This window comes from Ranitomeya variabilis, chromosome 1 (assembly GCF_051348905.1).
Source record: "Ranitomeya variabilis isolate aRanVar5 chromosome 1, aRanVar5.hap1, whole genome shotgun sequence".
Lineage (NCBI taxonomy): Eukaryota > Metazoa > Chordata > Amphibia > Anura > Dendrobatidae > Ranitomeya > Ranitomeya variabilis.
The window spans coordinates 836,602,794-836,740,293 of record NC_135232.1 but is presented as its reverse complement, the minus strand read 5'-3'; the positions used below and the strand labels follow the sequence as shown (position 1 = coordinate 836,740,293).

At 44.6% G+C, this 137,500-nt stretch overlaps 1 protein-coding gene across 2 annotated transcripts; it reads right to left on the bottom strand.

The window, feature by feature from the left end:
- Nucleotides 1-16,697: 16,697 nt before the first annotated feature.
- CDS1 (CDP-diacylglycerol synthase 1) lies at nucleotides 16,698-136,605 on the bottom strand. 2 transcript variants are annotated; one of them, XR_013218310.1, is made up of 14 exons: nucleotides 136,278-136,605; nucleotides 78,704-78,834; nucleotides 73,454-73,550; nucleotides 69,429-69,526; nucleotides 49,927-50,066; nucleotides 47,885-47,943; nucleotides 43,855-43,937; nucleotides 39,662-39,749; nucleotides 39,345-39,413; nucleotides 34,102-34,254; nucleotides 26,650-26,769; nucleotides 24,062-24,165; nucleotides 17,826-18,657; nucleotides 16,698-17,390 (listed from the first exon to the last, which is right to left on the bottom strand). XR_013218310.1 is itself a non-coding variant. In XM_077275798.1 (13 exons), the coding sequence occupies exons 1-13, from the start codon at nucleotides 136,338-136,340 to the stop codon at nucleotides 18,546-18,548; spliced, it is 1,317 nt and encodes a 438-aa protein (XP_077131913.1). In that variant the 5' UTR covers nucleotides 136,341-136,604; the 3' UTR covers nucleotides 16,728-18,545. The 2 variants fall into 2 exon arrangements, 1 of the variants encoding a protein (XP_077131913.1); XM_077275798.1 differs by having other exon boundaries at nucleotides 16,728-18,657; nucleotides 136,278-136,604.
- Between the last annotated feature and the right edge of the window lie 895 nt (nucleotides 136,606-137,500).

Here is a 137,500-nt window from a genome sequence, read left to right as displayed (position 1 = left end):
GCTAGCGAGATCGCTGCTGAGTCACAAGTTTTGTGACGCAACAGCGACCTCCATAGCGATCTCGCTATGTGTGACACGTACCAGCGATCAGGCCCCTGCTGCGAGATCGCTGGTCGTGTCGGAATGGCCTGGACCTTTTTTTGGTCGTTGAGGTCCCGCTGACATCGCTGAATCGGTGTGTGTGACACCGATCCAGCGATGTCTTCACTGGTAACCAGGGTAAACATCGGGTTACTAAGCGCAGGGCCGCGCTTAGTAACCCGATGTTTACCCTGGTTACCAAAAAAAACAAACAGTACATACTCGCCTTTCGGTGTCCAGGTCCCTTGCCGTCTGCTTCCTGCTCTGACTGAGCCGCCGTACAGTGAGAAGTGAGAGCAGCAGTGACGTCACCGCTGCTCTCACTTCTCACTGTACGGCCGGATCTCAGTCAGAGCAGGAAGCAGACGGCAAGGGACCTGGACACCGAAAGGCGAGTATGTACTGTTTGTTTTTTTTGGTAACCAGGGTAAACATCGGGTTACTAAGCGCGGCCCTGCGCTTAGTAACCCGATGTTTACCCTGGTTACCCTGGTTACCCGGGTGCTGCAGGGGGACTTCGGCATCGTTGAAGACAGTTTCAACGATGCCGAAGTCGTTCCCCTGATCGTTGGTCGCTGGAGAGAGCTGTCTGTGTGACAGCTCCCCAGCGACCACACAGCGACTTACCAACGATCACGGCCAGGTCGTATCGCTGGTCGTGATCGTTGGTAAATCGCTTAGTGAGACGGGGCCTTAAGACCCCTTATTTACCAGCGGTACCGGCTGGCATCGGCGCCTTGGGGCCCCAGGAGTCGGGTAACCTTCCTGAACGGCTGCTGTGAGGGCTCGGGACGCAGGAATCTGTGTGTGGCCTGGGCGGACGGAGAGGGCCTGTGCAGCGGCGGCCATCTTGGTGCGCACGCTCCAGCGGGACAAGACGCAGCGCCGGCTTCCTTTGATACCGGGCTTTTTCCTCTGCTGGACCCGGTGGAGCTACGGACCTCAGCGGTGAGCGCTGTGAAGCATTGGCGTGGGAGAGCGGAGAGTTCCGGAGCGGACGGCGGTGCCTGCGGGGGGCAGTGGACATCACTGCAGCGCACACCCTAACAGTGGGGGGAGGAAGCGCTCCTCATTACTCCGGCGGTGCTGCCCAGGAGGTGAGCGGTTAGCCTGGGACAATACAGGGGTGGTGTGGTGTGTGCCCTGAAAGATTGGGCCCTGCGCCCCCCCTGCCAGACAGACACTTCTCCTGCCGGCGCCATAACTTTGGAGGGATTAACCCCCTCCCTGCTGTTCCTCCTGTGGAGACTGTGGGCTCGCTCCGATATATAGCACCTCAGTGAATGTTACAAATGATACCCCCTTTTTTATAATCCTCAATACACCAGCTATCTGTCCAGTGGTCTCCTTTCTTTGGGATACAGCCCTATATCATATTGTGCCCACTGACTCATGTGGCTCCTTCTGCTGTCCACCATGCACTACTCCAAAGGAGCAGGGGCTGCTGACAAATTAAGGAAATACGCCAGGGAAGATCCCCCTGATAATGTACGCGCTCTCAGGAATAATTCTATGCCGGCCCAATGTAAAAATCGCCTCTCCGATAGTAATGAGGAGGGAGAGCAAGAAGAACTGACCCTTAAACAAGCATCTGAGCAATTAATGCAGGCTATATCCCTCACTAGATCATCCCTTACTGAAAAGATAGAGGACATGCACACTGAGGTGGGTCGTCTGCGGCATGATATGCAGGCCATGAGAGGGCGTATTTCAGAGGTTGAAACAAGAGTGTCCCATATAGAGGATACCATCACCCCTATGGAGACTACACTGGCAAAAGCCGCTGGTTCTATAAACGCCTGGAAACAAAAGGCAGATGACCTGGAGAATAGATTACGCCGCAATAACATTCGAATTATTGGCCTGCCAGAACGCTCAGAGGGTCAGCAGCCTGAACAATTCTTGGAAGACTGGCTTAAAACCTCTCTGGGGAATGGATTCTCCTCAACATTCTCGGTGGAAAGGGCCCAGAGGGTCCCAAAGAGACCTCTCCCCCAGTGGAACTCCACCTAGACCGCTTCTGGCACACCTCCTCAACTGCAGGGATAGGGATGCTGTTCTTCGCTTGGCGCGGCAGAAGGGCCCTATCAAATTCAACAATACTACCATATCGATTTTCCCGGACTTCTCCATGGAACTCCAGAAACAACGGGCACGGTTTATGGAAATCAAGAAACAACTTAGAGAAAAAACTATTATCTACTCCATGCTTTATCCAGCTTGACTGTGTATAGTCCACGACGGTTCCTCTTTATTTTTTACAGACCCGGCGGAGGTGGCCGAATGGTTACGGTCCCATAAGATGTCTACTGTGAAAGACTCCTAATCTGTTCTTTTTGTCTAATGGCAACATAAACGGAGCTCTTCATATGGGTGCTGAGCTTATCAACAATACCAGACGCTGGAGTCAGTGAGGGTATCCCCTTTTCTATTTGATTGCAGGAGTACGGGTTGTACTCCTCTACTGTTCAAGTTTTGTTTTGTTTGTTTTTTTGTATTAGTTTTGATTGTTTGATGTGTATGGTCGCCGCCAATACATTTTTGTGCCTTGTGTGATGTTTCTGAACCCAACCCGAGTAACAATTCACATCTTCCTTCCTTTTAAGTATAAACATGGGGTCTGAGATTATATTTATGACCTGGAATATACAGGGTATTAAAACCCCCCAGAAGAAAATCAAAGTAATTTCGCAGATTAACCCCTTCATGACCCAGCCTATTTTGACCTTAATGACCTGGCCATTTTTTGCAATTCTGACCAGTGTCCCTTTATGAGGTAATAACTCAGGAACGCTTCAACGGATCCTAGCGATTCTGAGAAAGTTTTTTCGTGACATATTGGGCTTCATGTTAGTGGTAAATTTAGGTCGATTATTTCTGCTTTTATTTGTGAAAAAAATGGAAATTTGGCGTAAATTTTGAAAATTTCGCAGTTTTCACATTTTGAATTTTTATTCTGTTAAATCAGAGAGTTATGTGACACAAAATAGTTAATAAGTAACATTTCCCACATGTCTACTTTACGTCAGTACAATTTTGGAAACAAAATTTTTTTTTGCTAGGACGTTATAAGGGTTAAAATTTGACCAGTGATTTCTCATTTTTACAACAAAATTTACAAAACCATTTATTTTAGGGACCACCTCACATTTGAAGTCAGTTTGAGGGTTCTATATGGCTGTAAATACCCAAAAGTGACACCATTCTAATAACTACACCCCTCAAGGTGCTCAAATCCACATTCAAGAAGTTTGTTAACCCGTCAGGTGTTTCACAGCAGCAGAAGCAACATTGAAGGAAAAAATGAACATTTAACTTTTTAGTCACAAAAATGATCTTTTAGCAACAATTTTTTTTATTTTCCCAAGGGTAAAAGGAGAAACTGGACCACGAAAGTTGTTGTCCAATTTGTCCTGAGTACGCTGATACCTCATATGTGGGGGTAAACCACTGTTTGGGCGCACGGCAGGGCTCGGAAGGGAAGGAGCGCCATTTGACTTTTTGAATGAAAATTTGGCTCCAATCTTTAGCGGACACCATGTCGCGTTTGGAGAGCCCCCGTGTGCCTAAACATTGGAGCTCCCCCACAAGTGACCCCATTTTGGAAACTAGACACCCCAAGGAAGTTATCTAAATGCATAGTGAGCACTTTAAACCCCCAGGTGCTTCACAAATTGATCCGTAAAAATGAAAAAGTACTTTTTTTTCACAAAAAAATTCTTTTAGCCTCAATTTCTTCATTTTCACATGGGCAACAGGATAAAATAGATCATAACATTTGTTGGGCAATTTCTCCTGAGTACGCCGATACCTCATATGTGGTGGTAAACCACTGTTTGGGCGCACGGCAAGGCTCGGAACGGAAGGCGCACCATTTGACTTTTTGAATGGAAAATTAGCTCCAATGATTAGCGGACACCATGTCGTGTTTGGAGAGCCTCTGTGTGCCTAAACATTGGAGCTCCCCCACAAGTGACCCCATTTTGGAAACTAGACCTCCCAAGGAAGTTATCTAGATGCATAGTGAGCACTTTAAACCCCCAGGTGCTTCACAGAAGTTTATAACGCAGAGCCGTGAAAATAAAAAATAAATTTTTCTTTCCTCAAAAATGATTTTTTTAGCCTGGAATTTTTTATTTTCCCAAGGGTAACAGGAGAAATTGGACCCCAAATGTTGTTGTCCAGTTTGTCCTGAGTGCGCTGATACCCCATATGTGGGGGTAAACCACTGTTTGGTCGCACGGCAGGGCTCGGAAGGGAAGGCACGCCATTTGGCTTTTTGAATGGAAAATAAGCTCCAATCATTAGCGGACACCATGTCGCGTTTGGAGAGCCCCTGTGTGCCTAAACATTGGAGCTCCCCCACAAGTGACCCCATTTTGGAAACTAGACCTCCCAACGAACTAATCTAGATGTGTGGTGAGTAGTGTTGAGCGATACCGTCCGATACTTGAAAGTATCGGTATCGGAAAGTATCAGCCGATACCGGCAAAGTATCGGATCTAATCCGATACCGATACCCGATACCAATACAAGTCAATGGGACTCATGTATCGGACGGTATTCCTGATGGTTCCCAGGGTCTGAAGGAGAGGAAACTCTCCTTCAGGCCCTGGGAACCATATTAATGTGTAAAATAAAGAATTAAAATAAAAAATATTGCTATACTCACCTCTCCGACGCAGCCTGGACCTCACCGAGGGAACCGGCAGCGTTGTTTGCTTAAAATTCGCGCTTTTCCTTCCTTACGTGAAGTCCCGGCTTGTGATTGGTCGCGTGCCGCCCATGTGGCCGTGACGCGACCAATCACAGCAAGCCGTGACGTAATTTTAGGTCCTTCAGGATTTTAAAATTACGTTCTGGCTTGTGATTGGTCGCGTCGCCCATGTGACCGCGACGTGACCAATCACAAGCCGGGACGTCACGGGAGGCAGGACAAGCGCGCATTTTAAAATGCGCGCGTGTCCAGCCTCCCGTGACGTCACGGCTTGTGATTGGTCGCGTCGCCCATGTGACCGCGACGCGACCAATCACAAGCCAGAACGTAATTTTAAAATCCTGAAGGACCTAAAATTACGTCACGGCTTGCTGTGATTGGTCGCGTCGCGGCCACATGGGCGGCACGCGACCAATCACAAGCCGGGACTTCAAGTAAGGAAGTAAACGCGCGAATTTTAAGCAAACAACGCTGCCGGTTCCCTCGCTGAGGTCCAGGCTGCGTCGGAGAGGTGAGTATAGCAATATTTTTTATTTTAATTCTTAATTTTACACATTAATGTTGTTTCGATACCGATACCCGATACCACAAAAGTATCGGATCTCGGTATCGGAATTCCGATACCCGCAAGTATCGGCCGATACCCGATACTTGCGGTATCGGAATGCTCAACACTAGTGGTGAGCACTTTGAACCCCCAAGTGCTTCACAGAAGTTTATAACGCAGAGCCGTGAAAATAAAAAATAAATTTTTCTTTCCTCAAAAATAATTTTTTAGCCCAGATTTTTTTATTTTCCCAAGGGTAACAGGAGAAATTTGACCCCAAAAGTTGTTGTCCAGTTTCTCCTGAGTACGCTGATACCCCATATGTGGGGGTAAACCACTGTTTGGGCACATGCCGGGGCTCGGAAGGGAGAGAGCACCATTTGACTTTTTCAACGCAAGATTGGCTGGAATCAATGGTGGCGCCATGTCGCGTTTGGAGACCCCCTGATGTGCCTAAACAGTGGAAACCCCTCAATTCTAACTCCAACACTAACCCCAACACACCCCTAACCCTAATCCCAACCCTAACCGCAACGCACCCCTAACCCTAGTCTTAACCCTAACCCTAAGGCTATGTGCCCACGTTGCGGATTTGTGTGCGGATTTTTCCACACCGTTTTTGAAAATTCTGCAGGTAAAGCGCACTGCGGATTTACCGCGGATTTCCAGTGTTTTTTGTGTGGATTTCACCTGCGGATTCCTATTATGGAGCAGGTGTAAACCGCTGAGGAATCCGTACAAAGAATTGACATGCTGCGGAAAATACAACGCAGCGTTTCCATGCTGTGTTTTCCGCACCATGGGCACAGCGGATTTGGTTTTCCATAGGTTTACGTTGTACTGTAAACGTGATGGAAAACTGCTACGAATCCGCAGCGACCAATCTGCTGCGGATCCGCAGCCAAATCCACACCATGTGCACATAGCCTAATTCTAACCCTAATTCCAACCCTAGCCCTAATTCTAACCCTAATTGTAACCCTAACCCTAATTGTAACCCTAACCCTAATTGCAACCCTAACCCTAATTCTAGCCCTAGCCCTAAGTGCAACCCTAACCCTAAGTGAAACCCTAACCCTAAGTGCAACCCTAACCCTAAGTGCAACCCTACCCCTAACCCTACCCCTAATGGAAAAACAAAAATAAATATATTTTCTGTATTTTATTATTGTCCCTACCTATGGGGGTGATAAAGGGTGGGGTTTATTTACAATTTTTTTATTTTGATCGCTGTGATAGAACCTATCACAGCGATCAAAATGTACAGGGAACGAATCTGCCAGCTAGCAGATTTGGCGGGCGCACTGGGCATGCGCCCACCATTTTCCAAGATGGCGGCGCCCATGCGAGAAGACCGAGGACACCGGGAGGGACACCGGGACTAGGTAAGTATGGGGGGGTGCGATCGGACAGCGGGGGGGCAGAGGGGAGGATGGGGGAGGGTCGGAGGGGAGAGGAAGGCGCTTAGGACAGGACGGAGGGGTAGGGAACAATGACGGATGCTGCAGATCGCCGCCGTCAGTCGGTGGGGGGGCCAGATCGGGGTCTCCAGCCATGGCCGATGCTATTGCAGCATCGGCCATGGCTGGATTGTAATATTTCACCAATTTTCATAGGTGAAATATTACAGATTGCTGATTGGCTGTTTCACTTTCAACAGCCAATCAGAGCGATCGTAGCCACGGGGGGGGGGGGGCGAAGACACCCCCCTGGGCTGTAGTACCACTCCCCCTGTCCCTGCAGGTCAGGTGAAATTGGAGTTAACCCTTTCACCCGATCTGCAGGGACGCGATCATTCTGTGACACAGCATGTGTCACAGGTCGGATTGGCACCGACTTTCATGACGCATACGCTGTGTCACAGGTCGGGAAGGGGTTAAACGGTATCGCCCGCATGTTGTAGCACTGGTGGAGATGCATCTGACTAGAGATACAGCCCGATATACACAAAAACCGTGGGTGCAGTGGTCTCTCCACGCATTCCACACTAGCTACTCGAGAGGGGTCTCTTTGTTAATACACAGGAATGTTAGATGGCAGGCCAGGGAAGCACGACGGGATCCTGAGGGTCGCTTTGTCTTTGTGCATGCATTTGTTAACTCGCAAGAATATGTGATATTATGTATCTATAAACCCCCCACGCTAGCACTTCGATCCTTCGCATGGCATTGGGTTTCTCCCTAAATTATCCTGACGCCAGCGTTATTTGTATGGGAGATTTTAACCTAGTCATGGATGGTTCCCTAGACAGATTGAGACTAGATGACACGACATCTGGGGAGCTCCTGTCCCAGCCCCCCTCCCAGTTGGCGCTGTTTATGGGTGGTAGCGGATGGCTGGACTTATGGAGAGTGCGTCACCCTGAGACTAAAGGATATACCTGCCATTGGTCCACCAGGCGATCTTTATCTCGCATAGACTACATATGTGGTTCTAGTAATTTGGCACTGTGGGTGGATAGTGTTGAACATGGCAATAGAGGGATCTCGGACCACAGTTCAGTTATTCTTAAACTTAAATATGGCCAATCATATAATATGTCCTGGAAGTTGAATCCTTTTTGGTTAAAACTAATAGACTCTAGTGATAGAACAGTTGACCAGCTGAATTGTTTCATCTCAACTCATCCGGACCCTCAAAATCTTGGTCTGTTTTGGGATACCCTAAAGGCCTATTTAAGGGGGTGCTTGTCCTCCACAATTTCTTATATCAAAAGGATGACGGCGAGGGAAGATGATGAGATAGAGCAGCGGCTGAAAGACTCGGAGGCTGCCTATATAGCCAGTCAAACTAGTGGTAACAGGGCTGAGTGGCTCGCCTCCCAGAGGCTATATGCTCAACATACAGATACTAAGTCAAAACGCAAATTATTCTTTACCCGTCAATCCTACTTTGAACTGGGGAACCAGGCCAGTACACTCCTGGCTTTCTTAGTGCGCCAACATAACACATCTAACACTATACTACAAATCCATAAACTTGATGGCTCGCTGGTATCTTCTACAGATGAGATACTTCAATGCTTTCATGACTACTATGAAGCGTTATATAGTTCTGGTAGTGGTCTTGATGTTTTTGAATGTTTGGATTATTTATCAGATATAGTGTTTCCTTTATTGAGTCCAACCCAGCGGGCCTTTATGGACGCTGAGTTCACCCTGGAGGAAGTAGAGCATGCTATTGCAGATATGGCCACTGGGAAAGCCCCTGGGCCTGATGGGTTTCCCATTGAGCTTACAAGAAATATCGAGATAAACTGGCACCACTCTTACTGAAGGTACTTCAGGAAATATGGGAGGATCTGTGCCCGAAACATTTTATGATGCAAATATTGTTATGCTCAGGAAAGAGGGGAAGGATCCTTTGAAATGTGGATCGTATCGTCCTATATCGTTGGTAAATGTAGATTATAAAATCTTTACTAAAATCTTGGCTACTAGACTGAACACAATTATATTAGACCTTATACACCCAGACCAGACTGGCTTTATGCCTGGAAAAAGCACCTCCATCAATATTAGACGGGTTCAGTCAGTGATTCAGTATAGCTCTCTAGAAACCGATAATAACTGGGCACTGGCATCGTTAGATACAGCCAAGGCTTTTGACTCTCTCGAGTGGCCCTTCCTCTCTGCATGTTTAAGAAAATAAGGTTTTGGGGATAAATTTTTGAAAGGGATAGGTAAACTATATATGAAGCCCAGAGCACGTATAGTTGTGAATAATGCCATTTCTGAGCCTTTTTCCCTATATAGGGGAACTCGTCAGGGATGCCCTCTGCCCCCGGCTCTCTTCGACTTGGCAATAGAGGCTTTGGCAATACGCATAAGGACCTCCAATGACATTAAGGGAATAAATATTGCTGGTCAATTGGATACCATTGGTCTTTGTCCATAAATATCACCATATCGTCAGCATAAAGTAGAGGAAACGTTACCACAAGTGATAGCGACTATAGATAAATTCAGTAAATTCTCTGTTCTCTATATAAACTGGGATAAATCTGCTTTGTTCCCTCTCTCACATACCCCAACACCCTGCCTTGAAACTCTCTCGTCGCTACCCATTGTTTCCAGTTTCAAATATTTAGGTATCCACATGTCTCAACATAGTCAATCAGATCTACAACTTAATATCTATCCACTATTAGATTTGGTCAAAACTAAATTTGCAACCTGGAACAAACTCCCGCTCTCGGTCGCTGGCCGTATTAACCTAATAAAAATGATATTGCTTCCTAAACTTAGTTACTGCCTTCAACATAGTGCCGTGTCCATACCCAAACACTTCTTTGCGAATTTAAATTCCCTAGTTACATCCTTTATATGGGGGAAAACTAGACCCAAACTTAAATTATGTGCATTACAGAGGCCGAAGCAGGGGGGTGGGCCGGCCCTGCCGGACTTCTACTTATATTATCTCGCCGGACAGGCTAAGGCGATAAATAAATGGATGCCCAATAATTCCCTGCCTAACTCAGAGAGCCATCTGTTCCATTCTGCCTGGGTTGATTGTCCACTGGGGTTTCTGGAACTAGAGAAAGTTAATGCTCCCCGTTTGCTGCCTTTACTTCGGCTGGCACGACTAATATGGAGGCAAATTAAAAAAGTCATTGGATTTGTAGATGTAGTAGTTGAAATGCCCCTGTGGAATAATAGTTACTTTCCAGGACTATTGAGCCATCCATCCACTGATTTTTGGATTTCATATGGTGTTCTCTCGGTGGGAGACGTACATAAACGAGGGATCTTTGTATCCTTCGAACAACTACAGAACACTCACAATATTCCGAGATCTCAATTCTTCCGTTATCTGCAATTGAGATCAGCCTTTCAATCACACGTGCGAAATATGGGTACAGATCGAGCGATTTCATCTTTACCTTTGATAGGTATTCTCAACTCACAGGGTCCTCAAGGACTTATTTCCTCCTTATATACTTATTTGTTGTCCATGGGAGTTGGGTCTACTATAAATTCTATCAAAGGGAAATGGGAGGGACTTCTTCCTGATGTATCGGGAGAAGAGTGGGAGGATATTTTGGAATCCCCGACTAAAGTCTCTCCCTCAATTAATAATAAAATGTCCCAGTTGTATATCATATATCAGTCTTATTTGACCCGGGTGCGACTTTTTAAAATGGGCCGCCTCCATTCGTCAGATTGCTTGAGGTGCCACTCAAGCGACGCAGATTTCATTCATATGATTTGGAGGTGCCCTGTTATTCTTCAGTATTGGAGGGAGGTGACGACATTCTTAACATCCTTATTACTGATTCCTGTCCCACTTGAACCATTGATCTGCTTGTTTGGGGTGTGGGATGCAGAGGCTTGGGATCACTATACCGGAATATTTCTACGAGAGGCACTTTTTACGGCACGGAAGGTGTTAGCATTACGATGGATGGGTGGTTCCTGCCCATCTCTCAGAGCCTGGGTCGATCTGGTGAATTCAATCATCCCGTATGAACGTACACTATATCAAAATAGAGGATGTCCAGGTAAATTCGAGAAGATTTGGGGTAGATGGAGCTCCTCTTATAATACTTTATAATCTCCATTAATTTGACAACTATGTAAGAGTTGGGCTCGTGGTTTGGGGGGCATCACTTAAAGGGCGAAATCTGTATGGAACTTCCTTTTCAGTGGCGTACTACTAAAAGTTAATGTAGTTATTGTTATATAATAGGTGATTTACAAGACACCAGTGATTCAACATGCACAATTTGTTACTCTTGTAATATTGTAGATATGCTGATGCATTGCAACCGTCTGTATTCCATACTGTAATTGATAATAACGAATGCAAACGTGTGTATTGTATAGTTTATTCTGGAATTAATAAACGAATTAAAAAAAAAAAAAAAAAAGGTTTGTTGTCTCAAAAGCAGTGGGAAGATATCAGGACACTGGATGCTACATTAGGAGATTCTGTATCTGCTACTTTGCACTGCCAAAGTCTTATAAAATGACTTCCAGTGGGTTACCAGTGTGCATGCTTCTGACTAATCTGTTAAAGACTCCATTAGAGCCTGATGACCTGCAGCGTAGCTCAGCACTGTGCTGCTAGCTTAGCATGCACCCAAAAAACAGAATTGACAGGTCTGCCTTTGGCACCCTGTTAATCAAGCGGAATGTGACAGACTTGAAAGATTGGTGAGGCTATGGTGAACGTTATGTCGACTGCAACATTATCCAGCATAATCAGTTTGGAAATGTCCTGGGGAGGGTTGGACATACTTCCACGCCAACAGTACCCTGACTATTGTTATGTACCAGTATGAAGTAATTGGAGCCATTATCTGACCATGGGCCGGGTTTAAACAAGTGTATTTCACAGTCCAGATATGGACCACAATTCTCGGACTAAGTTCAGGTCAGTAGACCTAGTCTAATAGGCTCAGATGAGTTTGTTGGTTCGGGTCAGGAAACTTGTGGTCAATTTTGGTCTTGCGGCCCATATACCATAGATCATGAGAATCGCCCATTTGAACCCATGCTTATGCTGATGCAGTGGGCTCTATGACAAAGGCATTGATTGCACTGAGGGGTTCTCATGTTCACTATGTATCAGTGCATCCGTCAACACCAAACAGCCACAAGCCGTACGGGAGTTCACCGATGCCCTGATACAGATCTTGGATAAGATGCCACAGGACATAATCTGTTTCGTCAGGAGCATAGCCAGATGTTATTGCACATGTGCATAGAGCCACAAATGGGCCCAAAACTGAGTCATACAAATAGGATCCACCTGTGATTTAATGTTTCCCTTTTGTTTTCATTTTTAAGGGCGAGTTGGAATTTTGACCTTTATTTTGGTTTCTACAAGCCATTGATACATCATTTTGTTCTCATCTGAAATCACACATCAGATCATATTATCCTTTGCACAACATGTGTGTTAAACCAAAAGCGTAGTTGACTAAAAGCATGCAACTGTCCAACAATTTGGAGACGTTATCCTTAAATACATTTACAAATTTGTACAGAAAAAAAAAACGCTAGCCCAAAAATTAGTTTTACTATTCTTTATATTCATATAAACACAAAGAAAATAAATATTTACATTTTAAAGAATCAAGCCAAGAAATAATATTCAAGTGCTCCTTAAATTAGTTTACATAAATGTCTGGCACCAATAAGCAGCAATTTTATCTTTTCAATAAAAGAAAAAAATATTGCTCGTTATACTTTTTTTCTAAAAAGCCAACAGAAAAAAAAATCCTTTGCTTCCCTTGTCTTTGTGCTTAGATTTACTATGGTTACTTTGGTCTCTGAAAAAAATAAATTATATATATATTCTATTATACATTTGTAAGTATGTGAAAATCACTGATGGTGAAAACTGACCAAACACCACACGGTGACCTTTTTTTTGGTGTACGAGAGACATCACTGATGTTGGAGTGAGCCCTAAAGGAAGGTTTGTATACTACTGACTAAAAGCTGGGTATACGCTTTAGATTATTGTCTAGTGACTGCTAAGGTGTATGGCCGTGTCCCTACTATTCCCCAGTGATAGATGTCACGAGAAAGAAGGACATATTGGGATTCACAAATTGTGGAAATCTGCAGTAAATCGTGGTAATTATGCCTTGGATTTTACCGGTCACAATATAAAATGTTAAGTCTGTGGCAAAATAAAGCACTCGACCCTCACTAAGTTATTCGGTAGCGTGGAAATCGGATGTTTCCAGTTCCCAATTACACCCAGTAATTGATATATTCTTGCAACAAATATTCCACATGTAAATATGGCGTAACCGATCAGAACGTTTCCGATCACGCCGTGATCCTAAAGCTGTAATTTGGATATTAAAATTGGAGAAAATTATGTAGTTCATACATTAATATATACAGATAGAAATCTGTGAGAACGAATCGCAGATCATTCAAGACTTTTTCCTTTTCACCCTTTTGGAAATGAGGTATATGAAAATACGTCATTCTAACGGTAAATGCTGCTAACCGTCTGTTTAATACTTACCTTTAATACACCTTGAAAAAAAATGTCTCCACCTTCTCTATCTTGCCAGTCCATGAAAATTGGACCACACTCTGATGTCATCCGAGTGCAGTCCATTGTTCTTTATGGACCTATAGAATAGATTTGACAACTATGATTCAATACTTAGACATGGAACAAAAATCAGACCTGTGCACAGCCCCATAGAACAGTATAGGTACAAGTGAAAAACACGGATAGCACTCGTACGAGAAGATCGGTTTTGCGCACAAGGCCTATAGGCAGGTGAAGATAGTCATAGATTCTCTCATCCGTTAATGCAAATCCCACTGATTAAACTTTGATCAGAGTGTGTTCACAGTGTGCTCCAGTTCTCTCGGATGAGAGAATCGGAGCACACTATGAGGAAAAGATGGGAGAAAAAAATGTCAATACTAGAAAATTCTGACAGTGTGTAGGCGGTCGCATAGAGCTACCGCAGACCTATCAAAAGACCGGACAATCTCTTTAAACATCTTAACCATTTTCATGGTCAATGTTCAGCAGCAAATCCCGGCCAGTAATAAACAGGCCTCTAATATGCCTATGGCTGTTGAGTTGGGTCAGCAGACCAAGGCTGGTCCGCACATTGCGGTCACTACTTGGACCTGGAAAGTCTGATGTCACTAATGAATTGGGCATTCCTACTAAAGAATAGAGCTCTCCAGACACCACATGGACTTGCCCATTGCCCATAGGCAGCTCCCTACTGTAGGTACCCAAATTGAAGTCCACAAATATCCCAATGTATGTCAGTAAAAGCCAGATTTCCAAGCGCCAAAAATTAAATCCTGTATCAAACCTTGTCTGCTGCCTCTATGTCCGGCAAAACATAAAAGTTACACTTTAGAAATAACCATGGTGCCTTGTAAATGTGTTTTTTATTAACATTATTCAACTGTTACATGTCTGCACAATGATATATGCTTATGGAAGAACTTGGATTTATCTTGATAGATTGAGACCTGAAAGAACTATATTGTGTGAGAGATTTAAAGGGGTTATCAAGGACTTTATTAAATATTTGACTGTGGGTCTTAGAACTAACAAGCAGGTTATTGATAACTGCCTACTAGTGATGGGCAAATATATTCGTTACTCGAGATTTCTCGAGCATGCTCGGGGGCCCTCCGAGTATTTTTTAGTGCTCGGAGATTTAGTTTTCTTCACCTCAGATGAATGATTTACATCTGTTAGCCAGCTTGATTACATGTGGGGATTCCCTAGCAACCAGGCAACCCCCACATGTACTTATGCTGGCTATCAGATGTAAACCATTCAGTTGCAGCAAGAAAACGAAATCTCCGAGCACTAAAAAATACTCGGAGGACCCCCGAGCATGCTTGAGAAATCTCAAATAATGAGTATATTCGCTCATCACTACTGAATACCTGTTCCGCCCAGTACAGATCTCTTCCTGCACAAAGCGGTCATCGACCGCTCCTGCTGGCAATTCTGTGGCTTCTATTGATGTCATGTCAACAGAGCAGCGGCTTCCCTTGTGCTCTGCTGTGTTGACGGGAAGGGAAGCCAACAATCATTCAGCATAACGTCGACAATCATGCCCCGTTGGGTTAAGCAGCCTGCAAGTAGAAGAGATGCTCAGCTGAGGTGGAGCAGCTGAATCGCTGGCAGGAGCAGTTAGTGACCACTCTGGGCCAGATAAAACAGGTAAGGTAATTGTTAACAACTACCAGCCTGTTATTTTTTTAAATTATGAGCCAGAAAAAAAACAAATATAGTTCCGGATAACCCCTTTGCCATGTGCCTCTCTATCAAGGCCATTAACTACATATTGTCTTCTAATAATGTGTGTTTCTTTTTTTATTAAAGCTAATATAAATATTTATAATACAATAATACATTTAAATAAAAAAAAAAAATAGAAAAACTGACAGACAATAGGAAGCAAATGAAAAAACAAAATGGTAGAAATGGGTTGAAACGGAGAATGTAAAAAGACTTGTGCCCAATTGAACAGCTTATGATGAAAGGTGCTGTACCAGGAGGTTCTCAAAAGTAGGACTACGCACCAGTAAGAAGCGGGTTATATTTTTCCTATTTCACTATTTACTGTATATAGAAATGCTTTGAATGCAATACATTTTGCAATTTACTGAAATGCAATCCTAACTAGCAATTCAATACTATAATGATCATTAGATGTAATCTTCTATTTTATGAACTACAGCTTAGAGTCCAATATAGCATTAATGATAGTAATACAACCCTGTCTACAAAAGGGTTTCCCTTACTAATTTTGACGTCCTTCTGTTCTTCTACTTACAGCTCCAAGGCCTTCAGAGATATTTAGACATGGACTTGGCTGTGACATGTAATAGATGTCTATATAAATTAGCTGCAATGCTTTCTATATATAAACTATTAGGAAATCATCCTGTAGGAATGTGTGTCCAGTGTTGGGGTGCCCATAATGATTGCCAAAGTATCTCAAGCTACACGTCAAATCCAAGTGAGTCTTTAGAGGGAATCCCTCACCAGTTCATGGTCTTCAAATTCGGAATCCTTGCACATGTCTTCTCAATGGCGAAGCAGCCTCCCAAAGTGCCAATGTTGTAGCTAAAGACTGAACGGGACACACATGAACAGTCAAATCAGTGTCGTCTTGCTCTTGGACTACTAGACCGTTCCTATCATGACATAGCTGCTATTGGCATTTTTGAATTGGAAAAAATACTATTAATTTACAATGATTGAAAATGTCATCATCCTTTTACTGGAAACACTCACTACACAAGTGGGGCCACAGGAACTCCATTTTCTATCCACAGGCAGTTGCAGGCTGTAGGAGAGTGGTCTAGAAGGCAGCCTGTATTCTGCTGATTGAGTGTACAATGAGATGCAGCAGTTGTAGACAGTTTTAAAAGACTTCCCAGATGTGATGGATTGGTCATGGTGTCTTCCCTCCAAATAAGTCAGTGACATAAGAAAGACTATGGTCACATCGTGTCTTATCCACTCGCCAGTGGGTCAATTGAGGCTTACGTGGGAAACCCTGAAAAATGGGACTCGGACGCTAACGCTGATGAGGCCACTGACTTAAATGATGTATACGTTTTATGCTCGGTCATACTTCATTCAGTACTGTCACATTTGAGGTGGGCACCAAAAAGTGGCCGAATGAATAATTGGAAACCGGCAGATACAGACAAAATTCATGTCTACCAGAACACAAAGTGACTCTGTTTGCATCATTAGTCAATGGCATTATCAGAAAATATGCCCGAATACCGGTTTTCAGGATTTCAGATGCAAGCCCCGACATATCCTCTGATGAGTGGATAAAACATGATGTGAAAGAAGCCCAAGATACTACAAACTTGTCACATTCTTCAAATGTTTTTTTTTAATTTTAGAAGTGGGCTTCATAATATCAATCACAATAAAAGTAATATAGTTCATATAGTCAGTTAGTACTGGAGGGTATAGGAGACCCTTTCCTACAGCTATACATTTAATAACTGTATTCTTCCTATAAATACACAGATTTTATTCTCAGCATTATAAAAAGGTTTTAGTGCAGACACAGGCTACATATGTAAGAGGACGGAACAGCACTGCACAAAATCAAGACGACAACGTGTATCCTGTACTACTGCCCCAGGCTCCTGCCAGGGAACCAGAGCACATGTAGACAGATATCCGCAGTCTAAGACAGGTTTCAATCTATTTGGACAGAACCTAATGAGTTCACAGTTTTCAGCAATGACAACTTCTGCCACTGTTTCCTGTAGCGGTATTGTGGTGTAGGTAGTCATTAAATCCCCTCCATAATTCCCTCTCTTTCTATACAGGTTATTAAAGGGGCCTTCAGGGCTGAATAAAAAACAGTGAGAGTGGAACATGTGAAGTGCACAGCTGTGGTCACACACGACTACATTCTCCTTTGCTTCCCCAAGAAAACATTGAGAAAAGCATCTGAAAATATAGTCGGCACATGACCGAAAGTACGCAAAGATGCAGTCACTGACTTGCAATGCCAATACAGGCAACTCGTAATAAAGTGCACATTGCACACTAAGGCTAGTTTCACACTAGCGTTAACTGCAATACGTCGCAAATGCGTCGTTTTGCCGAAAATACGCATCCAGCAAAAGTTCTTGCTGGATACGTTTTTTCCTCATAGACTAACATTAGCGACGCATTAGCGACGCATTGCAAAACGTCGCGTCCGTTTTGCGACGCTTGGGCGTGTGTTAGCGGACCGTCGGGAAAAAAAAACGTTACATGTAACGTTTTTTGCTCCCGACGGTCCGCTTTTTCCGACCGCGCATGCGCGGCCGGAACTCCGCCCCCACCTCCCCGCACTTCCCCGCACCTCACAATGGGGCAGCGGATGCGTGGGAAAAATGCATCCGCTGCCCCCGTTGTGCGGCGGAGACCACGCTAGCGTCGGGAACCTCGGCCCGACGCACCGCGACGGGTTGTTCCCGACGCTAGTGTGAAAGTAGCCTAACACAACTCGGCAGACCGCAGTCACACAGAGTGACAGCTGACTTCTTTTCAGACGGAAAAACCTTTTTAAAATAATAGGATTTTTACTTCTGATTCTGAAGACAAGAGAGCAGCAGTTCCACCATGTCCATCTACTGTAGACATGTAGTGTTGCCCTAAAAAATCCACAGAGGCTGACGTCCCGATACATGGGAGTTCTGAATTACCTCGATGAGTGTCATGTATACAGTAAATAAATACCAGAGATTTATTGTATTGCTTTCTAAATTAAAAAGAAAAAAAAAATCTATAAAAAAAAAATTTCTGTTGGTCATTTAAACATTGAAATACATAAAATCTATCCCATAAAAGATGAATCACGTTTCCCTCTATTCAGCAGGAAGAGGTGAGTGAAAAGTAAACAATATGTCCGCCCTTTCCTACCAGAAATTGTGCATAGTTCTATCGCTCAAGGAACTGCCTTCATTCTTCAGTATACTCACATGGAAATAAAAACTAGTAGAAAGTTTTCGTTCCAACGTTCAGAGCTTCACGCAGTCGGCAGATCGCCATGTGTGAAGGACAATGTGTGGGAAAGATGAGGCAGCCATGAGCCTTATATATACAGGGGAAAAATGACTGACAGTCTTTGGTTGAATGCTCTGGAGACAGTGCAATAGCTCTGGCGCCATATAGTCAGTATAGTATATGGTTATGGTACAGGTGAGAAGTTGCTCCTTAGAGGACCCCTTTCTCCATTAAGTGGGTCTTCAATACTTTGTAGATGTTTAGTTGTTGCTCTGGCTGTAGTGTTAAAAGTTGCTGCAGGACTTTGCTGGGATTTGGACCTCTGGACATAGAGAAAGGAAAAGTGGGATTAAAAACATATACTTATTCATGACTTGAAGAGCCACAAAGATGATCTGTCACCAGTTTGTGTATGTTACGCTGGCCACATCATAGATTAGGGACTGTGGAGCAGATTGACAAGTAGTTTTTATTTCTCCTCTCCATTGTGGAGATATTAGCTTGTACAGTTAAAGCGAACCTGTCACCCCCAAAATCAAAGATGAGCTAAGCCCACCAGCATCAGGGGCTTATCTATAGCATTCTGGAATGCTGTAGATAAGCCCCCAATGTATCCAAAAAGATGAGAAAAAGAGGTTAGATTATACTCACCCAGGGGCGGTCCCGGTCCGGTCCGATGGGCATCGCGGTCGGGTCCGGGGCCTCCCATCTTCTTACAATGATGTCCTCTTCTTGTATTCACGCTGCGGGAAAGGTCAGAGAGGCCCGGCGCCTGCGCACTGCAGTACTTTGCTCTGCCCTCAACACTGCAGACAAAGTACGGCTGCGCCGGAGCAGCAGCGTGAACACAAGAAGAGGACGTCATCCTATGAAGATGGGAGGCCCCGGACTGGACCGCGATGCCCATCAGATCGGACCGCCCGCCCCCAGGTGAGTATAATTTAACCTCTTTCTCATCTTTCAGGATACATCGGGGGCTTATCTACAGCATTACAGAATGCTGTAGATAAGCCCCTGATGCTGGTGGGTTTAGCTCATCTTCGATTTTGGGGGTGACAGGTTCCCTTTAACCTAAACTATCATTTATTATAAGCCCAACTGAGCAGTATCCAAGCTTTATCTGGGGGTGTTGACTTTGTCCCTTGCATAACGTTCACCAATTATAAAAAGGAGGCACCATGGGATAAAAAAAAGAACACGCCCATAGAAGGTCAGAAGTACACTGTGTGAGACATGTAAGACAGACCTGATCTTTACTACTGTGTAGAGTAGAGCACAGATAAGTGTGATGACAAACACCTCCAGATCTCTTCTCCAGGCAGTCATTTTGGGGGAAGGGGCACACCAGATAGAGCTGTAAGAGGAGAGCTGTAGCTTCAGAAATGTTTGCAAGTCCGGGGTCACACTTGCAAGTTCAATGCGTGAAACTCCCGCGATTCTCTCGCATCAAGTCTCGACACTGCGGCCGACACTTGGGACTGAAGTTTGCACTGCATGTATTTCTATGCAGCCGAACGCTCCGGTCCCAAGTGCCAGGACTTGATGCGAGAGAATCACAGGAGTTTCGCGCATTGAACTCGCCAGTGTGACGCCGGCCTAATAACCCAGCTCTGCTGTATTCTCACTTCCATTGCACTGACTGCTGTGAGACGAAAGCTGAAGGTGTAATCACACTCAGTTCTGCTGTACTCTACACAGTAGGTGCAGGGCTGTCTATATTTACATCTCAGGGGAGAAAGCATGTTCTTCTAAACTTCTGGAGAGGTGTTCTTTTTTGACCTGCATGATGTCTCCTGCTTATGATTGGTGAATGCTATGCCCCCAGAGAAGAGTCTCTGATAACGCACCTTTTGTCTTCTCAAACTATAATCTATATTTTATAAGCAAATATCTTCGCAACGGAGAGGAGAAATTAAATAAATAAAAAAGACATATTATGCAGCAGCTATTGTATCATGTGGCCAGTTTTACGTGCTAAAACTGGTGAAAGATCCTGTTATTCACAACATCAATCTTCAGGAGCACACAACTCTCCTGTCCATCCTCCCCCAGGTTCCTGTTGTAGGAGGGATGTTGTGCCCCTGATTGATGGCTCGGGTCTGAACTTTCTATCGTTGAACAGCGACTCTGAACTGTGCGCTCTTCAATGCAATTTTTAACCATTTATGATGTTCAAAAACCCATTTAAAGGGAACCTGTCACCTGAATTTGGCGGGACCTTTTTTGGGTCATATGGGCGGTGTTTTCGGGTCTTTTATTAACCCCTTTCATTCCCGCTGGCCGCACGCTGGTCGCGAAATTGACTTGACGTTGATTCACTTTCCTCCCTAGTTAACACGTGCGCAAAGCAATCTTGCCTTGCACACGCGCAGTATGCTTTGCCCAACTGCGGGCAAAGCCGAAAACCATTAGTGCGCATGCGCCGGCGCACTATGTCCCGGAAGTATTTCACTGTGTTCCGGGACATAGTGCGCCGGCGCATGCGCACTAATGGCTTTGCCCCCAGTTGGGCAAAGCATACTGCGCGCGCGCAAGGCAAGATTGCTTTGTGCACGCGTTAACTAGGGAGGAAAGCGAATCAACGTCAAGTCAATTTCGCGACCAGCGTGCGGCCAGCGGGAAAGAAAGGGGTTAATAAAAGACCCGAAAACATCGCCCATGTGACCCAAAAAAGGACCCGCCAAATTCAGGTGACAGGTTCCCTTTAAACTGAAAAATTAATTTCAATGTTTTTTCCTATAAATCAATTGTACAAGTGAAAATAAGAAACTTATCACAGAAAAAGGTCTTTCTCCTTCTGGACTAATCATTGATCCTCAATTCAGAGGTAAAATCTGACTTCAATGAATAACAGGTATGAGATGACAGTGGCTGCTCAGACATCTATGAAGAGGGGAGGACGTGGGGGAGCTAGAGGCAGTAACTTTTTTGCTGCAAGTTCATGTGAAATAAGTAGATTATGAGTCCCTTTAGAGAAAGGGACTTGTGTGAATGGTGACAATCATTGTACAGTGCTGTTGAATATTAAGACAAAATATAAAGATTGTGAGCTCTCGCGGGCAGGGTCCTCTCTCCTCCTGTACCAGTTATAACTTGCATTGTTTAAGATTATTGTACTTGTTTTTTTATTATGTATACCCCTCCTCACATGTAAAGCCCCATGGAATAAATGGTGCTATAATAAATGATAATAATAATAATAATAATAATAATAAACAACAGCAAACAAATAATAAAGAGAATATATTATTCTAATTTATTTTTATATGTTTTACATAAATGTGCTACACGCTGGTTGGAATCAAAACCTCCAGTGATCGTTATAAACATTGTTCTGATGAACTCAACTCGGCAAGCGGCAGAAGTCCGTTCCTGCAGGTGTATGGGCACAGGTGTACTTTTGGCAGTGTGGACAGGTGCCAAGTCATGCTGGAGAATGAAATTTCCATCTCCAAAAAGCTTGTAGGCAGAGGGAAGCATGAAGTGCTCTAAAATTTCCTGGTAGATGGCTGCGCTGACTTTGGCCTTGATAAAAGCACAGTGGACCTACACCAGTAGATGACATGGTTCCCCAACCATCACTGACTGTGGAAACTTCACAGTAGACCTTGGAAATCAAGGTCCCAGATTCTGGAGGAAGAGCAGAGAGGCACACAATCCAAGCTGCTTGAGGTCTAGTGTGAAGTTTCCACAATCAGTGATGTCATCTGCTGGTATAGGTCCACACTGCCAAAAGTACCAATACCTGGTTTAAAAACAACAGTATCACTGTGCTCGATTGGCCAGCAAACTCGCCTGACCTTAACCCCATAGAGAATCTATGGTGTATTGTCAAGAGGAAGATAAGAGACACCAGACCTAACGATGCAGACAAGCTGAAGGCTTCTATAAAAGCAACCTGGGCTTCTATAACACCTCAGCAGCTCCACAGGCTGATCGCCTCCATGCCACGCCGCATTGATGCAGTAATTGATGCAAAAGGAGCCGGGACAAAGTATTGAGTGCATTTACTGAACATACATTTCAGTAGGCCAACATTTCGGATTTTAAAATCATTTTTCAAGCTGGTGTTATAAAGTGTTCTAATTTACCGACATGACGACTTTTGGGTTTTCATTGGCTGTAATCCGTAATCATCAACATTAACAGAAATAAACACTTGAAATACACTCACCGGCCACTTTATTAGGTACACCATGCTAGTAACGGGTTGGACCCCCTTTTGCCTTCAGAACTGCCTCAATTCTTCGTGGCATAGATTCAACAAGGTGCTGGAAGCATTCCTCAGAGATTTTGGTCCATATTGACATGATGGCATCACACAGTTGCCGCAGATTTGTCGGCTGCACATCCCAAAGATGCTCCATACAAGGCAGGATGGATCCATGCTTTCATGTTGTTTACGCCAAATTCTGACCCTACCATCCGAATGTCGCAGCAGAAATCGAGACTCGTCAGACCAAGCAACGTTTTTCCAATCTTCTACTGTCCAATTTCGATGAGCTTGTACAAATTGTAGCCTCAGTTTCCTGTTCTTAGCTGAAAGGAGTGGTACCCGGTGTGGTCTTCTGCTGCTGTAGCCCATCTGCCTCAAAGTTCGACGCACTGTGCGTTCAGAGATGCTCTTAGGCCTACCTTGGTTGTAACGGGTGGCGATTTGAGTCACTGTTGCCTTTCTATCAGCTCGAACCAGTCTGCCCATTCTCCTCTGACCTCTGGCATCAACAAGGCATTTCCGCCCACAGAACTGCCGCTCACTGGATTTTTTTTCTTTTTCGGACCATTCTCTGTAAACCCTAGAGATGGTTGTGCGTGAAAATCCCAGTAGATCAGCAGTTTCTGAAATACTCAGACCAGCCCTTCTGGCACCAACAACCATGCCATGTTCAAAGGCACTCAAATCACCTTTCTTCCCCATACTGATGCTCGGTTTGAACTGCAGGAGATTGTCTTGACCATGTCTACATGCCTAAATGCACTGAGTTGCCGCCATGTGATTGGCTGATTAGAAATTAAGTGTTAACAAGAAGTTGGACAGGTGTACCTAATAAAGTGGCCAGTGAGTGTAGATCACTCTGTTTGTAATGACTATATAATATATATGAGTTTCACTTTTTGTATTGAAGAACTGAAATAAATTAACTTTTTGATGCTATTCTTATTTTGTGAGATGCACCTGTAAATACACTTATTTATTGGTTTAATACTATTCTTTTAATTTACGATTTTTTTTTTTAATAGTTTTAAAACATTTTTTTGTTTATTTTTTCTACTTTTTTAACTTAGTCACTGGATGGGACGTCAATTTTTGTTTTTATGATCACTGGTCTCATGCTCTGCAATACACAAGTATTGCATTGTATGAAACCTGACAGTTTTACACAGACAGATCGCCTGTAAAACTCAGTTGCTGGCTGAATCTAACAGGCTACCGTAGCTGGCAGACCAGGAGGTCATCATGTAGCGCCATTCCCAGGAAGCTGACAAATTAAATCTAATGTCGGGAACAGATTAATAATGTGAAACGTTAGACATTTTGCACCTAAATTGTAATCTGATCAGTATAAACAATTTAAAAAAAACTCTTTGTTACAATGTACAATTCATCAGTAAAGGAGATCTAAATAGTGTAAACCACAAGTATTTATTTTAGCTATTTTTTATACAAAATAATTTCCGGTATCATTTTATGCTAAAGGTAATGCAAAAGATGGGAAACCTCGTACCTTATGAAGCTGGCAATATACACATGGACAAAGGTGGCCATCAAATACTGACAGTCAAATCGGTCCATAATCCCTCCATGTCCCGGAATCGTGTCAGCAAAATCCTGGAAAATGTAATCACACATCCTTCATTTTCAGTAGGTTATATATATTAATGTCAGGCTTTGATAAAGAAAGGACTTCGAACATGTAGGTACCGTAGTTAAAAATGAGAGCTTGAAAAGGCTGATTTGATGCGGCTGCTGATGTATTTAGCCAGCAGCATTTCCCAGTAAGGATACAATTATATGTGCTCCTCAGAGAAGAGCAGGACTAGCTATATACAGGTATGCTGACCAGTGTGCTTACACTACTCCGTCCGACGCTTGGGATTGTGGTTGGTGATTTAAGCCTTTGATGCACACGTCCACTTTTCAATAATACCAATCACCGTTAATATGGAATATTTAGGAGGAAAGAAATTTCAGGAGCAGAGTTGTCGCAATAGTGGCATCATATAATACCAAGCTCAAATTCCGTGAGTTCTTGAGAGAGCGCCATTATTTCACAAATGTTAGTAAGGGCAGACTACATGGCTGGGTGCTGGATTTTATACAGTTGTGGCAATGGGCTGTAGTGAAAAACCCAAATTCTAAACTTTTATCCAAGCAGCGAGTACACATTTACAACAAAATAATAAAATAACTACTAGTAATTTTGAGATTACTATAAGCATATTTTAGCAAAAAATAAAATCTAGCTTAAAAGTGCCAACATCTTAGAACTTGCCCACATACTGCGTTTTTTGTCACAAAAAAAAACAAAAAACACAGTTTTTTACAGAACCAGAAAAATGATTGAAAATTTGCATGCACACGCTGCTTATTTTTTCATTGTGGTTTGGAACCAAGCCTTTTTTTTTTTTTTTTTTAATCTGCAGCATGTCAATTCTTTTAGCGTTTTTCACCAGGTTCAATTGATTAAAAAAAAAAAGCAAGTAAAAACCCATCTAAAACACAAGCAAAAATGTGTGTATTCTATGCAACATTTTTCTAGGCAACACTATAATTTTTGCAGCAGAAAAATCTGCTGCAAATACTAAATGTGTGCACTTGCCTGTGTTATCCAAAGTCCAGTAGCATCAAACCCCTGACTGCGACCATGTGCATGACAGTCACTTGCTTCCAGCAAGACAAACTTGCCGTCAGCTAAGTGATCAGAACAAGCAATGGTTTTCCTGCTTCAGTCCTCCTCTGTGCTTAGTCTCCATATCCAGTTGTAAACCTGCCAGGCTGGCTGAGAAGAATGGGTTTACAAATGAGCAAGAAAATTGGACTGAGGTTGGGTGAAATTTAGTCTGTTCTGCTGGACAAGCTTTTATTTTCTTTTTTTGCAGCCCTGCTCCATGGCTGAGAGAGCACATCGGGTCACAATCCTGGTCATCTGTCAGTTGAGACACATGCTTCAAGGTGTGTTTCTTCAGATGACATGTGACTAAGATGGGTTGCAGCTTGAAATATGTCACAGAAGATGAATATTTGCTATACATGCCTCACCACACAGTAAATAAATATGTTACTAAATGAGAGGTGGACTTGGTGGACACGTGCGATAAAGCTTCCTGAAATAAAGCATGGAATGTGGTCTCCACCTGTTCTATAAACTCTGCCGCGATGGAGTCTGCTTACAAAGCCCTCATGCGTTGGTACATGGTCCCTGAGCACGCAGCACATATGGTCCCTCCAAAAATGATATGATGCACGTTTTGTGGACTTGCCTCCAGGTGTCTCATTTCTTGTCCCCAGGTGTCTCATTTCTTGTCTTGTGTATATAAAGCAGTTTTCCGTCCCACATCCACCAATAAGATTTCTGGGAAGCTCAACTACACCACAAATCATTCACACTCGCCCACCCAAACTCCTCACTCTTTCTCTTAGCCGCAAAACTGACAAAAACCCATTCTTGGAAAACAAAAGACAAACCATACCCATAATATGGGTATACAAAGAATAGATAATTTTATGACCAATGGACAACTCACTAGTGTATTAAATGGCGCTCAGGCTAAATACTTCAGGCTCTGGAACCCATTGATAACACATGCACATCCGCATATACCAAACGCCGGACTTTCTTTTGGTTAATCATACATAATATCCTTATCAATTCCCAATCCTTACTATTCCATTATCTGGGTGATCCTCACACTACCAGCTTCCTCCTATCCCCTCTATTTTTTTTCTTTGTAGGTCCTGTGCTTTCTTTGTATGGTCATTATTATATGATCTGCTAACATATTGAAGGGATATATTTGTCTTTTGTTCTGTTAAAACAGAAAAATGAAAAAATTAATTTGAAAGAGAAATCTGTCACAGCAGACATTTTTAATGCAGTCACTGAGAAAATCCAAAGCAAATGCTCCCCCCTCATCACCAAATACTTTCACATTGAGACAGCGCCATTTTTGTTGCATTTTGCACCTTTCTGGTGTCCCATCTCGTAGCCTATCGACTGCAGTGACGTCACACCACAACAACCTATTCATTTGTAGCAACATATGCTCCGGCTTTTGGGGGTTTTGTTTTCTGTGATAGGCAATAACGACTTACCTTTATTTTAAAGGCTCGCTTGAAGCCACTGGCAAAGAAGCCTCCAAATGGACCAATCAGTGAACCGAATGTGGATAGGGCAATGCTGTGTATCTGAAATGGGTACAGGCGAACGGTTGTCTGGGAAAAAAAAAAATCATCAACAGTGCTGTGAAATCTTAGCATCTTACTCAAACTTTCAGATAATACACAGAATGTCTGCATATAGATCACTGCACAATCCTAGAGTAAGACCATTAAAGGGGAACATTTGTACAAAATAGAATTATGGAAATTATTTTTAACACAGGTAAAGAAATTGATACAACAGAGAATCCGTTGACACACAAAGTGCATTCAGTTGTATCCATCACTGCCATACTATTGGTGCCCACATTGAATAATTTATGACGCAAGCTCGGTAGCACTTGAGACAACCTAAGTTATACCTCAACACATACCACATATACTCGAGTATAAGCCGACCCCCTAATTTTGCCACAAAAAACTGGGAAAACTTAATGACTCGAGTGTAAGCCTAGGGTGGGAAATGCAGCAGCTACCAGTAAATGTCAAAAGTAAAAACAGATACCAATAAAAGTAAAATTAATTGAGACATCAGTAGGTTAAGTTGTTGAATATCCATATTGAATCAGGAGCCCCATATAATGCTTCATAAAGTTTATGATGGGCCCCCATAAGATGCTCCATATTAAAATATGCCCCATATAATCCTGCATAAAGGTTAATAATGGCCCCATAAGATGCTCCATACAGACACTTGCCCCATATAATGCTCCACAAACGTTAATTATGGCCCCATAATATGCTCCATAAAGATATTTGCCCCATATAATGCTCCACAAACGTTAATTATGGCCCCATAAGATACTCCATACAGACATTTGCCCCATATAATGCTGCACAAACGTTGATTATGGCCCCATACAGACACTTGCTCCATATAGTGCTGCACAAACGTTATGGCCCCATAAGATGCTCCATACAGATACTTGCCCCATATAGTGCTGCACAAACGTTGATTATGGCCCCATACAGACACTTGTCCCATATAGTGCTGCACAAACGTTATGGCCCCCTAAGATGCTCCATGCAGACACTTGCCCCATATAGTGCTGCAGAAACGTTGATTATGGCCCCATAAGATGCTCCATACAGACTCTTGCCCCATATAATGCTGCACAAATGTTATGGCCCCATAAGATGCTCCATACAGACACTTGTCCTATTTGCTGTTGCTGCGATAAAAACAACAACAAAAAAAAAAAACACATACTCACCTCTCCGTCGCTCAGGCCCCCGGCACTTTCAATATTCACCTGACTTCGTTCCGGCGCCGCTCCATCTTCAGCATCTTCTGCACTGAAGTTCAGGCAGAGGGCGCACACTAACCACGTCACCGCGCCCTCTGACCTGAGCGACACTGCAGAAGATGCTGAAGACGGGGCAGTGCCGGAATGAGGAGCAGGTGAATATTGCGCAGCGCTGCGCTCCCCTCCCCATTATACTCACCTCTTCCTGGCGCGGTCCCTGCACGTCTTTTCCCCGGCGCTGCAGCTTCTTCCTGTACTGAGCGGTCACCGTTACCGCTCATTACAGTAATAAAGATGCGGCTCCAAGAAGGTGGAGTCGCATATTCATTACCGTAATGAGCGGTACCATGTGACCGCTCAGTACAGGAAGAAGCTGCCGGCGCTGGGGAAAAGACGTGTAAGGTCCGCGCCAGGAGCAGGTGAGTATAATTAGACAGCCCCCGCTCCCCCTCCCCTGCCAACCCCTGGGTATGACTCGAGTATAAGCCGAGAGGGGGACTTTCAGCCAAAAAAAATGGGCTGAAAATCTCGGCTTATACTCGAGTATATACGGTAACTGGGATCCTCCAGTAATAAAAAGAAAACTACTAGGGATTGGGAGGAACACCACCCAAAGAAGCTGCCCAATAATAGAAAAATCGCAATTTTACTAAATATTAGGGATGAGAATGCACTAAATTGCTCAGATGCTCGTAATTCAAACTGAGTAATTCCTAATGCTCGGATGCTAGTTTCGAGTAACGACTATAATGGGAGTCAATGGGAAATCCGAGCATTTTTACCTGCAGACCCTACAAAGATGTCTAGGGGGGCAGTGAAAATGTTGAATTGCATGGAAAAAGTGCTGAATGGAAGGAGAACATCATGGGGAAGACCCCTGGAAGCATCTCTGACTCCCAGATCGCTGCTGAAAACAATGGTGTCACACTTTTACTCCACCTTAAGGACTCATTGATGAACCTGGTGTGTGTCTCACTCGCCTTGGTTGAGTAAGGAAGCTTGCCCCCTGCTGCTAGGATTGTCTGATTGGAATTTTTTCAACATATTTTCCACAATGGCCTTCTGGTATAGAACTATTTTAGTAAACGTCTCAGAGATGCAAGGTTTTCCTTGTAGCGTGGATCTAGCAGGTTGAACAACCAGTACTATTTTTTAGCCAAGATGAATGTAATGCAAGGCTCACAGGAAAGACAGGGTACATAAAGTTGGCCATATGTGCCAAGCTCCCTACAGCCAACACTTCCCTATCTCCCCCATGATGACTACTCTCCATTTCCTTAATTTCGTCATCCTCATTTCCCTCCTCAGCCATTCCACGTAGGAAAGACGTCACAAAGCTTGTGTGGGTTCTAGCCTCTGTTGTGCTAGCAACCAGCTCATGTTCCTCCTCCTCAACTTCCTCATGGTTACCCAATCCGCGCTGAGAAGATGGAATAAGGCTGGGCTGAGTAGCATCTTCCTGTCTCATGTCTTCCTCTCCACCTGGTATACTTGCCAAGCTTCATCTTTAATTGTAATTTAAGTAAGCACAGAAGCGGGAACGTTGCGCTGATTATGGCGTCATCGCCGCTCACCATCTTTGTGCAGTCCTCAAAGTCTCGGACAACTGCACAAACGTCAGACATCCATGCCCACGCTTCAGTGGTTATGTGCGGAAGCTGTCCAGAATACAGACTGGAGTGTTGGAGCTGGTATTCAACAACTGGCCTCTGCTGCTCACAAAGCCTTGCCAGCATGTGCAGTGTGGAGTTACAGCATGTGCAGTGTGCAGTTCCAGCATGTGGTGAAGTCGCAGATCAGTCAGTGAGCTGGCACTTGCATTCGCTGCTGCAGCAGTACCGGAGTGGTGGCAGCTGTAGCCAACTTGCAGAAATGGGTGCTGATGCAGCATACCTTGACCAGAAGCTCTGGCACATCTGGGTAGGTTTTCAGAAACCGCTGAACCACCAAGTTTAGCACGTGGGCCAAGCATGGTATGTGTGTGAGCTTGCCAAGCTTCACAGTCGCCAACCAGGTTACGGCCATTATCCCTCATGTCCATACCTGGTTGGAGGATCAGTGGCGAGAGAAACAGATGTCTGGTCTGTTATTCCTTTCAATAACTCTGCCGCAGTGTGAAGTTTGTCTCATAGACAAATTAGCTTCAGCAGAGCCTGTTGCCGCTTCGCTGAGGCAGTGCTACAGAGCTTCCAGCTTCCGGATGATGTGGACGACATGCTCTGAGTAACAAAGAGGATGAGAAGGAGCAGGAGGGAGTGCAGGAATTGGTGAAGGAGGTGGAGGAAACCCTTTAGCATTTGAACCTGTGGGTGGGTGGGTGGCTGGGAACTTTCTTTTCCGTTCCAAGGGCTGGGGTAGGGACATTTGAACGCTGTACTGGGACAAGTTTTTAAAAGTTCCTGATGATCGTGCCTGAGAATGTGCAAGGACAGATGCAGGGTGGGAGGCATTGGAAAGCACCTAGCACAAGGGAAGAGGCAGTGGTGTCACCCGCTGGCACCAATCGAGGACCCACGCCTTCGGCCCACCGAGTCGGGTGCTAGTATGACATGTGCCTGATCTTGCTTAGTGGTTATGCCCCTGCTGATCTCTGCATGGTACAGGTTGCAAATGACCTTTTTTTATCTTAGAGCTCTCTTTAAACAAGGTCCAGACTGGGGAACACCTAACTCTTTGACAGAGAAATTCACGAGTGTCGGTGCTATGGGGAACAGTTGCCCGCCTTCTACGTCTGGTCACCCCGCTGCCTTGTCCTGCCTGTTTTGGCACTTCCGATCCCTCCCCCTCAACGCCTCATTCTACATGCCAGCTTCCCAGGTTGGTCAGTGACTTTGTCATCCACCACCTCGTATTCCACCGCCGCATCCTGATCTTCTAGATTTGGTGACTTAACAACCTGACTTATCGGCAATGGTGTCTCATCATCATCTACACCCTTAGAAGAAACTTGCATCACTACACAGCGTGTCCTCCGGTCCCATCTGGAACATGCAGGGTGAGAGGCCACAATCAAAAAATGATGTTATAAAGAGCTCCATGGAGTGTCCTAGTGTGGGATCACTGGTCTCCTAGGACTCAACATGGTGGGAGGGAGGAGGATTAGGGGATCCAGACTGTTGGCTGGTGAGACTGGACCATGAGGAAGACTGTGTGGTTCTGGCAAGCATACTGGAAGCATTATCTGCTATCCAACAGGCTTCTTCTCCACACTACTCTAGCTTCAGAAGTGTTGTACCATGCTTCCCTGCAAAGTGTAAAAGGAAACTATGTGCCGTGGATGGGTGGGTTTCTTGTGTTCCAGCAACAGGCATAGTAGCACCTGCCCCACGTCCTTGGCGTCTGCATGCACCATCATCAGCACTTACACGTCTCCATCCATAAGCACATGCATTTTCTAATTGCTATATCTCGGGAAACCAAGTTTTCTTTATTAATTGAAACAATTTTTTTAATGAACCAAAAAAAAAAATGTATTCAACTTTCAAATTTAGCCCTTAAAAGGACTGTTAGTATAATGGCACAGCATTAGCACCAGTATCAACACTAGAGGACTCGGATTAGTTAAACTGTGCACAAACAGGCCTGGCAAACTGCTCTATCCCTCCAATCAGAATTGTCCCTGAGCTGTCCAATGGTGTTGGTGAGCTGAGCTTGGTGGAACCTGTCCTTTTATAACATCTGATGAGGGAATGTGGCCAGCCAGTAATGTCACTACCAAGATTGCTACAGCATTACAGTGACTGGCAGGCAATCTCCACGTGTTTATTGGATGTGTAGCAGGTGCCAAACATGTGGGGCGAGGAATCAAGCTTCAAATCCAAGCGTCAGCCAATGCTCGTCGAGAGACGGGCACATCCAGCACCCAGACAGTAGAGTGATATCCAAGTATCACCGAGCACATTCGCTCATGCCTACTAAATATGAAAACTCTGTAAATGCAGACATTATGAAAACATGGGGATAAGGTTACATGGGTTACAATAACCTTTACCTACCCAAAAGGAAGTAGGTCTGATGTGCCACAATATTCTGTTGGTCAACTAGTTATTTGCAGTAATAGATTATATGGGCAATCAACTAATGCATATGACAGCAGCAACAGAAAAAAAAAAAAGAGGATATACCGTATATACTCAAGTATAAACCGACCCGAGTATAAGCCGACCCCCCTAATTTTGCAACAAAAAACTGGGAAAACTTATTGACTCGAGTATAAGCCTAGGGTGGAAAATGCAGCAGCTACCGGTATATGTCAAAAATAAAAATAGATACCAATAAAAGTAAAATTTATTGAGACATCAGTAGGTTAAGTATTTTTGAATATCCATATTGAATCAGGAGCACCATATAATGCTCCATACAAAATACGCCCCATATAATGCTCCATATAATGCTCCATGCAGTTCTTTATGGCCCCATATAATGCTCCATGCAGTTATGGCCCCATAGATGCCCCATATAATGCTCCATGCAGTTATGGCCCCATAGATGCCCCATATAATGCTCCATGCAGTTATGGCCCCATATAATGCTCCATGCAGTTATGGCCCCATAGATGCCCCATATAATGCTCCATACAGTTATGGCCCCATATAATGCTCCATGCAGTTATGGCCCCATATAATGCCCCATATAATGCTCCATGCAGTTATGGCCCCATATAATGCTCCATACAGTTATGGCCCATATAATGCTCCATGCAGTTCTTTATGGCCCCATAGACGCTCCATACAGCATTGTGCCACATGTAATGCTGCTGCTGCAATAAAAAAAAAATAAAATCACATACTCACCTCTCGTCGCTGCTCCTCAGCGTCCCGTCTCTCCGCACTGACTGTTCAGGCAGAGGGCGGCGCGCACACTAATACGTCATCGCGCCCTCTGACCTGCACAGTCACTGCAAGAGGACGGGAAGACGGAGCGGCACCCGGCGAATGGAACGCGGACAGATGAATATGAAATACTCACCTGGTCCCGGCGCTCGTGACGCTGTCCCTGCCTGTCCCATGGTACCGCAACTTCTTCCTGTAATGAGCGGTCACTGGTACCGCTCATTAGAGTAATGAATATGCGGCTCCGCCCCTATGGGAGTGGAGTCCATATTCAGTACTTTAATGAGCGGTACCACGTGACCGCTGAATAGAGGAAGAGCTGCAGCGAGGGAGACCATGGGACAGGCTGGGACAGTGTTAGGAGCGCCAGGAGCAGGTGAGTATGTGACCGTACTCTCTCCCCCACACCCGCCGACCCCGCCGCCAAACATGACTCGAGTATAAGCCGAGAGGGGCACTTTCAGCCCAAAAATTTGGGCTGAAAATCTCGGCTTATACTCGAGTATATACGGTATATAAAACACGTTCATATAATAGATACGCTAAGATATAATAATATAACTCAACATATTAAATGTATTAAAAGGGGTAACATTGAGGGCATTTCCTTAGGATAGGTTATCAATGTCTGATCGGTGGGGTGGTGACACGCGGCAGACCCACTGATCAGACATTGATGACCTATGCTAAGGTGAAAAGGTGATGTAGTTTTAGGTGAAATTTATGCAGAAATACGGAAAATTATGAACAAATCAAATTTTTAAGCACCATTGTGTTTATTGTGTGTATTGGGTACTGTACTGTTGTAGATTACCGCTAGACTTCTATATATTAGACCCTGCTTTGTGCCTCCAAGGTTATTACACTGCACCATTGCCCAGCGGCTATACCTATGGGTATGCACTGCAGAGCCGTCTGTCAGTCAGTGTGGGGTGTGGTTACATCTGCCACTATCTACTGAGCAGCGACTGAAGCCGCGGCGGCCACAGATCTAGGACTGAGAGCACAAAGGTGCGGGAAGGAACAAAGTTAATTTCCTCTCGGTAGCTGGGCCTGTAGTGCAGTGACCGCAAGGCAGCAGAGTGCCATTTACCAGCTGATTAACCCCATGAAGGTTAACAGCATTTCTTCACATCACAGATTCCCTTTAATCTGCAGACATGGGGTTAATCTGCGGGTTAATAGCGTCTGTAGGCACGACAGGTTCCCTATAATTCTCATCTCTGAAAGGAGCACAATTTTTCCAATATCACATTTCTAATGTTCACAACAGAAATATTCAGTGAGCGCCATGATAAAACACTTACCCATCCCAGAAGTGCCTGCAGATATGGTGGAACCGTGTAGTCATGGAGTCTGAACAGCTCCGATGGTTCACAGCTGGTGGAGAAGCTGTTGGTTTCACTGTTATAATCCGCAGGACACACAAAGTACTCGAACTGCGCCAGAATGTATGAAAACTGGAGGAAAGAGCATTCATTGAAATTGAAGAAAATAACCAAGTAGTAACATAACGAGAAAAGATTTGTGTCCATGAACAGTGCCTCTCCATCGGAGATCATTCTGTAGGTTTATCTTAAGGAGTTGTCACAGGAATAAAGTTTAACCAAAATCCTATTAAACATCATTTTAAAATACTACCGTATGTACTGTTTCCAGTAAAAAAAATATATATTTTCAATGTTTTTACTTTTTAGTGTACCCCTTAGCCAATCTGTGCAATTGTGGGTGGACTGCTAGGTAGTATCACTTAGAAATCAGAAATGGATCCCAACTACAACGCCACAAATGCCTGGCATGCACTCTAGATGTCTTTTACCTCTCCTGCTCCACATTATCACCAGACATTCACCTTCCTGTTCTGGTAGCTATAAAAATGGTCTGTGGAAGGTTCCCTTGTCTGTCTCCTTGTCCCTCTGGTAGTTGTAAGCAGAGTTTCCAGTAAGATCCCCTCCTCCTATTTGGCAGTTGTAAACATAGTCCTCAGTAAGTCCGGTTTCACATTTGCGTATCTGTGCGCAGAATTTGATCCGCATGCGTCTTGCGTGCCTATCTTTAACATTGTGTACCCAGGGACTTGCGTTTGCATCAGTTCAAATGCGGATGCGTACGCATGCGTCGTTTCGCATTGTGCGGCCGGTCCAGCAAACGCAACATGTTGCATTATTTGAGGCGTCAATTATGCGCAGTCATACGCATGCGGATGACTGCGGATGGAGTGCGTCAAAACAACCCATTACAGTCTATGGGAACGCATTGGTAAGGAAGGACATGGGAACGCATGCGTTCGATGCACTTGCGTACTTCGGACTGCACATGTCCAGGAACTGTTTTGAGACACGCCCATTGAGATACGCTCTACTGGAAATATCGAACACATGCGCATAACCAACATAAAAGCAGGCAAAAACGTATACAAACCCTACAGAAAGGAAATTATGTCAGAAGGAGGAAAAGTGTGTGTACGGAAAATGTGTGTGTGAGCGGAGAATATGTGTGCGTCTGTCCGCATGTGTGCGTGGCTGTGTGCGGTAAAGCTACCGCCGATACCGTCAGTCACAGCGCTGCGGGATCATGCTGTTACATGTCAGTGTGACGGAGACCCGCAGTGGTGACCTGCGGTAGAAAAGCAGGCGTGGGCCAATGAGACTACTGCTCCCATCGGGTTATGTCTGATGTCATTGATAACAATGACAGCAGGTGCTGCTGATGGGAGAGCAGTATCATCTAACGGCGCCTGTGTTCACAGTTAAGAAAAAAAAAGTTAAATTACATATATATTTACATAAAAATAAAAACCATTTAATACTCACCTCACACCAAATCCCCGACGCCCTCATCTCCTAGAAATAATGTAAAATAATAAACCAACATAAACTCCTTGCCCACCATAGTCCAGGCAATCCAGATTGTACCAAGACGATCTCATGTGTAGATGTAGAACAGTCACATTGGGAGATGTGACTGTTCTTCCCGGCTGCCGGCGATACACTGCGGGAGCGATTACCTCCTGTCAGGGTATCAGCTGATCAGCTCCGATGCTTTCACTTATGGCACCGCTGCGTGGGAAAGTTCTCACACAGCGGTAGTGCAGTGGCAGTGCAGTGCAGGAGAATTACCTCCGGGCAGTGTATTACTGGAGGCCGAGTAGAGCAGTCACATCTCTTGACTGTGTGACTGTTCTACACGTGAGATCTTCGTGGGACACTCGGTGAATGGACAAAGTCGGACAGGGAGTATTATATGTTGATCCATTATTTTATTTTTGTTGCAGGAGATGAGGGAGTCGGGAATTAAGGCCCCGTCACACTTAGCGACGCTAAAGCGATCCCGACAACGATACGACCTGTCAGGGATCGTTGCTGCGTCGCTATGTGGTCGCTGGTGAGATGTCAAACAGTGAGATCTTCCCAATGACGCAGCAGCGATGCGGCGACCTGTACAACGATGTCGTTGGTCGTTGTGACCCTGTCACATGGCAGCTATTATGACGATTCAGACCTCGATGAGGGACGTCCTGTGTGACGTTGTAGTCAACGAGGTCATTGGTAAGGTGTCAAACACAGCGATGTGTGCTACCCAGCAGGACCTCAACGATCAAAAAAATGTCCAGGCCATTCCGACACGACCATCGATCTCACAGCAGGGGCCTGGTCGCTGCTACGTGTCAAACATAGCGAGATCGCTACTGAGGTCGCTGTTGCGTCACAAAACTTGTGACTCAGCAGCGATCTCGCTAGCGACCTCGCTTTGTGTGACGGGGGCTTTAGGCGTTCAGTAAGTATGGTAAATAAAGATTCAATAAAAGAGTCTGTGTGATTATTTCAAATAAAGGACTTTATTCTGGCTGTGTGTTCATTTACCATATAACTATAGGATTAGTAATGGATAGGTGTCTTATTGACGCCTCTTCATTACTAAGCCGTGGGGTTGAAGTCACCGGACAATACAAAGGTGACATCAACCCCACAAATATCAACCCCACTTGCCACCGCTACAGGGCAAATGGGAAGAGCAAGACTAAGTGCCAGAATGGGCATATCTAGAAGATGCGCCATTTCTGGGGCGGCTGAGAGCTGATGTTTTTAGCCTGTGGGGGTGCCACTATCCATGGCCCCTTCTCAGGCTATTAATATCAGCCCGCAGCTGTCGGTCTAGCCTTTGCTGGATCGATTTTATAGGAGGACCCCATGTCAATTTTTTTCTGGGGTTCCCCTGTAAACTAGCCAGTAAAGGCTAAGCAAACAGCTGTGAGCTGATATTAATAAGCCTGGGAAGCTTTATGGCTATTGGCTCCTTCCCAGAATATTAACCTCAGTCCTCGGCTTTCCCTCTGCTGGTTATGAAAATTACACGGGAGCCCATGAAATTTAAAAAAAAAAAAATTTTTTTGAAAAATAAACAGATATTGCATTTCACGCAGATTTTATGTGTGTTTGTGCACATTGCACGAAGGACCTTTGTGACCTAACAGTCGCGTGACTGCGACGTCATGTCAGGTCCTTCACGCAATGCATCCCTGGGAACGGAAGCGTGCACCGCTGAGAGCCGGGAGAACTCCGGGGGCCATCAGAAGGCAAGTATATCACTATTTTTTATATTTATTCTTTTTTTTACATGAATATGAATCCCAGGGCCTAAAGGAGAGTCTCCTCTCCTCCAGACCCTGGGAACCATCCGGGACCACTCCCTGCACCATATGCAGCGACCTCAGAGCTCCGCACACGCCGTACCTGGCGTATAAGACGACCCCTGACTTTTGAGAAGATTTTCAGGGGATAAAAAGTCATCTAGCCCGGAAAATATGGTGTATATATAATTTTTAAATAGTATATCTTTATCTAGCTTACAAAAATGCTTACAAATCCGATTGAAAATCCTCGTGGATTTTCAGCTGCATTTTCTGCCAAGAGAGGCAGAAACCGTGCAGAATTTTACACAAGTAAAGCCGCAACGTGCGCACATAGCCTAATACTGCGACAAGTGACTTGTGTAAAGCTAATGTGATGCTAATATTCAGAAAGGGCTCCTGGTCATTTCCAGGTTATTATAGACCAGTAAGCTTCACATCCATTATGTGAAAATGTTTGAGGAGCTTGTAAGGGAATATACACAGAGATATGTGATAGAAAATAACATTGTAAGTGAAAGACAAGCCTAAGGAAAGAAGTTGGCAAACCAATCTTACACATTTTTGTGAAGAGAGGAGTAGAAACCTGGACGTTGGGGTAGCTGTAAAAATAATATTTTGGACTTTGCAAAAGCATTCAGTACTGTCCCACATAGACGCCTAGCCTAATGGGTAAAACTAAGATCTTTAGGCTTATAAGGTAAGGTTTGGAATTGGATGAAAAACGTGCTCAAAGATCACACCCAGAGTTGTGTTGAATGACCGGTACTCTGATTGATCCCTGGTTATAACTGGTGTACCCCAGTGTTCAATGCTGGGTCTGCCATCATTCCACTTGTACATTAATGGTATGACAACAAACTATGCAGTATAGTGCAGTCTATGGAAGATATTTGTATGTTATACGCTCACTTGGACAGATGAAGTTTAATGTTGAGAAATGTTAAGTTATGCCTCAGGGCACTACATGTTCTATGGAAAGTAAAACTAGGAGAATCACTTGTAAGAAAGGAGCTGGATGTACTTGTGTATTGCAGATTAAATAACGTCATGTAATGTCAATCAGTGGTTTCTAAGGCCAACAGGATAACGTCAATAATTAAAGGGATTGTCCACTTCTCAGGCAGCCCCTTCTCAATTCCTATGTTTCCCCTTGTAAAATAAGAACACCTATACCCCCCTACGGTGCCAGTGCTGCTCCAGCACTGTCTGCACTGGCTCTCCCGGGGTTCGTAATGTCGCGCAATCTCTGCGGACAATCTGCGCTCACTTCACTCTCCTCTCCTACGGACGAATCACATACATCCTGAGGAAATGAGAGAGCACCAGCTCTCACTTCCTTTGCCTGTATGTGGTTAGTCTGAAGGCAGGGAGAGTAATGTCAGCGCTGATTGGCCGCATGGATCACGAGACATTGTTATGATCCCCGGGAGAGCCAGTGCAGACAGTGCTGGAGCAGCACTGGCACCGTAGGGGAGTATAGGTGTTATTATTTTACACGGTTTCCCGGGTAGTGGACAACCACTAACACTTCACATTATCCTGCTGGCTTTGGAAACCACTGATTGAAATGACATGATGTTATTTAATCTGTTAATTCGCATTGTTCTCCCAAAGATTAACTACCGGCCGCAGTGTCATAGAGAACACAGCAGCGCTTGACCAAACGAGTGTTCTTCTGTAGAAGAGTCTTTGGCTGATCGTTCAGCTGACAGCCATCTAATTTGTATGGTGGCCTTTAATAATGGAGATATCTATTTTTTTATTTATTCACAAATAAATACCTTGGATGCGCCTTTGCTGAATACTAGATTGTCCTTTTTTTTGAGAAGTGTAGGTGAAAATCTTAATTATCGTTTCTGGATCGTTTAACTGGTAATGTTCATAATACGAATAGTAAACTTGGCTTGGAGTACTCACCACAAATCCAAATATTATGGTCAGAAAGAATCCACCAATGAAACCTTCCCATGTCTTTTTGGGTGACAGCTAAAAGATCAAATAATATCAATTAAAAAGGTAAAAACTGGAATTGATATAATATATAGAATTTATATTTCACCTATGCATTTTTTACATACAGCTAAACCTAAGGACAACAAATGGGAATGGGGGAAAGACCATGCCTGATCTAATGGTAGCAATGCATTCATTACTTAGCAGCAGAGTAAGACTAAAATGAGATCTTCACACACGTCTTCTACAAGACACATATTAACCCATCGACTGCAACTTACCTTTATTAATGGGGTCCTACCGAAAAAGAACCCGAAAAGATACGCCATGATATCATTACAGATAACAATAGAAACTGGAACTAGAAACCTAGAAGCATGAAAGAAACATATTAATACTACAGATATTTCTCTCTCTGTCATGAATGTTGTGTAACCTAATTAGGTTTTTTGTTGTTTTTTTTGTTTGTTTTTTTTTTTTTACATTTTTTGTTTCCTATGGAATTTTATAGAAATTGAAATAAAAGACTATGGAAAAAAATTATTTATACAGTTATTCTATTACACACCCAGGGTAGATTGAAGTAAAAATTAAAATAAAAGTCATATTAAAGGAACTGTCCAAAATGGGGCTAAAATGATATTTGTGTCAGTACCTACAAGGGATGATTACCTGCTAATATTTTTTTCTCAGATATTGCTGTTTGGATGCTTTTTAGCTCAGCTCCATTGGATCAGAATTGTGCTCTGTGACTACCGCTTAGCTACAGAGCCTACAGGAAGTCAGATATTCTAAGACACGCCCCCTATTAAATTATTGTCTCAGGCTGCTCTCTGTGTATTACAACAAGTCCCACCCAGGAAGTCAGTGCAAGAGCGCCAGATTATCTGTTTGGGGAGGACAAATGCTAATAAAATACAGATTACTAACTCACCAGTTTGAAAAAATGATCAGGGAAATGTCACATACTTAATGAGGGGAATCCACCTTCTTAAAAAAAAAAAAAAAAAAAAAAAAACAACAAGAAAATGAAAAAAAATGTACAGTTTTTTAAAAAAAAAAATGTATCCACTAACACCGACTATACCCTAAATCTATAAAATTTGCCCCGAACAATTGTATAGTTCTCTATAAAGCCACATATCTAAAAAAATAGTTTCATGTTGCACACAATGTGATAGGATATGGCTTTTTATAGCAACAAGGATGTAATATGTAAAAAGGTACACTAAATATATGTACACGATCTATACCACTACTAATATCATTAGATACTTGTAAGTTGTAGTTCATGTAGGACAAAATATTAAGCACCCAACATAGACTTATTAGTGATATTGCAAGGCACAAGGATTTCCATGACCAATTAGTGAGCACAGCTTCCACGATCCATAAAATGGATGCATATACACGACTTCACAAATCTAGTCTTGGTTCCTACTATGGCAGAAAGTAGTCATGCATAAAAATAAAAAAGTACCAAGCTCAAGATTTTTGCACTTCACTATGCATTTTTTAGGATTTTCAAAATGCAATTCTATTTAATTACGGATTTGCAAAGAATAATCTTTTTTTTTTTTTTTTAAATGTATATTTAAATACAATATAGATTTGTTTGCAGTTTTCCCCACGTGAATGATGAAACCATCAAACTATACAAAAAAAATTCCCTTGACTAAGCGTATAGCGAAACGTACAGAGAAAAAGCTGACACTATGGTGCTGTTTTAGTTATATACTTCCCTATGTAGTTTCTGCATTTGCGGTTCTAAAGTCATAGGTGTTGTGCAATTATATTTTGGCATGAATTATTTCCTCCACTCTTGGACTTTCTGACATTTATCCATTTATATTGCAGAACGTATCTCTCTATGTAATCTCCATCATCTATTTCCATTTGTGGCCTTGAAGGCCTGAGATCTATGCAATTATCTAATCTATTTGGTAGGGGTTTATTTACTCCACTCCCACATTTTTGCACCCAGTACTTTATGGCAATTATGTTATTGCATTATCTGTTTTCTTTGCTATTTTATTTTCGCAATTGTTGCTCTACTGTATGGGCTTTGGGCAATTATATTGTGTAGGTGCCCATGCTTTTCATTCGTATTTAATACCTTAGTACATATGCATTGTAATAGCTGTGATATAGATATATTTTTTTTTTAGGTATAGAACATATTTTTCCTATTGGTTTTATTCCAACTATATATTAGCACTTATTGGGTAATTTTTGCACAATATAACATCTTATTCCCGGCTCATGACTGGCTTCTTTTCTTCTTTGCTAGTTTTTAAACAATTAGAAAAAAAAATAAACATAATAAAGTATTGATCTATTTCAATGGTTTGTTGTCCGGTTTGTATCAATTTGTAGATCTGTATTTTATACATTTGGTTGTATCACCATAGTAGATAAACTGCGTTGGTGTATTGTAATTGTACGTACTAAAATGCATCACAAAAAAAATTTGCAGATTTTTTTTTAAAAATGCCACCCCGGTTAAAAACCATGCGGTAAACACAGTTGCATACAAATTTAGAGAAAGTATTCTTCACCTTTTAACACCATGTTGTATTTGAATCCAACATTCAGTACCGATTAGTTTCTTAATTTTTCTTACATTGTTTTTTCCTGATACTGAGCCCCAAATTCCCGGCACACACATGGGGGTAAAAGAGTTGGCCTCCTTTTATTCAATAATGTCAGAAACTGCGAATACCTCCTACACGCACCCCAGCACTGCACTTTGAGGCTCACGGTATGTTCTGGGTGGGCAGGGTTGTTCCTGGCCATCCACTATTCACTCAGTTAAACTAGCAGTGGTCTTAAAGGGAATGTGTCAGCAGGATTTCCCACCACAAACTATTTATATGTGCACGTAGCTCGCTCAATGACTAGTTCAGCAACAACCTTTATGTGGCCAGTCTGTTCCTCAATTTCTGAAAAAGCAGCGTTTGAATAATATGCAAAAGAGGTAGTTCCAAAGCCTGTCACTTCAGCTCAATTCCCTGCCCAGCGCCATCTCCTCCTGCTTCCCTGCCCAGCGCCACCTCCTCCTGCTTCCCTGCCCAGCGCCACCTCCTCCTGCTTCTCTGCCCAGCGCCACCTCCTCCTGCTTCCCTGCCCAGCGCCACCTCCTGCTGCTTCCCTGCCCAGCGCCACCTCCTCCTGCTTCCCTGCCCATCGCCACCTCCTCCTGCTTCCCTGCCCAGCGCCACCTCCTCCTGCTTCCCTGCCCAGCGCCACCTCCTCCTGCTTCCCTGCCCAGCGCCACCTCCTCCTGCTTCCCTGCCCAGCGCCACCACCTCCTGCTTCCCTGCCCAGCGCCACCTCCTCCTGCTTACCTGCCCAGCGCCACCTCCTCCTGCTTCCCTGCCCAGAACCACCTCCTCCTGCTTCCCTGCCCAGAATCACCTCCTCCTGCTTCCCTGCTCAGCGCCACCTCCTCCTGCTTCCCTGCCCAGCGCCACCTCCTCCTGCTTCCCTGCCCAGCGCCACCTCCTCCTGCTTCCCTGCCCAGCCCCACCTCCTCCTGCTTCCCTGCCCAGCCCCACCTCCTCCTGCTTGCCTGCCCAGCGCCACCTCCTCCTGCTTCCCTGCCCAGAACCACCTCCTCCTGCTTCCCTGCCCAGAATCACCTCCTCCTGCTTCCCTGCTCAGCGCCACCTCCTCCTGCTTCCCTGCCCAGCGCCACCTCCTCCTGCTTCCCTGCCCAGCGCCACCTCCTCCTGCTTCCCTGCCCAGCGCCACCTCCTCCTGCTTCCCTGCCCAGCCCCACCTCCTCCTGCTTCCCTGCCCAGCCCCACCTCCTCCTGCTTGCCTGCCCAGCGCCACCTCCTCCTGCTTCCCTGCATCAATTGGTGATCATCGTGGTATCGCAATGTGCTTTTATAGGCAATTCTAGGGGCATTTCTAAAATGTGCATTAAGTGGGATTCACAGGTCCGCCATTTACAGTTGGAGGAAGGACAGGGATTTCCAGATTGGCTGCGGGTCACAAAACAAATTGAACCCAATCATTCGCCATTTATATCATCTGGCACCTGGCAATCCTGAGATACCAGAAATGCACTTAGTTCTTATTAGTCTTTAAAAGTAAAACCCAGCTGTAAGCCTATACATTATAGTGTCCATTTGCCCTACCTTGGCAGAACTGCTGTAATGGCAGAAAGTAGCCCAAATATCCTGTTCTTAGCATTAAGCAGAATTTGTGCTTGCATTTGTTATTGCAAATAGCAATGTCAGAATATACTTGTCCTTAAACCAGTTCTTATACCCTGCACACAAAAAATCTGAGTGGAGTCGCTGAGTGGGGCAAGTTACATTACAGGAATATAATTACAGTACGTAATTAAAGAATATATCTGTAGCCAAGTGAGAATCATCTGCAGGGGGCGCTATCAGCTGGATACATTAGGATTAGGCAAGCCTCAAGGAACACAGCAAATATGGCACGTGATGTCAGATCTTACCAGATAATCCCTTCAAAAAGATTTTGGATGATAAGATGAGACTGTGTGACAGTGATCAGCAAAGTGACATGAGTCCATCCAAACTGTTAATAGGGGAGACAACACAACAGTCAGCAAATATGACAACTATGCAAGTAGCAAGGACTTTTTACACAGAAAAATTAAACAGGACTGGAGAAAGGACATGGGACAAGATGGTGAAATGCACTGCTCAGTATTGAAATTGCAACAGCTAGAAGGGTACTTTATGGACTTATGGAAATCACAGAATACATAAACATGTAAATGATGAAAACAAATTAAAACAAAAGTTTCAAAACATCTCAATTAATTCAGTATAAAGTATGAAGTACACTCCCTTATATGCCTTGACAAGCTATCAATGAGGTTATTAACAGTTGTCTGAGGAATGTTATGCCACTCTGAATGCACTCCAAACAAATCATCAAAATCCTCTGCTGGCAGCTCCCTTTGCAATTACTAACCAGTGATGTTCCACATGGGATAGATGGGAGACACTGCAAGCCATGGGAAAACGTTTGGGCCACGCAGGCTTCAAACAGTAGCAAGACCAACATGCTACCCAGCATTATCTTGAAAAACAGCTCCTGGGACATTTTGAATAAATATCCATACCACTGGTTTCATGATTGGTCAGTTCTGTACTGCAACTAAAATTGGATATCACATACTAAGACAAAGCCTATGTGTTAGATGTCCAGCTACACGTGTTCCATTGAACTCAAGTCACCTCTCTCAAAGGCTATCATAGTGCAGAGCAAGTTGGGAATGGAGGCTGGAATGGAGGTCTATCCTATTCATTGACAAGTCTTTCTTTTGTCTTGCACACAATGATACCAATGATAGCTGGAGATTGGTCTGGAGACCAGGTGGGCAATGCGATTAAGAGATCTTCAAGAGGGACTGTGAAAGTGTCCCAGGAGCCATTTTATTTTTTTTCAATATGACAACACCAGGTAACATGTTGCTTGTGCTACTGTGAGCAGCCTGCATGGCCTAAACGTGCTACCTGCAGCATGCATGGACTCATCTCAGAATGGACATTGATTTCCAATTGAAAAGGGAGCTGCCAGCAGTGGATCTTGATGATTTGTATGTTCAGTGTAGCAAAATATCCAACAAGCATCCATTAATTACCTAACTGATAACATGCCAAGGTGTATACTTCAGCATTTGCATATCAGTAAAATGTCTTTCATTCCTGTGATTTCTAGAACTACATGACTTTTCCTTCTTCGTGTTGCAGTTTAAATTTTGAGGAGTGTCTAAAAACCATGGGAAGGTGTCTTGGTCATGTAATGGATGGACACACAGCTGCACATGTAATAGCTGACAACTGTACTGTAACAGTAATGAGCCGTGCGTCTGTGTGCCCATCACATGACCAGCATTTAGATATCCTCTCAAAGGGACAATGAAGGTTACTAAAAAATGAGGAATTCGCATGAAGAAGCAGCAGAAAGGGGAATGTTCATTTAAAGGGTTTGTGCCAAGTTTGGCAATTATCCCCTATTCATTATATAGGGAGTAACTGCACTCTGATCTCTCCAGCAGTCTCATACAAATTGAATAGAGCGAACGTGAGCGTGCAAGAATGCAACTACATTCAGACGGGACTCTTCACAGCCCAGTTCCCAGGATCAGTGAGGGTCCCAGCAAATGGTTAGTTATCCCCGGTACTATGGATAGGTAATAGTTTCCAAACTTGTCACAAACCCTTTAATGTCGGCAAACAGAAATGGGAAATACAGGAAATAGTGGACACATACACGAATACTAACACAAACACAATTTACACACTGCACAAATTCTGGACTTCTCTACTTCCCATTTACCACCTGAGGAAAGCACAGAGAGCAGCGGGCACCGCTGGATAGCTTGACTTCTCCATGGCTTTGAACTGCCAGGGAACCTGTTACTCCATTTTTGGTGCCCAAACCACGAGCAGCATGACTCGGAGCCTAACGTACGACTGCAGCCAGGTATGTTCCTTTCAGAAATGCTCCAGCGTTTCAACACAAACACAGTTTGATGAGGCGGCTGTGCTCCGGGTGACTGACGGGTCTCTCCCATGTGTCTACACAGGGAGACATTTGTTAAACACCTAGAGCGGGCGGGAAAATCAGCCGGGGACGAGTTCGGACCAATCTCGTCTCTTTTCAGTCCTCGGCTGAGCATTTCTGAGAGACATAACTAATTGCAATCGTGTAGCTGTAGCCCGCCTGTGATTCGGTCAGCTTGGGTGGAACAAAATGGACAGGTAGGTCCTCTTTCAGGAATTTATACGCCCCCAATTACCAGATAAATGCTAGAAAAGAATCACTTTGGCTTCTGTCAGGCTGGCAAAACCTTTTTTTCTGATGTGTAGTAAAGAACAATCTTTTCCACACAGAGGTATTCAGTAGAAAAAAAAACAAACCTACATGGCCTCAGTGTGTGTCCGCACCCAGAGTGTCCTTAACTATCAGCACATGGTAGAGTTCAGCGCGGTGCTGTAAACAATAGGAGAAGCATGTGAGGCGTCACCTCCACACTTGCCAATTCCCAGAAATATCTCCTCATGTAAACAGGGAGGAAAGCTATCCGCCATCTCAACTTATAAATATGCATGCTGCATTACCAGGGGGGAAAACTCTAAAGAGCTGCACCAGCCTGCACAAACACCTAGCCACGTCACACCGCCAGGCTACTGCAGCCATACAAATAGCACCCCAAGTACACATGGCTGTGTGCAGTCCAGCAAAACGGCAGATCACACTTGGACAAATTTTAGTCTGTAGGACCATGCACATGTCCAATGGTCAATGGGTCGGTCAAAGAAAAAAACAAAAAACAAACGGATCGTACTCTGATGACATCTGAGTACAGTCCGATTTTCAGGGACTAACACAACATAGAAGATGGAGAAATTTGTATTTCCCCATCTTTTCCTCATCTGAAAAAATTGGATCACACTGTGCAGATACTCCGATCAGAGTGTGATGAGCATAATTGCACCAAATTCCTCAGATGAGAGAAAATACAGTTGTGTGACCCTAGCCTAAAGCAAACCTGTCAACTTGCCCATGGGTATGTTCACACACAGCATTTTAGACGCGGTTTTTATACACCCAAAATCTTTTGGTAGTAAAAAACAATGCATAAAATATGTGCCTTTTTACGCCTTTCTTTCATACATTTTAGCCCCTTTAGGCTGTGCATTGTGTCTCCATAGCTTTCCACAGCAGGTATGACAGTCAGGTCGGGGTCCAGCTCTGCCCCAGTCTGTTTAGATGCCTGCTGTCACATAGGCAGGGACGATAAGAGTACACCTTGTCACCCTTGTAAGAGTACCCTATGGTATCTCCATGTACTATTACTATTATTTACTCACTGCAGGGTATTAGTTCATTGTTTTTATTCTAGGTAACTGCTTAAAACTGCTTATATAGAGACACATATGCAAAATCCTTTGTTCTAATAAGGTCATTTGAAGGAGTCGTCTCATCATCATAAAGAGTAAAATTGCTAAGTCTGTGTAAAAACAAACAACTTTGCAATGTATTTCTTATTAAAAGTACTCTCCATTCTCCATTACTAGGGCTTATTAATTCTATAGCTTACTGCTTATTGCATAGGTTACGTGCCACTTCTACAGGTATTCAGAGATGGCCGGTCCAAGGAATGCAGGGCTTACAAGCTCTTTGCTAGAGAGTTGGTAAGCGCTGCCCTGAAGCTGGCCAATTGACTGCTTTTACCTTGAAGCCAAGCACAGCACAGCTAATCCAGTCCAAGTATACTGCATACAGCAGCCAAGGACTCGTCCTTATGGACTGCAGTGACGATATGTGAGAAGTACAGGAATAGTCAGCTCTGCTTTGTTATTTTTCATGCTTTGGATGGAGTTGAGCTTCACATGTTAATATCCCTGGATTAAATGAACAAATGCAGACCTGTGCACAAGAGGCTTATCATGCAAAGACATGGCAAGGGATATCATTAGCTTCTGCACAGAGGAATGGATACCAACCATGTAAAACTGGAGGCGGTATTGCTTCTTCACTAGGCTCAATACAAACATGCAGAAACCTAAGTGACAAAAAAAAGAGGAGAAAACAAAGGGTTAAATATATTTGAATATTCACTTAAAGCAAACAGCTTAAAGCTAAGGGAGTACTTAATATGAACGAACATGTGATGGGGTGGATGCTGTACAAGCGTTCACTGCAGGGGGCTGTGATGGGGTGGATGCTATGCAAGCGCTCACTGCAGGGGGCTGTGATGGGGTGGATGCTGTACAAGCGCTCACTGCAGGGGGCTGTGATCGGGTGGATGCTGTACAGGCGCTCACTGCAGGGGGCTGTGATGTGGTGGATGATGTACAAGCGCTCACTGCAGGGGGCTGTGATGGGGTGGATGCTGTACAAGCGCTCACTGCAGGGGGCTGTGATCGGGTGGATGCTGTACAAGCGCTCACTGCAGGGGGCTGTGATCGGGTGGATGCTGTACAGGCGCTCACTGCAGGGGGCTGTGATGTGGTGGATGATGTACAAGCGCTCACTGCAGGGGGCTGTGATGGGGTGGATGATGTACAAGCGCTCACTGCAGGGGGCTGTGATGGGGTGGATGCTGTACAAGCGCTCACTGCAGGGGGCTGTGATGGGGTGGATGCTGTACAAGCGCTCACTGCAGGGGGCTGTGATGGGGTGGATGCTATACAAGCGCTCACTGCAGGGGGCTGTGATGGGGTGGATGCTGTACAAGCGTTCACTGCAGGGGGCTGTGATGTGATGGATGCTGTACAAGCGCTCACTGCAGGGGGCTGTGATGGGGTGGATGCTGTACAGGCGCTCACTGCAGGGGGCTGTGATGGGGTGGATGCTGTACAAGCGTTCACTGCAGGGGGCTGTGATGTGATGGATGCTGTACAAGCGCTCACTGCAGGGGGCTGTGATGTGGTGGATGATGTACAAGCGCTCACTGCAGGGGGCTGTGATGGGGTGGATGATGTACAAGCGCTCACTGCAGGGGGCTGTGATGGGGTGGATGCTGTACAAGCGCTCACTGCAGGGGGCTGTGATGTGGATGCTGTACAAGCGCTCACTGCAGGGGGCTGTGATGGGGTGGATGCTGTACAAGCGCTCACTGCAGGGGGCTGTGATGGGGTGGATGCTGTACAAGCGCTCACTGCAGGGGGCTGTGATGGGGTGGATGATGTACAGGCGCTCACTGCAGGGGGCTGTGATGTGGTGGATGATGTACAAGCGCTCACTGCAGGGGGCTGTGATGGGGTGGATGCTGTACAAGCGCTCACTGCAGGGGGCTGTGATGGGGTGGATGCTGTACAAGCGTTCACTGCAGGGGGCTGTGATGGGGTGGATGCTGTACAAGCGCTCACTGCAGGGGGCTGTGATGGGGTGGATGCTGTACAAGCGCTCACTGCAGGGGGCTGTGATGGGGTGGATGTTGTACAAGCACTCACTGCAGGGGGCTGTGATGGGGTGGATGCTGTACAAGCGTTCACTGCAGGGGGCTGTGATGGGGTGGATGCTGTACAAGCGCTCACTGCAGGGGGCTGTGATGTGGTGGATGTTGTACAAGCGCTCACTGCAGGGGGCTGTGATGGGGTGGATGCTGTACAAGCGCTCACTGCAGGGGGCTGTGATGTGATGGATGTTGTACAAGCACTCACTGCAGGGGGCTGTGATGGGGTGGATGCTGTACAAGCGCTCACTGCAGGGGGCTGTGATGTGGTGGATGCTGTACAAGCGCTCACTGCAGGGGGCTGTGATGGGGTGGATGCTGTACAAGCGCTCACTGCAGGGGGCTGTGATGGGGTGGATGCTGTACAAGCGCTCACTGCAGGGGGCTGTGATGGGGTGGATGCTGTACAAGCGTTCACTGCAGGGGGCTGTGATGGGGTGGATGCTGTACAAGCGCTCCAGGCAGGGAGCTGTGATTGGCTGGATGTTGTACAAGGGGGCTGTGATGGGGGTGGATGTTGTATAAGCACTCTATCCACACTGTGTGGTATCACACAACGTGATAGTGTAGCGCATAATGGCTACTCACCCACGACATAGAGTGCAAACGATATAAAGCGATGATAGCGGATGAGGAATTGTAGAGATTCTTCCCTTTGTACAAATGTTGCAAAATAGTCCGCCAAAGTCTCCCCATAGAAAAAATAGTTAACGCATAGAAGAAAGTACCTGAAATAAAGGACATGAAGAATTTACAATCTGACAGAGGTCATATTTGGTGATTTTACTGTGGACATACAGCAGGTGACATAAGTATTGAATGTGTCACCCATTTCCCAAGTGTATATCTAAAGGGACATGAAATTCTAACCAGATGTTTGTAAGAAAACATGGGCAATCCCTGCATGTTTTGTGGATAACAGTCGCAAAACATGTGGCCTCGGGCACTCAAACATGTCACTCAAGAAACCGAGATACTGGGTGCATACCCGAGCAACCTTGGCAAAAGCGAGTAGCGAGCTTTTTCTCTCATTATTAGTCTAATCTAATCTAATCTAATCACAGATGTCCATAAATTAAGTTATGTATAATAATGAGAAATGACACAGGGAAAACGTATTGAACGCATGTAGCAAGAAAGGTGCCAAAAGCTACAGAAAGTCAGGACACCAACTGAAATATGCATTTTAGGCAAAAGAAAATATTTTAATCTTTCACATTTTAAAAAATTACTAAAAGAAAAATGGGCGGATGCAAAAGTTTGGGCATCCTGCATGGTTAGTACCAAGTAGCACCCCCTTTTGAAAGTATCACTTGTAAACACTTTTTGCAGCAGGCAAAGATTCTTTCAATTCTTGTTTGAGGGATTTTCATCTCTTCTTCCAGTTCTGCGAGATTCCTGAGTCGTCTTACATGCATTGCTATTTTGAGGTCTAGAAACAGATTTTCAATGATATTCAGATCAGGGGACTGTGAGGGCCAAGTTAAAACATTCACCTTGCGCCTTTTGATGTAGTTTATTGTGGTGATTTTGACTTGTGTTTAAGATCATTATCCATTTGTAGAAACCATTCCAGCTCAAAAGAAAGGCAACACCTTTATATGCACATGATGCATATAAACTCAAATAAAAGTGGGCTTTTTCTGTCTGTCTGCATCATGTGCATATAAAGGTGTGGCCTGCCTTTCTCTTGAGCTGGGCATTAATGATGTGGTCTCCCTTGGCTGTGTGTCCACTAGTTGGGCTCAGTCCATCTTAGCCCTTATCTACACAAGTCACTTGACAAATGGTAAGGTTTTTGATATTAGAGTTAGGAATGTCCCAACTATGGTTGCCGTGACAAAGCGGCAAAAAACATGTTAACTAAGTACTTTCTCTTATTTTCATGAAGGCAAAGCAATTTCTGTGTTTGAGATGAAAATTACACAGACAAAACCACTAACAATTGGTCAATATAAAGCATAAAGTGGGTATGATAAAACGTAACTGTTAATACAACAAAGAAACATAAAAAATAATGGTCACCCAAGTGAAAACACACATAGAGGCAACGTCTCAGCCATATAGTAAATGGTAACCGAGACCAACAAAAACCTCTTATAGGATTTAAAAGATTCCGGCTGCGTTACTGCTTACGGAATCAAAGAAACTATGGTGTAATAATATTGGGACACTGTAAACAGACTACACCAGTAAAGCAGCATCAATATATCTACACACTTAGCCGCATATGAGGACAAATGGTTGGCTACCTTCAACCATAGTAAAAAGTGTAAGGCTGTTCATAATAAAGAAAAGAAAAAAATGGAACAGTCTCACCAAGTGGAAGGGCATCAGAGCACCGGAAATTTCCTGGTTAGGCGGTGATCCGGAAAGGGAAGAGATGACAATCCCTATGTCAATCCCTATAGGGCTACCATCCTGCAGGACAGGATAGAGGGTGGCAGGACTCTATGTCCCTCCTTTATTTAGCACTTGAGCACCTTTCTCCTCATACAAGCAAGTCCCCTGATGAAATAGCTTGAAAGAAACGCGTCGGGACGACATCATAGGGAGAGTGCAGGGCATGTGTGTGCAGGGGTAGTTGTGGACTGCCCTTGTAAGGGCAGGAGTCTTGGGGATAGCCTAATGGTAGCCCTATAGGGATTGACATAGGGATTGTCATCTCTTCCCTTTCCGGATCACCGCCTAACCAGGAAATTTCCGGTGCTCTGATGCCCTTCCACTTGGTGAGACTGTTCCATTTTTTTCTTTTCTTTATTATGAACAGCCTTACACTTTTTACTATGGTTGAAGGTAGCCAACCATTTGTCCTCATATGCGGCTAAGTGTGTAGATATATTGATGCTGCTTTACTGGTGTAGTCTGTTTACAGCGTCCCAATATTATTACACCATAGTTTCTTTGATTCCGTAAGCAGTAACGCAGCCGGAATCTTTTAAATCCTATAAGAGGTTTTTGTTGGTCTCGGTTACCATTTACTATATGGCTGAGACGTTGCCTCTATGTGTGTTTTCACTTGGGTGACCATTATTTTTTATGTTTCTTTGTTGTATTATCTCTTATTTTCATGCACTCTGCTTTCTATTTATTTACTGTAGGGTGTCTAATTATTATGTTTCTGTCTTTTTTTCTGTTTAGTGGCTGGTGTGAACGTGTGCTTACATGCTGCATGCACACCAATATCCTAGTTCATACCTATCTTTGTATTTTTCTCAGATTACATAGTAAAAATCTGGTGACAATATTGACCCTTTAACAAGCCTTGCCAAATGACTTAAGATAAAAGCCAAATCAGAATCTCAATTTGGCAGACATGGCGTTTTGGGCCTTGTCCTTTGTCAGTGCAAAATACGAGATATGATTTGGCCGTGTGAGACAGTGACAAGCCAGGCCTGGCATGTCAGAGTGAGGAGACTTATAGGCCAAGTTCAAGTCCTCTTCCTCTCTGAAGAGGCAATTTGCATATTTAACTTTCCAGAGAAGCATGCATGGCATATAAGTCTCCTCACTGTGACATGCCAGGCTAGGCTTGTCACTCTCCTTAATGTTTCATACACAAATCTCTAACAAATTGTGGCTGTCCCAGGCTAAAAATGGACGCTCCTTGTTTTGTGGTGCTCTCAGGTGGATTCCACATACCACGGAAGAATAGTGGAAGCATTATCTGCCAGCATCCTGTTCTCCAGACCTCATGTGGTCAACATGGCATCTTATCTGTGCCATCACTCCTTCTGACACAACATTATTTGGGTTTATGGAGCTAAAATATTAGGATACTAGATGGCAGCCCGATTCTAAAGAATCGGGAGTCTAGAATCCATATATACTTTATTTATTCAAATGTAAGAATAATACAATTAATAAATAATAGTAAGAAAGAACAAAAAATGGCTGCACTCACCAGCTCTTGACAATTCTTGACAGTACGGCACATTTCTGATTGGTCGCTCGCAGCAGGCGGCAACCAATCAGAAAAGTGCCGCGCACCACGAAGGCATATATCTTTGTCCACCCTGAGCGGGTGTAGGACGCTGGTGACGTCACTTATCTCCGGACATTATCTCCGGACAAAGCCACGGAAGTTGGCACAAATTGCCGGAAGTAGTATTCTAGGCAATTATATATTAGATTTTAATGTTATCAGTGTTTACCTTTGAACGTTTATATTGTATTGTCCTGTCACCAGCCATGTGTACGATTATCGGCCGAAAGCCTCTCTGGAACCAATAATCACCCCATGTAAAGGTATCTTTATAAGTTAAAGATTCAGAATACTATGACTTTTATCATATCCTGAACAGTCAAGTTTTTTATGAACCGTTAAGGTTTTCTGGTTGAAGTAAAAAAAACTCTGAGTGTTTACAGTTTGAAACCATAAAATGTTGAAAAATTATGTCATTCTTGAGTATATCACTCAATGGTGCTCATAAACGTGTCAAATTTGATCTATAATATACTTTAATATACGTTACTTTAATCTTTAATATACTTAAAAACAGGGCACCAGACATCACACAGGGGGTCTGAAACACCGCACAGTGGTCCAAAATATCGCTGTGCTCTGCCTGGGGCCCCATATGCTGCCTGGGGCCCCTGTGCTCTGCCTGGGGCCCCATATGCTGCCTGGGGCCCCTGTGCTCTGCCTGGGGCCCCATGTTCTGCCTGGGGCCCCTGTGCTCTGCCTGGGGCCCCTGTGCTCTGCCTGGGGCCCCATATGCTGCCTGGGGCCCCTGTGCTCTGCCTGGGGCCCCATAGGCTGCCTGGGGCCCCTGTGCTCTACCTGGGACCACTGTGCTCTGCCTGGGGCCCCATATGCTGCCTGGGGCCCCTGTGCTCTGCCTGGGGCCCCATGTTCTGCCTCAGGCCACTGTGCTCTGCCTGGGGCCCAATATGCTGCCTGGGGCCCCTGTGCTCTGCCTGGGGCCCCTGTGCTCTGCCTGGGGCCCCTGTGCTCTGCCTGGGGCCCCTGTGCTCTGCCTCGGGCCCCATGTTCTGCCTGGGGCCCCTGTGCTCTGCCTGGGGCCACATATGCTGCCTGGGGCCCCTGTGCTCTGCCTGGGGCCCCATATGCTGCCTGGGGCCCCTGTGCTCTGCCTGGGGCCACTGTGCTCTGCCTGGGGCCCCATAGGCTGCCTGGGGCCCCTGTGCTCTGCCTGGGACCACTGTGCTCTGCCTGGGGCCCCATATGCTGCCTGGGGCCCCTGTGCTCTGCCTGGGGCCCCTGTGCTCTGCCTGGGGCCCCATATGCTGCCTGGGGCCCCTGTGCTCTGCCTGGGTGTAGGACAATGGTGACGTCACTTATCTCCGGACATTAGCTCCGGACAAAGCCACGGAAGTTGGCACAAATTGCAGGAAGTAGTATTCTAGGCAATTATATATTAGATGGGCATTTCCTGAAGGAAATACATGGAGCTTGAACAGCGCTACCAGCTTTACAGCAGCACTTTTCACACACGGGACTGGGGGGCGCGCTTACTTTTGCACCCGGGGCCGGGGGCGAGCTTACTTTTGCACCCGGGGGCGCACTTACTTTTGCACCCGGGGGCGCACTTACTTTTGCACCCGGGGGCGCACTTACTTTTGCACCCGGGGGCGCACTTACTTTTGCACCCGGGGGCGCACTTACTTTTGCACCCGGGGGCGCACTTACTTTTGCACCCGGGGGCGCACTTACTTTTGGTGGGCGGGGCTCCTCGGCCTCCGATTTGGTTGGTGGGGCCCCTGGTCCTCCGATTTGGTGGGCGGGGACCCTCGGCCTCCGATTTGGTGGGCGGGGACCCTCGGCCTCCGATTTGGTGGGCGGGGACCCTCGACCTCCGATTTGGTGGGCGGGGACCCTCGACCTCCGATTTGGTGGGCGGGGACCCTCGGCCTCCGCTTTGGTGGGCGGGGCCCCTCGGCCTTATTTGGTGGGCGGGGCTCCTCGGCCTCCGATGTGGTGGACGGGGCCCCTCGGCCTCCGATGTGGTGGTCGGGGCCCCTCGGCCTCCGCTTTGGTGGGCGGGGCCGGGCCCCTCGGCCTCCGCTTTGGTGGGCGGGGCCCCTCGGCCTTATTTGGTGGGCGGGGACCCTCGGCCTCCGATGTGGTGGACGGGGCCCCTCGGCCTCCGATGTGGTGGTCGGGGCCCCTCGGCCTCCGCTTTGGTGGGCGGGGCCGCTCGGCCTTATTTGGTGGGCGGGGCTCCTCGGCCTCCGATTTGGTTGGCGGGGCCCCTCGGCCTCCGATTTGGTGTGTGCTCTGCCTGGGGCCACTGTGCTCTGCCTGGGGCCCCATATGCTGCCTGGGGCCCCTGTGCTCTGCCTGGGGCCCCATATGCTGCCTGGGGCCCCTGTGCTCTGCCTGGGGCCCCTGTGCTCTGCCTGGGGCCCCATGTTCTGCCTGGGGCCCCTGTGCTCTGCCTGGGTGTAGGACACTGGTGACGTCACTTATCTCCGGACATTAGCTCCGGACATTAGCTCCGGACAATAGCTCCGGACAATAGCTCCGGACAAAGCCACGGAAGTTGGCACAAATTGCAGGAAGTAGTATTCTAGGCAATTATATATTAGATAATGAATTTCTAATGACACCGTACATGGTAATGGTAATCCTATTTCACCTGTATCAGGTTAATCATCTTTACCCATGTTTGAAGAATGTCTACTCCTATGGACCACTCCATGAAGTCTTGGTGCAGCTCCCCACAATATTGCCAGATCATTCAAAATCTAAAAATGTCAAAGGTACTAGAGGTTCTCCTCCAAGGAATCTTTTTATTGGTTACCTTATACAAAAGGTAAAAAGTGCAGTTTCAGCTACTCAGGACTTTTTTCAAGCCAAATGTAGTAACCAAATGCACACTTCCTACTACATTTCACTTGAAAAAGGCCCCGTGTGGCTGAAAATTGCATGCACTTTTTATCTTTTGTAGTTTTTTTTTTTATTTTAATCATCTTGACCATTAACCCCTTAGTGACAGAGCCAATTTGGTACTTAATGACCGAGCCAATTTTTACAATTCTGACCACTGTCACTTTATGAGGTTATAACTCTGGAACGCTTCAACGGATCCTGCTGATTCTGAGATTGTTTTTTCGTGACATATTGAAATTCATGTTAGTGGTAACATTTCTTCGATATTACTTGCGATTATTAAAAAAACAGAAATATGGCAAAAAATTTTTTGCAATTTTGCAATTTTCAAACTTTGTATTTTTATGCCCTTAAATCAGAGAGATATGTCACAAAAATAGTTAATAAATAACATTTCCCACATGTCTACTTTACATCAGCACAATTTTGGAACCAAAACTTTTTTTGTTAGGGAGTTATAAGGGTTAAAAGTTGACCAGCAATTTCTCATTTTTACAACACCATTTTTTTTTTAGGGACCACATCACATTTGAAGTCATTTTGAGGGGTCTATATGATAGAAAATAACCAAGTGTGACACCATTCTAAAAACTGCACGCCTCAAGGTGCTCAAAACCACATTCAAGAAGTTTATTAACCCTTTACGTGCTTCACAGGAACTGAAACAATGTGAAAGGCAAAAATGAACATTTAACTTTATTTTTGCAAACATTTTACTTCAGAACCATTTTTTTTTTATTTTCACAAGTGTAAAAACAGAAATTTAACCATAAATGTTGTTGTGCAATTTCTCCTGAATACGCCGATACCCAATATGTGGGGGTAAACCAATGTTTGGGCGCACCGCAGAGCTTGGAAGAGAAGGAGCGCCGTTTGACTTTTTCATTGCAGAATAGGTTGGAATAGAGATCGGATGCCATGTCACGTTTAGAGAGCCCCTGATGTGCCTAAACAGTGGAACCCCCCCCCAAGTGACACCATTTTGGAAACTAGACCCCTTAAGGAACTTATCTAGATGTGTGGTGAGCACTTTGAGCCCCCAAGTGATTCACAGAAGTTTATAAAGTAGAGCCGTGAAAATAAAAAAAATCGCATTTGTTTACACAAAAATGATCTTTTTGCCCACAAATTTTTATTTTCACAAGGGTAACAGGAGAAATTAGACCATAAAAGTTGTTGTGCAATTTCTCCTGAGTACGTCGATACCCCATATGTGGGGGTAAACCACTGTTTGGGCGCACCGCAGAGCTTGGAAGACAAGGAGAGCCGTTTTACTTTTTCAATGTAGAATCGGCTGAAATTGAGATCGGACACCATGTCGCGTTTGGAGAGCCCATGATGTGCCTAAACAGTAGAAACCCCCCACAAGTGACCCCATTTTGGAAACTAGACCCCTTAAGGAACTTATCTAGATGTGTGGTGAGCACTTTAAACCCCCAAGTGCTTCACAGAAATTTATAAAGTAGAGCCGTGAAAATAAAAAATCCTTTTTTTTTTTCCACAAAAATGATTTTTCACCCCCAAATTTTTACTTTCACAAGGGTAACAGGAGAAATTGGACCCCAAAATTTATTGTACAATTTATGCTGAGTAGGCTGATACCCCATATGTTGGGGTAAACCACTGTTTGGGCGCATGGCAGAGCTCGGAAGGGAAGGAGCGCCGTTTTGGAAAGCAGACTTTGATAGAATGGTCTGCGGGCGTTATGTTGCGTTTGCAGAGCCCCCGATGTAACTAAACAGTAGACACCACCCACAAGTGACCCCATTTTGGAAACTAGACCACTTAAGGAACTTATCTAGATGTGTGGTGAGTACTTTGCATTATAAACTTCTGTGAAGCACTTGGGCATTCAGAGTCGTGAAAATAAAAATAAAATTTTTTTTCCACAAAAAAGATTTTTAAGCCCCCAAATTTTTATTTTGACAAGGGTAACAAGAGAAATTGGACCCCAAAAGTTGTTGTCCAATTTGTCCTGAGTACACTGATACCCCATGTGTGGGGGGACCACTGTTTGAGCGCATGGCAGAGCTCGGAAGGGAAGGAACGCCATTTTGGAATGCAGACTTTGATAGAATGGTCTGCGGGCATTATGTTGCGTTTGCAGAGACCCTGATGTACCTAAACAGTAGAAAACCCCCACAAGTGACCCCATTTTGGAAACTAGAGCCCCCAAAGAACTTATCTAAATGTGTGGTGAGAATTTTAAATACCCAAGTGCTTCACAGAAGTTTATAATGCAGAGTTGTGAAAATAAAAAATATTTTTTCTCCACAGAAAAGATTTTTTAGCCCCCAAGTTTTTATTTTCACAAGTGTAACAGGAGAAATTGGACCCCAAAAGTTGTTGTCCAATTTATCCCGAGTACGCTGATGCCCCATATGTGGGGGTAAACCACTGTTTGGGTGCATGGCAGAGCTCGGAAGGGAGGGAGCACCATTTGACTTTTTGAGCGCAAAATTGGCTGTGTTGTTTGGAGACCCCCTGATGTACCTAAACAGTGGAAACCCCCCAAATCTAACTCCAACCCTAACCCCAACACACCCCTAACCCTAATGCCAACCCGATCCATAATCCTAATCACAACCCTAAGGATAATCTCAACCCTAACCCCAAAACAACCATAACCCTAATCAGAACCCTAAATCCAACACACCCCTAATCCTAATCTCAACCCTAACCTCAAACCTAACCCTAATCCCAATACACCCCTAATCCCAACCCTAACCTTAACCCTAATCCCAAACCTAACCCTAATCCCAAACGTAACCCTAATGCCAACCCTAATCCCAACTTTAACCCTAACTTTACATCAGAGGACAGAGAATTACACATCGCTTTTTTTTTTTGCGGTCGCCGGTAAACAGTTAATTACCGGCGACCGCAAAACAGGGGTCGGTAAAAACCGACCCCGATCATGCTACCCCCGGCAGCCGAGACCCCAAAGATCTTCTGGGTGCCGGCCGGCGCACTGCGCCCGCCATTTTTTTGCCGGAAGAAGATGGCGGCGCCCATCGGGAACCACGAGGATCACCGGGGGAGACAGGTGAGTATCGGGAGCGATCGGGGACCCCATTTCTCTGTCCTCTGATGTGCGATCATATCGGAGGACAGGGAAATTAAATGGGAAATCGCGTTTTTTTGTTTTTGTTGTTGCGACCGCCGGTAAACGGTTAATAACCAGCGATCGCAACACGGGGGTCGGTAAAAAACCCCCGAATCATGTTCTCTGGGGTCTCTGCTAACCCCGGTAACCAAGCCCCCAGAGAAAATCCGACTCTCGGGGGCGCTATTCACTTTTTCCACAGCGCCGTTAATTAACGGCGCTGTGGTTTAAGTACCCTTAACTGCCGCCGTTAAAAGGCGTATCGGCGGTCGTTAAGGGGTTAAACTGCTCCCCTCGGCCACCAAATAACTCGTAAGGCAACAACGAGAAGTAGGGGCACAGACAACAAGAAAATGCCCCTTAATCTTAGGACACATCTTTCTGAACGTAGTACAAGCGTTCTGTTATCTTCTCTTTCAGCGACAGTCTGCGCCAATTGTAGTGTTTGCTCACTACACCCTGGCAGCAGAACAATTCCAGGATTTTCCGTGCTGTGTGTTAGCATTCTATTGAAGTCACACTGTGTTCTGGCCTAATTCAACCTGAAGTGAAAGGAGAGAGCCTGAAGGAGCATGCCAACTATCTAGCGGAAATGCAGACTTCCAATACTTAACTAAATCTCATGAACTCATGAATGAAATGTTGCGGATATTCATTTTAATTACACCTAGAGGGTAAAACCACTTCTTGCTTCATTTAGTGACAATAAACTCAAGCCTGACACTTTAATACAGTATAAGGGCTACAGAGATGAGGAAATGTTAGTAGGAAATGGTGATACTACAAAAAGTGGTCAGAATCTTTAAAAAAAAAAGAAAGAAAAACATGAATCTAACATTGCTGTGATCTATAAATGGGTGTAGATTTTTGACTCACACCCATTGCCAATCTCCATTACCAAGTTGATAACTAGGAGAACCTGTTACTACGAGAGTCTGCGTTATAGGTTTAGTATCATCTGAGATATCTACTGCATATTCACAGGGTTACTTAGAAATAGGTGGAATTGCTTAGCACACTTAAAGCCATAGAAAGGCTCCATTGTACATTACCCCGTGCACGGTGAGTAGCCAGACCATGACTGCTCAGATCCAATGAAGGGGTGATCCAGCACTTAAGATTTTAAAGGGTACCTGTCACCAGTTTTTTCATCTTATATGAGAGCAGCATAATTAAGAGACAGAGACCCTGATTCCAGTTGTGTCATTTACCGAGCTGCTTGCTGTAGTAGTTTGATAAAATTACTGTTTTAACAGCAGGAGATTATCACTAGAAGACTAGAAAACCTACTGCCATGTAGCCCTCCATACTCATGAGCTCTGTATAAGTCAGCTCATATGACTGATTGGCAGCTTTCTGCCTATGCACAGTGTACACAGAAAAATGTCAATCAGTAGTGTGGGCTGGGTTATATGGAACTAAGCTTTCAGAGAACTACTAAATCTGCAGCAGATAAAACTGCAGCAAGCAGCCCAGTAAGTGATACATACAGTTAGGTCCATATATATTTGGACAGAGACAACATTTTTCTAATTTTGGTTATAGACATTACCACAATGAATTTTAACCCCTTTCTGCCAGCTGACGGAATAGTACGTCAGCTGGCAGATCCCCTGCTTTGAGGTGGGCTCCGGCGGTGAGCCCACCTCAAAGCCGCGACATGTCAGCTGTTTTGTACAGCTGACATGTGCGCGCAATGAGCGCGAGCGGAATCGCGATCAGCTCGCGCCCATTAACTAGTTAAATGCCGCCGTCAAGCGCTGACAGCGGCATTTAACTAGCGCGGCCAGAAGTGCTCGCACAGCTGACCCCCGTCACATGATCGGGGGTCAACGGTGCATTGCCATAACAACCAGAGGTCTCCTTGAGACCTCTATGGTTGTTGATGGCCGATTGCTTTGAGCGCCACCCTGTGGTCGGCGTTCAAAGTACACCTGGATTTCTGCTACATAGAGGTGATCTGTACTTCACCTCTATGTAGCAGAGCCGATCGAGTTGTGAATGCTTCTAGCCTCCTATGGAGGCTATTGAAGCATGCCAAAATTTTAAAAAAAAAGTGTTTAAAAATATAAAAAAAATAAAAAATATATAAAAGTTTAAATCACCCCCCTTTCGCCCCAATCGAAATAAAACAATTAAAAAAAAAATCAAACCTACACATATTTGGTATCAACGCGTTCAGAATCGCCCGATCTATCAATAAAAACAAAGGATTAACCTGACCGCTAAATGGCGTAGAGAGAAAAAAAATCAAAACGCCAAAATTAAGTTTGTTTGGTCGCCGCGACATTGCATTAAAATGCAATAACGGGCGATCAAAAGAACGTATCTACACCAAAATGGTATCATTAAAAATGCCAGCTTGGCACACAAAAAATAAGCCCTCACCTGACCCCAGATCTCGAAAATTGGAGACGCTACGGGTATCGGAAAATCGTGCAAATTGTTTTTTGGGTTTTTTTTGCACATTTTGGAATTTTTTTCCACCACTTAGATAAAAAATAACCTAGACATGTTAGGTGTCTATGAACTCATAATGACCTGGAGAATCATAATGGCAGCTTAGTTTTAGCATTTGGTGAACCTAGCAAAAAAGCCAAACAAAAAACAAGTGTGAGATTGCACTTTTTTTGCAATTTCATCACACTTCGAATTTTTTTCCTGTTTTCTGTTACACGGCATGGTAAAACCAATGGTATCGTTCAAAAGTACATCTCGTCCCGCAAAAAATAAGCCCTCACATGGCCATATTGACGGAAAAATAAAAAAGTTATGGCTCTGGGAAGGAGGGGAGCGAAAAATGAAAACACGGAAAAAGCTCCGGGGGGTGAAGGGGTTAAACAAAACAATTCAGATGCAGTCGAAGTTCAGACTTTCAGCTTTCATTTGAGGGTATCCACATTAAAATTGGATGAAGGGTTTAGGAGTTTCAGCTCCTTAACATGTGCCACCCTGTTTTTAAAGGGATCAGAAGTAATTGGACAGATTCAATAATTTTAAATAAAATGTTCATTTCTAGTACTTGGTTGAAAACCCTTGGCTGGCAATGACTGCCTGAAGTCTTGAACTCATGGACATCACCAGACTCTGTGTTTCCTCCTTTTTGATGCTCTGCCAGGCCTTCACTGCGGTGGTTTTCAGTTGCTGTTTGTTTATGGGCCCTTCTGTCTGAAGTTTAGTCTTTAACAAGTGAAATGCATGCTCAATTGGGTTGAGATCAGGTGACTGACTTGGCCATTCAAGAATATTCCACTTCTTTGCTTTAATAACCCCTGGGTTGCTTTGGCTTTATGTTTTGGGTCATTGTCCATCTGTAGGATGAAACGACGACCAATCAGTTTGGCTGCATTTGGCTGGATCTGAGCACAAAGTGTGGCTCTGAATACCTCAGAATTCATTCGGCTGCTTCTGTCCTGTGTCACATCATCAATAAACACTAGTGACCCAGTGCCACTGGCAGCCATGCATGCCCAAGCCATCACACTGCCTCCGCCGTGTTTTACAGATGAGGTGGTATGCTTTGGATCATGAGCTGTACCACGCCTTCACCATACTTTTCTCTTTCCATCATTCTGGTAGAGGTTGATCTTGGTTTCATCTGTCCAAAGAATGTTCTTCCAGAACTGTGCTGGCTTTTTAGATGTTTTTTTAGCAAAGTCCAGTCTAGCCTTTTTATTCTTGACACTTATGAGTGGCTTGCACCGTGCAGTGAACCCTCTGTATTTACTTTCATGCAGTCTTCTCTTTATGGTAGATTTGGATATTGATACGCCGACCTCCTGGAGAGTGTTGGTCACTTGGTTGGCTGTTGTGAAGGGGTTTCTCTTCACCATGGAGATTATTCTGCGATCATCCACCACTGTTGTCTTCCGTGGACGCCCAGGTCTTTTTGCATTGATGAGTTCAGCAGTGCTTTCTTTCTTTCTCAGAATGTACCAAACTGTAGATTTTGCCACTTCTAATATTGTAGCAATTTCTCGGATAGGTTTTTTCTTCTGTTTTCGCAGGCTAAGGATGGCTTGTTTCACCTGCATGGAGAGCTCCTTTGACTGCATGTTTACTTCACAGCAAAACCTTCCAAATGCAAGCACCACACCTCAAATCAACTCCAGGCCTTTTATCTGCTTAATTGAGAATGATATAAAGAAGGGACTGCCCACACCTGTCCATGAAATAGCCTTGGAGTCAATTTTCCAATTACTTTTGGTCCCTTTAAAAACAGGGTGGCACATGTTAAGGATCTGAAACTCCTAAACCCTTCATCCAATTTTAATGTGGATACCCTCAAATGAAAGCTGAAAGTCTGAACTTCAACTGCATCTGAATTGTTTTGCTTAAAATTCATTGTGGTAATGTCTATAACCAAAATTAGAAAAATGTTGTCTCTGTCCAAATATATATGGACCTAACTATAGCTGGAATCAGATTCCTTTTAAAAACTTAAATGGTATATATTCGGGACTTTCTGAAAAACAAAAAATGTGCCTAAGCACTAAAAGGCAATTCGTTTGCTAACCACCTGCCTGTTGTGCACGGCGCCATTCTTTCCTGGCAGAGAGCAGTCACAGACCACTCCTGCCGGGGATTCAGCTGCCTCTGCGGATGTCGTGTCGACAGATCGGTGGATTCTTTTCCTGGATATACACTTTAAAAAACTTTTTCTACAAGACACATTGTAACAGCATACTACAAAGGATGCGTCATAGACCACTAATGCGTTTCGAGCTGAAAACAGCGTTCATTCACAGCATAAGTCGTGGTGTGAATAACAGCCGTTACAAGCTCAAAACATATTTTAGATTTGGGACATATGCTCTGGAGCAGAGGTGTCAAACTGCATTCCTCAAGGGCCGCCAACAGGTCATGTTTTCAGGATTTCCTTGTATTGCACAGGTGATAATTTAACCACCTGCACAGAATGATTCCAGCACCTTGTGGAATGCTAAGGAAATCCTGAAAACATGACCTGTTGGCGGCCCTCGAGGAATGCAGTTTGACACCTCTGCTCTGGAGCATGCTGTTGTAATGTGTCTCCTAAGATGTAAACAAAGTATTTCTCGTTTTTAAACCCTAAGGCTATGTGCACAAGTTGCAGAATTGCCGTGGAAATTTCCACAGAAATTCTGCAACTCCCTGCCGCGGGAAATACGCATGGGTCATTCCATATCAAGTGATCCAAATATGAATATTTTTTTTACCTGACGTCTTTAGATTTTTTTTATTTTTAGTTTTTATGAAGTTCAACTTTAGTTAATTACAAATTAAAAGTTTAGAATTTTTTTCTTCAGTTAATTTTTTTACAGATTTCTAAAGTTTTGAAAAAGCGTTAAGTTTGGGCTGGTATGGCTTTACATTTATCATATCTCGGGCTACAATTAAGATAAAGAGGTGGGAGAGGCATCATTTTTCTCAGAACGGTAGCGGCTTTCATTTGATATGTCACAAGACTATGTTTCTTTATATTTTGCTTTTGAGAAATGAAATTCAAAATTTTGATGCACAATTGTGAAAACATGCATGTGTGTTACTTGTGTTCGTGATTATATTTGTACAGGGATTCAACTTGGGACCTATCAAATTTGTATTTTTTTTAAGCCTTGAATCATCTGATTTTATGTTTGTGTGAGTTTCTTCCTTTTTTCTTTTCAAATTACAAACTTATTAATTTCAACATTTATATGCAACAATAAAGAAACACAAAAAACAAATACCGAAGTGCCAGAATAAATACATCTTAGGCTATGTGCACACGTAGGAAATGTGGTGCAGAATTTTCTGCACAAAATCCGCATCTCCTGGCAGAATCCGCAGCTGCGGATTTGCCGCGGTTTTGCCGCGGATTTTATGCAGTTTTTGCCACTGCGGATTTCTGGATTTTCATGGAGGGGTGCAGAAACGCTGCAGATCCGCACAAAAGAAGTGACATTCACTTCTTTTAAATCCGCAGCAATTCCGCACTGATTTTTCTGCACAACCTTTTTTTTTTACATTGATTTACATGGTACTGTAAATCACAGTGCGGGTCTGCAGCGTTTCTGTGCGGAAAAATCCGCTGCGGATCCGCAGCAAATCCGCATCGTGCGCACATAGCGCTAATCATCATAACACAACTTGCTCAGCATTTTCAACCTGAATGCATTGAACAAGCCAAAAGAAAAAAGGTGATCACATCCTCAAGTGTGGTTTTCTAAAGACAGTCTCATCCTAATTATATGTTAAAAACAAGATTAAAAGAACCAATATTTTTACCACCTACTTATACATGTAACAATTTTTTTCTATTATATCACTAAACATGTCACTTATGAAGTGTTTAAGAATAGTACAGTAGGTTAAACCCTCATTCTATTAGGCTGGTTTCACACTTGCGTTTTTGTCTGCAGCGTTTTTTGCACAAAAAACGCATGCGTTTTTCCCCCTATATTTAACATTGAAAACGTATGCGTTTTTTTGCACATGCGTTTGGTCGCGTTTTCAAACGCATGCGTTTTTTGTCTGCATGCGTTCATTTTCAAAAATGCTACCTGCAGTATTTTCTTGCGCGTTTTTTTGCCGCGAAAAAACGCATGCGTTTTTTCGCGGCAAAAAAATGCATTGCTGTCTATGTAAACGCATGCGTTTTTAAGCACATGCGTTTGTTTGCGCTAAAAACGCATGCGTTTTTATAAAAAAAAAACAGAAAACACACTGAAAAGCCACCCACCACCATCAAGGTGATAAAGGGATCCAAACCCTAACCCTAACTCTACCCCTAACCTCACCCCTAACCGTTTAATGAACATTTTCTGACAGTCATATTGCCACGTATTTAAGTGCCACGTATCACGTATTTCAGTGCCACGTATGCCACGTGCCACGTATTTAAGTGCCACGTGCCACATATTTAAGTGCCACGTATTAAAGTGCCACATGCCACGTATTAAAGTGCCACGTGCCACGTATTTAAGTGCCACGTATTTAAGTACCACATATTTAAGTGCCACATGCCACGTATTTAAGTGCCACGTGCCACGTATTTAAGTGCCACGTGCCACGTATTTAAGTGTCATGTGCCACGTATTTAAGTGCCACGTGCCACGTATTTAAGTGCCACGTGCCACGTATTTAAGTGCCACGTATTTAAGTACCACGTATTTCAGTTGCACGTATTTCAGTGCCACGTATTTCAGTCACGTTTAGGGTTAGGGGTAGGGGTAGGGTTAGGGTTTTCTTGTTTTTTCTTGTGTTTTCTTGTGTTTTTCTATAAAAACGCATGCGTCTAAAAAACGCATGCGTTTTACCGCGTTTACATGCATTTTTCACACATGCGTTTTTTTTAAAAAACGCATGCAGATAAAAACGCAAGTGTGAAACCAGCCTAAAATATGAACTAATCAAACAATAGTAGGTTTTTAAACTGGCCTGTTATCATCAATTTGTCCCTTCTAGTGGGTGAAATGTCATCTTGTCCATAAGCGCTTACTAGCAATGGCCATTTTCTTTTGGGTCAGAGTATGTACGGCTGTCATGGTGCTCGGCTCCACCAGAGTTAATATATGATTTTTGTAACTTTTACAATGTCTGGTTTTCTTGGAAACACAAAGGACGGCGCTGGACCAGAAGGTGCAGAAAAGTCACTTCTACGTCTTCATTGTCACAATCTTTGGAGAGTCCAGTAGCCGCCAGCGCCGATCATATTCACAGGTCACATAGCCAGTTGTGTCATCCATGGCCGATCTTGTGCTGCCTTCTACCACGTCATGGACGTCACTGTCTTTATTTCCACTACATGGGATGACAGTCCCTGTGATGGGTTCTGCTTCCTGTAACCGATGTTTTCACAAACTCTCCTCCTCTTCGTAGTCCTGGTTTGAACAATACATGAACTGGATGTTAAGAATATTTTACTCCCTCCATTTGAGGAGTTGCCTGGGTGTTGAGTGGAGGCTCGAGCTGCTGACCTGTCATCCGCTCTGCATTCACTGGCTACCCCTGGTCATTCTCAGCCCTAACAAAGCTTCTCCTCTGTCCTCTCCTGCTTCTAAGCTGTAACACGATACCGTAATATCTAAAAATCATGGATTATTTGGTAACTATAGACCCCACACTTTTAGACAGGCTGGACAGATCTGAATTTGAGATTTTCGAATTGATACTGTAATATTTTTATTTTTTAAAATATGATCCCATCAAGATCCCAACTTGTATTTTGGTACAGATGTGGCTAGGAGCATAGCAGGCACATGTGCAGTTTTTGAAATTACCGTATTTTTCGGACTATAAGATGCACTTTTTTTCCTCCAAATTTGGGAGGAAAGTGTGGGTGCGTCTTATAGTACGGATATAGCATGTGGGGAGGGGGCAGCAGTGAGTGGGATCGCACTGTTATCCCACTTCAGGATGTCCCCGCTGCCGGAATCAGCTGCTGGGGAAAGCACATGGCCCCGCTGATTAAGTGCAGTGAATATTTATTAGCTGCTCCCCGCCCACCGATCAGCTGAGCGGTGAGCCAGGAGCAGCAAATGAATACTCCACTTAAGCAGCGACACACATGGCTTCCTCAGCTGCTGACTCCTGCAGCAGCTAGGGAGATTTGTGTGTCCTGGGGAGGAGGCAGCAGCAGGGGCCAGAGGAGAGAGGAGATCGCTGCGTACCTGCCTGCCATGCTTGGACACCGAGTGTTGTGCACAAACAGGACCTGTGATGATGTCAGAAGTGGGCGGGCTGGAGCATCACATGGCAGCTCAGAGCCCTCCCTCTTCTTGACATCACAGGTCCTTCAGGCTCCCCACTAGAATCTGCAGCTTCCTCATAACCTGTGCTGTGGAGAGGCAACAAGAGGGAGGGCTCTGTGTGCAGTCATGGGATGCTTTTACCTCATCACAGGCTGGCAGGCTGCCACAATTAAGAGGTTAGTCTTTACAATACACAATAAAGCACTCCGCCACTCCTGTGGTGAACTATAACTCCCAGCATGTCATAGGATCTGCAGGACATGCTGGGAGTTATAGTTCTCCCATGGGATTTTAAAGCAGCATTCCAGTGTTATTTTGCAGTGCTGGAGTGGTGCTTTCAATATAAGCCATGTGCCCCCATTCTTATACTCACCCTCCAGCATCTTCATATAGTACTGTACAGACACCACACTGGTCCTGCAGCTTCCAACATAATAACATACTTTTATATGTAATAACACCACATACTGTATAATAGTATGTTATTTATGTTATTTAATATTTTACCACATTTTTTTGCTTCAAATATTTTTTTTCCCCTATTTTCCACCTCTAAAACCTGGGTGCGCCTAATAGTCCGGTGCGTCCTATAGTCCGAAAAATACGGTAAACGTTTTTTCCGGGAATGCGTTTGATAATATTTTACTCATTTGAATGCAAACGCAAAATTTTAAAAGATACTCTTGCGACACATCTGGTGAAAGCCTGTACAGTTCTGAGTAGAATGGTGTTTAATTTGTTTCTCTATCTTTTTTCAAACCTGAGTTATGAGGAGAAATGTAAAGGCAGGCAACACAGAAATTCGCACTTTTTCCGAACTTTGAAAATCAATTAAAAAATAAATATATCTAGAATTTTTTTTCTTCACATTTTGCATTCTCTGACACACTGACAAAATAACAAAATCTCAAAAGAATTAAAAATATAGAGGTAAAAATCATTGGTTCACTTGACATGGAATGACCCGCATGCGGAATTGGCATGCATATTCCCGCTAAACACTAGCGTTTTGCAAGCGTAATTAGCTGCAGAATGCTAGCATTTTCCAAGCGATCTGTAGAATCACTTGGAAAACTGATTGACAGGCTGGTCACACTTGTCAAGCATAGTGTTTGACAAGTGTGACCAACTTTTTACTATTGATGCTGCCTATGCAGCATCCTCTCCTCCACCCTGGGTACCAACTGCACATGATCCAGTTTTGTCTCTCAATGTGTTGTCTGAATTGTGGAGAAGCTTCCAGTGCTTTCTTTCTAGTTCCTCATTTGCTGCTTTTATGTATTTTTTTCTTGTGTTACTTTGATGCTTTTATTTTTCTCTTACATGCATGGATAAAACCTAGATGCGGAGTTTCTATCAGCTTTACAAATACTTCTTTTAGAACTCACAATGGAAAGATAACATTTACACCTACCAACTAAGAGTCCTGAACCATGGCAGATCGTAAGACTTGTAGAATCTGTGGCCAATGGATATTATTTCATGGAAGCACTTCACTTGGATTGCAGATACCTGAAACAGACAAAGATCACCGGATAGTACGGAAAGCCTGAGGAGGGGCTTTACTTGCCCCCATTTCCCCCACTGGTGATTTGATAGCACTGGCTGAGCTTTCGCAGCAACCAGTTCTCGCTCCACGTACACTACTGCCGTCAATCACCAGTGAAGGGGGAGGGGCACGCAAAACCCTTGGGTGGAATGGTGCACTGAGCGGCTCAGTAACACTGGGGGAGCACAGAGTACACTAGATGGCAGCTCTGATTTAACATCAGTTTCTGAAGAACAGAGTAAAATATTAGAGCACTAAGGCTACATTCACACGGTGCATTTTATTTTTTTTTTTAAAATCGTGGAAAAACAGTAATGTTTTTGCTGCGAGTTTCAAAAATCATGGCAAATGGTGCATTTTTTTTCAACAGCTGCAACAAAAATTAAGTAAAATTGCACACTGGCTGCAATGTGTGATTGCAGCCTAAAGGTGCATTTTACCTGTCCAATTATGAATGAGACTTCCTAGCGGGGCTGTGGAGTCGAAGCCCATTTTGTTTTGTTTTTTGACCTACATTTAACAAAAAAAAAATCAAGACTATAATCAAGGAAAATTATACATTTAAAAAACATATATATATATTTTTAGGCCACATCGGCCTTCCCCAACTGCTATTAGCTGGAGCCTAGTGTTTTTCACACGCAGATTTGGAGGACCACCAACATGAAAATAGGCAGCACGATCCGGACTTCCCTTTCACGCTCCATGTGTGAAATATAACATTTTTGACTATTGACACAACATACTGTGTACTTCTCAGAAGAGTTTCCCTCATAAGTACAATATCATATTGAAATATACAAATGTGAAAACCCCTTTAAGTAATGCATACTATTATATAAGAACAAGAGAAATCCCGTTGAGAGCATTTATCATACATTTTTCAATAGAAATCAAGACAGGAACATGAGAGGACTTTGCCTTCTCAATGATAACGCAATTAGGACTCGAAATGTAATAGAAAGACCAAGCTGTTTTATACAACCTTTGATAACATGAAGGTCCAAGTTCAGCATTTCTCTCTATGTTAAAAGGGAAAATAACCATTACGACTACCACGTGCATATGACAGTGCCATATTTCTATAGGTCATGAGTAACATCTACATAATAAAGGCACAGCAGGACCTTTTACTAAAAAGAACCAGTCAACTCTCCCGACATGGCAGTTTAGAAAATTCCAGTAAGGGGTGTGTCTCAAAAGTCTGCCACTGTCCAATCAGTGTTGGCAGTGTCACACTGTGTAGACACACCCCTTTGACAAAAGCAATGTTAACACCTGGTTGTCAACTCATTCATAAATTTCTAGTAGGAACAAAGGATAGAAATAACACAGGATTCAATACAATCTAGAATTGTTACACTATTTACTAAAACAGGCATGAGATCATAGAATCATAGAATGTTAAGAGTTCGAAGGATTCACTAAACCATCTCAGACAGATGTATAGAATCACAGCATGTTAGAGTTGGAAGGGACCTCCAGGGTCATTGTGTCCAACCCCCTGCTCAATGCAGGATTCACTAAATCATCTCAGACAGATGTCTGTCCAGCCTCTGTGTGAAGGCTTCCATTGAATGAGAACTCACCACCTCTCGTGGCAGCCTGTTTCACTCAATGATCACCCTCACTGTCAAAGTTTTTTCTAATACTTTATCTTTCAGTTTCATTCCATTGCTTCTCGTGTTTCCATGTGCAAATGAGAATACTAATGATCCTTCCACACTGACATCCCTTCAGATAATATTTGTAGACAGCTATTAAGTCTTCTGTTAGTCTTCTAGGCCATATTTGGCAGTCCGCTCACCATGATGGTTAAATAGTAACCTCGTTAAGTAGTGACCAACCAAACAACTGCTTGTATATATACAGGAGCTGGGGCGCAGAAAAGCACAATAGGGTCTGTGATGACACAGCATTTAACCTTAATTATCCAGATGTAAATTCAGTAGACCAGGAGACATACGCTATTATCGTTATGTTGATTTTGGAGTTTCTGTCTTTCTTTGGTTAGTCAAGAAACACAGACTATTGTTCATTTAACGTTGACTCGTGAGTTGACATTTATTGTAGCATATTGTTTTGCCATCTTAAGGCCCCGTCACACATAGCGATTTACCAACGATCACGACCAGCGATACGACCTGGCCGTGATCGTTGGTAAGTCGTTGTGTGGTCGCTGGGGAGCTGTCACACAGACAGCTCTCTCCAGCGACCAACGATCAGGGGAACGACTTCGGCATCGTTGAAACTGTCTTCAACGATGCCGAAGTCCCCCTGCAGCACCCGGGTAACCAGGGTAAACATCGGGTTACTAAGTGCAGGGCCGCGCTTAGTAACCCGATGTTTACCCTGGTTACCAAAAAAAACAAACAGTACATACTCACCATCTGATGTCCGTCAGGTCCCTTGCCGTCTGCTTCCCGCTCTGACTGAGTGCCGCCGTACAGTGAGAGCAGAGCGCAGCGGTGACGTCACTGCTGTGATCTGCTCTCACTGTACGGCGGCACTCAGTCAGAGCAGGAAGCGGACGGCAAGGGACCTGACGGACATCAGATGGTGAGTATGTACTGTTTGTTTTTTTACATTTACGCTGGTAACCAGGGTAAACATCGGGTTACTAAGCGCGGCCCTGCGCTTAGTAACCCGATGTTTACCCTGGTTACCAGTGAAGACATCGCTGGATCGGTGTCACACACACCGATTCAGCGATGTCAGCGGGACCTCAACGACCAAAAAACGGCCCAGGCCATTCCGACACGACCAGCGATCTCACAGCAGGGGCCTGGTCGCTGCTACGTGTCACACATAGCGAGATCGCTACTGAGGTCGCTGTTGCGTCACAAAACTTGTGACTCAGCAGCGATCTCGCTAGCGATCTCGCTAAGTGAGACGGGGCCTTAAGGCCACTGAGATGCAAGGTAATTGAACAATCGGATTCAGAAAGATCTAGATAAAAGCTTGAACAATGGGCTGCGACTAATAGAATGGTATGTAACAGGGTGAAATCCAAGATTCTACATCTGGGCAAGAAAAATTAAAATTGCATCTACCGAATGGGAGGAATAGAACTAAGCAACAGCACGTGTGAAAAAGACTTGTGTACACTAATAGATCACAGATTACACATGAGTCAACAGTGTGATGCAGCAGGCCTCATCTGGAATACTATGTCCAGTTCTGGGCACCACATTTTAAAAAAAAGACATTGAAAAACTGGAGCAAGTTCAAAGAAGAGCTACCAGGATGGTGAGCGAACTGCAATGACTACATATAGACCTCACATACACGACAAAGTAAAAAGTCACCCCTGGACGAAGCATTTAATTGCGAAACGCAAGTCAGGTGTGGTGGGTCCCTGGTTCCATACAATGCAGGTAATGTTACCTTTACTTTTAATCCTATATGTGTGGTCTATATGTTGCTAGATAGATTGGTGCTATGCAGGATTGTCACTGTGTATTTATCCGATTAACCGATTGTTTATATAAAGGGGTTGTCCTGTCTTCTGATGAAAGTCTGCAATCATTTTATGCGACTGCACACTTCTAAATCCTCACAGCGCACACTTACTCTGTCAGATTTTCTGGTGTGGAAAGGTGGGAGTGAGAATTTACGTGACTTTAAGCATGCTATCTGTATACATGTGGTCACATGCCGGTTAGGCGTGCGTGGCATCGCTCTATACAAGTGACAAACTGTAAACCTTGGCAAAAGAGCTATAAAAATAAGAAGTGTTTGCAGTATTTTAGCACAGCAGTCAGTTTTGGGTTCATTTAAAAAGGGCACTATTGTCAGTTTACCTTTATTCCAATGAATGGAAAAAAAAAAAAAACTTTTTTCTAATCTTGGAAAATTTGTTTTAACTCTAAACATGCTGGAAAACTTACCAAAACTAACAGCATAGCAGGTCCCAAGTAGATGAGAAAAAAAAATAAAGCAATCATGGTTAAGCTAAAAATTCCTCGAATCCACCAATTTTTCCATCTGAAATATATAAAATAGTAATAAATCAACTTTAGCATGATCGTCTGTGATCAAATGAATACAAATTACAACAGGCTTTGCCAAGGACATGAAAATAAAGCCGAGCAGATGGAGTGAACATCAAGCAATCCTCTGCAGTACATAGAGGTAACGAACCCCCAACAACTTCAATCTTGATACGAGGATGATGCCTTTCTAGACTGTTATACCCTATTCATGACATATAGGTTAAGAAGAATCCTCAACAGAAGACAAACCTTTAAAGAAAAAGGTTTTCTCAAGTTCATAAACGGTTAAAATTGCTAATTGCTTGCAAATCCTAGCCAATTTGCTATTTGAACCTTATGGAAAAGGGACCGCCAGCACAAACTAAGTAAAGGCGCTCAGTGCACCCTTGGTGTGGCCAAACATTTAAGTGCACATTTCCATCTACTTGTTTTCCCCCCTATCTCTGCCCCTCCCCTATATTTTGATTGATAGTAACAGATTTATATAGGCAAAGAAGGGCAGAGATAGGTGGAAAGGTGCACTTAAATGTTTGGCCACACCAAGGGTGCACAGAGAGCCTGTAAGTGGTTTGAAAAGTCATTCTGTGCGGACAGTCCCTTTAAATTTTTTTAAAAAAAACTCTACATTCGTGAGAACGGAGAGGATTTTTATAGGTAAAGCTAGTTACCTAGATTACCGGCCACCCTTTAGTCCCAGTCTGGCTGGTGACCTAGGCAAGGAGCATGCGGCACAAGCAAGCCCTTTCCTTTACAGCCTGTTTACAGCGCTCTGAAGCTGGGCAGATTGCTGGATGTGAGCAGCCTCCGTGCTCCTGAGCTTCTCCCATGATATGAGAGAGAGAGAGAGAGAGAGAGAGAGATCATGATTTGAATAGAAAATGCACGGTTTGTGTAAAAAGACAGATTCTGTCGCCGGATTAGATCATTTCACCTCACGTTTTTCGCCGGATCCATCGCTGGCCGTTTTTTTGCCGGATCCTTTTTTTTTTTTTCAAAATTCGCAGGATTGTGCCTGACGGCAAAAAACTGACGTGTGAAAGTAGCCTAAGAGGGGCCCTCACATTTACAAATCCCATTAAGAGAGAGTCGATGACCAACAAAATATATAAAAGAACCACAAAATAATTATATACAGTGGCTTGCGAAAGTATTCACCATCCTTGGCATTTTTCGTGTTTTGCTACCTCACAACCTGAAATTTCACTGTTTATTTTAAGGGTTTGTACCAGTTCATGTAAAGAACATGCTTACAACTGTGAACATTCGGTTTTCTTTTAATTGTGAACCAAACAACAAATAGGATAAAATAGCTGAAAGCTTCAGTGTGCATAACTATTCACCACCCTAAAGTTAGTACATTGTAGAGCCTCCTTTTGAAGCAATTACAGTTGCAAGTCACTTTGGATAAGTCTCTATGAGCTTTCCACATCTTGCCACTGGGATCTTTGATCATTCCTCAAGGTAAAACTGCTCCAGCTTCAAGTTAGGCTAGTTTCACACTAGCGTTTTGCTGAGCTGCGGACTTCCTCCGCGAAGCCCCGCCCACGGCCGCAATCCGCCGCTCGGCTCCACCTACGTCCGCATGCGGCCTGCGTACCTATCTTTATCAATTAGGTACACAGGTCATGCGGATGCCACCACATGCATCGTTTTGACGATGCGGCAACCCGCGTGAATGCAGCTTGCTGGAATTTCTTTTTTTCTCTGCATCGTCAAAACGACGCATGCGGAGGCATCCGCACGACCTAATGTTAAAGATAGGTACGCAGGCCGCATGCGGACGTAGGCAGAGCTGAGCGGTGGAGGTGCGACCGTGGGCGGGGCTTCACGGAGGAAGTCCGCAGCCCTCCGCTGCTCAGCAAAACGCTAGTGTGAAACTAGCCTTAGAAGGTTTCCTTTGGTAACTGACAATCTTCAAGTATGAACACAGATTCTCAAATGGATTAAGGTCTGGACTTTGATTAGGCGACTCCAAAACATTTACATGTTTCCCCTTAAGCTATCCGAGTGTTGCTTTAGGAGTATGCTTTGAGTCATAGTCTTATAGTACAGTGAACCTTCATCCCAGTCTCAAATCACTGACAGATAAACAGATTTTACTCAAGAATATCCCTATATTTCGCACCATCTGTCTTCCCCTCGACTCCGACCATTTTACGTTCCTGCTGCCGAACAACATCCACACAGCATGATGCTGCCACCACCATGTTTCACTGTGGGGATTGTGTTCTTGGGGTGATGAGCAGTGTTGGTTTGGTGCCAGACCAAGTGTTCACCTTTGTGGCCAAAAAGTTCAATTTTGGTCTCATCTGATCACAGCACTTTCCTCCACACATCTGGGGAGTCTCCCACATGTCTTCTGGCAAACTTAAAACAAGGCTTGCAATTTTTGTGTGTAAGTAAAGGCTTTTTTTCTGCATACTCTTCCATAAAGGCCACCTCTATGAAGTGTAAAGGCTTATTGTGGTCGAATGGACAGATACTCCAATCCCTGCTTGGGAACTCTGCAGCTCCTTCAGGGTTACCTTTTGGGCTGTGTTGCCTCTCTGATTAATGCCCTCCTTGCTTGGGCTGAGACTTTGGGTGGGCGGCCCTCTCTTGGCAGGTTTTTGTGGTACCATGTTCTTTTCATTTGACTATAATGTATTCAATGGTGCTCAAGGGAGCATCAAAGATTGTGATTCATTTATTTAAATAATTGAAACAGATGTATACTTCTCAACAACTTTGACCCTGAATTGTTTGGAGAGCTCCTTGGTCTTCATGGTGTTTGGTTAGTGATGTCCCTAGCTTAATGGTTTTGCAGCCAGGGCTGACTCCAGGTTTTCGTGGGCCCAGGGCGAAAGAGTCTCAGTGGGCTCCTTTAACACATACCACAATTCATGATGCACATATACGGCAGAGAAATATAGGTATAGTACAATGCCAAAGATTTCACTTACTTCTTACATTATACATGAGTGGTATCAATAGCTCAGAAACCAGACAGTATAGTCCTCTGTACAGTATTATGGGCACCACACAGTGCTCAATACAGAATACTGTGAAAAAAAAAAATAAAAAAAAAAAAATTATATATATATATATATATATATATATATATATATATATATATTGCTCCATACAGAATAATGAGCCCCACATATTGCGTCATACAGTATAATGAGCCCCATATAATGCTCCATACAGAATAATGAGCCCCTAGTATGGCACCATACAGTATAATGAGCCCCATATAATGCTCCATACAGCATATGATGGGCCCCATATAGTGTTCCATACAGAATGGGCCCCATATAATGCTCCATACAGAATAGGCCCCATATAATGCCCCATACAGTATATGATGGGCACCATATAGTGCTCCAGTATATGATGGGCCCCATATATTTCTTCATATGTAATTGGCCCCATAAGATGCTCCATATGTAATTGGCAAAATAAGATGCTTCATATATAATGGGCCCCATATACTGCTCCATATGTAATTGGCCCCATAAAGTGCTCCAAACAAAAAAAAAAAAGAAATATCTCTCCTGCTATGCTCTAGACTCCTCAGCGTCACAGTCTTCCATCTCTCTGCACTGTGACTTTTCAGGCAGAGGGCGCACAGATGTGACTTCATTGCGCTCTCTGACCTGAACGTCACAGTCAGAGGACGCAGAAGATGCCGCAGCAGTGGAACCGGGGCCCAGAGCAGGTGGGGGGTCCACTGGCACTGGGCCCCCATAGCGTGCCAGTGTCCCAGGCAACGAGTGGGCCCCCCTGCCTGCTCAGGGCCCCTGCCCTTGCCCCGATGCCAGCACTGGTTGCAGCTTCTGTAGCCTTTCAGAAAAGGTATGCATATAGTGACAGACCATGTGACTAAAAAAAAAAAAAAAAAAAAAAATGTTCCCGCTGTTCTTAATAAAATACTTGACTTTATTTCATGCGTTTAAAATACAAACAGCCCCACGGACAACGCTCAGGACAAAGCTTTTGATAAAGATAGCGGCAGCAATCGAAACGCGTAGCTCATGTCCTCCTGAGCGTTGTCCGTTGGGCTGTTTGTATTTTAAACGCATGAAATAAAGTCAAGTAGTTTATTAAGAACAGCTGGAACATTTTTTTTTCCATTTACTATTGGATCATCTCATCAGGATGTGGTCTCGGTGCACCTTCTGAAGATCGGTGAGCTGGCTTTTTCTTTCCTTTTTTGTTGTGACAGACCATGTGACACACACTTTGACTTCCTTTCACTAAGCGTGTAACTTATGAAGGTAATTGCTTGCACCTGAAATTTTTAGCGGCTTCATCGCGAAAGGGGTGAATACATATGTACATGCCATTTTTACATTTTTAGTTATTTGATCCCAATTAATTTATGCCTATACACAAATCGGATTACAAAAATATTTAAACATAGGTTGCAATGTACAAAACAGGTAAAAAGTCAAGGGAATGAATACTTTAGCAAGTTTGTGTGTGTGTATGTACGATAGATAGATAGATAGATAGATAGATAGATAGATAGATAGATAGATAGATAGATAGATAGATAGATAGATAGATAGATAGATAGATAGATAGATATTGCTTAACTGTTTCCAATAACAGTCATATTGACCAAGGGTGCCCAAAGTTTTACATGCTACTTTATGTATGCATGTACAGTATGTATGCATGTACACACACACACACACAATATAGAGATATAAATCTCTCTCTCTAATATATACACACACATTGTGTGTGTGTGTGTGTGTGTGTGTGTGTGTATATATGTGTGTGTGTGTGTGTGTGTGTGTATATATATATATATGTGTGTGTGTGTGTGTATGTATATATATGTGTGTGTGTGTGTATATATATATATATATATGTGTGTGTGTGTGTGTGTGTGTGTGTGTGTGTGTGTGTGTGTGTGTGTGTGTATATATATATATATATACACACACATATATACACACATACCACGCTCTTGAAAAGGCTAGTACATTACAAAGCTGCACTGTACCCTAAAGAAATTTTCTGCTATTATATGTACGGTATGTATATATTATATGTATATACTGTATAGTCCAGTTTTATATTCATCTAGTAAACTCATACTTTATTCTCACTTGTAACAACACTTTAAATTACTGATACACATGACGTATGTACCTGGATGACATGCCTGACAGGGCATTGTTCAGCAGTTGTGGGGTGCTATCAGTAGGGGCAGAGACATCAGCAACATCACCTTCAAACGCAGAGTCAGCGTCTGCCTCTGCATACTTTTCCTCCACCGTTTCCTGCAGAAAAGGAGTAAACATGTTAGCACGTTCTTCAATTATCACATAAAAGTACTTTATTTACAACCTATGTATACTGTATTTATTTGCCCGCCCCCCCCCCCCTGAAAGCCAACACAGCCCAGTAGTCAGTAGACTCATGATTAGTAAGAGTACCAGACTGAAAAAAAAAAAGCGTTTTCAGAAGGGATTATGGGATTTTGATACAGTGAAATTATTTCTAAAGGTGCTATTGACATGAAATTTTTACCAGATGTCGGTAACAATCCATCCAATTCACACAGGCAAAGACATCAAACCATAGAGGTCTATAGATCATGTGTGATAGTGAGAAATGTCGCAGGGGAAAGTATTGAACATGTTTACTGAAATTTAACACTTTGTACAAAAGCCTTTGTTGATTATGAGAGCTTCCAGACACTTTCTGTATGGAGAAACTAGTCGCATACATTGCTCAGGTTTCATTTTGGCCCATTCTTCCACACAAACACTCTTCAAATCCTCATGGTCCCGTGGTCTCCTATGAACTCCGAAGTTTAGTTCCTTCCATAAATTTTCTATTGGATTTAGGTCCAGTGATTGGCTGGGCCATCCTAGCAGATTTATTTTCTGTCTCTGAAACCAATTGACAGTTTCCTTGGCTGTGTGTTTGGGTTCATTGTCTTGCTGAAATGTCCACCCTCCCTTCATCTTTATGATCCTGGTAGATGCCATAGATTTTTATCAAGAATGTCTGGGTATATTTATCCATTCATTCTTCCTTATAAGGTTGCAAAGGTTTTGTGACAGCTCACTGGTTTTACCCATCATGAGAGTTTTCTTGTGTGGCACCTTGATAATGAGACACCTTTTTACAGGCCACCAGTTGTCACTTAGTGGCAAGATTGCTTTCTAATTACCAATCGATTTCAGCTGGTGTCATGACTTACCATTGGCTTTTTGTAACTCTTTATTCATGTGTTCAATACTTTTCCCATGTGTAATTTTCCATCATTACACATAATCTACACCGTGTTCCAAATTATTATGCAAATTATATTTTTCTCTGATTTTCCTAAATGGTCGGTGCAAATGAGTCAGTCTAATAAAAGTCATCACCCGTTAGAGTATACATCGAATTTTATTGAAGAAACCTCCCAATGATAACAGTATAATCACCAAAATGATTAAAAACGCAAAATGCACTGTTCCAAATTATTAGGCACAGTAGAATTTCTAAACATTTGATATGTTTTAAAGAACTGAAAATGCTCATTTGTGGAATTTGCAGCATTAGGACGTCACATTCACTGAACAAAAAAGCTATTTAACTCCAAAACATCCTAACAGGCCAAGTTACATGTTAGCATAGGAACCCGTCTTTGATTTCACCTTCACAATTCTTGCCTCCATTGAACTTGTGAGTTTTTGGAGAGTTTCTGCTTGTATTTCTTTGCTTGAAGTCAGAATAGCCTCCCAGAGCTGCTGTTTTGATGTGAACTGCCTCCCACCCTCATAGATCTTTTGCTTGATGATACTACAAAGGTTCTCTATAGGGTTGAGGTCAGGGAAAGATGGTGGCCACACCATGAGTTTATCTCCTTTTATGCCCATAGCAGCCAATGACTCAGAGGTATTCTTTGCAGCATGAGATGGTTCATTGAAGAAAGTTGTCAGTCAGAAACTCTAAATACTTTGCAGAGGTCATTTTCACACCTTCAGGAACCTTAAAGGGCCCTACCAGCTGTTTCCCCATGATTCCAGCCCAAAACATGACTCCTCCACCTCCTTGCTGACGTCGCAGCCTTGTTGGGACATGGTGGCCATCCACCAACCATCTACTACTCCATCCATCTGGACCATCCAGGGTTGCTCGACACTCATCAGCAAACAAGACTGTTTGAAAATTAGTCTTCATGTATGTCTGGGCCCACTGCAACCGTTTCTGTTTAGGGGTGGACGATATAGTAGGTTTATGCACCACAGCAAACCTTTGAAGGATCCTACACCTTGAGGTTCGGGGGACTCCAGAGGCACCAGCAGCTTCAAATATTTGTTTGCTGGTTTTTAATGGTATTTTGGCAGCTGCTCACTCAATCCGATGAACTTGCCTGGCAGAAACCTTCCTCATTATGCCTTTATCAGCACGAACACGTCTGTGCTCAGATTCAGCCACAAATCTCTTAACGGTACGATGATCACACTTAAGTTTTCGGGAAATTTCTAATGTTTTCATCCCTTGACCAAGGAATTGCACTATTTGATGCTTTTCGAGCAGCAGAGATCCTTTTTCTTTCCCATGTTACTTGAAAACTGTGGCCTGCTTAATAATGTGGAACAGCATTTTTAAAGTAGTTTTCCTTTAATTAGAATCACCTGGAAAACTATTTATCACGTGTTTAAGATTGATTTCAGTGACCCATTGAGCCCTGTGACACAATACCATCCACGAGTTTGAAAAACAAAACAATTAAATCTTTATGACACTTAAATCCAATTTGCATAATAATTTGGAACACGGTGTATGGACATCTATGATTTGATTTCTTTGCCTGTGTGGATTTGATGGGTTGTTACCGAGATCTGGTGATCATTTCTAGTCAATAGCACCTTTAGAAATAAATTTACTTACAAAATCGGAGATGTATTCAATTGTGCCCCTCTAAACATTTTACTAGCAGTGGTCATTGCAGGTTTGGGCCACCACTGATACTTAAAAGGGGTATTCCCATCTCCAATATCATATCCCAATATGTAGTAGGTGTAATAATAATTAGAAATGTAATATAGCTCTTCTGATAAGCTTGTTGCTTACCCCATGAAGGGCATTGCAGTAGCTTAGATATTCATATAGTGACACTTATTAGTTGTTAGTGGTGGTAACCATGGATATCTAAGCTACTGCAAGGCATTGCACATGGTGACAGGATCTTGGAGATGGGAATAGCCCTCTAACGATTGTGCCTCTCAATGCAGGGGACCCAGCTCAATGACGTCTATATGCACTAATGGGACATGTGGAAAGCGGGTGCCTTGGCCAAAAAAAAAAAATAGTGATCAGCAGTCTGATGCATTTTGGGAATAACTGAACGTATCAGAAACATTACTATTGCATAATGTAATCAAAGAGACCCTGTGAATACAACTATGTGTCACTTAGAAAACTGGTTGCAGCAGTTCTGACACAATCAGAGCCTTAAGATTTAGAATGAAGCAGAGCTGAGAAAGCGAGCTCCGCCCACACCAGGCTCAGAGTGTACATCACTATAGACAGTGAGCTGTTTATCACAGAAGGGGGCGGAGTCGGACGACTGCCCACATGCCTGAAGGTCACCCCATGCTAATCACTTCACTCTAAGTAAACAGCACATGTCCATGTGACACATCGTTGAGGTGTGTTTTAACCCATACTTCATGCTGTCCGCAGCTTGCATAGCAAAAAAAATTGCTAACAGATTCACTTTATTTGTAACCCATTGATTCAACATAAAACTAAGGGTTAAAGCAGTCTCAACCAAATAGAAAATGTGAACACAAATTATAGGGTTATCCCCCAAAAACAAGTTATTCTCTATGCATAGGATATGGCATAATTTGCTCACTGATGGGTGTCCAAATCCTTGCACCCCAGCGATTCTGAAAAACGGGGCTCTGGAACCCTATGAATAGGGCACTGCGGCCCTGCCTTGAATAAACTGGAGATGCACATGTTTGGCCTCCACATCTTTCATTATTAATGGAACTACCAAAAATAGCAGAGAACAGCTTTTATCTTTTTCCAGCAGTCCTATAGACAATGAATCGGAAGAAGTTGGATATCAAGCATGTGCAGTCCCTGCAGAGCCCTCTTTTCAGGGCTCCAGAACCCCATCTTCAGGATTTATAGGAGTCTCAGCAGTTGGACCAGCAGCAATCAGCAAGTTATCCCATGCCCCATGGATTGGGGAGAACTTGTTATATTTTTGGGGGAATATTCTTGAGTAAGTTATAATTTAAAGAGATCATGTCATCTGATTCATGCTGCCCAAACCGTAGGCAGCATGAGTCGGAGTCTGCCTGTATGATTGCAGCCAAGTAGATTTTTCTCTGAAATTCTTCAGCGTTTCAGAGCAAATATACTTTAAAGATCCGGCTAATGACCACAGTCACAGATGAGACTAGTCCAGGGCTGCCCTCGGCTGGCTTTTCCCAGTGCTGCTACAGGTTATTGACAGGTCTCTCCCTTGTGTATATATAGGGACACACATGATCCGGCAGCAGGCAAATCTGATCTCTGGCTATGGTCAACGGACAGATTTTTTTTTTTTTTTTTAAGTACACACTGGAGCGTTTCAGAGAAAAATATATCTGCCATCAATCATGCTGCCAGCGAGTTTGGGAAGCATAAATCATGGGACAGGTTCCCTTTAATGTACCTGTCATTTCAGGAGAACTTGCAGTAGAAAGTCTCCTCCCGCCTCCATAGAGTTTTAAAAACAGCAACTGTAAACGCCTATCTCATAATGTAAAAATGTGTCTTCAATGAATACAGATTATACCTATGAATCGAGAGTGAACGATCATTCCAGTAAGCGAAATAAATAGATTTCTTTTAATAAGCTTCTTATTTTCAAGTATACAATTGTTTTATGTGGAAAATGATGGTAACTCAAAAATCAGCTACCTTACAAATCATACATTAGAAATTCTACCAGGGAGAGCTGAGCAAACCACTGCTTTAACTATATATATGGCTGAGTGGCAGTAGCCATACAAAAGGTCCTTAAAATAGAGATTATGAAAAATGTAGAGTAGTATGAAATAATGAGAATGTCTTTTTTTTTTTTTTTTTAATTTTGGCAATGTTTGTTTTCCCATATTACAATCTGTATTAAACACAAAAGTTAGGAATATTGCAATTTTCACACTGGCCAAAGAAGATTTTTTTTTTTTTAAACTAACTTCCTGTAGTTTCAGGAAATTCACACATACATTAGCCACAATGAACATAGTGACTATTGTACTAAAGCATCTAATAAGCGGGAGCAAAGGTGAAGGGAGAGGGAGCAGGGTCAGCAGCTATTGTGATTGGTAGAACTTGTGTTATCAGCAGGGCTGTGGAGTCGGAGCCCATCTTGGTGGAGTCGGAGTCATGGAAATTTAGGAGTAGGCGTCTGAGGTTTGGCTTACCGACTCCACAGCCCTGGCAGGCTCCATTTTGGTGTAGTCAGAGTCATGGAAATTGAGGAGTCGGGAGTCTGAGTTGGAGGTTTGGCTTACTGACTCCACAGCCCTGGCAGGCTCCATTTTGGTGTAGTCGGAGTTGGAGTCTGTGTCATGGAAATTGAGGAGTCGGAGTCAGAGGTTTGGCTTACTGACTCCACAGCCCTGGTTATCAGTTGTGTATAGAGCGGTAACCTGTCATTGTAATCCAGCCTCTGATGATAAGGAGCCTGCTGAAAACTTTTTAAAAGGACACGCAGTATGAAAATAATGTAAAATAGCCCCAAGGCTAGTGTGAAAATTGCAGGATTACTAAATTCTTAACAAGCATGAGGAGATGAAAAAAAAAATTGCCTACATTTTTAAAAATAAATGTAACACAATCCTGATTTAAACAATAGGTTATAATCTCGGGACACAATTATTTTAAGTATTCCTAACAATTGTTTAAAATTTCACCCAACAAATTATTGTTTTGGTTGAAATGGCGGATTCTGATCAACTACAGACTTGTGTGTGCCTACTCTCGACCAAGTACACCCTATCAAAAGAAGAGACTGACAATCGGAACATGATAGTACCCAACTGTGAGAAGATGTTAGGGGACGACCATATTGACTGAACATAGACAGCTGCCTTTCTGGTAAAAGCGCGCTTTGTACTATGGCCCTATAAAAGAATCTGCAAGTAACACTGCCAACTTATGAGCACATGCTTAGGAAACTTGAGAAGCGCTCCAGTTTGGCTGGCATTCCAATTCTTATCATGCCGAGTTACTGGTTGGCCATGTGTAAATAGCAACTTTGACACCAATGCCAAGAGTAAATGCTACAAGAATCAACTCATGCTAAAGTCAAGATAACAGAAAGCAAGCGCTGTCAATCAGAAACGGCGGTAGGGTCCCAATATGCAAATGAGGGGATGTAACCTCTTTTACATATGAAATAAAATGCAGTTTTCTCAGGCATTGTATCAGTAAACCGGTACAGTGCTAATATGGTTATTATATGAGCCATGTCCCCTACAACACTGTATAGCCCATTCACATTACATTTTGGGGGTGATGGAGTCCTTTAAGGAGCTGTGAAGTGCAAGTGCTTCCTGCTAAAGTGGATCAAACACAAATAAAAGCACAGCAGAAATAATAAGCTGGAGTATGGATTTTTACATAGACCCTTGGGAAAGCTTTCCAGGGATTACCGAATTGGAAAATCCATTTTTTTAATTAGGCTGGTTCCTAAAAAATAAGCCGATCACAGCAAGGTCTCCAATTTATACCTGGAGCTATCAATTACAAACTGATGAGCAAAGTTTTTAAGAAAAAAAGGAAAGCTCAATCTTAAGCAGAATCCACAGGTTTCTCTTCTCTAACATTATTTTACCATCCACTAATCTAGATTATGCTGAAATGTATTCTGAAACCTCTGCAAGTCCCAAAAAATGAACGCAATCTGTGACTGTAACCTCAGTCACCAACAATGCACAATAGAAAAAAATGACTGTGGATTACAATGTGTTAACAGCTGCACGGGGCAGAGATTCCATAGAAAGTGTTAATCCTCCTGTGATAAAACGTTCATTGGCAATGGATCTAAAGTCCAATGTGGGACCAGAGAGTTGACTTGACAGTGACACGGAGACCTAAAATGGATTAGTCAGTCCAAGCTTCCACTCCTTTGTTTACCTAGGGACAATGCCATGTGGTCAAACAAGACTCCTCGGTAGGAGCGAGCGCTCACCTATCAGCCCTAGCAGCATTATGGAACAGGCAAGTCATATTTGACAACATAAGGCACTGGATGCTTTGTAAAAAAGAAAAAATATATACGGTATATATTTTCATTGTTAAACAATATATTTTTCTCGTGCTGAAAAGTCTGTTCTCTGCAATAAAAAATAATCTGTGAATCTTCTAAAAAGGTCAGGGTCAGACGAGGAAGTGAAAAATTGTCCCGAGTTTCATTTAGAAAACACAAACAATTTTCATCCGACTTTTTATTTTTTTTAAACCTGTGTGACAACCATGAGCGATACGTTTTCATATATCTGCATTCAAAAATCTACATTATCAAACAACACTACATAGTGTGTGTGTGTGTCTGTGTCGGTGTGTGTCTGTGTGTGTGTGTGTGTATATATATATACATATACATATATATACATATACATACAGTTAGGTCCATATATATTTGGACAGAGACAACATTTTTCCAATTTTGGTTATAAACATTACCACAATGAATTTTAAACAAAACAATTCAGATGCAGTTGCAGTTCAGACTTTCAGCTTTCATTTGAGGGTATCCACATTAAAATTGGATGAAGAGTTTAGGAGTTTCAACTCCTTAACATGTGCCACCCTGTTTTTAAAGGGACCAAAAGTAATTGGACAGATTCAATTTTAAATAAAATGTTCATTTCTAGTACTTGGTTGAAAACCCTTTGTTGGCAATGACTGCCTGATGTCTTGAACTCATGGACATCACCAGACGCTGTGTTTCCTCCTTTTTGATGCTCTGCCAGGCCTTCACTGCGGTGGTTTTCAGTTGCTGTTTGTTTGTGGGCCTTTCTGTCTGAAGTTTAGTCTTTAACAAGTGAAATGCATGCTCAATTTGGTTGAGATCAGGTGACTGACTTGGCCATTCAAGAACATTCCACTTCTTTGATTTAATAAACTCCTGGGTTGCTTTGGCTTTATGTTTTGGGTCATTGTCCATCTGTACGATGAAACGACGACCAATCAGTTTGGCTGCATTTGGCTGGATCTGAGCACACAGTATGGCGGCTCTGAATACCTCAGAATTCATTCGGCTGCTTCTGTCCTGTGTCACATCATCAATAAACACTAGTGACCCAGTGCCACTGGCAGCCATGCATGCCCAAGCCATCACATTGCCTCCGCCGTGTTTTACAGATGATGTGGTATGCTTTGGGTCATGAGCTGTACCACGCCTTCGCCATACTTTTCTCTTTCCATCATTCTGGTAGAGGTTGATCTTGGTTTCATCTGTACAAAGAATGTTCTTCCAGAACTGTGCTGGCTTTTTTAGATGTTTTTTAGCAAAGTCCAGTATAGCCTTTTTATTCTTGATGCTTATGAGTGGCTTGCACCGTGCAGTGAACCCTCTGTATTTACTTTCATGCAGTCTTCTCTTTATGGTAGATTTGGATATTGATACGCCGACCTCCTGGAGGGTGTTGGTCACTTGGTTGGCTGTTGTGAATGGATTTCTCCTCACCATGGAGATTATTCTGCGATCATCCACCACTGTTGTCTTCCGTGGGCGCCCAGGTCTTTTTGCATTGATGAGTTCACCAGTGCTTTCTTTCTTTCTCAGATGTACCAAACTGTAGATTTTGCCACTGCTAATATTGTAGCAATTTCTCGGATGGGTTTTTTCTGTTTTCGCAGCTTAAGGATGGCTTGATTCACCTGCAAGGAGAGGTCCTTTGACCGCATGTTTACTTCACAGCAAAACCTTCCAAATGCAAACACCACACCTCAAATCAACTCCAGGCCCTTTATCTGCTTAATTGAGAATGACATAACGAAGGGATTGCCCACACCTGCCCATGAAATAGCCTTGGAGTCAATTGTCCAATTACTTTTGGTCCCTTTAAAAACAGGGTGGCACATGTTAAGGAGTTGAAACTCCTAAACCCTTCATCCGATTTTAATGTGGATACCCTCAAATGAAAGCTGAAAGTCTGAACTTCGACTGCATCTGAATTGTTTTGTTTAAAATTCATTGTGGTAATGTCTGTAACCAAAATTAGAAAAATGTTGTCTCTGACCAAATATATATGGACCTAACTGTATATATATATATATATATATATATATATATATATATATATATATATATATATATATATATATATATATATATATATATATATATATATATATATATATATATATATACATATACATATACATACACACAGGTCCTTCTCAAAAAATTAGCATATAGTGTTAAATTTCATTATTTACCATAATGTAATGATTACAATTAAACTTTCATATATTATAGATTCATTATCCACCAACTGAAATTTGTCAGGTCTTTTATTGTTTTAATACTGATGATTTTGGCATACAACTCCTGATAACCCAAAAAACCTGTCTCAATAAATTAGCATATCAAGAAAAGGTTCTCTAAACGACCTATTACCCTAATCTTCTGAATCAACTAATTAACTCTAAACACATGCAAAAGATACCTGAGGCTTTTAAAAACTCCCTGCCTGGTTCATTACTCAAAACCCCCATTATGGGTAAGACTAGCGACCTGACAGATGTCAAGAAGGCCATCATTGACACCCTCAAGCAAGAGGGTAAGACCCAGAAAGAAATTTCTCAACAAATAGGCTGTTCCCAGAGTGCTGTATCAAGGCACCTCAATGGTAAGTCTGTTGGAAGGAAACAATGTGGACCCTGAGGAAGATTGTGGAGAAGGACCGATTCCAGACCTTGGGGAACCTGAGGAAGCAGTGGACTGAGTCTGGTGTGGAAACATCCAGAGCCACCGTGCACAGGCGTGTGCAGGAAATGGGCTACAGGTGCCGCATTCCCCAGGTAAAGCCACTTTTGAACCATAAACAGCGGCAGAAGCGCCTGACCTGGGCTACAGAGACGCAGCACTGGACTGTTGATAAGTGGTCCCAAGTACTTTTTTCTGATGAAAGCAAATTTTGCATGTCATTCGGAAATCAAGGTGCCAGAGTCTGGAGGAAGACTGGGGAGAAGGAAATGCCAAAATGCCTGAAGTCCAGTGTCAAGTACCCACAGTCAGTGATGGTGTGGGGTGCCATGTCAGCTGCTGGTGTTGGTCCACTGTGTTTCATCAAGGGCAGGGTCAATGCAGCTAGCTATCAGGAGATTTTGGAGCACTTCATGCTTCCATCGGCTGAAATGCTTTATGGAGATGAAGATTTCATTTTTCAGCACGACCTGGCACCTGCTCACAGTGCCAAAACCACTGGTAAATGGTTTACTGACCATGGTATTACTGTGCTCAATTGGCCTGCCAACTCTCCTGACCTGAACCCCATAGAGAATCTGTGGGATATTGTGAAGAGAAAGTTGAGAGACGCAAGACCCAACACTCTGGATGAGCTTAAGGCCGCTATTGAAGCATCCTGGGCCTCCATAACATCTCAGCAGTGTCACAGGCTGATTGCCTCCATGCCACGCCGCATTGAAGCAGTCATTTCTGCCAAAGGATTCCCGACCAAGTATTGAGTGCATAACTGAACATTATTATTTGATGGTTTTTTTGTTTGTTATTAAAAAACACTTTTATTTGATTGGCCGGGTGAAATATGCTAATTTATTGAGACAGGTTTTTTGGGTTATCAGGAGTTGTATGCCAAAATCATCAGTATTAAAACAATAAAAGACCTGACAAATTTCAGTTGGTGGATAATGAATCTATAATATATGAAAGTTTAATTGTAATCATTACATTATGGTAAATAATGAAATTTAAAACTATATGCTAATTTTTTGAGAAGGACCTGTATATATATACCGTATATACTCGAGTATAAGCCGAGATTTTCAGCCCAAATTTTTGGGCTGAAAGTGCCCCCTCGGCTTATACTCGAGTCACGGTCGGCGGGTGAGGGGGAGAGGGCGCTGAGGCATACTCACCTAGTCCCGGCGATCCTGGCGCTCCCCCTGCCAGTCCCACGGTCTCCGGGTGCAGCAGCTCTTCCCCTGTTCAGCGGTCACGTGGGACCGCTCATTAGAGAAATGAATAGGCTGCTCCACCCCCATAGGGGCGGAGCCGCCTATTCATTTCTCTAATGAAGCGGTGCCGGTGACCGCTGACAGAGGAAGAGGCTGCGGCACCGAAGACTAGCTGTCCGGGGGAAGGAGCGGGATGCCGGGAGCAGGTAAGTATGACATATTCACCTGTCCGCGTTCCACACGCCGGGCGCTGTCTCCATCTTCCCGGCGTCTCTCTCTCCTCACTGACTGTTCAGGCAGAGGGCGCGATGACGCATATAGTGTGCGCGCCGCCCTCTGCCTGATCAGTCAGTGCGGAGAGACGCCGGGAAGATGGCGCCGAGGAGCTGCAAGCAAGACAGGTGAGTATGTGTTTTATTATTTTTATTGCAGCAGCAGCACAGCTATGGGGCAATAATGGACGGTGCAGAGCACTGTATGGCACAGCTATGGGGCAATAACGGTGCAGAGCACTATATGGCACAGCTATGGGGCAATAATGAACGGTGCAGAGCACTGTATGGCACAGCTATGGGGCAATAATGGTGCAGAGCACTGTATGGCACAGCTATGGGGCAATAATGAACGGTGCAGAGCACTATATGGCACAGCTATGGGGCAATAATGAACGGTGCAGAGCACTGTATGGCACAGCTATGGGGCAATAATGGTGCAGAGCACTGTATGGCACAGCTATGGGGCAATAATGGTGCAGAGCACTGTATGGCACAGCTATGGGGCAATAATGGACGGTGCAGAGCACTGTATGGCACAGCTATGGGGCAATAATGGTGCAGAGCACTGTATGGCACAGCTATGGGGCAATAATGGTGCAGAGCACTGTATGGCACAGCTATGGGGCAATAATGGTGCAGAGCACTGTATGGCACAGCTATGGGGCAATAATGGTGCAGAGCACTGTATGGCACAGCTATGGGGCAATAATGGTGCAGAGCACTGTATGGCACAGCTATGGGGCAATAATGGACGGTGCAGAGCACTATATGGCACAGCTATGGGGCAATAATGGTGCAGAGCACTGTATGGCACAGCTATGGGGCAATAATGGTGCAGAGCACTATATGGCACAGCTATGGGGCAATTATGGTGCAGAGCACTGTATGGCACAGCTATGAGGCAATAATGGTGCAGAGCACTGTATGGCACAGCTATGGGGCAATAATGGACGGTGCAGAGCACTATATGGCACAACTATGGGGCAATAATGGTGCAGAGCACTGTATGGCACAGCTATGGGGCAATAATGAACGGTGCAGAGCACTATATGGCACAGCTATGGGGCAATAATGGTGCAGAGCACTATATGGCACAGCTATGGGGCCATAATGAACGGTATGGAGCATCTATTTTTATTTTTGAAATTCACCGGTAGCTGCTGCATTTTCCACCCTAGGCTTATACTCGAGTCAATAAGTTTTCCCAGTTTTTTGTGGCAAAATTAGGGGGGTCGGCTTATACTCGGGTCGGCTTATACTCGAGTATATACGGTATATATATATCTATCTATATATATCGGTGAACGTGAAGAAAGGAACGCACTCGCTGGACATCCGTTGCAGGTGGCTTTATTGGTGCATTATACAAGTCTTCACGGCCGGGGGTGCTGGATGGGGAGTGCGGCAAAGCCGGACAACAGCTGTTTCGCGCCTGGCTGGCGCTTCAACAGGTCAGTGAACGTGTCGACAGAAACGCTAGGTGAAATAGGGTCAGGTGAGGCAGTGGCGCCTCCCTCCCACTTCCTCCCATAAAACCGCCACGTTTTAATTATATGATACAAGGTTCTGCAACATTTTTATGCAACATTTTTACGCAACATTTTTACTGTGCTAACAAATTACAACCATGGGGCCTGTAATTAAATACTAAGATCAACTATACTAATAACAATAAGCACTATACGGGCTATAAGAAAATGGACATGTCCACCCTGTCATTGAAGCCTAGTGGGCCCATCGCGTGGGTTCGTATGAAAATGGTGAAATATTGCAATCCAGCCATGGCCGATGCTGCAATAGCATCTGCCATGGCTGGAAATCATGTACTGGCCCCCCCCACCGCCCCCGATCTCCTCCCCAGTCGTCCGTTCTGTCAGGTACCCCCCTCCGTCCCCCTGTTCGCTCCCCCGTGCTCCTGTCCGCTCCCCCGTGCTCCTGTCCGCTCCCCCAGTCCTCCGATCCCCCCCCCTGTGCTCCGATCCACCCCCCCACCACCCCCTCATACTTACCGAGCCTCCCGGTGTCCGGCCGTGTCCTCGCTGGGCGCCGCCATCTTGGAAAATGGCGGGCGCATGCTCAGTACGCCCGCCGAATCTGCAGGCTGGCAGATTCGTTACAGGTACATTTTGATCGCTGTGGTAGGTTCTACCACAGCGATCAAAATAAAAAAATAAAAAAATAATAAATAAACCCCCCCCTTTATCACCCCCATAGGTAGGGACAATAATAAAATAAAGAAAATATTTTTTTTTCTTTTACCACTAGGGTTAGGGTTAGAACTAGGGTTAGAACTAGGGGTAGGGTTAGGGGTAGGGTTAGGGTTACGGGTAGGGTTAGGGGTAGGGTTATGGCATGTGCACACAGAGCGGATCGGCCGCGGATCGGCCGCGGATCCGCAGCGGATCGGCCGCGGATCGCAGCGGATCCGCAGCGGATCGGCCGCGGATCCGCAGCGGATCCGCAGCGGATCGGCCGCGGATCCGCAGCGGATCTGCCGCGGATCCGCAGCGGATCTGCCGCGGATCGGCCGCGGATCCGCAGCGGATCGGCCGCGGATCCGCAGCGGATCGGCCGCGGATCCGCAGCGGATCGGCCGCGGATCGGCCGCGGATCCGCAGCGGATCGGCCGCGGATCCGCAGCGGATCGGCCGCGGATCCGCAGTGGATCCGCAGCGGATTGGCCGCGGATCTGCAGCGGATCGGCCGCGGATCCGCAGCGGATCGGCAGCGGATCGGCAGCGGATCCGCAGCGGATTGGCCGCGGATCTGCAGCGGATTGGCCGCGGATCCGCAGCGGATTGGCCGCGGATCCGCAGCGGATTGGCCGCGGATCGGCAGCGGATCGGCCGCGGATCCGCAGCGGATCGGCCGCGGATCGGCCGCGGATCCGCAGCGGATCGGCCGCGGATCCGCAGTGGATCCGCAGCGGATTGGCCGCGGATCTGCAGCGGATCGGCCGCGGATCCGCAGCGGATCGGCAGCGGATCCGCAGCGGATTGGCCGCGGATCTGCAGCGGATTGGCCGCGGATCCGCAGCGGATTGGCCGCGGATCCGCAGCGGATTGGCCGCGGATCTGCAGCGGATAGGCCGCGGATCGGCAGCGGATCGGCCGCGGATCCGCAGCGGATCTGCCGCAAATTCCGTGCAGAAACGCTGCGTTGTATTTTCCGCAGCATGTCAATTCTTTGTGCGGATTCCGCAGCGTTTTACACCTGTTCCTCAATAGGAATCCGCAGGTGAAATCCGCACAAAAAAACACTGGAAATCTGCTGTAAATCTGCAGGTAAAACGCAGTGCCTTTTACCTGCAGATTTTTCAAAAATCGTGCGGAAAAATCTCACACGAATCCGCAACGTGGGCACATACCCTTAGGGTTAGGGTTGGAAATAGGGTTAAGAATAGGCTTGTGGTTAGGGTTACGGATAGGGTTAGGGGTGTGTTGGGGTTACAGTTGTGGTTAGGGTTGGGATTAGGGTTACGGTTGGGATTAGGGTTAGGATTGGAATTAGGGTTACGGTTGTGTTGCGGTTAGGGTTGTGGTTAGGGGTGTGTTGGGGTTAGGGTTGTGATTAGGGTTATGGCTACAGTTGGGATTAGGATTAGGGGTGTGTTGGGGTTAGTGTTGAAGTTAGAATTGAGGGGTTTCCACTGTTTTAGGCACATCAGGGGTCTCCAAACGCAACATGGCGCCACCATTGATTCCAGCCAATCTTGCGTTCAAAAAGTCAAATGGTGCTCCCGCCCTTCCAAGCCCCGACGTGCGCCCAAACAGTGGTTTACCCCCACATTTGGGGTACCAGCGTACTCAGGACAAACTGGGCAACAACTGTTGGGGTCCAATTTCTCCTGTTACCCTTGCAAAAATAAAAAATTACTTGCTAAAACATAATTTTTGAGGAAAGAACAATTATTTTTTATTTTCACGGCTCTGCGTTATAAACTTCTGTGAAGCACTTGGGGGTTGAAAGTGCTCACCACACATCTAGATAAGTTCCTTCGGGGGTCTAGTTTCCTAAATGGGGTCACTTGTGGGGTGTTTCTACTGTTTAGGCACATCTGGGGCTCTGCAAATGCAATGTGACGCCCGCAGACCATTCCATCAAAGTCTGCATTTCAAATGTCACTACTTCCCTTCCGAGCCCTGACGTGTGCCCAAACAGTGGTTTACCCCCACATATGGGGTATCAGCGTACTCACAACAAACTGGGCAACAAATATTGGGGTCCAAATTCTCCTGTTACCCTTGTGAAAATAAAAAATTGCTTGCTAAAACATCTTTTTTGAGGAAAGAAAAATGATTTTTTATTTTCACGGCTCTGCGTTGTAAACTTCTGTGAAGCACTTGGGGGTTGAACGTGCTCACCACACATCTAGATAAGTTCCTTGGGGGGGTCTAGTTTCCAAAATGGGGTCACTTGTGGGGGGTTTCTACTGTTTAGGCATATCAGGGGCTCTGCAAACGTAACATGATGCCCGCAGACCATTCCATCAAAGTCTGCATTCCAAAACGTCACTACTTCCCTTCCGAGCCCCGGCATGTACCCAAACAGTGGTTTACCCCCACATATGGGGTATCAGCGTACTCAGGAGAAACTGTACAACAACTTTTGGGGTCCAATTTCTCCTGTTACTCTTGCAAAAATAAAAAATTCTGGGCTAAAAAAATATTTTTGAGGAAAGGAAACACATTTTTTATTTTCACGGCTCTGCGTTATAAACTTCTGTGAAGCACTTGGGGGTTCAAAGTGCTCACTACACATCTAGATAAGTTCCCTTGGGGGTCTAGTTTCCAAAATGGAGTCAATTGTGGGGAGTTCCTACTGTTTAGGCACATCAGGGGCTCTGCAAACGCAACCTGACGCCCGCAGAGCATTCCATCAAAGTCTGCATTTCAAAACGTCACTACTTCCCTTCCGAACCCCGACGTGTGCCAAAACAGTGGTTTACCCCCACATATGGGGTATCATCGTACTCAGGAGAAACTGGAAAACAACTTTTGGGGTCCAATTTCTCCTATTACCCTTGGGAAAATAAAAAATTGTGGGCTAAAAAATCATTTTTGAGAAAAGAAAAATTATTTTTTATTTTCATGGCTCTGCGTTATAAACTTCTGTGAAGCACTTGGGGGTTCAAAGTGCTCACCACACATCTAGATTAGTTCCTTGGGAGGTCTAGTTTCCAAAATGGGGCCACTTGTGCGGGAGCTCCAATGTTTAGGCACACAGGGGCTCTCCAAACGCGACATGGTGTCCGCTAATGATTGGAGCTAATTTTCCATTCAAAAAGCCAAATGGCGTGCCTTCCCTTCCGAGCCCTGCCGTGCACCCAAACAGTGGTTTACCCCCACATATGGGGTATCATCGTACTCAGGACAAACTGGACAACAACATTTGGGGTCCAATTTCTCCTATTACCCTTGGGAAAATAAAAAATTCTGGGCTAAAAATCATTTTTGAGGAAAGAAAAATTATTTTTTTATTTTCACGGCTCTGCGTTATAAACTTCTGTGAAGCACCTGGGGGTTATAAGTGTTTACTATGCATCTAGATAAGTTCCTTGGGGGGTCTAGTTTCCAAAATGGGGTCACTTGTAGGGGAGCTCCAATGTTTAGGCACACAGGGGCTCTCCAAACGCGACATGGTGTCCGCTAACGATTGGAGCTAATTTTCCATTCAAAAAGTCAAATGGCACGCCTCCCCTTCCGAGCCTTGCCGTGCACCCAAACAGTGGTTTACCCCCACATATGAGGTATCGGCATACTCAGGAGAAATTGCCCAACAAATTTTAGGATCCATTTTATCCTGTTGCCCATGTGAAAATGAAAGAATTGAGGCTAAAAGAAATTTTGTGTGAAAAAAAAGTACTTTTTCATTTTTGCGGATCAATTTGTGAAGCACCTGGGGGTTTAAAGTGCTCACTATGCCTCTAGATGAGTTCCTTGGGGGGTCTACTTTCCAAAATGGGGTCACTTGTGGAGGAGCTCCAATGTTTAGGCACACAGGGGCTTTCCAAACGCGACATGGTGTCCGCTAACGATGGAGATAATTTTTCATTCAAAAAGTCAAATGGCGCTCCTTCCCTTCCGAGCCTTACCATGTGCCCAAACAGTGGTTTACCCCCACATGTGAGGTATTGGTGTACTCAGGAGAAATTGCCCAACAAAATTTAGGATCCATTTTATCCTGTTGCCCATGTGAAAATGAAAAAATTGAGGCTAAAATAATTTTTTCGTGAAAAAAAAGTACTTTTTCATTTTTACGGATCAATTTGTGAAGCACCTGGGGGTTTAAAGTGCTCACTATGCTTCTAGATAAGTTCCTTGGGGGGTCTAGTTTCCAAAATGGGGTCACTTGTGGGGGAGCTCCAATGTTTAGGCACACGGGGGCTCTCCAAACGCGACATGGTGTCCGCTAAAGATTGGAGCCAATTTTTCATTCAAAAAGTCAAATGGCGCTCCTTCCCTTCCGAGCCCTGCCGTGCGCCCAAACAGTGGTTTACCCCCACATATGAGGTATCAGCGTACTCAGGACAAATTGGACAACAACGTCCGTGGTCCAGTTTCTCCTTTTACCCTTGGGAAAATAAAAAAATTTTCGCTAAAATATCATTTTTGTGACTAAAAAGTTAAATGTTCATTTTTTACTTCCATGTTGCTTCTGCTGCTGTGAAACACCTGAAGGGTTAATAAACTTCTTGAATGTGGTTTTGAGCACCTTGAGGGGTGCAGTTTTTAGAATGGTGTCACTTTTGGGTATTTTCAGCCATATAGAACCCTCAAACTGACTTCAAATGTGAGGTGATCCCTAAAAAAAATGGTTTTGTAAATTTTGTTGTAAAAATGAGAAATCACTGGTCAAATTTTAACCCTTATAACTTCCTAGCAAAAAAAAAATTTGTTTCCAAAATTGTGCTGATGTAAAGTAGACATGTGGGAAATGTTATTTATTAACTATTTTGTGTCACATAACTCTCTGGTTTAACAGAATAAAAATTCAAAATGTGAAAATTGCGAAATTTTCAAAATTTTTGCCAAATTTCCGTTTTTTTCACAAATAAACTCAGAAATTATCGACCTAAATTTACCACTAACATGAAGCCCAATATGTCACGAAAAAACAATCTCAGAATCGCTAGGATCCGTTGAAGCGTTCCTGAGTTATTACCTCATAAAGGGACACTGGTCAGAATTGCAAAAAACGGCAAGGTCATGAAGGGGTTAATATCGGGCCGGTTGAACACATGGTCAATACATTCATAACATGTAAAACAAAATACGTTGTTTATGTATTATATTGTCCATGCGGACGTTTTTACATTGGTAAGACAATTAGGTGCTTGTATATGCGCTTCCGTGAACACTGTAATACCATTTCCACGGGAAAAGGTGTACCCCGTTTAATTGCACATGTCCGCGACAGACACGGAGGGGAACCTAGTGTCCTGTCGTTTGCAGGCATTGAGAAGGTTACTCTACCTAAAAGAGGGGGTGATCTACATAACATGCTCCTACAAAAGGAAGCTAGATGGATCATACGAACCCACGCGATGGGCCCACTAGGCTTCAATGACAGGGTGGACATGTCCATTTTCTTATAGCCCGTATAGTGCTTATTGTTATTAGTATAGTTGATCTTAGTATTTAATTACAGGCCCCATGGTTGTAATTTGTTAGCACAGTAAAAATGTTGCATAAAAATGTTGCAGAACCTTGTATCATATAATTAAAACGTGGCGGTTTGTATAAGTAATTCGTTATTAGTGGAATAGGACGCTATGTTTTCTTTCATTGTTTGACATTAATTCTGGTACAATGTGTATTGTTTTTAAGGTATGTTTTTAAAAATCTTGTCACATGGTGGAATGTGGGCAGATTCGTATGGGAGGAAGTGGGAGGGAGGCGCCACTGCCTCACCTGACCCTATTTCACCTAGCGTTTCTGTCGACACGTTCACTGACCTGTTGAAGCGCCAGCCAGGCGCGAAACAGCTGTTGTCCGGCTTTGCCGCACTCCCCATCCAGCACCCCCGGCCGTGAAGACTTGTATAATGCACCAATAAAGCCACCTGCAACGGATGTCCAGCGAGTGCGTTCCTTTCTTCACGTTCACCGATACTCTTCATTGGATTTCTTCTGCGGAACTCGGCACCCAGGACTTGTTGTCTTGGCCAGCAGTGTGCAGGTGAGCGGTTCCCACCACATCTTTCCCAGACTGTTGGTGCGGTCCGACTTTTTTCTTATTTCACGGATATCTATATCTATATATATATATCTATCTCTGGCAAAAATGAAGAGACCACTGCACAGTTTTATGAAAATCAGCTTCTCTACATGTCTGACAGCCATTCCAGTGTCAGTTGAATTCCAACCAGAGTACACCTCATTCTACTTAATGTACTTCTGATTAGGTGATCACTTGAACCAAATCTTATTTAACGAAGGATAGTATAAAAAACACTGCTGTGGTGTTCACAATCCTCTTGCAATAGGACAAGCTGGATGGCAAAACAAGTGCTAATAATATCTCAAAAGTAATAGGAATGAAAAAATAACTTATAACCATGCCAAAGGAGTTGAAAAGAAAAGTCTTGAGTGAGGAAAAGAAGGGGTCAATTCTGGCTTTACTAGCAGAGGGACACAGTGAGCGTCATGTTGCCTCCATCCTTAAAATTTCAAAGACGGCAGTCCATTACAACAAGGTCAAGCAGCAAGACATTGGAGACAACAAAGCTACAGACTGGCAGAAGGCGAAAACGACTCCACTGACCGGGATGACCGTCCTCTTATTCGAATGTCACTCAGCAACCGCAGAATGACATCATGTGACCTACAAAAGAAATAGCAAATGGCAGCTGGGGTGAAGTGCACGGCAACAACAGTTCATAACAGGCTCCAAGAGGCAGGACTCAAGTCATGTAAAGATAGGCTTTTTTCTATCATCAATGAGAAGCAAAGGAGAGCCAGGCTGAAGCTTGCCAAAGACCACAAGGATTGGACCATAGAGGACTGGAGTAAGGTAATCTTCTCTGATGAGTCTAATTTTCAGCTTTGCCCAACACCCTGGTCATCTAATGGTTAGACGGAGAGCTGGAGAGGCGTACAAGCCACAGTGTCTTGCACCCACTGTGAAATTTGGTGGAGGATCGGTGATGATCTGGGGATGCTTCAGCAAGGCTGGAATCGGGCAGGTTAATCGCTGCGAAGGACTAAAACCTCAGTTCTGCCTCCATCATGATTTATTGTGAGTATGGTGTTCTTTTGCTGATGCACAGCGTTTGTGCCAAACATACTTTTTGGAATTCTGGACAAAATTTAAACTTGGGTTCCCATCAGACCATAACATTATTCTACATCCTTATGACAGATTTTATGTAGGTTTCGGCTTGGATGTTCTTCTTTGTAATATAACTTCTGTCTTGCCACCCTACCCCTATAGCGCAGACATATGAAGAATACAAGAAGTTGTTGTCACATGCAGTACACAACCACTTGAAATAAATTTCTACAGCTACTTCTGCAGCATGTTGTTGGAAAAACTGCATGATCCCAATAGTAAAGGATATTATAAAAAACACTCCAACAATATAGAGCCTACATATAACACACAAACCTAAGTACTGTGTTCATGGAGTAAAAAAATCCAAATGTTATTGACATAATATATAGTAAAGACAAACCAAAAAATGTTAAAAGACGCTTGCCGAAAATAACCAAAAAAAGAATCCAAGGATTTGCAGCATAATAGCTAATACATTTATAGTAGTAAACAGTTTAAAAGGTCACAAATACTAAAGAAAGTCACAGACATTAGGTAATCATGCAGTCAAAAGACAATATATTTAGTGACATACAGGAGTGACAATAGCCTAAAAAACAGATTAAAAAGCTACTGTGGCAAAAATGGCAATGAACTGTATAAAGGTGGCAGTTACTAAATCATATGGAAAGCATGACCAGAATGTATTGTATAAATGTAAAGCACCGGGGAAATCCCCAAATTAAGAAAATAGGAACAAAAAGCGCATGAAAGTAAGTCATATGATTATGACTGGACTGCTTAGCCATGATAATAAAGTGCCTGTGCAAAGTCCACGCGTTTCGCATTTTCTTTCACAAGGGAAGTAAACAATTACTCCCCTTGAGAAAGCACACGCGAAACGTGCAAAACTAAAAAACTAATTTTAGTTCTGTTATTTTGCTTCTCAGTGGATTTCTGCAAATTATAAGTGACATTAAAATTGGAAAAAGTTCTGAAAGTACTCTAAATGGTTTGAATTTTTTTTTACGTGACAAAAGCCTGGAATTTTTACCTGATTGTTTATACTTTTTTTTCCACTCTAAAGGTAAGGCAGAGTATCTGTCACTAGCTCAAACGTAATCAGTTTTTACTCTTATTTTATTCTCGCTTCTTTCTTGATTATTCCAATTTTCATTTTCTTTCATATTCCCGTCCAATTCACTCCCCCCCCCCCGCTGTTACATTTGTAATCGTGTATTTTTTATGAACTCATGTGAACTTTTTTGTTCAAAATAGTCACTATTTTTCCTAGATATAAAATTCTTCTTCCTCTAAATAATTTGATCAAATTGCCATTTTCCAAAAATGGTTTTATGGTTTCACATATGTCTCGCATTGGTGACCTGTTGCTCATGCTTCTGCGATGAACTTTGAGATCCTGAAAAATGCAGCAAAAAAACACAGCAAAACATATTTTTGTAAGCAGCTTCTTTACTGCAAAGGGAGCATTTTTTCCTGCAGAAATAGCTTTACTGTGGTAACATGTAGGGGTTTTTTCTTTCACACAACCTGGATACCAGGAAATTCCAAAATAAATCTTGCCAAATCAGACAAGGCGATTTTCCGGATTTGTTTTCTCATTTTGACTCTCATAGTTGTGGTCTACATATACTGTCAATTACAGGCCTCTCTCATCTTTTCAAGGGGAGAACTTGCACAATTGCTGGCTGACTAGATACTTTTATATAAGTAATCATGTGACTGTTGTAGATGCCCCCATACACTCGGATGATGGGGCAGGTCAGATGTGTGATCTCCGCTCCTCTACAACTGCTCCTCACTGTGGTTGTACTGGTAGGAAACTAGTGGACACCGGGGATCCCCATTCTAGCACCAGCATTGTCAGAGGTGGTGCAGGCGCAGATTGATTTCTCTGCTCAATGACATTATTTGGAAATTATTGCATGTGCCCAACCCCAGGTAATGACTGTGCCTGTGTGACATTTCGGCCAGAGGAAGGTCCCTGAAAAAGCAGTCATAGACCGGAAGCACACAAGGGGGATAATATCTAGAGAGGCAGGAAAATACAAACTACAACATCCAGACCGCTGCACTTGTGCCTCATTAGCATAAAACTTCACCGACTTGATTACAGAAAAATAATCAAAAAATTTCATAAGAAAAAAAAAAAAGCTATAATTTTTACGAGCTTCAAAGCGCCCATGCAGCCTTGTCTTTAGTTAAGGCTACTTTCACACTGGCGTTAACTGCATTATGTCGCAATGCGTCGTTTTGCCGAAAAAACGCATCCTGCAAAAGTGCTTGCAGGATGAATTTTTTCTGCATTGACTAACATTAGCGACGCATTTGCGACGCAATGACACACGTCGCAACCGTCGTGCGACGGTTGCGCCGTGCTGTGGCGGACAATCGGGAGCAAAAAACGTTACATGTAACGTTTTTTGCTCCCGACGGTCCGCTTTTTCCGACCGCGCATGCGCGGCCGGAACTCCGCCCCCACCTCCCCGCACTTCCCCGCACCTCACAATGGGGCAGCGGATACGCTGGAAAAATGCATCCGCTGCCCCCGTTGTGCGGCGGAGACAACGCTAGCGTCGGGAACCTCGGCCCGACGCACCGCGACGGGCCGAGCCCGACGCTAGTGTGAAAGTAGCCTAAGAGTCCAAAATCCTGCTGACAGGTCGGCCTTAATGTTGTGGCTGATCTGTGCACATTGCACTGCTGATGCTATAACCAGTCACATAAATGAGAAATCCAGTATGGCAGGATGTGTACTTGCTCTGTTGTGTAATAACTGCATTTTCAGTGCTTGTATTGTCCTACATCAGGTATAACATAAATGGAACCTGTCCGCTCATTCATTCTGCTCGAACCGTGAGGATCAAGCCTTAGACACTAGCTGTGACATTGCCGCCATGTCGGTTCCACTCTGAAACACTGCGGCATTTCAGAGAAAAGATACCTTGGCAGGGGGCTGTGCGTCTCAGAAAGCCAGCCCCACCCTGATGACTGACAGGTCCATGTATGGGAGACACCGGTCAGTCTGAGGAGCAGAATACACACGGGAGACTAGTCTGCCAAAGAGCAGAGTCTCTTATTCATCCGGTGCCTGATCGCGCTTCGGGCAGTGTAAATCAGCTGAATGGTTCCCTTTATGAAGGAGACAAGACAAAGGCAACGCTTTACTGCACCGCTTTCTCTACAATACATTCTTGTCAATATCATATCATGCTAGTAATAAGTTAGACCACCGATAAGGACAGGCAGTCACGGAAGAGGAGAACTACTCAAGGTGACTAGAAAGATAGACAGGATGGTAGAACAAAAGAGACAGATGGAAGAAACGGGCCCGCCAAACCAAGCCCCACATCTCGCCTTCCTGAATCCTTTGTGATTAAAGTGGTTTTCTGCACCATTCACTACCCTCCTCCAGTTTGTGTGTAGAGGCGGTGTCGTGAATATTACAGCATACATCACCACTGCAGGCAATCCTGAGCTCAGTGGCTTGAGCCATCACCATTAGCAGGGCCGCTGAGCTCAGTGATCGGCCGCAGCAGTGATGTGCGTTGCAGTCAGGACGTACAGACTGGAGCAAAGGCGGAGAGCTGTCGCTGGACCCAGGGAAGTTAGGTAATATATATTCGCTGTTTTACCACTATGCATGTGAGTACCACTTTTGTGAATGTGGAAAAACCCTTCAAATTAGGGACTTTAACACCTTCAACCCAGGCCCATTTTTGTTCTTTTAATTCTCGTTTTGCCCTCCCCCTCTTCCAAGAGCCATAACTTTTTTATATTTCCGACAATATAGCTGTAGGAGGGCTTGTTTTCTGTGGGGAAAGTTGTACTTTTGAATGGCACCATTAATTTTACCATGTAGTGTACCGGAAAACAGGAAAAATATTCTGAATGCGGTGAGATTTAAAAAAAAAAAAAAAATTCCACAATTTTTTATTTTATTTTATTTTTTTTTTTTTTTTTGGGGGGGGTGTATTATTTTCCATGTTCAGTATATGGTAAAACTGACCTACCAGAAAGATGTTCCAGGTCAGTACGAGTATGCAGACACCAAACATGTCTAGGTTTTTTATTTAAATGGTGAAAAAAAATTTGAACATGTGTATGACATTTGTTTTTGCTTTTGTCGGCATTTTCTGAGACTTATAGCATGTTCATTTTTTGAGATCTGGGACTGGGTGGTGGCTAATTTTTTTTACACCCTAAGCTGACGTTTTAAATGCTAAAATTAGCACTGCTATGTATAACAGAAATCATGATCTACCATGAATGCCGGCACCAAATCGGCATTCACAGAAGGATCACATTAACACGCATGTGTCAGAAAAGATGCGGGCTAAGTGTGTGAGCCCGCATCAAAAATCAGGGGCACAACAAATTACGTTAATATGTCATGAAGTGATTCAAGAGTAACCGTCATTCTAATTTTTATTTCATAAATCAATAGTATCCATGAAAATAATTGTAGTTAAATATGTATAGGTATGTGTGTGGCCGGCAGTTAGCTAGCATCTGTCCTCAGGCTGCAGGTCTCACCAAGGTGATAATATATGTTATCCTGAGAAAAGGCAGTTTTCCTGCTCTCAGACCACAGGGGGCTTTCCTGGAAAGACACAGAATTGGAAACATTTAACACCTCTGATGCCTCAAAGGCAGATGCCAAATGGGACCTAGTGCAGCCTGACAATTTCTATTTATTATGAGAAAGGAAGGTTACACAAAGAGTTTCAGAGAAAAATAATGTATTCATTGGTGGAGTGGCCATGGTCCAGTCTATAAATTAGGTCTTTACACTTAGAAAGATGTTCACATGTGGGGGCAGCCTGGAAAGCTGGTGTGAGCCATTCCATATTTCTCCCTCCCTCAGGGACAGAGTACCAGACTGCAAAGTTCAATATTTCTGTAAGTTTTCTCCCTTTATTTTATCACTGTTTTTGCATATTTGTATGTCACTTTGTATTTCCATATTTTTACACCTTTTATTGTAAGTAGTGTACCTTTTCTATTAAAGCTTAAGGGTATGTGCAAACATTGCGGATTCGTGTGCAGATTTTTCCACGCAGATTCTGAAAAATCTGCAGGTAAAACGTCCTGCGTTTTACCTGTGGCTTTACAGCGTTTTTTTGTGCGGATCTCACCTGCCTTTTTACACCTGCGGATTCCAATTATGGAACAGGTGTAAAACGCTGCAGAATCCGTACAAAGAATTGACATGCTGCGGAAAATAATTGACATGCTGCGGTATTTTCCGCAGCATGTGCACTGCGGATTTGGTTTTCCATAGGTTTACATGGTACTGTACACCGCATGGAAAACTGCTGCGAATCCGCAGCCAAATCCGCAATGTGTGCACAGACCCTAAAACTTGAATAAGTCTGAACCTTGTATGCTCTAAAGAATCCATAGCCTTAGAGTGTGTGATCCTTATGATTGGCACATAGTAGCAGTAGTATTTCTGGGACTCACCGTGTTCGGTGAGTGGCGGCAGCGTGTATGAGCGGGGTGTGTGGACTGTGTAGGGGTGTGATTTATGCTCGCAATACATCATAGAACAGAGGTTGAATGCTGAACGGAGAGACAGGAGATAGATTAACCCTTGCAGGCGCAACCCCAAGACGCGTGCTGAGAAGCGGGTACGTGACAATAATAAACTTTGTATTTTATGTCAGAGAAATCTATTTCTTTCACTCTCAGTTCACAGGTAAAATTGGTTTCCAGTGAAGACAGATTTCCCCACTACAGAGATAGGAGATTACACTTTTTAAATTTTACCGAGAGGGGAAGGGCGAGGGTGAAAGAGAAACTAAAGGCAGACAAACATTCTGCTGCAAGTTCTCCTGAAGCCAGTTACAGTTTAACCATACAATGTTATGAGCACCAACTGTCATCTCTTATATCAATAATGGGAAGACGGATTTTACCAATAAATTAGGAATTTTGTGAATGAATGATCAGTGCAGGATGAGAAAGAAGCATATTTCTCAAGATATATTATACGGCTTGTTATTTTCCCAAGTACTATTGATTTATGATATTTTTTTTAACTAAAAACAGCAGTGACTCTTTAATATCAGTTCTGTAATTCATTAATTATAGGAGCAGTACTATGAAAATGACAGCACATGACGTAACTGACTATAATGGGGTCTATTCATGTTTCCGTTAGGATGTCTATGCTTTTTCCATAGTAAACAGTGCAGCAATCAGGAATGGGTGCAGTTACAAACAGGCCTACTCATTCCATATGAATAGCAGATCTGTGTAGAAATGCACTGCTCTGCTCCACTGTTCACACTATATATAGGTGACGTACATGGCGTCCGCGGCACTTCAGAGGAAGTCGTTTCTGATACTTTGTCCTGTATGAGACAAATCAATTTCCAAATAGCCGGTGGAATGAAGGGGTTTAAAAGGCTCACCACAAAATTACTGAAGGCTAGCATTTTTATTTTTGTCTATTTTTTTTTTTTTTTTTTTTTAACTGAAAGGTAGCTGCATAAATGTAAAAAAAATCAGCTATACATCCTAGTAGACAAACACATACCATTCATTACCCACAGGCCTTCACCTGCGTCCACCTCTTGGCATTCTCCTTGTTTAGTGGCAGTGGAGAAGAAGTACACAAGCGAGCAGTCATCATGCCAGAGCACAGCCCGAGAGCAGAAAGCATTGGTGATTGTGAAGGACAGAAATGTTATCATGGATCGGACGGGTTCCACGTTCACACCTCAGTGACTGGCAGTTGGAGGCACAATGGAGCATAAAATGATGACAAAATGGTTCACTGTATGTGGAAGAGGGTAGCGGATAGAAGGCATAGCCGTCTAAAGTATAATGCCACCTTTACAAAAAAAATCTGTCACTAGTTTTTGTGCTACCGCATCCGAGAGCAGCATGATGTAGTGTTAGAGACCCTGATTCCAGTGATGTGTCATTTACTGGCCTGCTTTCTGTACTTTTGATAAAATCCTAGTTTTATCTGCAGCAGATCTAACAGTTCTCTGAATGCTGAGCTCTATATAACTCCACCCACACTACTGAATGCCAGCATCCTCTGTACACCTGTGCATAGGCAGAAAGCATCCAATCAATGACGGGGGTGGGGTTCTACAGAGCTCATGAATATGGAGGACTACATGGCAGCAGGTTTACTAGTCCTGTAGCGATAAAATCATTGTTTTTTCAGCCTGAAATTATCAAGCCTACAGCAAGCAGCCCAGTGACATGTCTGGAATCAGAATCTCTGTCTCAACATCCTGCTGCTCTCAGATAAGGTGGTAAAAACCTGGCGACAGATTCCCATTAGAGGCAGATATCCATCTACAGTAGGTAGAGCGGTCTTTTGGAAAGGTCCACTCCATATAATCACATTCAGCACAACTAATAACACTGAGAACAAACAATATTGTGCACAAAATGATCCATAACACATCTGCTTTCATAATGTAAGCTGCACTTTGAGTTGCTGTCAAAAAGTGATTTTGCCGCCTAATTATAGAAAGGTGAATTCTGTAGATGATCTACAGAAAGTATCATCTGTAACTATAGTAAATAAGTATGGGGATCCGATGTTACACACGGCTCCATGGATCCACAATTTGTAATGTAAATATAAGCCAACTGGCACAGTAATTGCCCAGCAATAGCCCACTTTTTCTCTAGTAGATTAACCAGTTCAAGAGCAGGTTATTTTTCCTCTTCATGATCACACCTTCATTTTTTTTTTCATGCTTATGGTTTTAAAGGGAACTTGTCATCGGGTTTTTGCTACTTCATCTGAGTGCATATTACCCAATAGAAGAAATGGAGTTCAAGTCCAATTAAATTAAAAAGATATACATGTATTACAAAAATAAATGCGGTACATTGTACACACATAATCAGTAATAGAGCAAGTAAAAGTACTGATAACCATTAGAATTTCAGCAGTTATATTCAGATTATCTATTTAGGGAGAGCATGGGTTAATATATACTTACCATTCCTTGAATCACTTGTGCGCATATCTTCTGCGGTCTGCTTTTCCGGGGTATTGCTTGCGGCGCCAGGTGGTGATGCGTGCGGTCCAGTGACGACACCGCGACGGCACTGTGAACCGCAGCGCCATCATGGAAGCTGGAAGTGATGCAATTCCCGGCACGGCTGACAGGACACATGCGCCGGCACCAGTGATTGATGATGACTAATGGAGGGATCTATTTAAAGGGAACCTGTCACCCCCAAAATCGAGGGTGGGCTAAGCCCAGCAGCATCAGGGGCTTACCTACAGCATTATGTAATGCTGCAGATAAGCCCCCAATGTATCCTCAAAGATAAGAAAAAGAGGTTAGATTATACTTACCCAGGGGCGGTCCCGGTACGGGGCCTCCCATCTTCATCAGATGACGTCCTCTTCTGGTCTTCACGCTGCGGCTCTGGCTCAGGCGTACTTTATCTGCCCTGTTGAGGGCAGAGCAAAGTACTGCAGTGCGCAGGCGCTGGGCCTCTCTGACCTTTCCCAATGCCTGCACACTGCAGTACTTTGCTGTCCCCTCAACAGGTCAGACAAAGTACGCCTGCGCCGGAGCCGCAGCGTGAAGATCAGAAGAGGACGTCATCGTAAGAAGATAGGAGGCGCCAGACCGGACCGCGATGCCCATCGGACCGGGACCGCTCCTGGGTGAGTATAATCTAACCTCTTTTTCTCATCTTTTAGGATACATCGGGGGCTTATCTTCAGCATTACAGAATGCATTACAGAATGCTGTAGATAAGCCCCTGATGCCGGTGGGCTTAGCTCACCCTCGATTTGGGGGGTGACAGGTTCCCTTTAAGAGCAAGCCTGAGACACACTGCAGCACCGCCCCTGACGAAGCCAACGTGAAACGTGCGTTGGGGCTGCACAGTGGGGAGCCAGGTGATACCACAACATGGGTAAGATATCCAGGGCATGGGAGGTTATGACAGTGACATTATGACATTGACAGGGCACTGTCCCCTGTGCCAATAGGTAACTCTGCACTAGTCACATCTACTATCCTTCATCCTGTTTATCTTTCCTGCTTTATAACAAAGCACTTTGCACTATATTTTATGATATATGTGGTAATCTCTAGTATACCCACCGATCATTTCCACCAGTCTTTCTCACTGAAATTCTAATGGTTATCAGTACTTTTACTTGCACTATTACTGATTATGTGTGTACAATGTATTTATTTTTGTAATAAATTTATATCTTTTTAATTTAATTGGACTTGAACTCCACTTCTTCTATTGGGTAATAAGGATTCTATGCTGGAGTGCCCCCTTTTCTATTTTTCTGTTTCTTGCTCTCGCACTTGGTACTGAGCATGCATGACAGACTAATGTATATGGTTTCCATTGCGGTCTGTATATATATTCATCTGAGTGCAGCATAATGTAGGAAAAGAGAAGCTGAATCCAATGATGTATCGCTCATTGTATTGGGTGCAGCAGTTGTGACATAATCAGAATTATTAGATGTAGCAGAGCTCAAAAGCTATCCCCGCCCTATCACTGCTTTCTTTACACATTGTATATTGACAGTAAGCTGATAATCAGTAGTATGGGTGGAGTCGGACCAAGATGTACTGTAGTCTGTACACTGATAATCTCCTGCTGATAAAACACTCATTGTATTGAAAACAGCACACAACATAATTAGTGACACATCCCTGAAATCAATGTATTAGCCCTTACCTTATGATGCCCTAAGATTACCTAGCAAAAATCTGCTGACAGATTCCCTTTACAGCTCCCCCCAAAAAAATTCTCATTCAGTATTCGAGTAATGTATTTTTTGGACTATAAGACGCACCGGACCATAAGACACACCTAGGTTTTAGAGGAGATTAGATTTTAAAAATTGAGGCAAAAAATTGTGGTCAATTCTATACCAATTTCCTCTATCCTGGTATATACACTCACCGGCCACTTTATTAGGTACACCATGCTAGTAACGGGTTGGACCCCTTTTGCCTTCAGAACTGCCTCAATTCTTCGTGGCATAGATTCAACAAGGTGCTGGAAGCATTCCTCAGAGATTTTGGTCCATATTGACATGATGGCATCACACAGTTGCCGCAGATTTGTCGGCTGCACATCCCAAAGATGCTCCATACAAGGCAGGATGGATCCATGCTTTCATGTTGTTTACGCCAAATTCTGACCCTACCATCCGAATGTCGCAGCAGAAATCGAGACTCATCAGACCAAGCAACGTTTTTCCAATCTTCTACTGTCCAATTTCGATGAGCTTGTGCAAATTGTAGCCTCAGTTTCCTGTTCTTAGCTGAAAGGAGTGGTACCCGGTGTGGTCTTCTGCTGCTGTAGCCCATCTGCCTCAAAGTTCGACGCACTGTGCGTTCAGAGATGCTCTTAGGCCTACCTTGGTTGTAACGGGTGGCGATTTGAGTCACTGTTGCCTTTCTATCAGCTCGAACCAGTCTGCCCATTCTCCTCTGACCTCAACAAGGCATTTCCGCCCACAGAACTGCCGGTCACTGGATTTTTTTTCTTTTTCGGGCCATTCTCTGTAAACCCTAGAGATGGTTGTGCGTGAAAATCCCAGTAGATCAGCAGTTTCTGAAATACTCAGACCAGCCCTTCTGGCACCAACAACCATGCCACGTTCAAAGGCACTCAAATCACCTTTCTTCCCCATACTGATGCTCGGTTTGAACTGCAGGAGATTGTCTTGACCATGTCTACATGCCTAAATGCAGTGAGTTGCCGCCATGTGATTGGCTGATTAGAAATTAAGTGTTAACAAGAAGTTGGACAGGTGTACCTAATAAAGTGGCCAGTGAGTGTATATCGCCCCAATATTTGTACATGGCCCCCCTTCATTCCCATCCTGGCAGGCATGGCCCCCCTCATCCCCATCCTCGCAGGCGTGGCCCCCCTCATCCCCATCCTGGCAGGCGTGGCCCCCCTCATCCCCATCCTGGCAGGCGTGGCCCCCCTCATCCCCATCCCGGCAGGCGTGGCCCCCCTCATCCCCATCCCGACAGGCGTGGCCCCCCTCATCCCCATCCCGACAGGCGTGGCCCCCCTCATCCCCATCCCGACAGGCATGGCCCCCCTCATCCCCATCCCGACAGGCGTGGCCCCCCTCATCCCCATCCCGGTAGGCGTGGCCCCCCTCATCCCCATCCCGGTAGGCGTGGCCCCCCTCATCCCCATCCCGGTAGGCGTGGCCCCCCTCATCCCCATCCCGACAGGCGTGGCCCCCCTCATCCCCATCCCGACAGGCGTGGCCCCCCTCATCCCCATCCCGGTAGGCGTGGCCCCCCTCATCCCCATCCCGGTAGGCTTGGCCCCCCTCATCCCCATCCCGGTAGGCATGGCCCCCCTCATCCCCATCCCGGTAGGCATGGCCCCCCTCATCCCCATCCCGGTAGGCATGGCCCCCCTCATCCCCATCCCGGTAGGCATGGCCCCCCTCATCCCCATCCCGGTAGGCATGGCCCCCCTCATCCCCATCCCGGTAGGCATGGCCCCCCTCATCCCCATCCCGGTAGGCATGGCCCCCCTCGCTATCCTGGTAGGCAGGGCCCCTTCATCCCCATCCTGGTAGGCAGCGCCCCCCCATCCCTATCTTGGTAGGCAGGGCCCCTTCATCCCCATCCTGGTAGGCAGCGCCCCCCCATCCCTATCCTGGTAGGCAGGGCTCCTTCATCCCTATTCTGGTAGGCAGGGCTCTTTCATCCCTATCCTGGTAGGCAGGGCCCCATATCCGTCCTGGTATGCATGGACCCCATCAGAAAAACGTTAAAAAAAAACGATTATACTTACCATCTCTGCGTTCCCTCGCAGCGTCCTGCTCCGATGTCAGCAGATGATTTATGCTTGTAAGCAGCACATGGCAGTGACGTCATGTGCTGCCTACAAGCAGTGGACAGCTGCCGGGCTATGGGCATGTGGAGCAGTGAATATTCACTGATCTTTAATAGCAGGCACAGTGTTAGCCGAAGTCGCCGGCATCCTGCAGCTGCGGGACATTCACGTGTGCCCACTACTAAAGGGAGTGAATATTCACTACCCTCCACTCCCAATTCTCCTCCACATTTTTGGACACACATGCTCCTCATCATAGAGACAAAGAGAGAGACAGACCGTTTGTGCTTCGGGGCGGCCTGTGGGCAGGTCTTTCCTTGGTTTCTCTGGCTTAGAGCAAGAAGATAAGACTCTGTCGACAGCCCATCCCAGAGCACGGGCATAGCATTAATTGAAAACTTCTAACACTGATTACGCAAGAACTACAAGGCGGATTTCTTCATCCCAGGTGTCATTTCAATCAGTTTAACACTACCAACCTGACAATGCCTGTAGTTTCCTTAGCAAACTCCTGCTGACAGGTTCAGTTTACTATATGGTACCAAAACCTTTGCTTGCAATTACAGAGGTCAGACGCTTCCTGCAGTTCTTGACCAAAGTTTGCACACACTGCAGCAGGGATTTTAGCCCACTTCTCCATACAGATCTTCTCCAGATCTTTCAGGTTTCAGAGCTGTCGCTGGGCAACATCGAGTTTCAGCTCCCTCCAAAGATTTTCTATTTGGTTCAAGTCTGGACACTGGCTAGGCCACTCCAGGACCTTAAAATGCGTCTTCCGAATCCACTCCTTAGTTGACCTGGCTGTGTGTTTCGGTGACCCAGCCGCGTCCCATCTTACTGAAAGGAGGTTGCTGGCCAAAATCTCACGATACATGACTCTATCCATCCTCCCTTCAATATGTGTCCCCTTTGCAAAAAAGCACCCCCAAAGTATGATGTTTCCCCCACCATGCTTCACTGTTTGGACGGTGTTCTTGGGGTTTTACTCATCCTTTTTCTAAGTCCAAACACTGCGAGTGGAGTCGATTCCAAAAAGTTCTAATTTGGCTTTATATGACCACATGACCTTTTCCCATGCCTCCTTTGGATCATCCAAAGGGTCATTGGCGAACTTCAAACAGGCCTGGACATGTGCTGGAGTGAGCAGGTGGCCCTTGCGTGCCCTACAGGATTTTAATCCATGACGGCGTAGAGCGTTGCTAACAGTAATGTTTGAGACTGTGGTCCCAGCTCCCTTCAGGTCATTCAGGACAAGGTCCTCCTGTGTACTTTTGGGCCGATTCTTTACCTTTCTTGGAATCACCCTTACCCCATCCATGAGGCGAGATCTTACATTGAGCCCCAGACTGAGGAAGATTGACAGTCATCTTGTAAATCTTCCATTTTCTCATAATTGTCCCAACAGTTGTTGCCTTTTCACCAAGATGCTTACCCATTATCCTGCAGCCCATCCAACCTTTGTGCAGGTTTATAATTTTATCCCTGGTGTCCTTAGAGAGCTCTTTGGTCTTGGCCATGGTGGGGAGGCTGGTGTGTGCTTGATTGATTATGTGGACAGGTGTCTTTTATACAGGCAACAAGTTCAAACAGGTGCAATTAATACAGGTAATGAGTGCAGAGAAGGAGGGCTTCTTAAAGAAAAACTAACAGGTCTGTGAGAGCCAGAATTCTCGCTGGTTGGTAGGTGATCAAATACTATTTCATTACGTAAAAATCATACAATGTGATTTTCTGTTTTTATTTTACAATTCTGGTCTCTCACAGTTGAAGTGTACCTACGATAAAAATTACAGACCTTTGCATTCTTTGTAGGTGGGAAAACTTGCAAAAGTATCAAATTCTTATTTTCCCCATTGTATTTAAAGCATGACACACTAAACATACAAAAAACATAGCTTAAAAAAATGGATGTTAAAAAGACACACGCAAAAATGCAATGAAAACGAAAGTAACCTAGTTTACAAAATTGGTGCAGAAATGGTGAGAAAATTCTCCAATGTAAAAAACGAACCAAATTCTGATCGTGGGAACGTACTGCACACCTACCACAGTGATATTTATTAGGATACTGTCCTACGTAGAAACTCCATTTTGCACTTGCTACAGTGATAAAGATCATGGTAATCCATGTAAAATCTCCGCTGCGGACCTACCACAGTGATATATATGAGGGTACTGTTCTAGGTATAATCTCCTCTGCGGACCTACGACAGATACATATTGGGGTACTGTTCTACGTAGAATCTCCGCCGCAGACCTATGACAGTGGTACAAATTGGGGTACTGTTCTAGGTATAATCTCCTCTGCGGACCTACGACAGTGATAAGTATTGGGGTACTGTTCTACGTAGAATCTCTGCCGCAGACCTATGACAGTGATACATATTGGGGTACTGTTCTAGGTATAATCTCCTCTGCGGACCTACGACAGTGATATGTATTGGGGTACTGTTCTACGTAGAATCTCCACCGCAGACCTAGGACAGTGATACATATTGGGGTACTGGTCTACGTAGAATCTCCGCCACAGACCTACGACAGTGATAAATATTGGGGTACTGTTCTACGTAGAATCTCCGCTGCAGACCTATGACAGTGATATGTGTTGGGTACTGGTCTACGTAGAATCTCCGCCACAGACCTACGACAGTGATACATATTGGAGTACTGTTCTACGTAGAATCTCCGCCGCAGACCTATGACAGTGATATGTATTGGGGTACTGTTCTACATAGAATCTGCGGACCTACCACTGTGATATTGGCAGCAGTAAGCTTTCGAGACTACTCAGGTCCCTTCATCAGGCACAGACTAATACAAATTCTGAAGAATCACATATTTATGCACAATACAGCCCAGAAATAATGCCATTGATAAGACCGGTGATGTGAAGCAGAACTACCATTATGTGAGAGTGATAAACAGTTATGTCCATAAATATTGGAACAGTTCATAAATAAGGAGTGTGAATGTTTTATTGCCCTCTGATTGGTGTCTGGTTCTGTGTTGTGATGACCCCACAAGGTCTGAGGAGCAAATTCCTTAATTGATGTAAAAATACATAAATCCATGCAACACATTCATTCCTGCACTGAGTGCGTCAAAGGTTGTCATCACTTTGTATTCCCAGACTCTTCTGTCTCTCTGAGATTTGAAATTACTCTTTAATACAAGTAATCTCATGTCCATGGTGGTGTGATCAGGGAGACCAAAATGTATTGCCACAGGTAGATGTATTCATTTTTCTCTTATTCTGTGATGAAGAGAGTTCATCCTTGTTCTCAGTTTTTGCCCTGTCTTCCCAACATACAGACCTGCAGTTAGACATTTAGTATAAATAATTACTTACACCACATTAGATGTGATGCAGCTGATGGTACCTGGGATCTTGTAGTCCTGATGTGAATTGGGGATCTTTATCTTGTCTGTGGTCATTATAAATGGACAGGTTTTACATTTTTTCTGGTTGCAAGGAAAGGTTCCTGCAGCTGTTGGGAGAGGACAGGGAGCTTCTGACAATGATATTTCTTAATTTGGGGGCTGCCTGAAACCGTACTGGGGAGTCTGGAAAAATGGATTGTAAGAGGGCATCTTTTTTGTAGCAATGGCTGTAATTTCCATGCAGCTCCCCTTGGCACCTCTAGATTTGGATTGTAGGTGACTACTAGGAGGTACCTGGTTATTTTCTTCTTAAGCAATGTAATGTAGCAGGTGATTCCTTGATATTCTAGTTGCTCTTGTAGTCTGGTTTTCAATTATTCTTGGATGGTAGCCCTGATTCAAAAAGGTCTTTCTGAGGCAACCAAGGTATTTGTCTCTAATCCATGGAGTTGGAACATATACGATTGTATCTGATGGCTTGGCTGTAGACAATAGAGTTTTTCTATGTATTTTGGATGGAAACTGTCCCATTTAAGGTATGTTTGGCAGTCGATTGGCTTCTTATACAGGGATGTTTCTATTTCATTGTTCTGCAGCTTAATGATGGTGTCAATAAAGTTAATTTCAGTGCAGGAGTAGTTGAGTGTCACGTTGATGGTAGGGTGAAATTGATTAAACTGTTCATGGAACGTCTTGAGCTGTGGCTCAGACTCCGTCCAGATGATTAAAATGTCATCAATGTAGCGATAGTAGGCCAGAGGCCTGATGGGACATGAGGACAAAAAGTCGCTTTCAAGCTTGGCCATGAAAAGATTTGCATACTGTGGGGCCATTTTACTTCCCATTGCTGTGTCAGTCTCCTGTAGATAGATCTTGTTGTCAAATTCAAAGTAATTGTGGGTGAGGATGAATTTTATAAGTTTCACCACAGAATTTGCATCAGTCCCTGTGTTTTACAGGAAGAATTTGCAGGCATTTAATCCATCCTGGTGTGGGATATTGGAGTACAAAGATTCCACATCCATGGTGGCCAGGATGGTAGAGGACCTATTGCTGATAGTTTATAGGTCAGTTGTGTCCTGAATGAAGCTGAGTCACCTATACACTTCTCTTCCAGTGGTTATGCTGGACCTTCTGTTCAATTACATCCCACGTATCAAGATGTTTGGTTGATATGATTTTTTTTACAAGGGTCTGTGCACTACTGGACCACCCCTTATTAATTTACCCAGTATGTTGCACAAATAGAAAAATATCATGCATATTTACCTCCTGGAGCGGCGCCGCTCTTCTGCTTGAAATACTGTGTCCCCCACTGGTCTCATGACAGACACAGGCAAGTCTTCATAGTAATGTCCGAGCGGAAGAACATTTCTTAGTGCACGGATAAAACAGGACACAGCACTGTATGTTGTATGTGCTCCAACCACAGCAAGTGTATCATCCCAGCAAGTTAGGAAATTCACCATAATGGCCATGAACTCACGTAACCTCTGTCACTCCGCAGAGCGTCATTACATCAGAGAAACATGGGTCAGAATGACGGTCTAGGGTCATTGGACATTTTAAGGACCATGAAGAAAACACTGACAAGTAAAGTCACTGCTTCAAACAATGGGGCAAATCTGATATTCACACACGACCGTATGGTCTACAATCAGAGAAACATCCTCATACCACGTTTTTCAGTCTGTGTTCACATTTAGACAGCAAAACACAAAAATAAGGCTTTTAGAGATAAGCCATCAACTTAGGACCTACATCATGGCCCATGCCCCAGGCTGAAGCCTCCAAACACAACAGGAGGCAGGATATCAATGTGCCTGGCATCATTACAGTATATAGCAAGTTTGCATTCCATGGTCTATAGCGTTCCCTACAACAGCTTGGCAGTCTTCTTAAAGGGGCTGTTCAAGCTCGAGATAAAAGTCTGTAGTCACTCTGCGTGACTGCCAAATTGTAACTAACTGTCACAGTTTACAAGTATTCCTGGTGCGAACGGACGGCCCACCTGATCAAATGTATGCCATTTTCTTACTTGCACTTGTGTCCCAAATAGTCTCATCCCTTTTCTCTCAATCCACTTCTATTGAGAGAATCCAACCACGACTAGTCACGTGATCACAAGTATGCAAATCACATACAGTAGTGTGAAAAAGTGTTTCCCCCTTCCTGATTTCATACTCTTTTGCATGTTTGTCATACTTGATTGTTTCAGATCACCAAACAAATTTAAAGATTAGAGAAAGATAACACAAGTAAACACCAAATGCAGTTTTTAAATGAAGATCTTTATGATTAAAGGTACCGTCAAACTAGGCGATATCGCCAGCGATCCGTGACGTTGCAGCGACCTGGATAGCGATATCGCTGTATTTGACACGCAGCAGCGATCTGGATCCCGCTGTGAAATTGCTGGTCGCTGCTAGAAGGTCTGCACTTTATTTGGTCGCTAGGTCGCCGTGTATCGCCGTGTTTGACAGCAAAAGCAAGGATACCAGCGATATTTTACACTGGTAACCAGGGTAAACATCGGGTTACTAAGCGCAGGGCCGCGCTTAGTAACCCGATGTTTACCCTGGTTACCAGCGTAAAAGTTAAAAAAACAAACAGCACATACTCACCAGCGCGTCCCCCAGCCTCTGCTTCCTGACACTGACTGAGCGCCGGCCCTAAACTGAAAGTGAAAGCACAGCGGTGACGTCACCGCTGTGCTGTTAGGGCCGGAGCTCAGTCAGTGTCAGGAAGCAGAGGCTGGGGGACGCGCTGGTGAGTATGTGCTGTTTGTTTTTTTAACTTTTACGCTGGTAACCAGGGTAAACATCGGGTTACTAAGCGCGGCCCTGCGCTTAGCAACCCGATGCTTACCCTGGTTACCCGGGGACCTCGGCATCGTTGGTCGCTGGAGAGCGGTCTGTGTGACAGCTCTCCAGCGACCAAACAGCGACGCTGCAGCGATCTGCATCGCTGTCGCTATCGCTGCAGCGTCGCTTAATGTGACGGTACCTTAAGGGAAAAAGAAATTTAAACCTACCGGGCCCTGTGTGAAAAAGTGATTGCCCCCCCCCCCCCCTTAAAACATAAATTAACTTCCAACATCTGTGGGAAGAGGAGTACTGTGATTACTGTCACACGTGTTCTCAATCAAGAAATCACTTAAATCGGATCTGCATGACAAAGTTAAGTAGACCAAAAACTCTTCAAAAGCTAGACATCATGCCGCGATCCAAAGAAATTCTGAAACAAACGAGAAACAAAGTAATTGAGATTTATCAGTCTGGAGATTTCTAAAGCTTTGGGACTCCTGCAAACCACAATAAGAGCCATTATCCACAATGGCAGCGACGACTCATCCAAGAGGTCACAAAAAACCCAACAACATCCAAAGAACTGCAGGCCTCACTTGCCTCAATTAGAGTCAGTGTTCATGACTCACCATAAGAAAGAGACTGGGCAAAAATGGCTTTCATGGCAGAGTTTCAAGACGAAAACCACTGCTTAGCAATAAGAACATAAAGGCTCATCTCAGTTTTGCCAGAAAGCATCTTCATGATCCCCAAGACTTTTGGGAGAATACTATTGACAATAGGAGACAAGAGTTGATGTTTTTTGGAAGGTGTATGCAGGGCCGTGGAGTCGGTAAGCCAAACCACCAAATCCGACTCCTCAATTTCCCTAACTTCTGACTCCAACTCCCCAGCACTGCCTCACTACTGAGCATGTACATAAATTTATGTACAGCACAGATTCATCCCAACTAAAAACCGAGATCCTTGAATGAGGAACAGAACAGACATTTATAGGACAATTTATAGCTTTCCCAAATTATGAAAACATTTACACCACACCCTGCACTGAGCTACTGTACCCAATTTATTATATATTTTAGGAGTCGGTCGATTTTATACCGACTCCAACTCCACAGACCTGGATATATGTCCCATTGCATCTGGCATAGCAGTGACACAGTATTTCAGAAAAGGAACATCATACCAACAGTACAATATGGTGGTGGCAATGGTGATGGTCTGGGGCTATTTTGCTGCTTCAAGACCTGGCAGACTTGCTGTGGTAAATGGAACCATGAATTCTGCTGTCCACCAAAAAATCCTGAAGGAGAATGTCCGTCCATCTGTTTGTGACCTCAAGCTGAAGTGCACTTGGGTTATGGAGCAGGATAATGATCCAGCAAGTCCACCTCTGAATGGTTTAAGAAAAGCTGACAGGATAGTACGTCAGCTGGCAGTATCCCCAGCTTTGAGATGGGCTCCGGCGGTGAGCCCACCTCAAAGCTGCGACATGTCAGCTGTTTTCAACAGCTGACATGTGGCCGCAATGGGCGCGAGCAGAATCGCGATTCACCCCTGCCCATTAACTAGTTAAATGCCGCTGTCAAACTCTGACAGCAGCATTTAACAAGAGCGACCGGAAGCGCTCGCACCGCTGACCCCCATCACATGATCGGGGGTCATCGGTGTATTGCCATAACAACCTGAGGTCTCCTTGAGAATTCTATGGTTGTTGATGGCAGATTGCTATGAGTGCCACCCTGTGGTCGGCGCTCATAGCAATGCTGCATTTCTACTACATAGAGATGATCTGTGCTTCACCTCTATGTAGCAGAGGCGATCATGTAGTGCATGCTTCTAGCTTCCCATGGAGGCTATTGAAGCATGCCAAAAAAAAGGAAAAAAAATGTGTTTAAAAATATAAAAAATATAAAAGTTCAAATCACCCCCCTTTCACCCTAATCAAATTAAAACAATAAAAAAAAAAATCAAACCTACACATATTTGGTATCGCCGAGTTCAGAATCGCCCGATCTATCAATTAAAAAAAAAGGATTATCCTGTTCGCTAAACGGCGTAGCGAGAAAATACCGGATTACTTACTGGTAATGCTCTTTTATAGAGCCCACGACAGCACCCACTAGAGAGAGGGGATCCGCCCCTAGGAACAGGAAACCTACAGAGAGATAAAAGGGGCAGCCCCCCCCTCGCTCCTCAGTTGTATTAGAAAGAATAGGAGGAACCGCCGCCAGGCTTCAGTTAATAGGCTCAGCAATATGTACATATTTACAAACTTATACTATATCTTCTTACTTACTAACACCTCACCACCAAGGCACCTTGTGCTGCTATAAAAAGGAGGGATGTGAGTGGGTGCTGTCGTGGGCTCTATGAAAGAGCATTACCGGTAAGTAATCCGGTATTTTCTATTCGCCACCACAGCACCCACTAGAGAGATTTACAGAGACTATAATTTGGGTGGGTTCACCGTGTCAACGACCGATATTCCAAAGGCTAGATCAGAGGAGGAAGACAGATCTAATCTATAGTGCTTATAAAAAGTACTAGGCGAAGACCAGGCTACGGCCTTACAGATAAGGTCTATTGGCACATCTGCCTTCTGCGCCCAGGAAGTCGACAAAGCCCTTGTAGAGTGTGCTCCCACATGTAGTGGAGGATCTCTTCCTTTAGCTTTATATGCCAGAATTATGGCTTCTCTGGTCCAGCGTGATAACGTATTCTTTGTGACTTTGGAGCCTTTGTTCTTACCCTGGAAAGACACAGAGAGCCCTACTCTTCCTCCAGTCCCTAGTCCTCTCTAAGTAGGCTAGAATAGTCCTCTTAACATCTAGGGTATGAAGTTTCTCCTCCTCTGGAGTTGAGTGATCTTTATAAAAAGTAGGCAGGAAGATCTCTTAGGATCTATGAAACTTAGTAGCAACTTTAGGAAGATAGGACGGGTCCGTCTTTAAAATTATTCTGTAAGATGTTACTGATAAAAACGGAGGGTTTAAGGCTGAGTCACACATAACAATATCGTTAACGATATCGTTGCAACGTCACGCTTTTGGTGACGTAAGCAACGATCCCGCTAACGATCTCGTTATGTGTGACAGCGACCAACGATCAGGCCCCTGCTGGGAGATCGTTGGTCGATGGGAATGATCAGGACCTTTTTTTGGTCGCTGATCACCCGCTGTCATCGCTGGATCGGCGTGTGTGACGCCGATCCAGCGATGTGTTCACTTGTAACCAGGGTAAACATCGGGTTACTAAGTGCAGGGCCACGCTTAGTAACCCAATATTTACCCTGGTTACCATTGTAAAAGTTAAAAAAAAAAAAAAAAAAACACTACATACTCACATTCTGATGTCTTGTCACGTCCCCCGGCGTCCACAGGGTTGACTGTGTCAGCGCCGGCCGTAAAGCAGAGCACAGCGGTGACGTCACCGCTGTGCTCTGCTTTACGGCCGGCGCTGAGACATTCAGTGCAGGGAAGCTCTCGGCAGCAGCGCGTGCATATTAGCAGCGCTCCTGCCGAAAGCAGTTTTAACCCTGTGGACGCCGGGGGACGTGACAAGACATCAGAATGTGAGTATGTACTGTTTTTTTTTTTTACTTTTACAATGGTAACCAGGGTAAATATCGGGTTACTAAGCGCGGCCCTGCACTTAGTAACCCGATGTTTACCCTGGTTACCCGGGTGCTGCAGGGGGACTTCGGCATCGTTGAAGACAGTTTCAACGATGCCGAAGTCGTTCCCCTGATCGTTGGTCGCTGGAGAGAGCTGTCTGTGTGACAGCTCCCCAGCGACCACACAACGACTTACCAACGATCACGACTAGGTCGTATCGCTGGTCGTGATCGTTGGTAAGTCGTTTAGTGTAACGGTACCTTTATTGACAAGGCTTAGAGATCACTTACCCTCCTAGCAGATACAAATGCTACTAATAATACCGTCTTTAATTAGATATTTTTTAATGAGGCTGTATGAAGGGGTTCAAAAGGGCTGTCTGTTAATGCGTCTAGGACCAAACTTAGATCCCACTGTGCGACCTGAGGTATACGGATCGGTTTTGACCGTTCACATGCAGATACAAAACGGGATATCCACCTATCACCTGCAATATCATAATTGAAGAGAGCTCCTAGCGCTGAAATTTGAACTTTTAGAGTACTTACAGAGAGACCTAACTCCAGTCCCTTCTGCAGAAACTCCAAAATTGAAAATATGGGTATTTCAGAAGAAAATTGTGCTGTGTGGAACTCGAGAAATTTTCTCCAGACTCTGACATAAATCTTTGTAGTAGATGGTTTTCTACTTTTCATGAGGGTATCTATCAACCCTTTAGAGAATCCTCTAAGATTTAATAACTGCCTCTCAAATTGCAGACTGTCAAGTTCATTCCCTTTACTTGAGGGTGGAAAAATGGCCCTTGAGATAGCAGGTCCTCGGTCTGAGGCAGAATCCAAGGGTCTGTAATCGACATTGCCCTGAGCCATGAAAACCATGGCCTCTTGGGCCAAAATGGAGCTATCAACAGCACTCTTGCCCCTTCTTCCCTTATTTTTCTGATAACTATGGGTAGAAGATTCCATGGGGGAAAGGCATAAGCTAGACTGAATGTCCATGGACTTGAAGGGCATCGAATTTATCCGGATTGTCCTCTCTGCACAACGAGGCGAATGTTCTGACCTGTCGGTTGGATCTTGTTGCAAATAAGTCTATCTGAGGCACCCCCCATCGGCCAGCTATCAGTCTGAAGATCTTTTTGTTGAGCATCCATTCTCCTTGATGAAGGGTGTGGCGGCTGAGAAAATCGGCATGAAAATTGTCTATACCTCTGATGTGTACTGTCGATAGGGACAAAAGATGATTTTCTACTAGATTCATGATGTCTGATGTAACGTTCATGAGTGTCCGACCGCGTACCCCCTTGATGGTTTAGGCAGGCAACCGCGGTGGTATTGTCGGAAAGGACCCTTGTATGGGAGCCTCGCAGCTGAGGAAGAAAGTGGAGTATGGAATAATATATTGCTCTTAATTCTTTTACATTAGAAGAATTGCAAGATTCTGTTCTAGACCAAAGACCCTGAACAATCTGCTCCTAAAAATGTGCACCCCAGCCCTCTGGACTAGCGTCTGTGGTCACTAGGTTTGAAGGAGTTATTACCCAAAGAACTCCCCTCGAGAGATTTTCCCAGTCCAACCACCATGTAAGGGAACGAACTACATCTAAAGTTAAAAATACTGTCTGATCTAAATGTCCCCGTCTTTTAATGTCCTCCTCTAATACAAAACTCTGTAGTTGTCTAGTATGATAGTATGAAACTGTGCCCATTGAACCGCAGGAATACATGAAGTTAATGAACCTAGCAAGGACATGGCACTTCTTAATGACATACTACGTTTCTCAATCGCTAGGTTCACCTTATTAATTATGGATGTCTTTTTATCCTCAGGAAGCATACATTCCTGGCTTACTGAGTCTAGAAGGAGTCCAAGAAATTTTTCACATGTTACCGGCTGGAGTCTGGATTTTTCCCAATTGATACTCCAGCCAAGTCTTTGCAGAGAATTAATAACTTCCTCCAACCTCTGTTTACACTGAAGGGGGGATTTACCTACAATTAGTAGGTCGTCTAGGTACGGAATGATCAGTGTATCTTTTACCCTTAGAAAAGACATCACCTCTAATAATAATTTGGTAAAAACCCTCGGAGCCATAGACAACCCAAAGGGCATAGCTTTAAACTGCAGATGACAAATCTGACCGTCCATTACTACCGCCACCCTGAGGAATTGTTGGTGTGATTGGTGTATAGGAAGATAATAATAAGCATCTTTAAAGGGAACCTGTCACCCCCCCCAGTCGTTTCAAACTAAAAGAGCCACTTGTGCAGCAGTAATGCTGCATTCTGACAAGGTGGCTCTTTTAGTTCTGGGTGCTGTAATTTGAGAAATAATCAGTTTTATAATTTGTCTGAAATACCTGGTCCTCAGTCAAGTGGGCCGGCGATTCCCCCCTGCCTCAGACAGCACACTGCTGTCACTCACATCTTCTTGGCGCCGCCTCCTCCTCACCGCTGTTTTCAAAATAGCTGGCGCCTGCGCTCTTTTCCCCTGCCTGGTGCAGGCGCAGTGAGTGCTGGCCGTCTTTCCTCATATGCAGTCCAGCTGACTGCGCCTGCGCGGCTGCCCTGCCTGTGAATCCCAGCCCCGCAGTGACTTATGATTTATTCACATTGCGGGGCTGGGAATCACAGCTGTGTACTGTCTGAAGCAGGGGGGAAAGGCCGGCCCACTTGACTGAGGACCAGGTACTTCAGACAAATGATAAAACTGATTATTTCTCAAGTTGCAGCACCCAGAACTAAAAGAGCCACCTTGTCAGAATGCAGCATTACTGCTGCACAAGGTGGCTCTTTTAGTTTGAAACGACTGGGGGGGGGGGGGGGGGACAGGTTCCTTTTAAGATCCAGGACCACCATATAGCAATCGGGAAACAGATTTTTTTTATAGCTGAACGTATGGACTCCATCTTAAAAGTCCTGGATCTTAAAAAGGTGTTTAATTTCTTTAAATTTATTACAGTTCTGAAGGATCCATCAGGTTTGGTGATCAGGAATAAGAGGGAGTAAAATCTCTTCCCCATTTGAGATAACAGAACCTCTATTAACACCCGTTTGGCTAAGAGAGACTTAATTTCAACGCCTCCTGCTGTGGTTTAGATTTTAGGGAAGTCAACAGGAAGGAATCCGGAGGTGTCCGGAAAAAGTCTAAAGGTACCGTTACACTAAACGACTTACCAACGATCACGACCAGCGATACGACCTGGCCGTGATCGTTGGTAAGTCGTTGTGTGGTCGCTGGGGAGCCGTCACACAGACCGCTCTCTCCAGCGACCAACGATCAGGGGAACGATTTCGGCATCGTTGAAACTGTCTTCAACGATGCCGAAGTCCCCCTGCAGCACCCGGGTAACCAGGGTAAACATCGGGTTACTAAGTGCAGGGCCGCGCTTAGTAACCCGATATTTACCCTGGTTACCATTGTAAAAGTAAAAAAAAAATAAAAAAACACTACATACTCACATTCTGATGTCTGTCACGTCCCCCGCCGTCAGCTTCCCGCACTGACTGTCAGTGCCGGCCGTAAAGCGCCGGCCGAGCACAGCGGTGACGTCACCGCTGTGCTCTTCTTTAAGGCCGGCACTGACAGTCAGTGCGGGAAGCTGACGGTGGGGGACGTGACAGACATCAGAATGTGAGTATGTAGTGGTTTTTTTTTTTTTTTACTTTTACAATGGTAACCAGGGTAAATATCGGGTTACTAAGCGCAGCCCTGCGCTTAGTAACCCGATATTTACCCTGGTTACAAGTGAACACATCGCTGGATCGGCGTCACACACGCCGATCCAGCGATGACAGCGGGTGATCAGCGACCAAATAAAGGTCTTGATCATTCCCTACGACCAACGATCTCCCAGCAGGGGCCTGATCTTTGGTCGCTGTCACACATAACGAGATCGTTAGCGGGATCGTTGCTACGTCACCAAAAAGCGTGACGTTGCAACGATATCGTTAACGAAATCGTTATTTGTGAATGTACCCTAAGGTCAGGCCCAAAGATACTAGATCTATGGCCCAGGAATTAGTTGTTATTTCCTTCCATTGATTAGTGAATTGGAGCAATCTACCTCATACTGGTAGAATAAGATTAACGGGATCTATCAGCAGATCTGAAGGGACGCTTATTGAAAAGGTCCCGCTTCTGTTTGAACTCTTTGTTACGCCAGTGATCTTTAACCCCTTCATGACCCAGCCTATTTTGGCCTTAATGACCTGGCCGTTTTTTGCAATTCTGACCAGTGTCCCTTTATGAGGTAATAACTCCGGAACGCTTCAACGGATCCTAGCGATTCTGAGAATGTTTTTTCGTGACATATTGGGCTTCATGTTAGTGGTAAATTTAGGTCGATAATTTCTGAGTTTATTTGTGAAAAAAACGGAAATTTGGCGAAAATTTTGAAAATTTCGCAATTTTCACATTTTGAATTTTTATTCTGTTAAACCAGAGAGTTATGTGACACAAAATAGTTAATAAATAACATTTCCCACATGTCTACTTTACATCAGCACAATTTTGGAAACAAATTTTTTTTTTTGCTAGGAAGTTATAAGGGTTAAAATTTGACCAGTGATTTCTCATTTTTACAACAAAATTTACAAAACCATTTTTTTTAGGGACCACCTCACATTTGAAGTCAGTTTGAGGGTTCTATATGGCTGAAAATACCCAAAAGTGACACCATTCTAAAAACTGCACCCCTCAAGGTGCTCAAAACCACATTCAAGAAGTTTATTAACCCTTCAGGTGTTTCACAGCAGCAGAAGCAACATGGAAGTAAAAAATGAACATTTAACTTTATAGTCACAAAAATGATCTTTTAGCAACAATTTTTTTATTTTCCCAAGGGTAAAAGGAGAAACTGGACCATGGACGTTGTTGTACAATTTGTCCCGAGTACGCTGATACCTCATATGTGGGGGTAAACCACTGTTTGGGCGCACGGCAGGGCTCGGAAGGGAAGGAGCGCCATTTGACTTTTTGAATGAAAAATTGGCTCCAATCTTTAGCGGACACCATGTCGCGTTTGGAGAGCCCCCGTGTGCCTAAACATTGGATCTCCCCCACAAGTGACCCCATTTTGGAAACTAGACCCCCCAAGGAACTTATCTAGAAGCATAGTGAGCACTTTAAACCCCCAGGTGCTTCACAAATTGTTCCGTAAAAATGAAAAAGTACTTTTTTTTTTTCACAAAAAAATTATTTTAGCCTCAATTTTTTCATTTTCACATGGGCAACAGGATAAAATGGATCCTAAAATTTGTTGGGCAATTTCTCCTGAGTACGCCGATACCTCATATGTGGGGGTAAACCACTGTTTGGGTGCACGGCAAGGCTCGGAAGGGGAGGCGTGCCATTTGACTTTTTGAATGGAAAATTAGCTCCAATCGTTAGCGGACACCATGTCGCGTTTGGAGAGCCCCTGTGTGCCTAAACATTGGAGCTCCCCTACAAGTGACCCCATTTTGGAAACTAGACCCCCCAAGGAACTTATCTAGATGCATAGTGAGCACTTATAACCCCAAGGTGCTTCACAGAAGTTTAGAACGCAGAGCCGTGAAAATAAAAAATAATTTTTCTTTCCTCAAAAATGATTTTTAGCCCAGAATTTTTTATTTTCCCAAGGGTAATAGGAGAAATTGGACCCCAAATGTTGTTGTCCAGTTTGTCCTGAGTACGATGATACCCCATATGTGGGGGTAAACCACTGTTTGGGCGCACGGCAGGGCTCGGAAGGGAAGGCACGCCATTTGGCTTTTTGAATGGAAAATTAGCTCCAATCATTAGCGGACACCATGTCGCGTTTGGAGAGCCCCTGTGTGCCTAAACATTGGAGCTCCCGCACAAGTGACCCCATTTTGGAAACTAGACCTCCCAAGGAACTAATCTAGATGTGTGGTGAGCACTTTGAACCCCCAAGTGCTTCACAGAAGTTTATAACGCAGAGCCATGAAAATAAAAAATAATTTTTCTTTTCTCAAAAATGATTTTTTAGCCCACAATTTTTTATTTTCCCAAGGGTAACAGGAGAAATTGGACTCCAAAAGTTGTTGTCCAGTTTCTCCTGAGTATGCTGATACCCCATATGTGGGGGTAAACCACTGTTTTGGCACACGGGGTTCGGAAGGGAAGTAGTGACGTTTTGAAATGCAGACTTTGATGGAATGCTCTGCGGGCGTCAGGTTGCGTTTGCAGAGCCCCTGATGTGCCTAAACAGTAGGAACTCCCCACAAGTGACTCCACTTTGGAAACTAGACCCCCAAGGGAACTTATCTAGTTGTGTGGTGAGCACTTTCAACCCCCAAGTGCTTCACAGAAGTTTATAACGCAGAGCCGTGAAAATAAAAAATAATTGTTCTTTCCTCAAAAATTATGTTTTAGCAAGTAATTTATTTTTGCAAGGGTAACAGGAGAAATTGGACCCCAACAGTTGTTGCCCAGTTTGTCCTGAGTACGCTGGTACCCCAAATGTGGGGGTAAACCACTGTTTGGGCGCACGTTGGGGCTTGGAAGGGAGGGAGCACCATTTGACTTTTTGAACGCAAGATTGGCTGGAATCAATGGTGGCGCCATGTTGCGTTTGGAGACCCCTGCCTAAACAGTGGAAACCCCTCAATTCTAACTTCAACACTAACCCCAACACACCCCTAATCCTAATCCCAACCCTAACCACAACTGTAACCCCAACACACTCCTAACCCTATCCGTAACCCTAACCACAAGCCTAATCTTAACCCTATTTCCAACCCTAGCCCTATTTCCAACCCTAACTCTAATTCCAACCCTAACCCTAAGGCTATGTGCCCACGTTGCGGATTCGTGTGAGATTTTTCCGCACGATTTTTGAAAAATCTGCAGGTAAAAGGCACTGCGTTTTACCTGCAGATTTACAGCAGATTTCCAGTGTTTTTTTGTGCGGATTTCACCTGCGGATTCCTATTGAGGAACAGGTGTAAAACGCTGTGGAATCCGCACAAAGAATTGACATGCTGCGGAAAATACAACGCAGCGTTTCTGCACGGAATTTTCCGCACCATGGGCACAGTGGATTTGGTTTTCCATAGGTGTACATGGTACTGTAAACCTGATGGAAAACTGCTACGAATTCGCAGCGGCTAATCCGCTGCGGATCCGCGGCCAATCCGCTGCGGATCCGCGGCCAATCCGCTGCGGATCCGCGGCCGATCCGCTGCGGATCCGCGGCCGATCCGCTGCGGATCCGCGGCCGATCCGCTGCGGATCCGCGGCCGATCCGCTGCGGATCCGCGGCCGATCCGCGGCCAATCCGCTGCGGATCCGCGGCCAATCCGCTGCGGATCCGCGGCCAATCCGCTGCGGATCCGCGGCCAATCCGCTGCGGATCCGCGGCCAATCCGCTGCGGATCCGCGGCCAATCCGCTGCGGATCCGCGGCCAAATCCGCACTGTGTGCACATGCCATAACCCTAACCCTAACCCTACCCGTAACCCTAACCCTACCCCTAACCCTAACCCTAGTTCTAACCCTAGTTCTAACCCTAACCCTAGTGGAAAACGAAAAAAAAAAAAAAATGTTTTCTTTATTTTATTATTGTCCCTATGGGGGTGATAAAGGGGGGGGGGTTATTTATTATTTTTTTTATTTTGATCGCTGTGATAGAACCTACCACAGCGATCAAAATGTACCTGTAAGGAATCTGCCGGCTGGCAGATTCGGCGGGCGCACTGAGCATGCGCCCGCCATTTTGGAAGATGGCGGCGCCCAGCGAGGAGACGTACGGACACCGGGAGGATCGGTAAGTATGAAGGGGTGGTGGGGGGGTGGATCGGAGCACAGGGGGGGTAATCGGAGCACAGGGGGGGTGAATACAAACAAGGAGGGAGCGGACAGGAGGACGGGGGAGCCGGCAGGCGGACGGAGGGGACCGGACCCCATAACGGAGGACTGGGGGGGCGATCGGTGGGTGTGGGGGGGGTCACTTGAGTATTTCCAGCCATGGCCGATGATATTGCAGCATCGGCCATGGCTGGATTGTAATATTTCACCAGTTTTTTAGGTGAAATATTACAAATCGCTCTGATTGGCTGTTGAAAGTGAAACTGCCAATCAGAGCGATCGTAGCCACGGGGGGGTGAAGCCACCCCCCCTGGGCTGAAGCACCACTCCCCCTGTCTCTGCAGATCAGGTAAAATCTGCAGGGACGCGATCATTCCATGACGCATACGCTGCGTCATAGGTCGGATTGGCACAGACTTTCATGACGCAGCGTATGCGTCAAAGGTCGTTAAGGGGTTAAAGTCTTTCCTTTTGCCAAATGGTGGCTTTCTGAACGCCCTTCTGTAAGAAGGAATAAAAGGGTTAGGAAACCCTTTCTTCCTCTCACCCGCTTTGGTCAAGATATCATCCAAAACAGTCCCAAAAAGGTACTGACCCTGACAGGGTATGACACACAGCTTAGCTCTAGACTGACCATCCCCTTTCCAATTCTTTAACCACAATGCACGACGAGCTGTATTAGTTAGATAAGCCATTCTGGCTGCTAATCAGAGAGAGTCTATTGAGGCATCTGATAAAAAGGCCGCAGCACCCTTAACCCCTTCAAGTCGCGGCCCTTTTTCGTTTTTGAGTTTTCGTTTTTCACTTCCCTCCTTCCCAGAGCCATAACTTTTTTATTTTTCCATCAATATGGTCATGTGAGGGCTTATTTTTTGCGGGACGAGTTGTACTTTTGAACGACCCCATTGGTTTTACCATCTCTTTTACTAGAAAACGGGAAAAAAATTCCAAGTGCCGTGAAATTGCAAAAAAAGTGCAATCCCACACTTGTTTTTTGTTTGGCTTTTTTGCTAGGTTCACTAAATGCTATAACTAACCTGCCATTGTGATTCTCTAGGTCATTACGAGTTCATAGACACCTAACATGTCTAGGTTGTTTTTTATCTAAGCAATGAAAAAAAATTCAAAACTTTGCTTAAAAAAAAAAAAAAAAAAGTGCCATTTTCCGATACCCGAAGCGTCTCCATTTTTCGTGATCTGGGGTTGGGTGAGGGCTTATTTTTTGCGTGCCGAGCTGATGTTTTTAATGATTCCATTTCAGTGCAGATACGTTCTTTTGATCGCCCGTTATTGCATTTTAATGCAATGTCACGGCGACCAAAAAACGCAATTCTGGCGTTTCGGATTTTTTTCTCTCTACGCTGTTTAGCGATCAGGTTAATGCTTTTTTTTATTGATAGATCGGGCGATTCTGAATGCGGCGATACCAAATACGTGTAGGTTTGATTTTTTTTTATTGTTTTATTTAGGATGGGGCGAAAGGGGGGTGATTTAAACTTATATTTTTTATATTTTTTTCATATTTTAAAAAAATATTTTTTTTTTTACTTGTGCCATGCTTCATAGAAACTGGCACAGCCTGATCGGCTCTGCTACATAGCAGCGATCATCAGGTCGCTGCTATGTAGCTGAAATGCAGGTGTGCTGTGAGCGCCAACCACAGGGGGGCGCTCACAGCAGGCCGGCATCAGTAACCATAGAGGTCTCAAGGACCTCTATGGTTACCATCCTGATGCATCGCCGACCCCCGATAATGTGACGGGGGTCGGCAATGAGGTCATTTCCGGCCGCCCGGCCGGAAGCGGTCGTTAAATGCCGCTGTCTGCGTTTGACAGCGGCATTTAACAGGTTAATAGCGGCGGGTAAATAGCGATTTCACCCGCCGCTATTGCGCGCACATGTCAGCTGTACAAAACAGCTGACATGTCGCAACTTTGATGTGGGCTCACCGCCGGAGCCCACATCAAAGGGGGAGACACGACATGCGCCGTACTATTACTGCGCATGTCGTGAAAGGGTTAATCAAGGGAATACAGACACGCAATTTTTCTCTGGAGATACCATTGTTAATGTTCTGCTCTAGCTGGTCTAGCCAAACCAGCATAGACCTGCCAGTGCATGTGGCCGAAATCGCTGGTTTAAATGCAGTGATACAAGCTTCCCATGATCTCTTTAGAAGCACATCTGATTTCCTGTCCATTGGATCAGATAGAGAGCCTGCGTCCTCTACAGGCAAAGAGGAGCGGCGAGAAGTGGATGCCACTGCCACGTCTACTTTAGACACTTTAGCCCAGGTGGCCAAGTCATCATCGTCAAAGGGGTAACGCCTTTTACAAGATACAGGTACAAATCCCTTCTGTCCCTGTCTATTCCATTCCCTTTTAACAAGGTCCTTAATGGTTTGAATTGCAGGAAATACATGACCCTTTCGCTGGGAGAGACCTGCAAACATAACGTCTTGCTACGTTTGAGGTTCCTTGGATTCTGATATCTGTAAGAAACACAATGGGGTTTTTACCAAATTATTTATACTGTCAGTAGGGAAACACACATAGTCCTCTTCCTCTGAGGAACCCGAAGCCTGGGAGACGTCAGAATCAATTTCCCCACTTTCTGCAGATGTATCTGCTCTAGGTGATGGTGCTCTTTTGCTTCTCCTCTTCATATTCATATAAGGGCCACTACTTAAGGACTGAAGCTCTTCACGGACCATAAGACGAATATCATCCATCTTGACCAATCCCTCCTGTTGTAAGGTATTACTTATACAATTTTGACAAAACCTTTTTATATACGAGTCAGGCAGGGGTTCAGCACATAACGCACACTGCCTATGTTTAGTTTTACCAGTCTTTTTTGCCTATGAAAAAATAAGAGCAGAGGAGAGTACCATAAGCCTCAATGAAGAGATCTTTAGCTTCACCCGGAAATATGATCATATACCGGCTGTAGGGTTGTATAGCTGGCCTGGGGTGTAGAACGGGTTGATCCTCTGTTCTTCCCCGATTTTTCAGTGGAATCACTCACTTTCGAGTGTCCACTACCTTTCCTCCTGGCATCACCACTAGGTAGAATTAACTCCTCCAGTGGGCGCTCAGCAATATCCTCCTGAGACGACATGTTTGCGCACATCTTTCAACGCTAATCTGCTTCATATAGTGTAGGCTACCGATCAAACACACCCCCCTCCTTTCCTTTTTTTTTTTCCTCTCCATAGGAAAAGGCGCCGTCAGGATATACTGGACCCACCGCACCGGAAAAACATGGCGTCTTCACAGGAAACGCCAGTCTGACCCCGCGCCCCCGGAAGTTCAACAATCACTTCCGGGACGCCAACGCTACAGCGCATGTGCGCGTATCCATGTTCCACAGCACGGCTGAAGACACTGCTACTGAGGGGTAAGAGTCGCGCCTGCAGCCACACTGCACAGACAACTCTCGCGGCACTCAGCACACGCCTGCAGCCACACTATGCCGCCAACCTTGGGGGGGACAAGAGAAAGGAGGCACAGCTCAGCTCGCCCGGAGCTACTACTGACCATGGCAGCACTTACCGGCTTTCGTGCGGTGGACTATACAACAGTGTCCCAGCAGGGAGACTGTTGAAGATACCAGAGCCCGTAATGAATTCAGAGGAGGGGGGAGCCAGCAGGATTATTCCCCCGACTGTTACCCGCTCTAGAGCCCCTGCCGCTCAGCAGAGTCGTACAGGCGGCAGTCCAGGAGGGTTTTCCTCTTCATGGTTAATCACTAGATATTCTTCTCTGTGGGTTCCCATCTAGGAACAGGAAACCAACGGATGAGCGAGGGGGGGCCGCCCCTTTTATCTCTCTGTAGGTTTCCTGTTCCTAGGGCGGATCCCCTCTCTCTAGTGGGTACAGCACCCACCGTGGCGAATAGAAAAAAATCAAAACGCCAAAATTATGGTTTTTTGGCCGACGCGACATTGCGTTAAGATGCGATCAAAAGACCGTATCTGCACAAAAGTGGTATCATTAAAAACGTCAGCTCGGCACGCAAAAAATAAGCCCTCACCCAACCCCAGATCACGAAAAATGCGCTACGGTTATCGGAAAATGGTGCGATTTTTTTTTTCTTTTTTAGTAAATTTTGGAATTTTTTTTCACCACTTAGATAAAAAAGAACCTAGACATGTTTGGTGTCAAAAATGCAACTCGTCACGCAAAAAACAAGCCCTTACATGGCCATATTGACGGAAAAATAAAAAAGTTATGGCTCTGGAAAGAAGTGGAGCAAAAAACGAAAACGAAAACAGCTGCGGGGATTAAGGGGTTAAAAAGGCGGTTCATGCTTGGAAACCTCCAATGTGGCTGAATTTTGACAATTCTGCAAAGATGAATGGGTCCAAATTCCTCCAGAGCGTTGTAAAAGACTCAATGCTAGTTATCACAAAGGATTGATTACAGTTCTTGCTGGTAAGGGTGGCCCAACCAGTTATTAGGTTTAGAGGGAAATCACTTTTTCACACAGGGCCCTGTTAGTTTGGATTTCTTTTTCCCTAAATAATAAAGACCTTCATTTAAAAACTGCATTTTGTGCTTACTTGTGTTACCTTTGTCTAATGTTTAAATTTCTTTTATGATCTGCAACATTTAACTGTGACAAACATGCAAAAGAATAGGAAATCAGGAAGGGGGCAGACACTTTCACACAACTGCATATATGGTCACATGACCACCTGATCACACTGGGGAATTGTGACAGCACACAGTCATGAAGAGTAACTGCAGACTTTTATCCCAAACCTGGACAACCCCTTTAAACCCCCAATCAGAAGCCTTTTATTCAGAAAAGCAGTCTCCTACTTTGTACTAATGATGGGTAAGAACCACAGAACAGCCATGTGCAAATTTAGATCTGGCTTAACTTTAAATCCCAAGTCATGTAGAACAGATCTTTAAAAGTTTGATATCGACTACTAGTAAGTAATAGAGACCCTGTTCTGTCCCTTTTGTGAAAAGGCCATTTGGATGTGGGAAACGTATGATCACATATACTAGACTGGTTGGTGTAGGGATGTATAAGTATTCTGCACAGACGTCCAAAACGCAAAGCCAGATACTGGGGTACACATACCAATACAGCAGGGCTGGACAAATCTTAGTTAGGAGCCAGCAATGAAGCTCCCAGCAGATCCAGCTCAGACTATTGGATGTTTGATACCAGCCATACATCACACAGTAGTGGCAACTAAATCCCCCAATAGTAGGTGAGTAGCCTGCTGCTATTACTATCTGCAGTAGTTATAGCAGGGTCTGATATCCCAGATACACTTTTCCCCAGTGGTAACAGCTTGTCCCCTCTTTCTCCATATGCATTAGAATGCCCCCCCCCCCTTTACCTAGATAGTAAGACAGGGGCATCCACCTTTCATCCATCAATAGCAGTAGCAAATTGCCCCCTACCTCTCATCCAGCAGTGGCCGAGAGAATGCCCCACCGCCTCTCACTCTCATTCAGCAGTGGCCGAGACAGATCGCCCCCCGCCTCTCATCCAGCAGTGGCCGAGACAGAACGCCCCCCGCCTCTCATCCAGCAGGGGATGAGACAGAACGCACCCCACCTCTCATCCAGCAGGGGCTGAGACAGAACGCCCCCCGCCTCTCATCCAGCAGTAGCCGAGACAGAACGCCCCCCGCCTCTCATCCAGCAGTGGCCGAGACAGAACGCCCCCCGCCTCTCATCCAGCAGTGGCCGAGACAGAAAGCCCCCGGCCTCTCATCCAGCAGGGGATGAGACAGAATGCCCCCCGCCTCTCATCCAGCAGGGGATGAGACAGAATGCCCCCCGCCTCTCATCAAGCAGTGGCTGAGACAGAATGGCCCCCGTCTCTCATCCAGCAGTGGCTGAGACAGAATGGCCCCAGTCTCTCATCCAGAAGTGGCTAAGACGGAATGCCCCCCACCTCTCATGCAGCAGTGGCTGAGACAGAATGCCCCCCACCTCCCATCCAGCAGTGGCTGAGACAGAATGGCCCCCCGTCTCTCATCCAGCAGTGGCTGAGACAGAATGGCCCCAGTCTCTCATCCAGAAGTGGCTAAGACGGAATGCCCCCCGCCTCTCATCCAGCAGTGGCTGAGATAGAATGCCCCCCACCTCCCATGCAGCAGTGGCTGAGACAGAATGCCCCCCGCCTCTCATCCAGCAGTGGCTGAGACAGAATGGCCCCGCCTCTCATCCAGAAGTGGCAAATACGGAATGCCCCCTGCCTCTCATCCAGCAGTGGCTGAGACAGAATGCCCCCCACCTCTCATGCAGCAGTGGCTGAGACAGAATGCCCCCCGCCTCTCATCCAGCAGTGGCTGAGACAGAATGCCCCCTTCTGTAATAGCAGAGTGCCGCCCCCATGCACACTACATGTGTAGGAAATAAGACCCTAAAATCTGAGTACACTGCAGTGGTGCCATATGTTTGGCCGAATCTTTACCAATAGGAAGGAGTGCGAAGAGTCTAACCCATGATACGTGCCTTTCCTTTACACCACAGATACAACATGATGCCACGTATAATGGGCATATTACCGGGATTCCGATGAATTGCGAGCAGTGGTGGGATTTCTGAGGTCGCCATTGCATAAGTCACTGGTGGGGGCACTGTGAGTAAATACTGTACATCACATTAACGCCTTGCAGGGCCGCTGAGGTTAAGCTGATCTTGAGAGATGCAATAAGGACATCACAAATAATTAAGGCAGAAGCCGTGATCGGGTGACGCCACTGGCAGTCGCTGGCTCTCCGTTATGTAAGACGTCCTTCCCGATCAGCATTTCCTTTCTGTAACAACCAGATCTGATTGATGAAAGTGAAATGCCGCTTTACAGATCAGCCGGGCAGAGATGCAGCTATTTCCACGCTGCCACAGAATTGTGCAGCCAGCCCCCTCCATCTCATGCCCCCTCGTAAAGAGAATGCCATCCTCTAGGGAGTTAATAGCTGAAGGGGTCAGAAACTTTGCTTGATTTCACACAAATAATACAGATCCAGTGAAAACTGCCAGTAAAGGTAGGTACAAACAACATGGTGGAAACCTGACCATTACCGGTCACTGCGGTCCCTGGGCCACTGTGTCCACTACGTGCCATTATGTTCGGTTTCCGATCCCCGTAACCTTCGCCACTCCACTGTAACACTACAACTACATCACATTTCCAACTTCAAGGGTCTGTTCATTTTTTTCACCTCCATGGCAGAACCTATCAGACTTGACAGAAAATGGGTTTAGCGCCGTCCGTTCCGGGAAATGACAGGTCCAGAGCCCTAAGGTCCACAGCCAAGATGCTGGAAAGTGACATTACTGCACTCCTCCATGCAGAGGAAACAGAACATGTTTGTCCTTGGAACAGCCAATCAGGAGGCTTCCTAAAGTGATACTGATACTCTCATTGGTTGCTACTGGCAACAGCAATTCTTTTTTATCTGCCCTAGTTTTCATGAATAAACTTTATGTGTCAGGTCAGCGCACAAGCGCAGACTGAGGCCGTGGCCGTCGTGCACACAGGTGACAGAATGACACGGCCGCCAGGAAGGGGGAAGCACTTACTCTGTCGCTGGTGTGGTCGCGCTCGGCGTCCGCGCAGGGCCCTCTCCTCCGGAGCTCGGACATGTCACACACGGCGTGAGGATGAGGCGCAGGTAAGTGCGAGGAGATCACAGGGATCTGCAGGAGGCGGGGCACGCTGCACCCGGAAGCATGGCACACGAGACGCTGCGGGGCCGGGCTCCCCCCTCTCTGCTGCTCGGGACAGGCTTCCCGAGGTGAGCGGGAAGGAATAAGCGGCTGGTTGTCACTAGTTACCAGGAGAAGTGAGGGCACAGGGATGTCCTGGAGGTGGCGCTGCCCCTGCAATTCAGCCCTCCTCCCGCCCACAGCACTGCTGACAGCAGGGCGGGGACATGGCGGAGCTCACACACACAGAGCACAACACAAGGAGCATTGCGGAAAGCGGAGGAGGGGAGGGGAATGGGGATGTACAGGGTCCTGGAGAAGGGGAACAGGGTTTCAGGAAGGATAAAGAGGAGTACAGGGTCCTTGAGGGAAGGGGGACACAGGAGAGACACGGTCACGAGAAAGAAAGGGTCCTGAGGAAGGGGAAATAGTCGTATGGGGAAGCAGGGGTAGAGAGCTCTGAGGAAGGGGAAACAGGAGTAGAGGGCTCTGAGGAAGGGGAAACAGGAGTAGAGGGCTCTGAGGAAGGGGAAACAGGAGTAGAGGGCTCTGAGGAAGGGGAAACAGGAGTAGAGAGCCCTGAGGAGGGGAAAACAGGAGTACAGGGCTCTGAGGAAGGGGAAACAGGAGTACAGGGCTCTGAGGAAGGGGTAACAGGAGTACAGGGCTCTGAGGAAGGGGTAACAGGAGTACAGGGCTCTGAGGAAGGGGAAACAGGAGTACAGGGCTCTGAGGAAGGGGTAACGAGTGCAGGGCTCTAAGGAAGGGGAAACAGGAGTACAGGGCTCTGAGGAGGGGAAAACAGGAGTACAGGGCTCTGAGGAAGGGGAAACAGGAGTACAGGGCTCTGAGGAAGGGGAAACAGGAGTACAGGGCTCTGAGGAAGGGGAAACAGGAGTACAGGGCTCTGAGGAAGGGGAAACAGGAGTACAGGGCTCTGAGGAAGGAGAAACAGGAGTACAGGGCTCTGAGGAAGGGGAAACTGGAGTACAGGGCTCTGAGAAGGGGGAAATAGTACAGAGTCCTGAGGAAGGGGAAGCAGGAGTATGGGGAAGGGGAAATGGGATCAGGGCCTTGAGGAGGGGGAGACAGGAGTA

Excerpts from the sequence above, each read along its gene's own strand:
- CDS1 (XM_077275798.1), bottom strand. The coding sequence starts at position 136,340 with ATGTCCGAGCTCCGGAGGAGAGGGCCCTGCGCGGACGCCGAGCGCGAC. Across the intron at positions 50,067-69,428 it reads TGGTTCAGGACTCTTAGTTG|GTACTTTCTTCTATGCGTTA; the intron begins GTAGGTGTAAAT and ends CCTTTATTTCAG. Across the intron at positions 34,255-39,344 it reads CCATAATATTTGGATTTGTG|TTTTCATACATTCTGGCGCA; the intron begins GTGAGTACTCCA and ends TCTTTCCTCCAG.